Source organism: Amphibalanus amphitrite, unplaced genomic scaffold, assembly GCF_019059575.1.
Source record: "Amphibalanus amphitrite isolate SeventyFive unplaced genomic scaffold, NRLGWU_Aamphi_draft 000181F_arrow, whole genome shotgun sequence".
In the NCBI taxonomy this organism is placed as follows: Eukaryota; Metazoa; Arthropoda; class Thecostraca; order Balanomorpha; family Balanidae; genus Amphibalanus; species Amphibalanus amphitrite.
In genome coordinates, this window is record NW_024881676.1 from 665059 (window position 1) to 805700 (window position 140642).

The window sequence follows — 140642 nt, forward strand, 5'->3', positions numbered from 1 at the left end:
ATTTTTTTTTTTTTTGTTCCGACAGCGAAGTGCGAACGGCTTAGTCTGTAGAGGGAATGTCAGAGGGAGTGAAAATCCCCCCCCCCCCATTTGAAATCGCCGGTCTGTATCCGCCAAGCCATTACAATTACCTATCCACATTGCGCCTCGCTCTGTGCTGAGGCGTTTTCGCCTGAACACCAGACTATCCCGCCGAGCGCACGTGTGCTGCGGCACAGCCTATCCTCCAGTTCCAGGAGACTGCGGTGCGGCACAAGACGCCAGCCGGCTGGCAGCGCGGCGGCGCGGCACGGCGGGGGCCGGAGCGCCGGAGCGGCGGAGCGTCCTCTCCCGCGGCGGCTCCCATGGCGCTCGCGACGCGACACAGCTGGCGTGACGTCAGCAGCGCGCAGCTGGCGCGTGCCGTGTCGAAACAGCGGCGACCCGGCCCGGCGCCCGCCCGTATTTGCTCGAGCGTCAAAGCCGGCCAGGTAGCAGGGCGAACTGGGGCGGACGGCCCGCGCCAGGGGCGGAAACTGGGGTGGGGGGAGGGAAGGGGAGGGAGAGCAGATGGCCGGCTAATCGCTCTACTAACTAGACCATCGGGCGACGGGCGCTTTCGGCGGGGGCACCTACCACCAGCGTCTGTGTTGAAATGGGCATTGGTAAAACCAACTCCAAAACGAAACATTGCCCCCGTTCGCCTTACCGGAAGGGACGAACCGAATCGCACCCGCTTCCAACGGGATTCAGATGAAAATGAGAGGCATTCATCTCTTTTTTTGCGTTTGCATGTGTTGATATTTTCCCCTCTAAATCCTAAAAACGGTCATATTAGCCTTTTTCCGATGGGTTAGGTATTTAGCGACTGCACCAAATTTGACCAAAGCTGCACCAAATCTCTTTTTCAACAAATATCTTCATATCATGCATTTATTTCACATGATTGTCGAATAAATTGAAAAATCAGATACATAAGCAGCTGTGCAACCCAAACTAATAACTTCTAAGTAACACAATGAACCTAATTTGACGAAATCTGTACCAAATCTGCACCAAATGTGAACCAAATGTTACCAGATATCCGTCGTGTAAACGGCTATATTGCTTAGTCTGATTAGAAACGGGCACTGCTTTGATAAAGCATTAAAAGAATGTTTATTATTAAGCTTGATGAATTGAATTTGATTTAACTCGGCATCCAGCCCCGCTTGATGACGAAAGATAAGCCGAGTACCTATTCTCACTAAGGTGTTGACTGCACTACCGGTATTTCATACACTTTTGTCAGGAACAATAACCATTGACTTTTCTAACATAACGATAAATAAGACAACCAACTGGCTACGAGTGTACTTCGGCGCAAATGAAAAGAGGCAGGCAAAAAAAAAAACAATTCTACCCAATATTGGCCAGCCCGGTTAGCCTATTGTAAGTGTTAGTCAGTCCAGCTGATCACCAGCCGCCGATGCACCTGTCCACGTCACTGGGCCCGCGTCTCCGCCCTACTGGACACACCCCCACGGCCGGCGGCCGTCTCAGTGATCGCCCGGTGACCCTGCGCGGCGGGGTCGAGCCGTGTCGATCGGCCGCTCACGTGGCGGTCCACCCGGAGAGGAGCCACACCGCGAGAGGGCTACGTCACGCGCCGCCATCAATGGCACTTCCTGACCTAGAGCTGGGAAATCGATGTATTTTAAATCTGCGCGCCTATCGATTGCAGCATCGACCGGCGAGTGACACCTGCGCTCGAACGGGTCTGCTCTCTCTCTCAGGCGCGCGCCTCTCTCAGCCGGTCGCAACGTAACCGCTATCGATTGCGGCCGCCGCGCGGCGGACCGATAGTCGCCAATCGATGGCGACCACGCGGTGTGGGTGAGAGCATGACCCGGCGACCCGTACCCGGCCGTACCCGGCCGCCGCGGCGCTGCCCGGGCCGCGGTGCCGTCTGGTGGCCGGGCCGACGCCGCCCGCGCGCCGAGCCCCACCCGCCTCAGCCGCATGCGTCCCCGGAGCGTGCGTCTTGCCGACGGCACCGCCGACGCGGCCGTCGCGGACAAAAGAGGAGGCTCGGCGGCGGCGGCGGCGGTGGCGACGGTACCGGTGGACGCCTCACTCAAAATAGGACCTCGTCTACCGACGTGGCGCGAATCCGCGGCTCGCGCTCGCCAGTCTGAGGTGGGTGTACCGCGCGAGTGCATCGCCGCGGCGCTGTGCGTTGTCTCCGAATAATATCGATTCGCGGCGTATTGATTTTCTATGCGATGATTTACCCTCCACCGCCGGTCGAAGCTGCGCAGGCCGGCTGCGCCGACGACGTACACAAACATGGCCGGTGGGCGACGACGTGACGGGTGCTGCGCGGCCATTCTCGCTCAGTGACAGTGGTTTTTTGCGAGCGCATCGCGGTAAAAGTGACTCGTGTGTGTCGCATAAGTGTGGGACTCTATCGGTGGACGGTTTGGCGGGTCGGCGTCGCGCCGGTGACGCGCAGAGGGGGGCTTTTTCGGCGCGGAGCGGCACCACGGCGGCTGCGCCAATGGCAGCGCCGGCCGACGTGCCGGCGGCGACCACGCAGGTGCTGCTGATTCGGACGGCGGCCGGGCCCACATACAGTCGCGTGCTGGCGCCCGGCCACCAGCAGGTGCGGCTCGTGCTGCGCGACGACGCGCCGCTACTGCGGCACGAGCTGCGCGAACCGGAGCTGCTGCCGTCCGACCTCAGCACCCACGACGTGCACATCGACACCGACCAGCCGGCCGACTTTAGCGTGAAAACTCTGCGCTCGGAGGGACTTGGACTTGTGCACGCCGGCAGTGAACTCGGTACTCACAGTGAACTAGGCGGAGCAGGCGAGCTGGGCACCAGCGAGCTGAGCTCGAGCGAGTTTAAGGCGGACGTGCCGTCCAGTCCGTATAAGGAGCCGCTCAGTGTTCAGGTGATAGAGGAGCAGACCGAGGCGCACGACTACAGCCAGCTCAGTCCGGCGCGGCTCTCTCCTCGAGACGACATCCCCACCAGCGTGCACAGCATGATTGACGCGTCCGACTTCCGGTCGCTGCCGCAGGAGCCCATGTACCAGAACCTGGGCGGCCTGGGCGGCCGGATGTCGCCGGCCGGCTACAGCCCCTCCTCGTCGTACGCGACGCTGACGCCGCTGCAGCCGCTGCCGCCCATCTCCACCGTGTCGGACCGGTTCGCCTACGGACAGCCCGGCAATGTGTCCGGATCGTTCACAGTGATGCACAACAACCCGGCGCTGGGCAGCATCAACCTCAACTCGCCCTACCACTACGAGAAGCTCAGTCACATGAGCATGTCGCCGCCGCACTACTCGTCCAACAACGGGCTGATGATGCAGCAGCAGCCGTCGCCGCTGTCGCCGCAAAACTACAGCCACAACGGCATGCACTCGCCGCAGAAATCGCTCTCGCCGGAGAACTACAACAGTCCGTACACGCGTGAGGATCTGTCGCGAGCCACCCTGGCGCAGCCCCAGAGTCCGGCGCTGAGTCCCAGCGTCTCTCTCCACTCGCCGCCCAGTTCCAACTTCAACGGCTACATCGCCACCACGACGCTGACCACCTCGGCGCTGACCCCGAGCTTCAACAGCATCAACGCCGGCAGCCTGGGCCCGCTGTCGCCGCACGCCGTGTCTCCCAACTCGCCGTCGTTACACCTGCAGTCGCCGCCGTCGCCGGCGCCGCAGCTCCGCGAGCACATGCACGCCATGACGGCGCCGGCCATCCAGCCGGGCGGCCACATCCAGCACACGGCCCAGGCGCTGACGCCCGGCCACCAGGCGCAGTGCAAGTCGTCCGCCTCCTCGGCCGCCTCCGACTGCGAGGAGCTCAACACCAAGGAGCTGGCGCAGCGCATCTCGGCCGAGCTGAAGCGCTACAGCATTCCGCAGGCGATATTCGCGCAGCGCGTGCTCTGCAGGTCGCAGGGCACGCTGTCCGACCTGCTGCGCAACCCCAAGCCCTGGTCCAAGCTGAAGTCGGGCCGCGAGACATTCCGGCGCATGTGGAAGTGGCTGCAGGAGCCGGAGTTCCAGCGCATGTCCTCACTGCGGCTGGCAGGTCAGTCCCTGGCGCCTTCACAACACCACGAGACCGCCTCTGGTAAATCAACACTCTTCTTTTATTTCGTGTCGGGTTTTGTGGGAGTGTGGGCACTGTCGGGATGGGAGGGAGGAGGGAGGACCCCCGTGTACCTACCTATAGTATATATGTTGTTTGAAGTGCGATTTTCTTTAGTTTCTTTATATGTTAATGCACACGTACCTGATTCTTTTTTATTAATCATCGAAGGGCGAGTGACCTGCTGAAGGCACTCGCAGGGCAAAACTTATCAAACGTTACATCCTTATACCTAGCTCTTCCTTCAGCCGGTATATTTTTATCAGAAGTTGACCAGTTACCCCTGAGAAGATTCGCCTCCCAACAGAATATCTGGCATAATTCGAACGCCGTTATTCAATTCGCCAGTCATCGGGACACACAGAATCCCTTTACGTCTTTGTTTGCGTTTGGCAATGGTACAGTCGAAGGCTCTCCGATGCTGCCTCATTCTTCTTCGCTCGGGGCACCTCGCGACCCGAAGCTGCCGAACTAAAATCATCGGAAAGTCGCTGAAAGTTTCAGAGATGCCGAACAAATGCCGCGTCTGAGACAGAAGTGCTGATGAGGCTGTTCTGACGGCTGGCATAGGGAGCGGCAGAGACGGCCGCGCGCTGACGACTGGCGCAGCTAGTCAGCAGAGAGCTGGAGTAGAAAAACTCACAGATATCAAACTGATTGTCGACTGTCGAGATCATTTCAAGCAGGATATGCGTGTGTTCTTTAGCGGTTAGCTGAGTTTGTGGTAAGGTGATTAGGAGCTAATGGCTAGGAGTCGCGGAAGACTCGAAAGTCATCTAGGATTCCGAGTTATAAGAAACCCTTAGAGACCGGAAAAAACGCAGTCAGGAAGAAATAACTTGTAATTAGCGACCTAAGTTGATTTTACAATCAGTTATTGCTAGAAATAACGTGGTTCCGCAACGTTGTTCTGAGAGACAGATCAACCCTAGCAGTCTTTTTGGTATCGGATTCTCCGTGCTGGAATAAAGTTTCATGACATCTTGGACCGTTATATCTATTCATAGCTGATGCTCGCGATCATTTCTAACTGATGACAGTACTGCCGCCCTAATGTGACGGTGTCCTGCCTTCAGTCAAACAGATGCTAAGTAGCCGCTCTATCGGGGTCGCTACAAATGCCGACAGTCACGTCAGCTGTGACCGGTCACGGCTGCTAGACACCGTCTCCGATGCCGTGGCCGTATCTGGCGGCCTTGCCTGCTTCTTTGCCAGTTGATCAGTTCGGGAATGCTGAATTCTGTGCATCGGCCATGTACTGAAAGTCTGAAACCAAGTTCGCTTTATTCCAGCGTCGATTGCCTACATACATCACAATAGACCCATGATCAAATCCGTATAAACCCGATAAGACCGTATGCTGCCGCTGTGTGCCGCTGGGAATCGCTGAAAATCCGCGAATGCTTGGTTCTTCAAGTCGTTCTTTTGTTCGGCTGAGGAGCACCCTGTGCTACTGGGACCTACTGAGTGCCAATGAGTGCTTCTGGGTACTGTTAGAACTCCTGGACGTCACTGAGTGCCGTTGGAGACCTCAGAGTGACGCAGAGCCTGTTCGGGTGCCGCTGAGTCCCGCCGGGTGCCGCTGGGTTCCGCCGGGTGCCGCTGGGTCCCGCCGGGTGTCGCCGGGTGCCACCGGGTGCCTCACACAGCCACCCGGCGCCGCCGGTCGTCCGACGCCGGGCCGGGCCGGGCCGGCGCGGGGCGCGGTGCCGCCGACTTTACGAGGCCAGCGGCGAGGGCAGGTGTGCGGCCGGGTCCCCACCTGTGTCCGGACCCGGCCCGGGGTCCCGCCAGGTGACGGCCGGGTCGGCGGCCGCCCAGCGCTGGGACTGACACAGAGTGCACCCTGGGGCCCGTGCCGAGCCGGCGGCACCGACACATAAACAAATAGAGCCGAGCCAGGCCGCTCGTAGTGCGGCGCAGAGGCCGACTGTCGTCTCGAAACGACACGGAATGGTACGACACGGAATTGGTACGGCACGGAATTGGTACGGTACGGGATGGTTCGTCATGGGATGGTACGGCACGGAATGATGAGGTACGGAATGGTACGATACGGAATGGTACTGTACGGCCTTCTCCGTGACGAGAAGGCGTGAGCGACTTGCTAGGCGTGGGCGTAATGTTTCGATATGACACAGATAAGAAAGATATCTTTTCAAGCCCTTTTATGAAATTGAGATTTATTTGTGAAATGGTTTTGAAATCTTTATTAATGCGTACCTACCTACATAAGAAGCAGAACGTTCAGCTTTTCATGTGGACCGTAGAAGCACAACTCTGAAACTCAACGCTCCTGCGCCTTTCATCATCCAAACACTCATTTTGCCAACGGTGCCTAGAGAAGTTACTATTCCCAGGTTGTAGCGCATCACTGAACAATAGCATGTAGTGCCAGAAGCGAGCCAATGCTGCTAGCAACAACTAAACAAGTATACCATCGCTGGCAAAACCCCGCACAAAAACGGCATCATTCGGACAATCGTTTTATCACGCGCGAGGCGGTAATGTTTCCCGGATCGACGGCGGCCGGCTCTTCCCCGCAGCTGCGGCGCGCAATTAGAGCTGTACCGGCGGCGGCCGCAGCCGCGGATCAGACCTCCATTTGCATGGCTGCCTCATTTGCGCCCCGGCCGGGCCGCGCGGCCCTCGGGGCCCGGTGTGTGGACCAGTGTTCGCCACGGGCCCCAAAATCCCCAGCCCAGCCCGGCCCGGGCCCATGGGTTCAGAGCCCGGCCCAGCCCGTAGCCCGCTCTTGGCAAATATTCCAAGCCCAGCCCGGCCCGGCCCGTCAAAAATAGCAATCTAGTTATTGTCTTAGTCTATGGCTATAATAAGCATGATTGATTACACTATTTTGAGAACAATTCAAATTGCATGAATATTAACATGGCAATCATGACTCCCTTCTTTTCAATGAATATAATCATTTCAAGCACCTATGGCACAAATTTTAACAGTAACAGCAAGCACCTCAGTCAATTAGGTCATGATTACACACCTATAAAAAGTTTACATGATTATATTAACTACATTCTATGAGTAAAGTTATCTTGCAAGCTGATGTGTGTGAACATTATCATTAATAATTGGTGACTCTAATGCATACTTGAAGGAAGTATTTGCAACATACTCTATACTTCCCAGCACTTACCAGCAGAAAAAAAGCTTGACTTATGGGAATTGATGAATCTGTCTGGGATTGACCTTGCTGTTAAATTCACTCCATAGATGCTGCAATATCAAAAGCCTGAGAAAGCATACAAAATAGGTGACACTAACTTTAGCACTGTCTTCCAAAAAAAGAGAAAATCCATCCATTTATCAGCAAAACTGATTTAATCTATTTTCAATTCATGCCCACGTGTCAACCGAATCTCTGTGGACAACTATCTGCTACTTTCCTTGCTATTTTATGTTAGGCTCTTTTCAAGATATGGATATCGCTAGCAGCGTAAGCAGAAAACATGGTAAGCTTGAAATGTCATTGGGTACTTTTGCGACTTGTACGCATCATCATCATCAATCGAAAATGAGCGAACACTTCTTGATTGTCGCAGCTGCGGCAGGTAGCGATTCTGACGAATTGTATAATAAAACATATATGATCAAGTTTTTGTTTTGTTTTTCGTTCGAGTTTTCAGACTTCGTGATTTTGGTTTTATTTTTCATTGGTTTAATTTTGTTTTCACCTTGATACTCACTTAAAAAACGTATTTATTTGATATACTGTTGTGTATACTACCTAGATGCCGCCACATAAACATAGCGCCGCCGCCATGATTGCACATTTTGTTGAGAAGGGGCTGGTTTGTTGTGATTTATTTTGACAAATTTATGGACATTTAAAGAAGCTTTCATCGCGAAATACTCTGTAGAGTTCCTCGTTACTTACAGTGTGTTTTGTGAGTATCCTTTTAAGGTTCTGTTCGTTAAAAAGCCGTCGGTGAAGGAAAAAAGACTGTGTTGGAATTGTCTCACTATCGCCATATATAAGTGTTAACTTAATGTAGCCCTGTAGCCCATCATTGTTGAGTGGCTTCTTAGTTTTTGGAGTTGTAGTGCTAAGTAAGTTGTTCTGATGACTACATTTTAACTTTTATTAACAAACTAATGATGCTAGAGATTCTCTGATCTTTTTGGTTGCGGAATTTTTATGAAAACCCTCCTATGTGTGACATGATGTGATATTGGATAATTCTCAAGATTCCCAAAATTCAATATCAAGTAGGTTTTCTTTCACATTGCTTAAATTTGGTTTAGTTTTTGTATTTTCCCAGTGGGTTTTGTTTGCATCAGTTTCCAAATTTTCTTAAATTGACATTAGTCGCAAAACCCATAGTGCACAAAGTTCTTGGCCCGGCCCATCCATAGCCCGTTAACTAATGATATTTGGGGGCCCGGCCCAGCCCGTAGCCCAGCCCGGCCCGTGGCCCGTTGGGCTGGCCCGGCCCGTGGCGAACACTGGTGTGGACGCGTTGGTGCGCGGCGCGGCGGGTCGGCGGCGGCGGCCGGCGGCGGGCTTCCTGTGCCGCCGGGCAGGTGATACCGCGCCGCCGCGCCGCCCCGGGGAGGGGCCAGGTGCGCACGCGCCGCGCCACGTGCCGCCCTCCCTCCCCTCCCCTCCCCGTCCCCTCCCGGCGCCCCTCACGGGACCCGGAGGGGCGGCCCCTCGGCGGCACAGGCGGCGGCCCGCCGGCTCCCACGCTGTGTAGCCGGCCCTGATGGATGGGTGGTCGTCGGACCGAGCCAGGCACGAGCCGCACTGACGGCGAGAGGGCGCACCGCCGCCGCCGACACCGACCGAAAAGGTCGGCCTGCACCGGCTCGTAGCCAGCGGCCGCGGCAGACAGTGTGGACGATGAGAACAGTAAAAAGACTGGTGGCTAGGCCGGATACCTGGTAAAACGAACAAAATTTTCCTTCGCTAAGTTGAAATGAAGCCCCAAATGCCTCAGGAGAATCTTCATCCATGCCTTCGAATGCAGTAGCATGGTCTTCAGAAGCTTCAACCATTGTCCTACGTGCTGCAGACGGTATCAGCTGAACCAACTCGCGCTGAGCCGGCACAGTCCGCCCCCATAAAGCTGTGACGTGGAGGGGCTGACGGGGCTGCGGGGCGGCTGGGGTGTCTCTTTTTGTGTCGGTTCGTCCCCAAAGTGCGGCACAAACGGCGCTGCGGGCCGGGCCGGCTGCCAGCGCGGCGCCAGTGCCGCCGGCGCGCCGCGAGTGCCGCGCTTGGCAGAGAGCTCCGACCCCCGCCGGTCCGCCGGCCCGGCCCGGGTCGGCCGAGCGGCAGTCATAGGCGACATTCCCCGGACGGGGAGGGCGGAAAGACGAGCAGCGGGCGGTGGCTGTTCTGTCACAGTGGCTTTGGCCTTGTAGGACTTGGAGGAAATCGATGGTATTTTTTAGTTTGAGAAGGACCTTTCGTAATTTGGGATGTCCATTGCCCACTGCCCAGCCCATTACATTTCAAGATGCATTGCATATGCATCATATGGTGAGTTAAGTTCACCGAAAACTGACTGACTCCGGGACACTGACATGTAGCGTAGACCAGCGCCCAGTAGCCCATAACTACTATACGGCCATTGGCCATATGAGCTCATTAGGCCTTGCTTCATATACGCTCTGAATGCGTCCCACATGTGTCATGTGACAACCTGGGCTGCCGTGCCCCAGTGCCGACAAAGGCCAACGTCGCATGACAGATTACGTCACTGATGACGTCACAGTTCCGGATCTGCTCACCACGTGACCAGTGAAGTGGAAAGTGGAGCGGGTGATGAAATGTCAGTGATGAACTGCGAGCTGTACCGGATCATCCGCTTCTTAAAATCACCCTGATGGTTCAACATGTCAAGCGTCACTTTTTGCATTTGGCGAGACGGCTCCCATTGTATTCGACAATTCCTTGCTATCACTCAGTAGGTACTCGGGTCAATCTGTAATCCTAACGCATAGCTATTCCGTTTCGCTATGTGTCCCTTCCCGAACTGTCCAGTGTCCAGTTTCCTATATTTGTTAGCCGTCTCGTTTGTGTCATTGTATTGCCCCCGCCCTTTAAGCTCAATTGCTCTTGCAGCAATGTACGGTTGTTGTCTTATTCATGTCATCGGTGCACTACATACTTGTTAACCCTCGCCCGTAAACGGTGTTTTGCCACCTTCGCCCATGCAGGGGGGGGGGGGTTGGTGCGACCCCCCCCCTGGCGTTTGAAAACGGAGCGTCGTAGAGCTTAGCGGAAAAGACCAACGGATTGCTCTCAACGAGATCTCGCGATTGGTGGTATATTTTTGGTCCTAGGTCAACATTTGACCTATTTATGACCGGTCAAAGGTCAAATTTTCGGAAAAATCTAACTTTTTCAGATTTCCGCGCCGATTGCGGCAAAACGGTAGAGATATCGACTTGAAACCTTTACTATCGTGATCCTTGATCAATTCTCTATCGTTTGGTGTATATTTCGATGTCATAACTCTAAAAATGATGCGTTGGGAGCATCGGAAGTCTGCAAGGTCATTTGTGCATTGGGTCACGTCAGGCGTGTGACGTCACTGACCTGACCCTGACCCAAAATGAACTACAAGAAACAACCGACGATGCCTGAAATGGATAGCAAATTCGAATTCAGGGCATCAAAATACCCCGAAAAGGCATAAAAGTGCAAGAAGTCATTACAGGTCAACCGAGATCACTGACCTTACCTTGACCTTTAGTAACCTTCAAAATGTCAACGGACATTGTGCCAATGTCAAATCAGCCAGTTGTGATTCTAAAACAATCCATCAGTGTGTCAGGTCAGTCGGCATTTATACCAATGTGAAGCAATCTCCAATTTAGCGTAAATCTGGCCGGAGGTTGTTCCCTTTATGACGTCATAACTCCGTGACCTGACATGACCTTGACAAAAAAAATTATCAAAAGTTGCGCAAAGGATGCCCCAAAGGGTACTGAAAATTTGAGCAGGCTATCTGAAACGGTTCGGCGTGTAGCTAAGAAAAACCTCAGGGGTGGGGGGTTGCACCAAACCCCCCCCCCCTACATGGGCGAGGGTTAATCCAGACCGACCTAGCCACCTTGCTTCCTCTCCCGTTTTCTTCCCAACACGGCGATCTAGATCGACTCGCTGGGGTAGGCATCTGTCCCGGTCAGCTGATTTTTGGGCCGGTCCGTCCGTGGTAGGGGTAACAGCAGCCGGCCCGGTACGAATCCACCCGGGCGGCGGCGGCGGCGGCAGCTGTCCCGTCGGTGCCACCCCGCGCGAGACCACCACCTGCCCCCTCCCCCACCCCAATGTCCCCCCCTCCAGGGCGGGCGTCCCGCGGGGTCGCCGACCCGACACCCCGTGGACCAGCGCTCCCCATTTCCTCTGCCGAGAGCACTCCGCATACAGAGGGCCTGCGGGCTGAGTGGCGGAATTAAAACACGGTGACCCGGCGGGGGGACTGGAGGAGGGGCCCTCGGGGCATTTGGGACCAACGCTCAGCTCAGACCCCTCCAACCGAGAGTGTGCGCGGCTGAGGGGGCGGGGTTTCGAGTGCCACGCGCCGCAATACCGCTGTGTTAGTCGCTCACAAAACCGTGAGATAATAGAGTCGGTTAAAGGGGATAAACGAGCTTGCGTCCCTGTCTATGAGGTTATTGTGGTGTTGTTTTATGCATTCACGCATAGCTGTTATGAGGAGGTCTTAATTTCTATGGATCATAGCTTTTGTAGTGGTTTGGCTAACTGCTAATCATCAGGGTGTCCAACTCAACTGAAATGCCGAAAGATAATGATCATCATGATTTAGGTATTGCAAGTTTATTCATTGAAGAGGTGAACAAATTAGTCGACGCCCAGAAGATTTTAGGATCCACGTCATCTCATGGAGTAAAAAAGTTGCATTGTAAATCGTGAAAAACATCTGTCTTTACCCGGTGCTTTTCGGAAAACAGGTAAAAGGCAGAAGCGAAGTAGGGGACACGCTAGCCACGAACAAATGTTCGTTGCCTTACCTGGAAACACCATGGGCATTGGGAGGCCAAGAACGTTGCAATATCCCAGGCTTTTTGTGTATGTCTCTTATCAGTTTCTAAGCAGATTGTAAGAACATACACGTCATCTTCCACTGACTTTGGCTGTGGTGACTGGTGAGCGGGGCTATTATTTATGTATATGACGTAACTATCGATTATACGTCAAGTATCAAGGAAAAATAGTTATTGGAACTGGCATTCCATAGTGAACGGATCACGCAAACCACGAATGCCTATCTCTATAGCATAGGCGAGCACAGTGCACAGTGCATCCATTGGCATCCAGTGCATGCGAATACCTATACTTTCTGCATGGCAAAGGAATGCGGGTCGCCTACCGAACGGATTAGGCACTGGAATGGCAGCGGGCCCGGCGACACGACTGCTTATATCGATTTGTTGATCAACAGTTGTGGTCGATGGCTTTCCCTATTATCGACTTAATACACTACACTGAGAAAACAGTGTCCCGATTTTCGGGCTCAGAGACCAGTTTTCGGGCTAATGTACCATATTCAAAACAGACAGCACATTTCGAGAATACTTTCTGAGCTAGCGCCACATGGGCTCATACGATCCCTTAAATCGGTATCATTGATCGCAGAAACAGAGCTCAGTCAGTACCCATTATCGGTGTCAAGCTCTAAAACTAGTCTCACTATGATACCAGTTTTCAGCCTGATCCCCATTTTCGAGCTCACCTGATTCCAGTTTGAGGGCTCAAATTGTGTGGTGAAGCCAATATTAGGGCTCACGTCATCGCTTTTCGGGGCTTTGGTAAAAGCTGGATTGCGTCAGCTGGCTGGCCAGCTGGCGACGCACGAAAGGTATTTAATTTTAGATATACCTAAGCGCGGTAGTAGGATGGACATAAATATTTCAAATGGCTTTAAATGAAAAATTGATTGGTAAATATTCATTCTTTTATATCTAGCATTGATATGTAAGAAGCTCTGCTAGCGCCACCATACGGCGCCAGCTGGCAAAAAATCCAGTTAATACCAGAGCCCGCTTTTCGTCCGATGCAGCCCCTCCTCCCCCCTCCCCAGTGTCCAGCAGCTGCGAATAAGACGAAGCCGCGGACAAACTTTTTTTTTGCTCGGCCAGCCTAGCGCCAGTCTCGAGCGGTGGGACAGTTAACCGGCAATTTTGGCCGGGATGCAAAAGTTACGTTAAACCGGTTTATGTTAACCCGGGAGCAAATAACAACGTGGGAGCCTATCTTAGGTGTGGCAAAGCTATCGGATTACTTACTTGTTGCCGAGGTTCCCAAAGAAGGTACTGGAACCGAAAACACAACATTGGTTCATGTATTTATTAACATTCATACACACAGTCATACTTGTGCAAGGTGTCAGTGTTCGGTTGTGGGGTGTAATAGCCAGGGAAAAAGTTCTATGAACTGAAAAACCCGGCGCCTATTACTTCGCAACATGGTTGTGTATTCAACATGAACTGCAAGGAGTGCAGACGACATTGCCTGTGCTAACTTAACGTCTCACGGGCAGCGCCGCGCTCTGACACCTTGGTCCCAGAAGCGGCGGCGTTTCTGACCGCAAATCGCCGGAGAGCCGGTCGACGCCGTTGAGGGGACTGAGCAGGCCGCTGCCAGCTCCACCTTCACGTCCGCGCGGCGCAGCTCGGTGTGCGGCGGCGGCTCATCGCGCGGGCCGCACCCGTCCGTCCGCTGCACGAGCCGCTTTTCGATCCGACAGCGCAACACCGGCACGCCATTGTGCTGGCTGAGCGGCGGCAGCGGCACGTAGGCAACAAAACAGTAGAAATCGATGGGCCTGGATCGGCGTTGCCAGCAACGCCGGCAGCGGCGCGGCGGGAGGCGCCAGTGCCGCCGTCGGGGACGTGTGCCCTTCGCTGCGCTCATTCGAGTTGGCCGGCCGGCCGCGCGGCGTAGTCCTTTTGACACGGTGCGAGAAGAGCCGGATGAAGGTGGACTTTTTATTGGCGTTGCTGGTGCTCACGCCGCCGGCGTCCAGTTTGGGCGGCAAGTCCGAGTACCAGGAGTCGGACAAGTCCCGCGCGAACGCCGCCAGCCGGTCGTCGTCACTGCTGGCGGCGGCCCGCCGACGGCGCTGCCTCAGAATCGGACGAGTCGGTGGTACTGAGCACCTCGCGGGACGGGTAGCTGGGAGTGGGCCGGCCGCGGCCCCTGCCAGGCCGCGCCACCTTCACCGGCGCAGCCGCCTTCAAACTGCCCTTGCTGGGCGGCGGGTTGGTCGGCGGAGGCGGCAGCGGTGCCTCGACGTCAGTCCGAGTCGCTGTCACTGGGCGGCCGCCGCGGAGACGGCTTCTGTTTGACCCGCAGCCGGCCTGGGCCGGCTCGGCGCCCTCGGCCGGCGGCGCGCGCCGTTTCGAGCGTTTCACCTTTTCACTGTTACTCTCGCCTGGTCCTCAGCGTCGAGCGGCTCGGCGCTGTTCGGTTTCATGTGGCCCATGCTGCTGGGAAACTCGGGTGGGGACAGCTTTCTGACTGGAGTGCCGTCGAAGATGGAGGAGACGGGGGTGCTCGCAGAGTCCTTGCCCAATGCCCATGATAGAGCCGAGGCTCCACTGGACGCCCAGCTTAATCGGGCTATCGCCGCCCTCCTTCTATGGTGGATTCTTCGGCCCCCTACAGCCACTAGGGCCATCATATACTCCCAGATGGCGGCACCTAGGGGATGAGGGGGGGGGGGGGTGTCTGGGCCACTTGTCCACCTCGTGGCGTCGCCAGCGACGCCTGCGAGTCGGAGCAAATGATTATGGGGTCTTCCTCGAAGGACGGGTGCTTCAGGAGATGTTGCTTTGCCGTTTTGGGCGCCACCATCTCAGATCGGTAAATGGAGCAAATCCTCCCCGCCGCCTCCCGCAGTACCAATGTTGTACTGTCTGGGTGCTCGGTGAGGACCCCAGCGCCGCCTTCCTATTACTCCCCCGGTCGCAGACCCGTCGACCCAGGCCCACGTCGCACGCTGGGGGAGCGCTCCCAGTCACGCCTCCGCAGCACTCCTCCTCGCTGTCGCGGACGCCCCGATCGGCAGCAGGTCCAGGTGGACCGTGACGCCGTCTGTTGGCGTCTACGGGGGCAGTCTCGTGGATAAGCGCGCCTCGGCGGGCAGCGCCACTCCAGTGGTCCCACACCGCTCCCCCGCGCTCTCTCCAGCCGGTCACTGACTTCAGTCACGGTTGGGGGGGGGGGGCTTCCGCCACGACGCGGCGGGTCCTCCGACGGGAGGGAGAGCGCCTTCGCCAGTAGGCGCGATGCCAGCGCATCCCTCCTCATCTCTCCATCGGCACGACGCCCGCCTCGGCCCTCACGGCGAGTCTTGGAGCATGGAAATCGGGCAGCCAGTGATGACTCATGCCACCATCAGCATCTCCGCCTCCAGGACGCCAAGATGTGTGGCCGCAGCCGCAGGCAGCCACGCCGACCCCGCTGCCCGCATGCCCAAGTAGTCTCGAATCGCTGACACCTCTCCTGAAACAAGAGTGGTGTCGTAAACTTAAACCCCTTGCTGGAGCCCGCCAGCCGCGACAACACCGCCACACCAATTTTTGTGACCCCGGAACTTCCGTCCCGAGCCTTATTTCACGGCACGATGCTACAGTGCGCTACACGTATTGTGGTATTCAGCTTCCATGGAAACATCAACTAATTTGGACGCTCAAACATGGGAGTCAGGAGTGGTTAAAGGGACCCTCCCACCTTCAAAAAAGTTTGTGAATTGGCATGAAAGTGATGTCGCTCGATTCAGAAAGAGCGAAAACGAATATCTACCAAATTTCACCGAAAAATATGCACCGGTTTTCAAGATATTAGACTTTTACTTTTGTTTACTTTTTTGGAATCTCCGCTGTTTCTAGCGACTTTATTTTAGAAGTGCGGCGTTTGCGGCAGATGTTGCGCGCAAATAGCATATACCAGCGCGTGCTACAAAACGTTTTAGTCAAACATTTAAAAATTGTTAGATATCTGCGCTGACGTCACACATTCAGAGGGGTATTCCTAAGCATTAGCCCCTCTGAATCAAAATGCTGCAATTTTGAAATTCAATATTTCCGATTTAAGGCATTTCTCGATGTTGTGAGTGCCGAAACCGGTAATTGTGAGCCAGGGACCCCATTTTGGCTATCTCAACTCAAATCTAATGTTAAGGTGGGAGGGTCCCTTTAAGGCCCAGAGCGTTCTGTCTGGTTTATAAAACCTTGGCCAGCAGATGTAAACGTGCTTTTTGTATAAGTGGCTTAATTTTGACGCAAAAGGGCACTAACCTTCGGCGCAAATAATGCAGAAATTTCAGCGCAAATTGCAAAATAGCTTGCGCCGAACTTCGGCGCATGACGGCTTCACGGGCGTCCGGCGTACCATATGGATGTTTTCCAGTTTGGGCTGCAGGTTTTAGCTCTAGGTTTTAGACTGTAGGTTTTGGGTTGGGTTGGGCTGGGCTGGGCTGGGCTGGGCTGGGCTGGGCTGGGCTGGGCTGGGCTGGGTTGGGCTGGGCTGGGCTGGTTGGGGTGGTTGGGTTGGGTTGGATTAGGTTAGGTAAGTTTAGGTTAGTTTAGTTTAGGATAGATATGAATACCTATTTTTTGTAAGTTGAATTATTTTTTTCATTTTGTAGCATCATATGCCTTCCATCTTTGAACTGCCATATTCAAGCACCAGAATAAGTATGGACTTGAACCTTTTCCAGTCTGGATGCCTGTATGGAAGTTGTGCAAAATCATGCAGTTGAAGGTATTGTAACCACAAATAAGAGCTCATGACTCAAGTCTCAACTTGTCCATAATTGGTTATCTTGATGTATACTTGTAGACCCTTCCTCTTACTTGGCACACAGGCATGGTGTCACAGTGTTCTAAAATTGGATTTCAATTGGGTGTCCCAATAAAAAAAAAATCTGAAGACAAAATGAGATAGATTTAGTCTTTCTGCAAAACTGCATAATGCCATTTTTACCTCAGATTTTGTCAGAACCTTCACAGGATCTGAAATGAAATGATGTAGAGTAGATGCATCAACTGTCAAGTCATGCGTAACCTGGCAGCTGGCTGTTGAATCAAACTTTTGACATATTTTTTAGCAAAGATGAAATAAAGCCACTTGTCATATTTTTAGGATGAAAACATTTTCCCCATCATGTGTGGTTATTCACCTAAAATTCTGAAACATGGAACACTGTCATACCAGCATTCCATCATGTCAACCAGCATTCCGCAGCATGTTAGCAGAAGCAGCAGCATGTTATAAGTATATGAAAGATCCAAATAGGTTGTAGGTTGGTAGGTATTGGTACTAAGTTTAACTTAATAGGTTAGTAGGCAAGGTTAGGATTAATTTTAGTTGAGCATCAAGATAACCATTACGAACAAGTAACCAAATCCTTACCTACCCTTGAAAGCATTGCTTCAATCACATCATCACGAAGAACCAGACAAAATTTTTGCACATTCTTACACTATTTGACATCCTGAATCCAGATATGATGATGCTTTCATGTGGCGCAAATACAAGAAAAACGAATAATCAAACCCGTGCGTATTCGTATCAACGGCGCCACAATTGTAGATTAGACCTTTTCTGAACAAATGCCACCACAATTTTAATTGATAAGGGATTAAAATGGCATGAGCATCAACATCTTGATTTTTTCTAAAAGATAGCGATAACTGATAACTAATAACTTACCATTCATTTTGAAATCACGGCGGTAGGTACACCAACACATGGCACTGAAAACAGCAAAAGACGGAATGGCGGAATGTCGTATGGAGCCCTAAAACGCAGCTCGAATTGAGCCCGAAAAGGAAGACGAACTGATGCCGCTTTCGGGGCTAATGTACTTTGAGCCCGAAAAGGGCGCCTAACTGATCCCGATTTTAAAATCATACAGATTTGAGCCCTGTTTTGGCACTCATATGAGCCCTTATTCAAAAATGTTCTCAAAGTGTTTTCTGAGTGTAAGGTCGTCACTGTGAATGCAGGTCATACCAGTTGAATGTGGAATGTCTTCGATACAGTCCCTTGGGCTGACGAGTAAAGGCGCTTGTACGTAGATAGATCATGTTGTAAAGCTTTGCTTATTTATTTCTTTGGCCGATGAGTAGGTAAAAAGGACGCGTTATAGCTGGATATGCGCACATATCCTCAGAAGGGGTAAAAATACATTCATGATACCTCATAAAAGAAATTTGAAAATAACTCTGATAAATTTTCTTGGTTTCGGATTTTATGAATCGTCCATGCACAAGAGCTCTTCAGAGGTATTCGGATTCTTGCACCATTCGTGCTCTGCACGATCTCATGCTCAGCCACAAACACGTCTCACAGTGAGTAACGATTCTCGGCATCAAGTGATTTCTCAGAACAGAAGGCATTGCTTTCATGTTCACTATTGCATATCATTCGCTGCACTTCCCTGCAGGCTCCTAATTCGTGCCGTATTCCAGCTAAACGACTCGGTCGGCTCACCGTCCGACTAACCTTTCAGGTCAGACCGATCCATTTTAAATTTCCAAACTGTACTCGGGCTTCTGAAAGCTCGATTAGACGTTGCTATGGCAACCAATAGAAACAGTGGTTTTTATTCGGAGGCCGCGGCCGGAGCACCTGCACGCCCGGCTTTCGCCTCAGGATATATCCATAATCTATTGTTGAGCGTGTGCCGAGACGGCCTGCTGCGGCGGCCCGCCTGGCCGAGCCAGGGCGGCGGAACGGCCGGCCGCACTGCCGCCGCCTAATGCGATATTAATGCTCATAATAAGGTACCTGGCCATCGCTGATGGAGCCCGGTCCTCTTCTGGATTCAGAAAATGTCTCTGGGTACTGCGCCGGCCCGATCCGAAGGTCAAGACTGGGGCTCGTTTGTTCATGCTATCTGGAGCGGTAAGGTTTTTGGTTGTTAATTTAGACAGGGTCAAGCCCTAGTTCTCGAGCTGCCCGGGCAGTCACTGACTTACCGATATCTATAAGTTATACCTATACACTCAGCTGATGCACTTCATATTGGACAAGTATGAATTAACTCTGAATTAAGTATATTCATTAATCGCTTAATAAAAGTCGGCTTTTGCATAAATAAATCTAAAAGTGAGCTAGTTATGTCGAGACAAACACTCTCTCATTTTACACGGGTCGGGCCAAGAACCGATCATTTCTATTGGAATGTCACGTGACACTTCTGACCACGTAACGATTCTGTGAAATATCCTGATCGAAGTCCCAAAAGCTCACTTGCGGTGGATCAGCGGTCAGCGAAGTAGCCTATACGCGGTGCAGAGACCAGCATTCTAGTAAGTACATCGGATTGGAAGTTGGAACGTCCTGCCTCGTCAACTGGTTCGAGCGCAGTCTGGTATGCGGCATGCGAGGCATACCTATGTTGACGCATGCGAGAGCTTCAACCATGCTCGGTCCTGTGTTCTACTGCTGCGGGTATCTCTTTACGACGGCCCAATACGCAGCAAACAGGCAGATGACTTACTTGATGAGTGTCCAAACAAACGGGCTAGTTGTAAACTGTAATGCGTGCCAAGCTGAAGTGGCTCCTCTGTCAGGTTCTGGATCTAGTTAAAATATCGAAGATTATACTTTTCATAATCTTCATATAGTTTTCTTTGACACATCTTCGAGTGCATGTCCACTGTCCAGGTCTAATGGCTGACCTTTCAAAGGTCAAGAAGTTGAGCTGACGCCACAAAACGAATCATGTAGATTCAAAGTTCTAAGCGTGGGTAGGTACTGGTTTTCAGATAACATTCATGGATAAATGGCCCGAAAAAAGCAAAGCCCTCGGATGGCCAACAGCGTTGTCTGCAAGGTTAGGTACTGGGCAGTGGGACTGGGCACCAATGATTGCATTATTGTCATTAACAGCACATAACCGTTTCCATAGCCTTATGAGGCCCACCGGAGTCCATTCCTTCATACACCCCACCCTACCCCCTCCCTCTGCCGGCCGCCGCCACACTCCATATGAATCCAGGGCGGCGGTCGGCGGTCTCAACTATCCATTAATGAGATGCTTTGAGCGGGCGCCGACCGGTCGGCGGGCCGGACAGCGCGGCGCGCCGCTCGCCATTAGAAGATATTGTCACCGGTCGGCGGGCGGCCGCCGACATTCAGCCCTGCGCCACCGCCGCACCGCCGGCCGCCGTGTCTGTTGTCACTGCGTTGCCATGGCGACCCGGAGCGCCCGAGGCGAACGAGGCCGCCCGCGCTGGGTCGGCGGCAAGACGAGCCCCCGCCCCCGCCCCCGCCTCCGGCCCGGACCGGCCCTGACCCGCCGCCTCCCTCTGCGTCACATCAGGGCGCATACGAGGCCGAATTTATGCCGGCTCAGACAGCTCAGCCTGGCTCCGCTGGTGCGACGAAGTCGAGGAGAGAAGACCTCCGCTGAACTCAGCGCGCTTCTCCGGAGCCGGGCAAATCTGAAACATTACCGAAAATCCCTGTATACAAACCCTCCCACGACCCATAAGACAGACAGAGGAGAAGGCGCACCGCACGCACAGTCTCCCAGTCTCCACGCAGCTCAGTCCAGTGCAGCTTCTGCACTCGCCAGCTGGGTCGGCGGGTCAGACTGCAGCGCGGGTCAGACGGCCCGGACGGTGACGTCAGCCTAGCGACGACCAAACCGGCGCAGCGGCGGCGGCGGCGGCGGCTCGTCGGCGGCGACAAAGGCCTGTCGGTGCGCCATTCAGCTGCACGGCGGACCGGCCGGCCGGTCGGCGCCGCTCGGCAGGAGCCATGCAGCGCCCACCCGCGCCCACCCGCGCCCACCGGCGGTCCTTTCACGCGATTGGGCCGCCATGGGAGCCGCACTTTGAGCCAGTGTCCCGGCCCGTGTGTGCATTGCACAGGTCGGCTGGCACGGCGGACAACAGGCAGGCTTTCAGTGGATGACCGTATGTTATCATGCTCCTTTGGGCGGCGCGTTGGGTCCGCTTTGCTGGGTGTTGGCCTGTGGGGCGCCGGGTCCGCCGGACGGCTGGAGGGTGGAGCGGGCGGTGGAGGCACGTTTCTGACCGCTGATGGTCGGCACAGTGCTGTCGGCACCGACGGCCGACATTTGGGTCGGCGGGGACACACTAATGATGGCCCGTCCGACGGCGCTTCCGTCACTCCAAAGTGTCCCCAGCACCCAGCCCCAGACAAAGGCCCTCGCCGCTGCAAAACGTGACCCAACCAACCCACCGCCAGCGCAGCTCCAGCGAGCACCGACTATGAAGAGACCATTTCGTCGGTTGTGCTGAATTTTACGCCGGGGACCTGCAGCGTAGACTCTGTGCTCCTGCGTTGTGAGGCGGGCCCTGGCCGACGGTGCAGCCCGCTGTGGCGTCGGCTGCGACTGCGGCGGCGGGGTCGGCCGGGGGCCGGGTGCGTGCGGGCGCAATGGCGGCCGGCAGTCGGCACGCGAGCCGCCCGGCTCCATGTTTATGCGCCGCGGCCGCAGAGCACAGCTTAGCCCTCAGCCGCTCGTCCCCACTAATTCCCTGTTGACGTCGGTTAAATGGGTTTCTGGCGGGGGCACCTATAACGGTCTCCTGTCCGCTTTTGAGCGATCAGCGATGACTTTCAGCGATGGCGCAGGCTATGCAGCACATTTAATCAGAGTATGTAAAAGTAAAAAAAGTAACAAACTTGATAAATTGAGAGAAATATCTCTCATTACGTTTTGTAAGCATTAAGGAGGTTCTTGTATTTTTATATCGCAGTTTCTCTAATACCGCAATCGAATCTGAGTAGATACGTTTCACATTGTCTTCCGTGAGGCAAGAGCTACCGTCTAATATCACATTTATGATGATTTCATCTTTTTGACCAAATAATAAAGGCGCCAGATCCCTATTGCTGGTCGCCCTTCCAAAGATGGCGAATAAAGACACCCACCTCATTCTTCAGGAGCAATCCGTGGCCAATCTGATCCAATTTATCTGCTCTTTTGCCTGTAGTGTTCTGCTTCAAGGATGCTGAATGAAGGCACGTAATTACGAGCGCGCGCTGTCTCGAGTGAAGCCGCTCCCCAGGCGGAAGGCGGCATTTCAGTCGACCCCAGGCGCGGTCGCCGGCTCAGAGAGACGCTGACGAGCGGAACTCGACGGCAGGAACACGAGGCAGCTGCAAAATTGTACCGTAGAGCCAAGCGAGGGGCATCGGAGTATTCTTGTATTCTTTTTCAATATTCTTTTCAGGTAGATAAGATAGATGCCTGTCATTTTTGTTTCATAGAAGGACGCATAAAGATATGCGATAGTGACGATGTGTTGGTGACGCACGTCTTATGTCTTACACCTGTACGAATAAAATATTCAAATAGTTTCTATGTTAGCGGTGCGAACTGCGGGACCGATTTCCAAAAGCGCTGCTCCTGCCGCTGAGGGTCCAGTGTTCAGCAGCCCGTGCCCAATGGCCCCGATCGCCGACACATGACGCCTGGGCGGCTGTCTGAATGATGACGACGTCCTCGTACCTGATGTTGTTCAGCGAAATCGACGATGGCATGACTGCTGATCCTGCCGAGCCGATGACCAGCTCAGAAGGCCAAATGAGCCTCAGACAGGAGCCGGGTAAGCCTCGCCGGCCGGCACGCGAGCGAAAATTCACCGACTTTTCGCCGGGGGATCTACCTACCGTGATTATTACCTGTTCGGTGTCCATACAATGTGAACATGAGAGACGGTGCCCTTAGCGCTTTACTTGAATCTTCACAGATAAAAGCCTGATCTTTCATAGCTTATAAGTGCTTTATAAATGCTCATAAATGTTTTATTAGTCTTTGTTCTGCCAGACTTTTCTAGAGGAGAACGATTTTCGAAGAACCAAAAGTCGTTCTGGCCTGCGAGGCGAGGTCGGGGCGTTCAGCGCCGCTGCGGACCTCGCCGCGGTCCGAGTCAAAAGGTAAACACACCAGCTGTGTCAGCTGTCAGCTGTCACATTGGCAGGTGGGGCAAACACGCCGCGCACCGCCCGCGTCGAATTCGCCGCGACTGTCGCACCGACGGCCACGCCACGGCCACGCAGTCCCTGGCGCCGTGTCAAACGGACCGGCCGTGACGTCACACTGGCAGAGTGACGTCACACTTACAGAGCGATCAAAACACCCGGTTAGCACAAAACACCCATCGTGTCCTCTCGTCAAGATAGTTTCATAGAAATCGTCGACTTCACTGCTTCAGGGCACCCGTTCGATTTTATTTTAATCACTTTTGTCTGCTGTGACCGGTACGCTTGTAGCGAGGAGAGTGAACTGGGCAGTGGGCATGATGCACTCCAATAGATACGGCTTTACTGAGCTATGCCAGTAAGCTGCCAGCTTTGCCAATTGTCATTCAGTTCGGTGTGCAGATTCAGTATTATCTGAAAAACCAATGAAATAACCATGCATAACTGGGTACACTAAACGTCAAGTGAAGTTCTGAATTTGATATGAGTTGCGCTCACAAAAACGGAACGTCTCCGTTTAGTGCACCCTTGCCATTTAGTTCCAGCTTGGGAACCGGCTATAATTCCATCATAAGGTCATGGAACATTTAATAGAGACTAACAATTTGTGGATAGATATTTGATGTATAATTTGGACCCGCTATAACTCCCTGATGATACGCTGGCTCACTTATGCATTGGCTCGGAGCTCGGTACTCTGAAGAAAATATGACTTCATTATGCATGGATACGGTTATGCACCGTCATAAGAAAGCAATCACCAAACCTGATACCCGAATAGCCACTGTATAGTGTATCTTACCCTGCGTCGTCACATGTACCTAATTAAGTTTTTGTCGTTTTTATTTCACCGCTAGCGATGCATTGATTGCTGAGTTACGTTCATGTTCGGCTGTGTCTGTGAGCCGATTTCTGACGATTTCGTTTGTCCGCAGGTGGCTCACGGCACGACGCCTGGCAGGGTGAGTAGCTGAACGGGGTGGGACACGGGAAACCGTCTGTGACCTGACCCGACCTTACCCCATCCGGCCACCTTTACCACAAAACTCGGAATCCTGTTCCGCTGATAATCCAGCAGTCTCTGTGATAATACATCCAATGGACACCGACCTGCAGAGGGTTACATGTATGTCATGCTTTCCTCGAGCCTCCTTTCTTGTTTCCTATTCCCTCACCCCTAACTCATGTCCCCAGCCACGTCCCACTGTCCCCCCCCCCCTATTGTCGTGCCGGGACGTCCCGCACAGCGCTGCCGCCGGGGAGCTGACATTTGCTGCCGCCGTCCCGTCCGGTCCGATCGCCGCCGACATTGTCTATTCAGCTGTATGTCCATCCATTGCCCGAGCGGCGGTCATTTACCAGTCATGTTTCCCAATCACTTCTCAGAATCGCTAACACACCGCGTCGCGGCCGTCCGATTGGCGCGGCGCAGAGAGCCGGCGCCGGTCCCCCGATAGCCGGTCGATATTAAAGGCTCAAACGTCCACCGCACCTGTACGGTCTCATCATCATAAAGCGCCGGCTGAGCGCTGGAATGTTGCTGCAGACCGGCCGGACACTATGCATAATGTACAAGTCGGCCGTTCGCTCTTTAACACCCGTTCTTGTTAAGCTGTAACTGGTCCCTGTCGCCAAATTGTTTGTCACGAACTGTCGCCAACAACTTTCGAGTTCCCTTGACGAGCCGATTTGAGAAAATCCTCCGCACGCCGGTGAAACTAAAACTTGGTGTTCCCGGCCGGCCGAGCGGAGCGCGTTAGCGTTCTGTCCCGCTCCAGCTCTGTCCGGCTCTCCGCCCGGCTCGTCTGGGCCCTGTGACGCCACATGTCTGTTGTCGTGTTCTGAAGGCGCGGTGGGGCTCTCGGTTTTCAGAGAGCGGTCCGTACGCGCCGGCCGGCGGCGGCCAGCCCTGGTCGGTTCCAGTCACCAATGGTTAGTGGCGTCCGTTCGCCCCCTCCCCCGCGCACCGCCGCCGAGCCCCGCACCCCTCCGGGCAGACCCTGGGACGGGACGGCAGAGACTATAGTGCACCCTGGATGTGGCTCTGTTCCGTCAGAACCGAGCACCTGCTCTGGTACTGTCGCTCACTCAAAGTCGGAAGCACTGATCAGGCATGTCGCATTCGTGAGAAAACTGACGAGAGGTGTCACCAAGCGGGCGGCGCGGTTCTTCCGGGACTATCTTGAAATTTCCTTCTTCTTCTGTTTGGCTTTTGTCTTTCCATTAGTTCCACACGCACGAATGGGTGGAGAATGCTGGTGAAGGACCGTGAGATCGTTAGGCAAAGTAGTTTCTCTTCCATAGTTCACATTCACAAATTTGTGTCTCTGATGCAACGGAATTGTTTGGTAACAGGTCACAGGAAAGCGAACTGTCTAAATGTAATTCTGGCTCATCCATCCTTCTACTTCTCTACCTCCTCCATCTTACCTCCCACGTCCCTCTACCCTCTCATCCCTTCGTCCTCCTCCCGTCTGTCCCTCTGTCCCCGTCCCTCTGTCCCCGTCCCTCTGTCCTCGCCCCTCTGTACCCCACCGGTCCCACTACCGAATTAATCCGTCCGACTGGAAGTCCGGACGTAGCCGGCGGAAGAGGGGAGCCCCCAGGGAGAGGGCAGGGGAGGGAGCCCCGGGAGGCCGCCGACCGGGGAGGGGGACCCCGCTCCCGGAGAATCCACACACCCCCATGTGGGTGCCTGACACCGGCGGCCAGCGCTCAATCATATTTCTAATCTCTGAACTCTGCGGCCGCCGGCGCCGGGCAGCCCCACAATGACGGGGACAGAGGGGAGGGGGAGGGGAGGGGTGCCGTGACGCATCACGGAGGACGCCAAATGTCAGCTGGTCTCCGACCGGTGTCAGCTGGCCAGCGGCCGCCACATCCACGCTGATGCATTGCCGTGACCTTTGGTAGAGACGGACAATTTTTAACCGCTGGGTATACGTGTGACGCACCCTTCAATGTGGGTTTGGGAGGACACCCTATGTGTTGTAAGCGCTGAGCAATGGGTACTATTCATTGCTGCCATTAGTGGTATTATAATGTTGTAAGGATGTTAGTGTCCTGGCTGTCAGACCACTTTGAAGTGAACAAGCAGAGGTAGCATCTTTGTAAGTTAGCTCAAAGGTTTCAGTCAGGCGTAAGGCATGTAGCCAAGTCAATCAATTATACTAAATAACTTCACTGATGATCATGAATCGTGATAGATATGATTCAATATTGGCATAATTCATGGCCCTTCTTTTTCTCGTCACTCAAACACAATAAGAAAGCATCACGGCTCCACCAGTCTTCCTTGTCCGTTCTCTGAACCCTCTCCCTCCCCACCCTACCCCCGAGTAGCAGGCTACTGGTGGCTGTCGCCTGTCCCCTATCCCTGCCATGGTGCCTGCCACGCGACTGTGCAGAGTTCGCCGACCGCCAGAGCCGGGACCGGTCGGCAGCGGCCATAGCGCCGCCGGCCGCCGATGCAAAATGCATCGCGATGGCGGTGTGCCGATGATGCCGTGCCCCGCGGCCGGCGCAGGCCCTGCTGCGCGCACGTGACCGCTCGCGCTGCTCGCACATTACCGTACAGACGTAATGGAGGCTTGTCGCGGCGGCCGGCGCGGCCATACCTGGCGTACATTTTTATTAGAGGTCCCGATTGAAAAGTGGACGGCCGAGTGGTCAGCGGCGGCCGCACTGTGGCGTGCCCCCTAATAAAACCCTGGCGTGACGCCCTAATCCGCGGCAGCTCTGCCGTAATAAGGCGGTGGCGGCGGATACGGCGCGGTGAGACGACGAGCGGTGCACGGCCGCGCCGCTGCTCGCCGCCGCTAATCAGCGCCGGTCGGGACGCGCCTTGATGGAGGGCTCATGCCCGCGGCCGTATTAGCCACCCCTTTGTTTCTGGGTAGGTCTGTGGGTAGCCCTGGGGCACGAGTGGTGGGCGGACGATCCACCGAGCGGCTCTGACCAGTTCCAGGCACGTTTCGGTCAGTCTGACGTCGGAAATCAACTGACGACAAATCATCGCCACCATCTCGGCCAGTAAATCATGTAACTCTATCAGGGCGGCGGCCGAAAGAGGAACGAAGCGAAACGGCTGCGGCTAAGGGAATAGACTGTTGCCGATTGGCGATGTGAGGAAGAGTGGGAAGGGAAGTCAGGCAGCTCGCCTCCTTTCAATGATACATTACATGTCACAGGAATACTTAGAAGTTCATTCACCCGTAGAAATATTTCCTTTAGCCTTCTCTTCGCTCTATTTTTCCATTACCGCTATATACATGTATTGAGATTCGAGACGTTAAAAAGGTGCCAGGCTTACTTTTGTCTCGCGTTCACTTTTCTCGTTAAACGTTTAAAAGAAGTCTTTGGCCCAAGTCCTGGCACACAAACAAAAACAACATAAAAATGATTAAACAAAATCAGAAATTCCATTTAACCACATACTCTGATAATTTGATGAATAAAATTAAACGGTTAAACATGCATTTTCAACCCCGCAAATGCGGTCGAAATCCCAATCTACCTGCTCACCAACTCACTTAATTGTTCAGCATTGTGCGGTTTTCCGCTAAGTTCTCCGAAGAGTTGCTGCGCCGAGCTTGCAACTTGGCTAAGTGCATATCCAGTCGTACCATGTCCGGTCGTTTTAGTGCAGAACGCAGCGGGGCTCCGCAGCAGCGGCCGCAGCTCTGTTGTGCGCGCCATCCGTCGGTTACTATGACAACGGCAGGTCAACAGCGGCCCGTTAGAGCCGCGTGAAATTAATTACGGCGGCTCTAGAGAGTCCGCTGGCGAGTGGTCGGTCGCTAAGGAAAAGCAAATAAGATTTTTTCGTCCGGGCGTGGATATATTCTCAAAATTTTCCGAACGCAAGCTTTCCGCAGCATCGTGCTTGTGTTCTACTCCGCACAACAAGCATGTATGCTGATTTATTGTCACGCCGCACCCGTTTCACGCCGCACTGTTTTGCCTGAGCGGCCCCCAAAGCATGTCCCCACTCACCAGTCACCAGACCAGCACCAACCGTCCCCTCGCAGGCCGCCCGGCGCACGACTATGCCCCGAGGATTCCCCTGCAGCGAGTCTGCGGTAGCACGTACCGAGGACTCCCCCAGCTGTGCCCACTGCTGCAGTTACCGAGGGGCGGCCGGCAGCCCCTGCCAGAGCGGCCCGCGGCCCCGGGCGCGCCGGCCGCCTATTTAGCGAGCCCCACATGGCAATACGCGAGGAAAACATCGCGCAACCTGATTGTCATTCCCAGGGGGGCCTACTACAAGATTGCCCTTGTTTGCGCACCTTGTTAGCCAGTCCTGCCGTTGAAAGTGGAATACATATTTATCTGGGAAGCTATGCGCGGAGCCGCGGTGCGACCGCCGCTCGCGCTGCTCCTGTCGCCATGCCCCCGGGCGTTCCTCCGCCGCCGAGCGCTCTGCCCCGGGGCGTTCTCCCGTCGGCGCTCGTCCGTCCACGGCAATAATACTTCTTCTTCTCCGGCGCGCCTCAAGTGTGTGCCGCTCCTGGTAATTACCGGGCGCGGGAGGCGAGGATTCTTCCGACGTCCCGCCTGATTACCGATCGGCCGATAAGATGAATGAAACAAAAGAAACGGCCATGTCCGCCGACGTCCGTTAAATGATTTCTCGCCGGCTGCATTAGTCATGAGCGCTGGCCGGCGGCGCGGCCAGAGAATACCGCTCGGCCGGCGCCCGTGCCGCCGCCGCAGGCAGCAGAACCGATGGCCGGGGTGGAGGGGCCGGGCCGCCGCCGCTTAGTCCCCGTGGGGATGCAGGCCGTTCCAACTCCGGGCACAGCCATAGTCGGAAAATATGGCACAACCGCTCAGCCGGCACGGCCCACGCCAACACGGGACTGTCGCGCGCCACGCTAAAATCACCAGCCGAGCCGACCGGGAGTGCTAAAGAGGGCGGCACGGACGTGCTCAAAGCCGAGTCGAACGGCGAATGAAAAAGGTTCACGCGTCTTTGGCCAAGCGGGCGTAGCGAATGGTGCGTCAGAAACGCTAATTCGCCGTTACCCGAGGCTGAGTAGTGTCGAAAGAAAGACGGCAAGAAACATCAGGAGATCTTGTTGACCTATTGTGAGAAGTGGTTGAAACATATTAGAATCACCAACAGAGGAAAGGTTCCGTCAGAACAGAACACCGCATACCGAGGACGGCGCAGCGGCGGCCATTGCGGTGCGCCGGCGTAGGACAATGACAGTGCGCCCCGCTCGCCGCTGGCGGCGTTAATGACGCGGCGACGCGGCGTCGTCGTCCATTACTGGGCGCGTGCGGCGTTCCCACGCGGCCCAGGTGAGGTCGGAGGGCGTAACGAGCCAGCCTCCGGCCGCCAGCCAGCGCCGCCGACCCTAATTGAACACTTTTTGCGCCGCCCCGGGCGGAGGCGGGGCGGGGCGGGGGCGGGGGCGGGCGCGGCCGGAGAGGCAGACACATTGGCGCCGGGGAGGAGACGAGAGAAAGCGGTAAAAGCAATGCCTGATCCGATCTGGCACGCAGTGGTCGTCGGACGGAAAATAGAAGGCAGTGCCGTTGGCCGGAACAGAACGCAAAGTGACGGGGCGGCGATCAGTCGGTGACTGCCAAGATAAGAATAGCCTCAGATAAGACCTGACGTCTTACTAGCGATATATCCCGTTCATTTAGCTCTGGATCCGTCTCCGTTACCGCTGAGGCTCCAACCACCGTCGCCGCCGACCTCTGCAGCGATTATTACGGCGCTGGAGCGGAGCGGCCGGTCCCTAGGCGACGGCGGTCGGCGCCGTCAAGCAGCCGTGGCGCCGGTGGATTCGTCTTGTTGCCCGTGACAGGTCATTACCGAGCAGAAATTAGCCGCCCGAGCAGCACCTGGGGTCGGCGGAGCGGCCACAGGACCGTCGACGGAGACGGATGGCGCGGCGACGCGACGCTGTCGATCGTAACCCGCGGTCCGACGACGGAGCGTTCTCTCCGGACCGTCCGACGGTCCACTATGCCGCCGTAAGGCTCCGTATACGGCTACTCCCCGGACCGGCCATCGGTCCACTCTGCCGCGCTGGTGCTCCGTATACGGCTACTGACCGACCGTCCACCGGTTCCCTCTGCCGCGCTGGTGCCTTATATTATATGGCTATTGGCTACTGACCGCCCGCGGTGGCCTGCTGACCCTCCTAGTCCTGCTGACCATCCAGCAACGGTTCCCTCTGCCGTGCTGGTGCTCCGTATATGGCTAGTGGCTACTGGCCGTCCGCGGTGGCCTGCTGACCCTCACGGAACCCCTGACTGTGTCTGTAGGTTCAGAGGGCCGTCGACTCTTCATGCTTGTAGCGATGTAGCAGAGCTACAGTTAGGGGTGATATAGCACGGAATGATAGTGTCAGATAGTGGGACGGATATAAATCGACACCAAACGGCAGAATAGATAACTCTGAACCAAATTATAAAGCTTACTTTATTTGAACACAAAATGACTGAGCATTTTCATACTGCATATCCTATTTTCAAAATATGTCTTTGTGAAAGGTAATGTTAGGTCCTCTCCGTGGCCGAGTGGATAAAAGCGCCGGAATTCGACGCTTAGCCGGAAGTGAGAGCCCGGTTCGAGCCCCGGTGCGGGCGGCCACATTTAGCTCCTACGTGTAATGGCGTGCGTGTCTGTGGCAGGGGCCGCACAGAAGCCAGGTAACGTGAGTGAGCGGAGGGGACCGTGTCCAGTCGTGAGGGCACGTTAAACGTTCGGACAAAATTGTGCCATACAACTGGAATTGCGCGATCGGGTGGTGGGGTCAGGGTCAGCACAACAAGCTATGCTTAGTGCGGGCTCTGATTCCTCAATTCCGCCCATTCAGCCATTCGGACTAAATTTATAAAAAAAAATGTTGCAAATATATACAGCATTCTCTATGATTTAAAATAATGTACAGATTGTAGTGGGGAAATTAAGGACAATATCGGCATATCATTGCTTCAGGAGTCATAACAACATACATCCACAACGTCCAAGCGTCACAAACAATGCACCTTTATGGGTGTATATCCGGCATCATTAGTGAGTGATGCACCGTTCGAGCCATTGTCCATTTCCATGAAAAATGGCTGCCTGCCGGCCGGCCTTGGAACTTATTGTTAATCACGAGGGCTGGGAAAATATAAACCAACCGTGTGAATAATCCGAAGAAAGTTTCTTCAAGATATTCTAAAACCTTTGATCTTTCAGATAGGCAGCCGATCTAATACACCGGCCTTGTGAAACGTTCAAATTTCCTTTCTTTTACGGACAAACAAAATTTTTAATCGAAGCGAAAGTCATGACATTTAATTGAAAGACGAGAGTGCCTGTAGCCAAAATCTGTGAGGCGTGGGAAGCAGACATTGGTCTGATAAGAGTACATGGGTGCGATTAGGCTAAATGCAATGGAATCGAAAACGAATGGATTACAATCAACTACACATAGCAAACCATAGTATAAATTCAACAAAATATTCAGGGGCGGTACGGCCTTCGATAAATGTGTGCTCCTATACTTGGCGTCTCCCTACATTACGTGGCGGCTCATCCCGCCCCCACCCAGCCCGTGCCCTGATCAGATACGGTCGGACCCCTCCGCGACATCGCCGCAGGCGGCACGCCGTGACCTGTGACGTCACTGACACGTCTGTGACGTCATCGCTGGCTGACTCACATGGCATAGTGTCCGTGCTGCCCTGAGTCACGCAGCAGACATTAGACAGAGGGCCTCGACGGCATGCCGCAGGCGACGGGCGGCTGTGGTGGAGGAGAGGGGCGCTCTAGTGGTAGAGTTCGCAGGCGGTAGCGCCATATTTGGCAAGGGGCGGCAGCGGCAGAGTTTACTGGCAGTAGCGCCGTATTTGTCGAAAAGCGGTGGCAGCGGCGGCGGCTTTGCACACTCAGCCCGTCGCCACCGCCCGGCGCCGCTTGTTATTTTCTTCGGCTCGAATTGGTGGCCGTGTTGTTCATTAAAGCGGCGGCCGGCGGTCGGGGCGCCAGATAATAAGGACCGCCGGGAGCGTTCAGACTCTCCAGCGGCCACGGCGCGGCCGGTCGGCTCGTGATTTATCGGCCCGATCTGCATCCGCGCCGCGGCGGCCGGCACCGCTGCAGTTCCGCGATCGGAGCTGGGCATGAGCGGGCGCGCCGCGGCGCCGCCCGGCTCGACAGCCGGCCGCAGACACGCCTCGGACGGCTCCGGCTCTGAAGAGGCTCGCCGGAACGTGCTCGTCAGAAGCGCGCCTGAAGGGCTCCTCGCCAGGATTGTAATCGGAGTGAAGTGGAGAGCAGGTCGCCGGAGCTGTCTCAAATGGACGACCATGGGTGGCGCGGCCGGGTTCAGCGCAGGCCGCGGGACTGGGCTGGCTGGTGGAGAGCGGGGCCTCCAGGACAGGAGATAGCGAAGGCAGTTATAAGGTTTTGTGCATACTAAAAGTAAAAATCAAGACAGAGGGTATGTAGATGAAAAGCACAATTCCATTCAACAAAACATGTAGTTGTAGCCGGAACAAGAGTAAACATCCTTTTAAGGTAAAACCGTACCCCATGAATATGAACACTACCTACGTGGATCTTAGCAAAATAGTGGACCTTTTTGCCATGCATATAATCTTACCAAACTATGGATACGTTGGCAGAATATGTCAAAGTATTTTGAAGGAGAAATCACCGTTGGCTGGGAACCAGTGACTCTCAAGATTAGTGACTTTGTGCCGTTCTTCGTGCACTGGACAGAGAGCTAAGCTCTGATGTAAGATTGCTAGCGCGAGTGGCTTGCCTTTGTCGAGTTTCGAGAAGGCTTGCAGCGATTTCTCTGGCAGAGCCCATGTCGGTTTCTCCAGTCTGGCGTAGCTCAGCGGTGTCCGTTCGTACACGCGCCTGTAATCGTGCCACGGCTGCCCGCTGTAGCCGCCCGCCTCAAGGGGATAAGCGCTGCAGTGCAAACGTGAAATAAGGGGCTTTGCATACAGTATAAGGTCTGAGTACACGAGCCCGGTGTCTGAAGTGGGTTCCGCAGAACGGAGCCGGCGCCGTCGAGCCGAGGCTCTGTCCGCGTGGCGCCGACCGCTGCCGTTCCAGAAACAGTGCCTGGCCTGGTAGGCTGTGCCGCAACGCGTAAGTGTTCGGCGACACAGCATACCAGCACGGCGAACGGCGGGCTCTGAAGTCTGAAGCCGGGAAGGAAATGGCGTGTGGAAAAGAAACAAATGACTCGATAGCGATGCGAGTGACGATGTTGGGTGAATAATCAGACTCTGATTTTGTGGCACACATGATTGGCGCAAGACATGTTCGCAGGCTAGGACGACTGAATAAAAAGCCTGAAATAACATGGTTCTTTCTAGCCCATGAACACTTGCTTTGTGCATTGGCACATCCAATGTCGAACCGTGCACCCATATTCACGGTGCTTCCTGGTCTTTGACACCCGTGATGACACTGACGACCAGTGACCTTTCGTGCGCCTCCCCTCCCTCCCCTGCCCACCTCAGTCTCCGCTGTCAGCCGGCCGATGTGCCGTGAAAGCCAACCTCCGACCCTCCGAGACGGAATTAGTCCATTCATTATCCTTATCTCCGTCAGCCAGCCTCCTGGCGCACCATATCATATTATCCGCCCTAATGAAATGAAACTTGTAAACAAATTAAATTAGCAATAATTCTGCGTCGTGCGGCCCTGATTGGATCGTGGTCCGGCCGGCCGGTCGGGCAGCGCCCGTATTACCGGTCGGCGGTCCGTCGGCCGCCGGCTCAGGTCGGCCGCTTTATTATCCGTCGTCCTGTCGCAGGAGCTCCGTCATAAAGCACGGGACAATCAGGAAAAATTGGGCACCGCTCGTAATAAACGGCCACCCGTACGCGGCTGACCGGGTGGCCATAGAGGCGGGGTCCGGGGCGGGGGCGGGGGCGGGGGCGGCCACTGCGGCCGGTAACGTTGTCTGTCTCCGCCGGCGGATGGATTGTTTACAGCGGCCATGTGTGCCTGCGAGGCCGGCTCATATGTATGGTAATGGGTGCCGGCCCCTGCTGGCGCCTCCGTCCTGGCGCGGATCCTCTCTGAGTGCGGCTGCGTCTCACGCACTTACGTGCACCGCTCCTCAGATCCGGGAGGCTGAGAAAGGCCACCCACTGCACTTCTTCAGCTACATGCAAAACCCTAATCCTCTCAAGTCATAGAAGTCATGAACAAGTTTATTCGTGGGCGAGATATGTCTCGCCTCACCAGCCTTCAAATCACCCTTCAGATTTCGTGCGAACAGAGCTCGCAAAGTTCTCCCACTTCATACATAAAGTCATACACCATGTAAAAGCGCCAGTGATTTGTTTCAGCAGTTCGTGCTCCCCTGAAAGCCGAGTCAGGCAGTCTTCACGGCGGTGTCGCACGGGTGACCTCTGAGTCGTGTGACCTCTGTGACCTCTGCGGCAGAGGTCACGCGCCCCGGACAGGGCCGGGGCCGCGTGACACGAGCGCAATGGATGGGCGGGGGCCGGTGATGGACGCCGATGTCCGAACGGCGCCCTGTCGTCAGGAGCCGTGTCGGGGCGATCTCGGCGCCCCCAGGGGCCTCTCTGTAGTGGAACGATAGACTAGCGCGTGCCTGACCCAAGATGGATTGTGTACTATTGGAGGCCGGAGTAATCCAGCACACGATGTCCTAAAAGGGACGTTTCCAAACAGGGTCAATAAGAAACGTGGCACTGGCCAGACCAAAAAAGATATCAGGAAAACACTCCAGCATTGATAGGCGATGTAAGTGAGTAGCTTTGCAAAGTTATAATCAGACTTCTACTTGAGCTTGGATGGGCACTGGGCTGCGCACCAGCGTTAGCTGACGGCTGAACTCTTCCAGAAAGTCGGGTGCACCTTAACGCCCTCAGACGTAAATTGCGCTGCTCTCGGGACGGTGCCACCACGCTGCTGTCTCGTGCTGTCCGCGTGGGACGGCGGTCGGCCGAGCCTCCCTGACCTGTTCCCTTCCATTCCAGAGCGGCTCATACCGGGCGACGGCGCCGCGCTGGGCCGAGCTCAGGTCCACTGGCAGTGAGTCGACTCGGACTCGGCTCCGGTCCCAGTCCGGGCCGGTCCGAACTAGTCGCTAGTTGGCACGAGGCGGCCGGCCGCGTCCCTCGCGAGTCGCGCATGAGAGCCGAGTGATGAGCCACCCTGTATAGGCCGCATGAGCCGCGCCCGGACCCGCACGACCCTCGCCCGGCCACGGACTCAGTCTGTGCCGCATGGTAGGCGTCGGGCATGCGACAGCCAGAACGAGTCGCTAACCGGACTCACGGGCCCGAACTCCGAGCAATGGCGCTCGACAATGAGTCGGTAGTCGGACCTCTCTTATCAGCTAAGTTCAGTAAAAAAAGCAAAAAATTAAGGAATATATTTTGAAAAAAAGGTTTTCTGGGATAGCGTCTGTATAGGAAATACATGGGGATGCTCCAAAACGGACATGGTGAAGGAAAAGGCCTGACATATTCATACATAACGCCGATATTTCAGTAGACATATGCCTCCTGTCCTCACAGCGGACTGCGACATTTGGGGCAGCTATTTCCAGACCTCGCCGACTGCTGGACCGGGCTCTTACAGAGGAGGAGCGTGCTTTGACAACTTGTGCACGGCGCACCCTTGACGCCCTGAGGGTCCTCGACCGCACAACAGCGTCAAGCCACAAAGGCACACGCCGAGGTTTTTTAGAAATTCGTCGCCTTTGTCGTTGACGGCAATGCGGGCGCCGGACGCGCCGGCGGGCGGTGGAGGGTGGCGGCGGCGGAGGGCGGAGGGCGGTGGTAGCGGAAGGCGACGGCGCCCCGCCCGTCTGAGCACGAGGCAGGTAGCGCCGGCACCGCCGTCGCGACCGGCGCCCCACCAGTCGGGTGATTTTATCAGTGACATGCGGGGAAATGAAGCTCCACGGGAGCGTCAGCGTCACGCTCACCGGCTATCGATTCGATCCCCGCCGCCGCCACCCGCACTGATTGATTATAATGAAAAGATGACGACCGTGAGCTATCTCTCGGACGAATTTCACCACCGCCGCGGCCGGGCGGAGAAGTTCGAGGGCAGCTCGGAAGTCAGAGATCACCCCAGGTAAATCCGGACCCGGCTGTCGGAGAGCACATCTCTGCGCGTCTCCGTCCGTGTCGCCGTGACGCTCGGCGGCGAGTGAATTACGCTGATTGGATGACGGCTCCGGCGGCGGCATTTCCCGGCTGTCGCCGGCCGTCAGGTCCCGACACGTGTCGGACGGCGCCGATGAGGGATTAGGAGCCGCGGCGGCTCACACCGAGTCGCTCATAGGCGTCAGATAATGTCGCCGCCGACGGCACAGTCGCACCCACAGTGGCCGGACCGGATCTCTGCACCGGTGGTTTGAGGCGATCCAACGTTAATCGCTCCCCAAGACTGGTCAGATTTGATCACAAGTCAAGCACACTTGATTAATTACATTGTTTCCTTATTTTGAAGGAAATCATGGAAAAGACGGACTCAAGCTTTACCTGTGTTTACAATTTAATACGCATTACATGCTTTTCTCAGCCACACATTATGAAGTATGTTTACATTCATTACTTCGGCAGCACCCACAAAACAAGCCCCGTTTCCTCACATTCACCTTTCACCCTCCCCCGTCTCTGCATCCCCTTTCCTGGCGGCAACTGCCCCGGGCCCGCAGCCACCGCCCTCGCGGCAGCGCCCGGAGAGAGCAAAGTAAAAGGCATTTCTTGTCGGCCGGCGAATGGTGGTGTAACATGAAAGTACTGGCGCGCGGCCGAGGGCGCTGTGAGAAAAAAGCCACCTGGCGCCGCCGGTAATAGACAGTCTCCCCGCGGCGGCTCGGCGGGGCAGCGCGGCCCGCCCTCGGCACAGCGGGGACAAATGAGCACATACACACGACAGGCCGCTGTCTGTGCCGCCCTCCGTCCGCAGCAGGCCGCCAGCCGGTGGCCGCCGCGGGGCACCGTCGCAGCAACGCAGCCCGCCCCGCGGCGCTCTGGGGTGGGGCTGGGGCTGGAGTTGGGCTGGGGCTGGGCTGGGGTCGGGCTGGGCTGGGCTGGGCTGGGCTGAGCTAGGCGGGGCCTGGGTTGGCGAAGGGCGCCGGGTTGGGCTAGTCTAGTGGACTAGTTAGGTGACTAAGGTGGCGCAGGTGCTGAAACTGGGCTGAGCTGACGAAGGGTGGGGCTAGCTAGTGCGGCGCAAGGCTGGGTTGCGGCTGGCACCTGACTGAACTAACGCTGGGTTGGCCTGTCTGTGACGATTTAGGGTAGGCCGGAGTGAAGCTGGAGTCATAGTGACGAGGTGATTTGAACTCAATGCCAGTAATCCGGTGCGCTGGGCATTGGGATCTGCGGTGGGAGGTGGATCAGGACTGGGCGCAGCTTTGCCGGACGTTCTGTAAGGGTTGGACGGGCTCTGGTGAGGGTAGGGGAGGGGCGTGGGCCGTCGGTCTCCCGTGACCTTTCATGGGGTCGCAGTTAAGACTGATGCTATGCAAACGAGGCAGATGTATGGCCTGCGACAGAATGGCCCGCCTGTCTCTGAATGGCGACGGGCTGATGGTTTACTGTGACCATGGCGTTCAATCTCTCTGATTTCTTCAGAACAGTGTAATAACAGGGTGATTACATGCATTTGATGGAAAAAGGGCATTAGTGACACCCACTACAACTCTATTCCATTGCGCTGTTTGCTTTCAACTTTCTGTTGTAGGTTTTTCCATTATTTTTTCTGCCCAAACTACTGGTCAGTAATTTACCCCAGTGCCACCAAAACAGGTTGTGGGCCTCACTTTGAACTCGTACTGGACTTGAACCACTGACCAGTCCGCTGCCACGGAGTGAGTCCGGCCGAGGTCCGCCCACCGTGCCGGGGCAGAGTCAACATTGGCTCCGGCGCGGGCCGTTATCACATTTCGCCGAGCAATTTGCCGGCCGCGGGCGGCGCTCTCTCGCCGCCACTCTGTTGAATGTCTATACAAAATTCAGCGGTAATTGTGGCACGGGCGTGCACAGAGCCGCCGCATGATTCGGCCGCCGGCGATGGCTTCACGCGAGACGGTCACGCGCGCGGCCGGCTGATTGAAAGGTGCACCGGCGGCGGAGCGGCGGCCGATCGCACCTCGCGCGCTGCCTCTTATCATTACCACTGGCGGTCGCACGAGTCGAGCGGAGCGCTCATTGATTTCGGAGCCGGTGCCAGCAAAACAGGGCGAAGTCAAAGTCGCAGAACTGCGGGGGAAGTGATAGCGGAACCGAGCGGAGCAGTTGGAAGGCAGTGCCAAAATTTTTGCAAAGATCCATTTGCCAGTTCAAACCGGATAATCATGGCTGATTTAACAATACAAAGATAAAGCAATCAAGTTCTTTATATTTCCTTGCGTATGATCTGAAAGCCACTGTTATAGAAAAACTAGAGCCATACGCTACACTTTCAATAGCCAATCATCGTTCAGTGAAACTACGCTGATTGCTGGAGACTGCATCAATGCATCTGTTTCAGCTATAGGTCCTATTCTGCACGGTTATACCTCACTGTCCCCTGTCACCTCCATCCTACACCGACCTAATGACGCCACACAGGGGACATACCGTGATCGGTGCATTACGCCCAGACACCCCAGGCTATAACGTGTAACGGCCACATCAGGACAGCCACCAGCAGCGGCGGTACAAGTCCTAACCCCACCGCATACCAAACGGGAACACAGACTGATGGACTTTGCACACATGGATAGGGCAGCTTAGTTCATGTTGGGACTGTATGGAGCAATGGCACCAGGGCTTTTCGATCAAATGCACGTGAATCAAAAGTATTGGTGAACATTTATATCGCGATGAAAATACAAAAAAAAAAAACGAGTAACTGGCAAACAAAAATTAGTGAGAAGCTACAATATCAGCAGCCTCCCTGCGCTATGCTGCCGGACGCGTGCACGGTTTATTTTTGACGGGCTCTCACCGGTCCTCCTAGAAACAGGACCGGTGGAGAGAGGGGAGAGGGGAGAGAGGGGCACACCTGGCCGCCGCGAGACCGGGCCGCGCCGCTGTTTATGCCCCGACTATGAATAGCTGGATAGTCGCCACTGCAAGGCCGAGAGTGTCGAGGAGCCGCAGCTGGGCGACGAACTGGGTCAGGGGAGATACTCTGGGGCATGGGGAGGGGCGAGGGGTGTGAATGGGATGTCCGAAGGAGAAAAGCAGTCGGTCGCAGGGATCTATCAGTACTTTTGTATCGCAATCGTAACAAATTTTCCGTTACAATACCTCTGAAGGTGGATAAAATTATAGCATTTCGGTGTGCGATAATGTATATTTCGGTGTGCGCAGTGAATGGTGGGGTGCTAAACATAGACCAATGTCGTTAAGTTGGCGAATGAAAGGAGCATGTAAGGTTTATGTACATATAGATATAGGACATAGGCATCTAGAATTCCTAAAAAAGAACAGCGCATGGAGTGGGTGTATTTATAGTAATTAATTTACCCAACACTAATTTAGTGGAGGAATCAACACTAAACGTAAGGGAAACGATAAGTGTGTGGGTAACATCAAACGTGTTGAATATCATAAAGCATCAGTCACAAACGGGTAGCTATGATAAAGTTACAGAGAAAACAGCGAAGCAGGTAGGTATAACATTACACGAGACCAGACAAACGTCAAGTCGTTGGCAGAGGTAAGCAAATACATATGTCGCAGAGACAGCGTAGGTTCGCGACTAAAAGCAGCCCGCTGTGCACTCTTGACAGTGTGGGGGAGTACAGTCCACCGCTGAAACGAGCAGACAACGTCGTAACTAGAGAAAGCTGGGAAGTGCACGACCGGTGCCGATAAAAATAAATGGGCCTATTTGCCTGCTTGGGTCTGGTCGTTCTGCCAGTAAAGAATGGAACGGGGTCATTGCGGTACAGAGCCATCTCACGCCGCTTCCCGCAGGCATCCTGAAGCTGGGGAAGAGGAAAGCTCGATAAAAGTTACGAATAAACGAATAAACATTAACTTCCCTTCAAGCTTTTTTGCCGTTTTAAGTCGAGCTTCGTTTCTGAACCAGAACAGCATGTACCTACCTAAATGTGTGAAGTCGAACATTACCGGTTATAAGGTACATACGTTACGTGATCTTTGTCAAGTTACACAAAACGTTATCAACTCCTCGTTGTTTTGGAGGCAGACATTGTGAAAAACTGACACCTCTTTATCGTCGGCCCGCTGGGGAGTTGAACGCCCTCGGCAGCCGGCGGCGATTCATGCAGTATTTACGCTGTGAGCCGGCCGGCCCCAGCTGGCCGCGCGGATAATACCGTCTTTGTACGTTTGGACCGGCACGCAGACTCAACCGGACCGCACTGCGCTGATGGATAGGGGGAGACAGCAGGGGAGGGGAGGGGCGCGGTACCCTCAGCTGACACCGGACAGCTCAACTACAGTCGCGACAAACCGCCGTGACCAGGGCGTCAATCAAAAGTTCGCGATTAGGTGCTGTGTTTTTACGCACTCACCAGCAACAAAAGCCCCTTTTTGTGCAATAGTTTTCAGTAAATGGGGCAGCAAACTGGGGCATATTAGGTTATACCGAAAGTTGCGCTATATTTGACCACAAAAAGCGTTTTTTACGCGGTCGGTCGCGCAAACCGCTCGACCACCAGGTTCCACTCGCTGACATTTCCATCAGCACCTCCCTCCGGCAGCGCGGTGACCCAACACCGTCCCACCCGGACACCCCGCACCCCTGGCGAAATGTCACTGAGGGGCCGGCGGCACCGGGGCGACGTCCCCTCCCCTGCCCTCCCCGGCGGGCGCCCGGCCAGTCGCCGAGCCGGGGACGGGGACGGAGGGGGAGGGGAGACAGCGGCGACGCGACGCCTGTCGTTCGTCCGCCGTACCGGGGAACGGGCGACGACCCCAGCGAGGGGTTTCGTCACAGGGACAATGCCGCGCCCCGACCGCGTGACGACTGGGGAACCTTGCTGTGGGTTAGAGCACATGTGTGGTGCAGAGCACAGCACACCGACTACAGGTGTTAAAGGCGATGTTATCTCGTCTCTCAGCGACTTGTTAAATAGGTCTGTGTCGGGCCGTGACCTGTCAAACGGAACTGTGACAGACTGGGACGCCTCACGCTGGTTTGGGTCACGTGACTGTCATGGTGTGGCAGCCACGTGTCGCGGTCCATGTCATGTGACCATGCCATGGCGCCTCGTTACACGGTGCTCAGCCAAAGCCAACCTCGCCTCGTCTTATGTGAGCCACACATCAGCGGGTCGGTTACCTGACTGGCAATGAGAAACACAATAATGAGTGAAATACACCAAGTGAAAAGGCAATAGTCGTCGAGAGGAAAGAAGAGTAGGAATCAATATAGAAAAGATATAGAGGATCGAGATTGAGCCAAAGCTGAATCAGGCGTTCGGTGTTATCAAAATGAAAGGCACGTAACCACAGGTTTTCTGATGCTTCCGTAATGTGCTGTGGCGTGCAGCGCTCATTTACAGGTTAAATGAACAGGACGTCTGTACTATGCCGTTCCGTAACAGTCATTACCGTGACACAAACAGGCTGAGTGAGCTCTCCCGTCCCTCGGTAGACCCGGCGGAGGAGGCCGCGATGTTTCACGACGTTTCGTTAATCACCCCTGTCAGGTGGCCGATGTTTGGAACGATTTGACAGATGCTTAACGTCGGATCCCCGGGGCCGAGACTCGTTTCCAATCGAGCTGCCAGCCGCCCGTGTCGCAACCACGGAAAACACGTCAATAAACGGTCCTGCTCGCCGCAGGCACGCGATGCAATTTGTACCGCTGTCCATCATGTGGTCGAGTGCCGGTGATTCATTGTCGGGTATGGTTCAAGCCCTTCCTACCCGCAGCACATGTGTGTCGTGACACAAGCTCCACATGTTTCGTGCACACCCTCAGTCGCGTCACTCCATCTCCCGTGTCGCCCGTTAAATGTCCGCCGATTGTCGCCTGGTTGTCTGAGCTCATATCCCCGGGGATTCACCGTCCGCTCGCCTCTGACCGAGTGTCGTCTGTTTCAGCGTGCAAAAGGAAAGAGGAGCAGCCGGCCGCCGAGCAGCCGCCTGCGCCCAAGAAGCCGCGCCTCGTGTTTACCGACCTACAGCGGCGAACACTGCAGGCTATTTTTAAGGTGAGCCACGGCCCCAAACACACCTAATGACCCAGCTGTCTCCGCCTTTCCGCAATGCTGGGATATAGGTCTCTTTCAGTTATTTTATGTAGGGATTATGCTCGGTAAAGCCAGGAAAGAGAGAAAATATCGAAACTCAAAATCTCTCAGGAGCCCTCAGCGTCGTTCCTTTTTAACAAAAGCGCATTCTTCTTCGGTTTTCTGCGCTGGGGAAATTCATCTTTTGTCTGCTTAGCTTCAAAATTGGATAGCTTCGAATTTCAAATTATGAAAAACAACGATTTCTCTAAATACGCTCAAAGCCTAGCACTCGCCTCTTTATCTTCAGCGCTCTGTTCTAATCGCACCCGTCCCTGATCCCTCTACCCATTTACGAGGAGCAGTGACACTATCGGTGCAGTTCACTGCTTCCCCGATAGGTGACAGCACCGCCTGAAACGCCTTTCAGCCGACGCATGACTGAGGTACTGTACCGAGGCCGTTCGCCAGAGCCAGAGTCGGCACTCGGCAGATGGGGACAGAACTGATATAGGTAATAGGTATGCTCCGAAAATGGGTTTTTATGAGGCAAGGAATTGATCGAAATCTTCCAATCTATAAAAGTTAAATGGTTAAAAGTTAAATGCCATCTACATCTGGATCTGCCTCTTCGCCCTTTCCGCCGTATGGTGAAGCACAAGCTTTGTAAGCGATGCGGTACAGCATAGCTTCAGGCGTATGTACTGCTAGCGCCATCTGTCAGCAGATGTAAAAGTGGGGCTTAGAGTCCGGCCGCACAAAGACAGCAGCGTTGACGATCGGGGTTTTAGGGCGCTAAAAGCGTTGGATGCGCCTGCGTTTTACGACACAGTCTTTGTTTTCGCTCGGCGGTTACATGCGTGCCTGCAGTTGATGGCATTTGGGGGTGATCATCGTTGTGGCATTGCCGCTGGCTGAACTGAACACTCGCTGGCGGCTCGGGTAATGGCAGAATTTAATTAGCAATCTGCCATGATCCAGCCATTGTAGCAATCGCAGGCGACTCAGAAATAGAACAGAGGTCATGGCACTGTCAGACAACGGGGCTACGATTGCGAATCAAGGCCAAATGGCGGAGGAAACCACCACTCAGTGCGGTTTATGCATCTCGGGCTAAGTGTAATATCCAAAACGATTGATGCCATGGCGCATGGAGCGGTCCTGTTAGCAGATGCGACTCGACTGAAATCAGTCCGATGATAATGATCCCTAAAAAAGAGCTCCATATTCGCGATCAACAATATCTGTTGTGATGTGTTGTGTGTTGAATGTGATGGTGTGGTCGAAGAAATGCCCATGTTCAAAGAACGATCACAAGCAGGGGTGGAGCTTCCTATTCACTTGGTGGGGCGCCTGCCCCACCAACTTGCCATTTTTCCCCACCAATAAGCGTTTTGCCCCACCAACTTAAGCCGATTTGCAGGACTTTACTGCTTAGCAAACCTATGTTTTTCGCATTGAGGAGCTTTGAAATGTCTGTGTAATGCAAAATATTATCTCTGTAATGAAAAGAATTGATTCATTGTTGAATTTTATCCAACTTAACAATCGGACATTGTAGGTTTGACAACTTTTTGCCCCACCAACTTTCCTGGAAAAGCTCCACCCATGATCACAAGTACTTCCTTCTCAAACAAGAGACCAACCTTTTATTTGAAATAATGCCGAATTACTTTTACATTAATCTGCATACAAATAACTAAATACACAAAAGTACACCACCATTCTTGATGTCGGTTCTTCTCTGTTCTGACCATATGCGTTTCTTTTCGCCCCGCAGGAGACGAAGCGTCCCTCGAAGGAGATGCAGGTGACGATCGCGCGCCAGCTCGGCCTCGAGCCCACCACCGTGGGAAACTTCTTCATGAACGCGCGCCGCCGATCGCAGGACAAGTGGAAGGAAGATGATAAGCCGGGCGGCGGCGGAGGCGGCGGCGGTGGCGGCGGCGGCGGCGGCGGCGGCCTGCTCCAGAACCAGGTGCTGACCACAGCCGTCAGCACGGCGCCCCTGCAGCACGCGCTCGACTCCCTGACGGGCGACTTGTGACATGAGGACTCGGAGGGCGCCGGCGGCGTCATACGCCTCTACGTCGGCTCCGACGACAACTGAGCGACGCGTCCGGAGCGACGCGCGCGGCGGCCGACGGTTCCACGGCGGCCGGCCGCAGCCGCGCGGCGCCCGTCCGCCGCCGCCGACCGACACTTCTAGTCAGCCGGGCTCGGCCTCCTCACAGTGATGCTAGTCATGAACGCTAGGAGACAACCATGCTAGTCAGGCGCAGACGACAGGCCATAGTGATCCATAGCAATACGCGTGTTGGCGCGTCGCGGCGGTGGCCGCGCCGGCAGCGGCCGCCGGGCCGCCAGGCCTGCTCGTGCCGCCGCGCTCTCGGCCGACTCTGCGCGCCGGCGCCAACTGTGTGTGCGTGTTTCCATTCTGATCTCAACACATTCCGTAGGTATTTTTAGCAGGTTCGGCACCGAGACGAAAGATATTTCTATATAGATGCAAGGCGGCGCGCAACGCGGCCTGATCGAGTGTACATAGACACATTCATTTTATGCATGGATCGATCACCTGAGCACACTGTACATACCCCAGGTTGTTGTCTTTGCATTGCCTTTGATTTGTTGTCGTCGCACCCGTAGAGCGTCGCGACCGAGCGCGCCGCGCCGCCGCCGCCGCCTCACCATTTGTATACTGTCCGTGGTTTTTTGTACACGACTGGCGGTCGGCAGGCGAGCGAACCGGGCCTCTGGCGCGGCGCCGACCCTCACGAGACGCCACGGCCGCCGACGGCGCGCCCGCCTCTACTTACCGGCGCGCGGCGCGAGCGCGGACCGCGCCTGTCCGCGGCGCGCGCGACTATGTGGCCTGCTGTCGCCCCCCACCCCCTCCCCGCCCCCGACGTGCCGCGAGTGGGCCGGCCGATGGCGGACGGCGCCTAGGTATCTAGATGTTGGTGCAATAGCCGTCGCATGTCCCACATATCACCGAACCCCACCGCGTCGCGTGCGCGCACGGCGCGGCCGCCCGCCCGCCGGCCCCACCTGAGCTGACCTGACCCGCACGGGACGGGCGCCACGGCCAAGGCCAACAAATCGTCTAGTCACTCCAGCATTCCAGTAATCGCATTCCGGACGCCAGGTTGTTTTCTACGCTGGTTTTGTTGTGAGGTGCTCTGGTGCCACCATCGCGAGTCCTTCAAACTGCTAGTCAACCGTGCGTGGGCGCGGCCGCCTCGGCGTTTAGTCCTCTGAGTTGGTCTCGCCTCGCAGCCAGTCATTATTTAATCTATTTATTATTGTCGGTAGAGCGTAGGATGTGAGCGGCACCGGAAAGGCAGAGCGCGAGAGCGAGCACAAAGTGAGAGGAGGCAGCGGCGCGCCGGGCCGGCCCCCTCCGGCCAGCCCGTCGCTACCTCCAGTCGGACCCCACCCAGCCCGTATGCAGTCGTTTTAGAGAATGTAAGACTCTCTGGTGTAAGTGAATAAATAGAGTAAGTGAACGGTGCGTTTGGTACGATTCTGGATGGAACAAGGTGAGGATAATGCACGAGAAGACTGACGGGGCGGATATTTACAGGTACGCAGTGGAAGATAAATGTCATTATCTATGCCTGCACGGGACAGAACAGTTCAACGTGCATAGCGCGGCATTCCCATCAAGTGCCTGGGTCTTCTCAAACACAGCCCAGCATTTCCAGCAACCCACGGAGACCTGGCAACGGACATGACTGCAGCGCGCCAGCCTTCCGCCCGTTCATGACCATTGCAAATCCAGTTCAGCAGGCGCGTGCACGCCCAATGTACGCCAATGGCCGCGAGCACGAGCGGCCCATGGTCCTACAAACTTGTCCAGCGGCGCCCCCGTCGGCTGAACTATGCCGACGTTTATGCGTGTCGGATCGATGACTATGAAGAGCGACCCCTCGTCACGGGGAGGGGGTGGGGGAGGGTATAACGGTGGTGGATGGGGGGGGGGAGTCGCAGCTGCCGGGTCAAGTACTGCGTTCACTGAAAGGAGCGCGATACAGCCGCCTATTCATGCGTTCCGCTGCAGCAAGACAGCACGCTCTATAGCGCGGCCTGACCTCGTATATTATGGGTAAATCCACCACCCTTAGGCTACAGGCCACTAGATAATCGACCATAAGTTCATTTGCCTCACCAGGTCACCACAAGTTATAAACATCACGGCATCTACGAACACCCGCACTCTAAGTTTAGTAAAATAGCCGCGAGATGGCAGCAGTATACACCGCCTGCCGAGTACACTGTACCGCAAGACAGACACCAGGCAGGAGGGACAAGATTCAGCAGACAGCCCCAGACTAACGGCGAAACGGAATGCTGACGGCGGATGACTGACTTGGAAAGAGACAGATATGAAAGTGGCAAACATGATGGCAAGCAGGTGTCTTGCGTCACGACCTTCAAGTGAAGGACCTCTTTCAATCGGTTACTTTGGGGAGGCCATGCCAAAGGCGTAGGTGTCCGCATCGTCCAGGACATCATCCTAGAAACCAGATCATAAAACCCCTTGGCGTAAGCAGGTGAAATATTCCGACACCTGCGAACTCAACCGAGACCTGCCAATTCCAGGAGCCACAACCAAGTTACAAGTTTTCCACCCTCCACAGCAAAAACCATATCAACTTGTGAATCGCATATTTTTGTTGTGCGATACAATCACCCTGACCTATGTATGCATAGTGCATACCCTCTGACGGAGCTCGGGGTACTCCCGTCTCGGCGAACGGAGCATTCAACGGGGCGGGCGGGCGGGCGGGCGGAGGGCTAATTAATCAGCCACCGGCACCGGAGCCTAACAACACGCTAAAACCGCTGATTTATCACCAGCAGATAACAAGGAGCGCCGTGAGGATCCGGTAGCGTCGACCGGCCATAATGATCGCGCCGAACGGCACGGCGGGCGCCGGCAGGAACCCGTACCGGAGGCGCCGGGCGGCGGGAGGAACCAGGCGGCGGCAGGAACCCGTACCGGAGGCGCCGGACGGCGGGAGGGTCAGGCGCCGGCAGGAACCAGTACCGGAGGCGCCGGGCGGCGGGAGGACCGGGCCGCGGAAGGAGCGGGACAGGGGAGGAACCAGGCGGCGGCAGGAACCCGTGTGGGAGGGCCGGCCAGGTCAGATACGAGATGGAGAAGGGTTAAATCGATTCCATATGAGAGGAAGCTCATTAAACGTTTACTGTCACATCAATGGCCAGGGCCTTTTACGCACTATTTTAATGATTTATTTAAATAGCAGTTTGGCAGGAAATGAGCCGACGAGCCAGTCAACTAGTTTGAATTCCCCGGCCTCATCATCCACGGGAATAGCATTACGACACCAGGCACGTTGCGCTGGTTAGATATGTATCTACCAAGGACTTAAAGCCGCTTACTGCCCTTGCTGCTTAGTGGAAACTCAGTTTGTGCACTAACGAAACGAGCTGGCATCTACTTATCAAAGTATGCTACACTGTTTGGCACATCAGCTTCACAAAAAGACGTTACAGTTCCATGTGAATGTATTGAACACTGGATACGAGGATGGCAAACATGATGGATGGCGAGGGATGAACATGCTACTCCGTATGCTGCCGCTGATGACGATGAGTATGACGAGAGGCCAGCATCACAGAGCGAGGGAGCGGCACACGGCATCACAGACGTTCGAACAGTGAGTTTCATGTGAGATTACATATTCACAGAGTAGCAAGCCGTCTCGACGTGGTCTCCCCAAATGGCAGTACTGATTACACACACGAGACTATACATACACCTGTTTAACGTGGCCAAACACAATGAATTCGGCGCCGGTCAGCTTCCTCCATACAGACAGGCAGGCTGGAAGACTCCCACAGCGAAAACACACCGCCAATCAAGGCAAGCCGCGGCTCAGTCGAGGCACATTTTATCACAGCGTTAGTCCAAGGAAAGGCTCACCTAACTACAACAGCTACGCGCTAGAAAGTCAACTCGCAACACAGTCCTCACAATTCGTTGATTCGTAGCAAAATGGATGACATGCAGTCGCAAAAATACAGATGAATACAAGTCTAAACATTAACGATCGTCACAATCAAATCGGAGTATTTATCGGCAAATACGACGTAAACTACCCCACACATCAGCAAAAAGCTCACACGGCAGTAAGCTCGTCTGTCTCACACACGCTCCTACCATCGAGACTGCTCTTACATTATCAGCGACAATCAATGAATGACATCGGCGTTATCGACATTTCATAGAGTATTAGGTGACGGATGCCTCGGAAAACCGTGCAGCATTAAAAAATAATGACAGCTTCCTGTGGTGTGATGCCAACAGCCGAGTGCCCATCGCACGATAATTAAAGACAACGACGCGTGTTGATGAGTGCAAAGTCCAGATAGGAATAATGCGAAGAATGAACCGAATATGCCTCATGGTACAATTGGCATAACGCGAAAGGCAATACAAAAGGTCACGATAAATAATTCCGAAAAATAAAACACAAAATCCAAATTTAAAGCAAAACGCAAAACACATAGCTCTCGAGTGACGCTACTGATGAGTATTCGGAGCGCTTACCACGCCGGAATCTAGGAGCAGCCATGTATGCAGGCGATGCACTGATGGATAATCGCGGTCCAGATGTAAAAAAGTAATGGCAGACCACCGTGTTTTGTGCTCTTTCAGATGAAGGGCACTTGTGCATTTTTTACTGAAGGAGGTACACAATAATGTGAAAGTAAAGCCTCCTTCCATTATGATAACGTTAAAAGAGGCATAATCTCCAGCCGATGGTATGTAGCGATTAAGTACATAAAATAGCGTGTAAAAGAATGATGATTCTATCGGTTCCAGCTGAGTAAGGGGAGGGGGAGGACCAATACCGTTTGTGTATGGATCAGCCCGTCCCAGTCTCCCAGTAGCTCTGATTGGGAGGCAAGCCAAACACTTCCACCAGGCGAGTTCGGGTTACTGCCGCCCGAACCAGCCCCTCCCTTGTGGCAAGTACCTCCCCAGCTCGGGTACTCCTCCTATGAACGTACCGAGAGGAAAGGGCGTACCACTGAATCCCCGTCACAAGGCACGTCAGCATCAGCCAAAAAACTGCTGTTTGAGCGTCGTCTATCCCTCCACGGTATATCAAGGCATAAGCGATCACCCTGACGAAACAGGCCATCTCTAAAAGACACCACGTCCCGCCCGGACCCCGGCTACCCCTCCCTCGCCGCCCGCCCGCCCGGCGCGAGGCCCTCGGTCGCCCACCTGACGCCGATAGATCGTCACCGCTTGGTGCGTTTCTCGGCCGACTGCGACGCCGACTGAATGATGATCCGATTTCGCTGTCGTGTGACGCGCGCGGCGGGCGCCGACGTCGCCGGCCGGCTGAGTCCCGACAGGAGCATCTGACGCAGCCGGTTCGGCGCAGACGTGGGCGCCAGTACCGGCTCTGTGGGGTGGAGGCGGAGGTGGGGTTATACACGGTAAAAAGCGTGCAGGTGTGATGCAAAGCGTTCAGAATGCACATGGACAAGCCGTGATGTGACAAACCTACATATGCACATGTAGGCACACCCACTACCTACGTACGTAGACATGTATGCAGACATTATTAGCTTTCTCTCTGTAAAGTGTTGGTAGGGAGCCCAAGCGCAAATCACGATGAAAATGACGAAAGAAAATAGACATATTTAGCGAAGGCATTGACACTAAAATGCCCCCACCACCTATCTCATTTTATTTTCCGCAATGTCCGTCCCCTGCCCCAAGAGACCGCACGACCGAATAGCCAGACCCGTGTCACGCGCCAAAGACACGGGCACCCCGTAGTTTCACTTTCCGTAAAGTGTATCGACGCAACTCGACACTTTAGGAGCCTTATTGGAAAGGCAGATCACAGACGGCCGGGCGGCCACCAAAACAACAGCGGACAGCCTCACAGGGACAGTCAAACTCAACTGATACACAACAGTGTTTGAAAGGAGCACACAAACCTGTCGAGCGGCATGTAAATGGTGAGAATTCGACGCGAACGATTCTCGTTCAGACACTATCGAACACAAGTTATGCAATAAATCGCATCGAATGGTCGAAGGTAAGCCACAAACCGAAGACCACCCGTCCCGTTCTGGCCAGACCGTACCGTATCACTCGTCTCTGTCCCTCCCTCTGGCGTACCTGGCGCACTGCTGGCGTCGCTCGGCGCCCGGCTGTGAACCAGAGGAGCCGGCTGTACGGCCGCCGCCGCCGCCGCCGGGTCCAGCGCCATGCCGTGGGCGGCGGCCGCCGGCGGGGGCGGGGGCGGCGCGGCGGCCGCCAGCGGCGCGTGGCCCGAGCCGCGCGGCCCGTGCAGTCGGCGCCGCAGCTCGTCCCGCTGCCGCCGGTAGTGGCTGCGCTCGCGCATCAGGTCGTGGACCATCCGCTGGAGCCGCTTCAGGCCGCGCACCTGCTCCTCCGTCTGCGCCTGAAAACGTAATGGGACAATGTAAGACGAGGGACAAAACTTCGACGGCAAAAAAGAAGCCCGATAAACGAATTAACCTCTCATTCACTGTTTCCCTGAGCCAGAGTAGGCTTACTTAAATCCAGCATATTATGCAGCAGCAGTGCATCCAACCTTTCGCCCTGGCTTCCGCGTTGTTCACTCTGCCAAGTATCCAGTACTCCACCCGCCCTCTCAGCCCTCCCCTTCCCTCTGCCTCGATTATCCCCACTCACATCCAAATCAGCCACGGCCAGGTCCTTCTCCCTCCCATCGATACGCTGATCCACCAGTCTCTGAAAGGTCCTGCAGTAGAGGAGCCGCAGTTCGACGGCGGCCAGTCCCAGCAGGCGGGGCATCAGCTGCCGCTGGTTGAGCAGCAGCCGTCGGCCGTCCTCTGGCGCCGCGCCACCCGCCAGCCGACACGCCTTGTGCTCGAGCACCTCGTCCACGGCGTGCATGGCCTCGTCGAGCTCGAGCAGCCGCCGCGTCTCGGCCGCGTCCAGCTGACGACCCTGTGACCCGGGGGGAGGGAGGGAGGTCACTGTTATGTCTATATAGGAAAAGAAAATTGTTGTTCATGTTTGAGATGACATTCTACGTTCATGGAATGGAATATAAATTCCATACATTATACACATGAAACGAGAAACGGCCTTGTCAACTTACGACACTTACATACGAACAACATTGGGCCCATCTCGCTCTCCTTTTCGACATTCACCACTCATATTACAGCCATTGTTTCGTGGAGCTGACATATGTACCTTACCCGTCGCTTTATGCCCCACCCCACGAGCATTACGGCCTTTCCCACCCCTTCCCGTCCTAAACCCTCCCATCCTAGGCTATACCTGCTCCTCCTCCCCTTATCCCTCACCTGATGCAGTTTGGAGTTGATCCGCCGCCGCTGGTTGTGCAGCGACTCGCGGCAGTCCCTCAGCAGCTGGATCTCACGGCGAATGGACGCAGGGTCGTCCGGGGTGGGTCGGACCGGCTCCGAGTCAGCGTCCGGGTCGGGCGGCTCCACCGGCTGGGGAGGGGAGGCACAGCGGTCAGGTCAGAGGTCGGTCGGCTCTACAGACTGGGGACGGAGGTCACAAGGTTCAGGTCAGAGGTAGACAAGGGAGGGGTCACACAGGTGAGAGTCCAGTCAGAGGGAGGCGGGATACAGACAGGAGAGAGGCAAGAGACAGAATGATCATGTCAAGTCAGACATCTTAGTTTTGAAAAAGCTGGTCAGATCACACGTGGCACTACTCTGTTTACAAGACCAAAGTCAGGCATCCGTCAGAATCGAGTTACCATTTACCCAGCGCCGCACGCCAGGACAGAAAGCAAATCATTGCACAAAACACTTCATCCATCGTTCACCCATCGCTTCCAGAACATGCTATATTTACTTTCATATATCCGCAGTACAACCTACAATCCACAGCCCCCTCCCCCTCCCCTTGAGACGGTCAGCTCCAGCCCTGCCCACGGCGCCACCTACCGTGTCGGCGGCCGGCGTGGCTGCCGGCTCCGGAGGCTCCGGCGCCGCTCCCGCCTGTGGTGGAGCGGCGGTGTCCGTACCGCCTGTGACCTGCTCTCTGAGAGCCTCCAGGCCGTCCGAGTCGCGCAGAACTCTGTGCGTAGAGAAGGGAGGGTAAGTGGGTGAGAGAGCGAGTGAATGAGTGAGTGAGTGAGTGAGTGAGCGAGTGGAAGGGAAAAGACGAGCGAGATTAGGCGAAACATATCAAGAGAACACTGTGAGATAGCGATAAAAAACAACAACAAAGAACTACATGTAACATCTTAGTCATGAGAGATGCATTACGAGTGAACAATGAACATTGATACACAAAGACATCTCTACAGTTTGTACACTGAATTTACAGTTCAGTCTTTACGACTCGACATCTCATCCAGTTCTCTCCATCAGTCAGCCCACCACTCTGCACACCCGCCTACCTGAGGTCCTCCTCAGTGCAGGCCTGTCTCCGCCGCCGCTGGTAGGGGTCGGAGGACGAGGAGGGTGAACGTGGCCGGGCGCCGCCACCACCCTGACAATCACACAGACACCGGTCAGAGTGGTACCGAGGTACACTACCGGGGTTCGACGGTAAAATGATTGAAACAGCGAGTGACCATCCAAGAAACGGGCCCGGGAAAATCTTAGATACGAACTTCTCAATAGTTTTTTCTTTCTCTGAACTACGCGCTTTTTCATATGTTGGTTGACATCACTTGATTCTCAATTATATTGTTGGGTAAAGGTTCTAACATATCTGTCTGACGTTTGTACTCTGTATGTAGGCAGAAACTATCTTAAGAATTCGAAAAACCCACAGAGCCATCGCACCGGAGGCCACGTCCACTGGCCGTTCCATCTCCTCCCCAGTTTCGCGTGACGCCCCCCCCCCCCCCCCCCCGGCAGCCCGAGACGGCCTCACCTGGTGTCCCGCCGCTGTGGCTCCCGAGGACCTGCTGCGCTCGAGGGCCGCTCTCGGCTGCGTCTCCCTGTCAGCGGAGACGCCCGAGCGCCGCTGGTCCGCTCCCCGCTCCGGGAGATCGGTCGAGCCGGGGACGGTGGGACCGCCGTCCGCGGGGGGTCGGGGTGCAGGGGCCTCCTAGGGACGGAGCGGTGTAGTCAGACGGGGAGAGAGGTGTGAGAGACTGAGATACACCTGAAGACAGGAACGCATACAGAAAACAGGAGGATACCCGCTACACACAGAGAATGAAGACACTAGAAAAGAAAGATACAGGACAAGCCTCAGCCATGCGCTTTAAGAAGAAAGGGACTACTTACAAGTTACAGGCCTTGGCACATTGTAATTACTGATAATCACGCAAAAGTAAGAACAACATTAGGATACCAAATACCTATGCAGTGGAGATTACTGCTAAACTAAATGACTGACTGTCTGTCCTACCTTGCCCACCAGCGCTGCGTCCACCTGGTGTACCCGGCTCTGGGGCGGGTCGGCGGCGGTCCGGGCGGCAGAGGCTGCCTCGTGTGGTGTGGACGCATCGGCCGGCTCACCGATCACAGCTGCCGGGCACAGAGAGGGAGAGGGAAGTCGTCAGAAGGGAGAGGGAGAGAAGGGCCAGTGAAAACTGCTTGGCAGTGGTCAGGAGATATAGATCCAGTCAACAATGACAGGGCAAAGTCGGCCAACACAGCGCAGGAGCGGCGCAGAGGATGATAGGATGAGATGACTGAGTCGATTGAGACGGAGGATGGAAATGACAGGAAGTGGCATACCATGAGGAGGCGTTTAGAAGCTCTGATGCCAGGATCACAGCCAAGCGGTTCGAAATATGTAGGACCACCTGTTTGTCTCCTTAACGCAAGATAATTGACTGGATACCGATAAATAGTCCGATACACTACCATCTAAACCGATAAGTCGGGACATGACAGACGCATGACACCGTATTATCTTGTCGGCTGTGAGACTGAGGACAAACTCACACAATATCGGCCAGGATAAGCCACACAAAGAACTGCGATAAGAACGAACGGTTCCGTGAGCTTTGAATTAATAATAAAGAAACACGTACGGGCGTGCGACAGAGCGCATGATCCCACGGAGGCCGGAGCAAAGTAAGAAATGAGCACCGAATCATCTGACAGTGGTCAGGAGCGGGGGTCGACTGTGTCCGTCAGTGACAGCACACAGGACGCCGCCGAAGGAGCGGTGACATGGCCACGCCACCGCTCCGGCGCCAGCGTGGACAAAAGATCTCGCCAGCGACCCGTCCGTCCGGAAACACGTTACCGTGAGTTCGAGCACTAAACTTAGTGACAGTGGTCAAGCCAAGCCACGGTGGAGCTGGTCGGTAGACACATCGACACAAACCTGCTGCCCCTAGCCGCCCACCGGCCACCGGCGGCTCAAGTGGGCCGGCACGCGGCGGAACATTTCCGAAAGGTCCACGGCGGGTCGCTGCGTCATGATAAGCGCGCGGAGCGGGCCGACCTGAGCTTGGCGCTGCGCTCAGTCGAGTGGCTGTGCCGCGTCTGACACTATACCCCTGCCGAGCGGCGTCCGGGAGAGCCGCGAGCATGAACGGCCAGCGTCGCCAAAATTCTGTGATAGTCCTGGAGCCGCGGCGTCAGGACGCTGCTGAGACAGTGGACAGTGGGCAAGCAGTCACAACTGATACAGTGGACAGTGGGCAAGCAGCCACAGCTGAGACAGCGAACTTCACGGCGTTCCGGGGCATGCAGCGCTCGCCGCGAGCTGGCGGTGGGGGCCGGGTGCGCTCTCGCAGCCGGCGGCGGGCCGAGCCGGTGCGGCGCACGCGCAGCTCGCCGCAGCAGCTGCACGACCAGCTGCAGCGGGCTGTGCTCGGTCAGGAGGCGGTGGACACGCTCAGTCTGCTGCAGCGAGGTGCCGACCCCAACCTGCGTGTCACCGCGCCGCACATCCGCACGCCCCGATCGCTACCCTCCTCGCGCAAAGAGAAAACAATAAAATTTCTAAATCCATCGAAGGGCCCGCGCTTCCGTCATGACAACAGTTGGAGCATACGCGACCCGGAGGCTGGCGCCGACAACTACGCCTTCTGGCACACCGAGCACAGAGACAAGGGCGCGCGTATGGAGACGCTACTGCACCGGGCGGCCCGAGACGGTAAGGCCGAGCTGGTGCGCGCCCTGCTCGACCACGGCGCCGACGCGTCCGAGCGCGACTGGGCGCAGCGCACGCCGCTGCACGTGGCCGCCGCCGCCGACACGCCCGGCGAGGTGCTACAGCTGCTGCTGAGCGCGCCCGGCACGCTCATCGACGCGCAGGACGCGGCCGGCGACACGGCACTGCACTGCGCGCTGCGGCAGAAGAACCGGCGCAACACCATCCTACTGCTGGAGGCCGGCGCGCGCGCCGACATACGCAACAAGGGTGGCCGCACGGCGCTCAAACACCTGCTCAAGGACTTTCCGCAGGCGCTGGAGACGGCGTTCGACCGGTCGCTGCGCCTGGTGCGGCCGCTCGGCTGGAGCGGACGCGCCATCCAGTTCGACTACTCGCTGTTCAACCCGTGCCTGCTGGACGACGACGAGAGCTCTTACGTAAGCTGCATGGAGACCCGTCTGCTCAACAGCATCGAAGTTGAGGCCACGCGCGACCAGCTATTTCTGCACCCACTCTGCCAGAGTTTTCTCAACCTCAAGTGGAAGATGATCTCGCCGTTGTACGTGATCGACATCATCATCTTCTTCGTGTTTGTCGTCAGCTTCAACGTGTTTCTGTTCGCCGTTGTGGACAAGCGGCGTGCCGAAAACATCACCGACAGCGCCCTAATCAGCAACGACATGGGGTTCTTCAACACGTCTGACGTCGTCCCGCCGGACCGCCGCGGCTCCGCGGGCATCGACTTCAACGTCACCTACTTCAACATGCCGCTGGAATCCATCACATTCTTCATCGTGGCCTTCACCTGTGTGTACATCGACCTGCGCGAGACGATCAAGATGTGGGTGCTCGGCGTGATGCCGTACCTGCGCGGCCCGGAGAACGTCATCACGTGGTTCTGCACCTCCACCGCCATCGCCTGTCTGTGCACGGACGTGCTGACGTTCGAGCAGCTGCGTCAGGTGGCCGCCGCCTGCCTGCTCGCCTCGTGGACCGAGCTGCTGTTCATGTTCGGCCGCGCAGAGTTCGCCTCCATGCACGTGATGCTGTTCGTGACGCTGATCCGCACCCTCTCCGTGTTCATGATGGTCTACACGGCCATCACGTTCGCCTTCACCAGCAGCTTCTTCGTCCTGTTCTGCGACAAACCGGACGAGTTCGATGGCCGCTTCGACACCATGACCAGCGCCTTCTTCACCACGGTGGTGATGTCGATCGGCGAGCTCAACTACGACCCGACGCAGCTGCACGGCAGCAAGGGCGGCTACGCCATCTACCTGCTCTTCATCTTCTTTATGCTCATCATCACCATGAACGCTATGGTCGGTATGGCCGTCAACGACACACGCGACATGGCCGCCAAGGCCGAGATCAAGCTGCACAAAAAGTACATCGAGTTCGCGCACCTGTTCGAGCGCCACCAGCGGTACCGGCGGCGCAGCTGTCTGTGGCGGATCCTGCCCTCTGTCAACATCACCCTGCTCGGCATGCTGCCCGAGGGCCGGCTGGCGGCCAGCTGGCACGTGCTGCCGGGACCGCAGCTCGGCTGGCGCCACCGCTGGCGGGTCATGTTCCCCGGCAAGGAGGGCGGGTACGCGGCGCAGCGCACCAAGGGCACTGAACAGCTGCGTCAATGGCTGGCCCAGTGGCCCGGCCTGCTGCGGCAGGCGGCGCGTATCGTCATCATCAAACACCACGACAGCTGGGACCAGCCCGTCGAGCCGGGCAGTGAGGACTTCCAGGAGACGGAGACGGACGGACCGCGCCGAGCGGACAAAGACGCCGGGAAGGACAGCACAGACAGCGCCGAGAGCAGCGGCATATCCAGTGACAAGGACATCGCGCCAGCCGGCGCCAAACGAGCCTCCCTCCGACCGGAGGATGCCGATCCTGAGAGCGGCGGCGAAGAAGGGGAGAAGGACGGGGGAGAGGGAGAGGATGAGGATGAGGGGGACGGCGGCGGGGCGCCCGACCAGCTGGTGGAGCTCCGGCACGCCGTGCTCGACCTCAAGTGTCAGCTGGGTAAGATGCAGGATCAGCTGGCGCACATAGGCCGAGCCGTCTCCAAGATCGCCTACACGCAACAGTCGACGGTCATACACACGTGATCAGACGTCAGCAATGGTGTCAGAGCGTGATTAGACGTCATGAGACATCATAAGTGACGTCGTTGGCGTACGTTATCGGTGCTTGACTGGTGAGTGGGACAGGCGGCAGCTGGAGTGATATGTGCTGCCCGGTGACGTGGTTAAGAACGTTAAGCCGGTAAATGATATCATATTCGTGGTGTTGTTACGATATTTCGTTGATAGAGCAAAGTACAGATACTTGTCAAGGAACTGCAAAGTACAGTTTCGCCCTTGTGTCGATAACCAATCTGATAGTGCCGGGAGATCAGATGGAGACTTTACACTGCCAGCTGCAGGGCAAGATTATGCATTCTGCGGCTCCTTCGGCAATCGGGGGCGTTGGGTCGTTTTTTACCATTGAATACCATCATCACCAAATATCCAACCTGAATCGTGATGCTGAATGTTATGGGATGCGTGCAATTAGCAATCGAGCGAAGTTTGGTAATTTTATGATTTATTTACATGAAGGCATGATGTAATGTTAAGCATGTTTAACGGTTTAAAAAAATGCATGAAATCGTCAACTTTCATCGAACGAAATGTAGCAGAGACTGTACACAAAAGTTAAATGATAAGTGAAGTTTTCAGTGACTTGGCTTATGAAAAACGACGTAAAAATGTATTATTCGTATGTGGGAATAAGTGTTTGAAATAAACACCTACTATGCATTTATCATTACTCATTTACAACCATAAGGCACTACTACGACGGTATAAAATGTTTTCAATCGAAAGTGAACAGCGCTCACCAAATCATAAACTGGATTCGTTAGATTCGATGACGAAGATTCGATAACGATGGCGAGAGATTCGACGAGATTCAGTTGGGTTAGGTGCCTGCATATTTGACGATAACAGATTGAAAAAAACGTAACTTTGACAATCACTCTCATGGGGGCAATGTTGAGTCCGTGCGACAGAGAACAAAACAGGGAAACGTCTACATACACGACAAAAATAAACTGTTTCACGTACCGAGGCATATGGCAGCTACATGCACGGAGTACGTAAGAATTGAGACGAAATGAATTACAAGCTTAGCGGGTATTGGAGATTATAATATTGATGGAGATTACAATATTGAATAATCGGATGTAATCGGAGGCTATCATTGAACACAGTTAAGTTACGCGTGGATGTCTACAACACCGTGCAGAACACCTCGGCTTTTCAGGGTGCAACGGCGACAACTTTTCAAATCAAGCAGAGCGTTCACTGCCATACGCCAGTACAAAGACTCGTCGTATCAAATGTCGCCGTCCACCGTTAATTCTCATATCGCAAAGGAAAGCAGCTTTTACAGGCGCATAAACTGTCAGCTATCACAAGTCTCGAGGACCAGACGCGCAAATCTCACCGCTATATCATCAGCCGAACATTATCGTCATGCGGCGCAGATGCTTGAGCCATGGGATAAAAACGGCGATTATAACGGCAGACTCATGAAGAACAATGGCCCTCTGCTGTCCTAGCCCCACTGTGTACTTTGCACTGGCAAATGTAAACACAGGGAACGCACCTAAGACGACCGCGATATACGGGCATGTTGGACGTTGGTCGTCATCGGCCACTGCCCCCCCCCTCTCTCTCGACAAGGCATTCAGTGATGAAGATAGTTGTCCTGCGTACTCTCCTCCCCCGCACACTCTCCCGAATACTCACCGGCGGGGGTGGTGTCCAGCGCTCCCGGCCTGTCTCCCAGTCGGAGACCGGTGCTCAGAGACTCACTGAGACCGTCCAGCTCGGAGGCCGGCAGACGGGACACGGCGCCGCCAGAGACTGCCGGTGGAGGGTCAGGGAGGTCAGCGGCGGGGTCACGGTGAGACTACATCTTATAAACGAGTTGCGATGTGGGCTACGGGCGGTAGGACATGCTGAGTTCGAGACCGTAGGTAGTTGAAATTCTTAGGAATATAATCAGCTGAGTTTGTTAAACCATTCAAAATGCGGACTAGTGCTAACTCTGCGAGATGCAGTGCCAAGCTTCGATTATTTAAGCAGCCCTCTCTGATAAGGTTGGGTCGGCAGTCGTTCCCCGTTCACCCACCGTTGTTCGTGCCGGCGCCGTGCGCGGGCGCCCTCTGCGCCGCCGGCGCGTCAGTGTCGGTGTCGCTCTCGGTGCTGTCCGGGGGGCGCAGCTCGCTGCCCGCCTCCTGCTCCTGGCGCAGACACTCCTCGGTCTCCTGCTTCCTGCACATCCACTGCTGGATGAGTCCGTTGTGTTCGCCGTCGACGGCGCCGCGGCCGGCCAGCTGGCGGAGCAGCCTCTCGGCGCCGGCCACCAGACGGCGGTACTGGTCGGCGGCAAACTCCAGCCTGGCAGACGGCGGCAGAGGTCAGACGAACGGCGGGAATAGACGGCAGGGACGGTGCGGTCTACGGACAGTGACAGTGTGCGACATTCATGATAAACAAAAAGTTAGATCATTTATAACGGAAAACTGCGCACAAAACACTTTCATGTGTTTAATGTGTGAAAAAACAAACTAGCGTTACACGCGGCTGTAAGACAATGAAGTACTCCCAGTTTCTTTTGAGATGCACAATTAAGTGCTACAACACCACAAAGCCGGTCAGAAGAATGCATCGCCACGAAAGACATCGATGAAACGCATAATGCACGTATCAGCAATTCAGACAAGATTCCCTCTTCCCCACCGTCCCCCAATCTCTCCCGTTCACTCACTGGAAGAGCTGGTCGTCCTGTTTCTCTGGCTCGGGCTCGGAGCGTGTGTTCGGCGGCGGCGCCTGGGCCGCCAGCGCCGCCTGCTGCGCCGCCGCCAGCTGGTGCATCTCGAGCACATGCAGCCGCTGGTAGAGGTCAACCAGCGCGTTCTCGTGGAGCAGCGCGGCGCGCTGGCAGCTGAGCTCGGTCAGACTGGTGAGCGGCGGGCTGGCCGTGTAGCCGAGCCCGGCCAGCCGGCCGGCCGGCGACGCCTGGTGGTGGTACGGGTGCACCAGCGCCGACTGGTGGCTGTGGTGCCCGCCGCCGGCCGGCCGCGGCGGCTGGCTCACCGACAGATTCTGGTGGGAGCCGAACGACGGCACCGTCTGACTGAGCAGGTGGCCGGGGGTGGCGGCAGACAGCGGGTGGGCCAGGGCCGGGAACGATTGGCTGAGCGACGGGTTCAGCGACTGCTGCACCGCCAGACTCTGACTGTGAGCGTGGCTCTGGTTCATCAGCGGCTGGTTCAGCGGAGACAGCGGCTGGTTCATCTGGTTCAGGTTCATCTGGTGGTTCTGGTTCATGGTTTGGTTCAGTCCCATCTGGTTCGGGCTGAGCAGCTGCTGATTTTGGTTTAGCATCATCTGCTCCTGCTGGCTGTGCGTCATCAGCGCCTGGTTCTGGTTCATGATCTGCTGGTTCGCGTTGATCAGCGCCGGGCTGTGGTTCACCACCGGCTGGTTCACAGCCATCATGTGCTGGCTTTGGTTCATGGCCGGCTGGGTGGGACTCATCAACTGCTGGGTCTGTCCACCCACCATCTGCTGAGCCGGGCTCATCACCGCTCCGTGGCCGCTGAGCCTCTGCTGCGCCGAGCTGAGCCGTCTCTGTCCGCCGAACCCCGGTCCGTACCCCGCTCCATACCCCGCCGGAGGAGCAGCGGTCGGGCCCCAGCCGACCGCCGGCGGCGCGTCCAGCTCCGGCCCGTACCCGGGCGCGGCACCGTACCCTCCCTGCGCCCAGCCGGCCGGCGGTGGTTTGCCGTCCGGCCGCGGGGAGGCCGCCTGCAGCGGGTGCCTCAGAGGGTGGACCGGGTGCACCTGGCGCGCCGGGCCCGCCTGCTCGGCCGGCGGCGGATCAGAGGACGGCGGCAGCGGCCGCTGCACGGCGCCACACGTCACCAGGTTGATGACGGCCGGCAGCAGACGCACGTACTGCAGCGAGTTCAGGGACTCGTCTGTGTCGGCCGGCGACAGACAGCAGAGCACCAGCGTGCGGCAGTTGCCGCCGATCACGTCCTGAGGCGCAGAGGTGCGGACGGAGATCGGTGAGTTTTGAGGATAAGCAGCAGGGTGTGTAAGTGGGCAGCCAAGCTGGTTGAGCCGGTTACTACTGGTATCGTGTCTACGAAGCGCATAGAGTCACCCATGGTTGTGACGTTTAACTGAGCGGACAATCAACTAAAAACGTGACTGAGCACACATTAAACCAGCCTACCTGTGCTTCCCCAACCGCAAAACGGAAATCATCCACCTGATTAACCGAATTTACACACTTGAACACAATCATAATTAACTCTCCACATTAAGGCCCCACCCCACTGCTTTCACGACTTGACCAACAGAACACCTAGCACAACCCATCAACCACCCAGGCCACTAATTCCTCTAACCCTTCCCCAACACATCCCACGCACACTCCCTCCCGACCCCACCGTGCACCCATCTGACCTTGAGCAGCGCGGGCAGGGGAGCCAGGTGGTAGGGCACGGACGGCCGGCGGCGGGCCAGCGCCTCCACCACGTGACGCAGTGCCAGCAGGCCGGCATTAATGGTGAAATCGTCCGGGTCGTCGGGCGCCGGCTGTAGCTCCGAGCCGGACAGCTCCACAAAGTACATTGACGAAGAGGTCTCGTGCAGCAGCACACCTGTCAGGGCGGATGGAGGTGAGGGGGATACAATGAGCGGCAATCATGATGTACCATCTGTGAGTGTGTGATGTGTGATGTACAGAGGGGGCTTATAGGTAGGTATTTGTAAACAGCCGGAACTGACGTAGTTTGAATGGAACTCTATTTGAAAACCACTTGTGTTGGCTTAGAGTTATATCTAACAGTTGATCAAAATCCACACACAGAGCCGCGTTTCTCACTTCAGCCGCATTCAGCAGTGACCGTTAACCACCCGCTCTCCTCTCCCTCCCCTCCCGCTGTGCGTGTCCCGGCCCTCTCACCGTCAGCCCACTCCTGCTGAACTTGCACCGTGAACACTGTGTGCGCCTGCTGGTCACTGGCCGCCGTAGAGCCCGCCTGTCGCATGGATGAGCCAGCCTCGAGGCAGTGCAGTACCTCGGAGACGGAGGAGCACTCCAACCGGGTGAGACCCGGCACCACCGGGGAGCCCTGGGGGAAACACAGCGCGGGGGTGGGGGTCAGTGGACAGCGCCAACCGGTCGGAACGGGAGGGGGCGGGAGAAACGGGAGGGGTGAGATGGGATGGGTCGAGATAAGAAGGGACGGTTTAGACACGTACATATCAATCAGAGCTGACTTCACAAAGCACCAAGGTGGTTTCTGCCAAAACATCTCCACTAGACGGATTTTATCTCAGGGACATTGTCTGCTAATGCTCCCACGTCTCTTCCGTCTCTTTTATGCTAACCAGTGAGTGATGACTCATGAGCAGCGGTAAGTCCCTCCACTCCCCGACAGGGCAGCGGCATCAGTAGCCTATCTCTTCACGGGGCTCACGCCTCACCTCCTCGTCGTACTGCACATCCAGGTGGTAGCTGACGGGCTCGTAGTTGAGCAGGTCGCGGATCTCCTCCTCACCCACCTCCAGGTAGCTGGCCCGCACCGTGAACGCGTGCTCGGCCACCTCGTGTGAACTTTGCTGCACGGCGACAAACGAGACTTTCGTTAGCAGTCAGTGGGCATAAGGGAACTATGAAACGATCGTAGTTCGTAAATCGTAATGGAACGTGACGAATCGAAGCTGGACCAGGTGCGGAATTGGCGTAATAAACTGACAAATATTAATATGAAGACAATTATCATAAGCCAATAAAACTCTGAATTCGTAATACAGCGTACCAATGTGACCGTACCTAATGCCTGGAGGCCCGGGAGCCCATAGCGCACGATGTGCGTTGAAACATACAAACGCGTAGCCCGCGCGTAGGGCAAGTGCCCTATGCATTAATAACACGTGGCACACGTACCTTCAGTGCCGCGAACACGTGGCGCACGGCTCTGGGCAGCACGCCAAACTCGGCCTCGCTCATGGCGAACGTGGCGTCCGGTCCGACCAGCGTGAACGTCTTCCCCGAGCCCGTCTGGCCGAACGTCACCACGGCTACATTGTAGCCTGGGGGTGGAGGGGGAAGGGTGGTGAGGGAAGGGTGGGGGGACACAGCAGTTATACGAGTTTAGAGGCTGTGGGTGATTAGTTAGCAGTTGGCAAGTGACGGTGTTTAATTGGTGTTGAAGCAAAATGTGTTACTCAGGAAGTATACCATCTGCCTGCACCATCGCTGGCTATATTCCGTGTTCCGAAAGAGACTAGTCGGAAAATAATAAGTGTCATGCAGATAAAGCCGGCGAGAATCTAAAACAGAAGTCGCAAATAGCACAGAATACAGCCACATAAGCAGAGAACAGCGCGCTCGTCCCGTCGGCCGTCACCCTCCGGACGAGACACGCCCCGGCCGGCGGCGCGGTCCGCCTCACCCTGGAGCAGCATCTCGACCTGCGGCTCGACGGCCGCCGCGTACAGCTCCTGCTGGCCCACAGAGGCTGGCAGGCAGAACGTGGGCTCGAACAGGTGGCCCTCGACGGTGACCTGGCCGGTGGCCAGCAGCTCGACCCGCTCGTCCGACGGCGGGTCATCCGTGTCCAGCACGGGCCGCAGCTGGGGGCAGCCCGTCATGTCAGGGGAGGGGTGTAAGGAGATACGACCATGGGTGTTAGACTCATATTGGGATAGAAATGTTAGGCATGGATTAGAGGAAAACACAATGTGGGAAAGTTGGTACAGTATGGAAATAATATTACTACAGGCCTACAGCAACGCACTTTGTATGTGGATCGCTCTTAAATATAAATACAAATGCAAATACAAACACAAAAACAAATACAGCAATAAGGAAACATTGAAGACTCCACTAACATGTAAGAAATAACCAGCAAAGAAGACATTTTGGGGTCTGGTCTGCGTATAGACCTCACCTCTGTCTTCACTTATTAGCTATGAATGCATATTTTCAAGCTATTTGTGATGATCATTCTTTGTTAAGCAATTAAGATGAGGCTAAAATTAAATAAAATAACCACATCAAGGACATAACCAATGGTTGAAGAATGTATAGATGACATTAACACTTACCCTTACACCAACTTGTATTGGTATTTCCAAATAACTTTGTTTCCTTTCAAAATCCATCTTCAGCTGATTCCAGTCACAACAGCGAGCCAAACAACAGAGAGCTCCTTGAACTAATCCACAATGTCACATTGATTTGACTCTTGAGATATCACAACTTATTCTCAGTCATGTTTGCCCTGGAATGTCAAAATATTTATAGAGTGAATGCTTTCAATCTACAAAAATGAGAAGGAAGAGCAACACATGAATGCTGACACTAGTTGACTTTTCCCACATAGCTATTCAAAAAAGCAGTACATTTTTTAAACTGAAGAGTAAGCATAAAAAAAACTTTTAAATTTACTTGAACCATAGGCTTAGGCACAGATGAATCAAATTTAACTGCAGATCCAATGTCTCTCCATGTTCCATATCAAGATATATGTTTAAAAAAGAAGAATGATTATTGCTTCTCAAAAACAACAGACCTCTCATTCTAACTCAGACTAACATGTGAGTTGTGACAAACTGGATGCTTACTGAAACTTTCAACTGGAGCCATTAGTATCAATAGGTTACACACTCCACAAATGGTTAATCTATACCTTTGGCCTTAGCTTAAGTTAAACATTCTCAAACCTTCTAACCCACCCACTTTCTGCCGGTACCTGAGCCAGGCATTGTTGGAGCTTGCTTATTCTGCATGCGGCAAAACCACAGAGTGGGTAAACTAGCGATATTCATTAAAAAATGGCTTAAATCTGGTTTAATATATTTAGTAGCAATGTGCCACTGCAAATAGTGACAATTATACAAAAACATAGTATTTTAACAATTAGAAATAAAGGACAACACTGAGTATTCTTCTATGAGTATTATTATTTAACTCAAGCTGATTTGGCACCTGCAGGCTGCAGCACCAATTTTCAAGCTGCACAGTGGAGAACTATGCTGCAGTAGGTGATGCCACACCTGCGATAATGCACCAGTGTGGGTGAGGCGAGGGGTATAAGTGTAGCAGCTCTCACCATGCATGCATCAGCACATTTTTGCAGCACTTCAAACATGACGCGTTAACATTGAAATGGCAGCGGTAGTGTAATTACGTTGTACAAAATACAGTTGGTACTTGGCATAGTTGTGATAAACCGAAAATTATTGTCCATTTCAGGGTTTTCATGATGGTTTCCACGTTATTTAGCATGGAGAAGTGGATTCTGAGTTCTGACTATAGAAAATGTGTGATTTGATAGGCAAAGGTCTTTAAGATCACCAATGTTTCACTTTTTCTTACAGTGATTGGTCAGTATTTTCATCACTCTAAAAAGAAATCACAACTCTCTCACAACTCTCAACAATTATATTGATTTCAAGGCCGTATAAGAGAGGTAGAATCATCCCGCGATTTCCAATGGACCGGTCGCTAAGCATTCGCGTGACGTCACTGGTGGAGACCGGGCGGCGCCCGGCTCCAAGCTGTACGTCGGGTACATTTGGCCCCGTATAGTTGTTATTACTGAACGTAACGACAACTAAACTTTTTTACTCACCTAAAGATGATTTCCTTACCGGTACATTGCCGACCCGAGCCCCAGGGTTGACAATCATGGGATATGGGTCGGAACTCGGATGGGCGACCTCGCGACGGGATAAGGAACGATTGCAATTGTTGTGTCCCGCACCGCCGATTGCATTCTCTATCTGCATCGGGGGGGGGGGGGAAGCAGGGGGCACGTGCCCCCCATCGGATCAGGGGGCCTCTCGGGCCCGAGGGGCCTTGCGACGCCAATTGGAGGCTGAGGGTCCACGCTGGCATCTTTCGACTCAGAAGGGCCCCGCAGGGCTCGGAAGGCCTTATGTGCTCCGAAGAGCCACACTTCTCTCCATAAGAGCCCCACACCGGCTTTTTAGTGTCCCTTGTCGGCCTTTGAGGGCCCCTTGCCGGCTTCTCAGGGCCTATTGACGACCTCTGAGGGCTACTTGCCGGCCTCTGAGGGCCCTTACCGGCCTATCAGGGACCAGCAGCTCTAAGGGTTCCACACACGCCTGCGATGACCCCCTAAACCAATGGTTGAAGGCCCCCACAACCGCGCCTGCGAGGGCCCTCACCGGCGGCTGTGAAGGCCCCACACCGGTGCCTAGCTGAGGGCCCCACACTGCCACCTCTGAGTGCAACCGGCACCCCTGAATGAGCTCCCGAAACCGTATATCGGCGGCTCTGGGGGCTCAACGCCGGAGCCTCTGACGGCCTCAGACGGGACCTGTGCATCGGACGGCCACTCACCGGTGACTTTTGAGGGCCCACACCGACGACTCTGAGGGCCACACTGGCGTTTGAATGTATCTTGCTGGTCTCTAAGGACTCCACAGGGCTCCCGAAGGCACCGCAGACCTCTTGAGAGCCCCTTGTCGGTCTCTGAGAGCCCCTGTCAGCCTGTAAAGGGTTCGAGCCAGCAGCTCTAAGGGTCCCACACCCGACTGTGACAACCCCACACCGCAGTGTCTCTGACGGCCCACAACGGCAACTGTGAGGACCCTCACCGGCGCCTCTGAGGGCCCACAGCGGCACCTCTGGGGACCCCGCACCAATGCCTCTGAGAGCCTCACACCGGTACCTGTGAGGGCCCACCTCCAAAGGCTTCATAACCGGCGGCCCCGAAGGCATCACACAATCTCTTAGTCTCGCTGAGCTTCTATCCCAATCCCATACCGGCTTCTATCCCAATTCCGGCTCAACTAATTAGCAGCCCCCCCCCCCCCTCCATGGGTCAGCAGCGCCGCGCCGGTGCCGGGGGCCAGCGCCATTGGGGCGGCAGTCGCCACGCGCACTCAATGGTTAGCGCTTAGCACCGACGGCTAGCGCACGCCCGGTGTGTCATCGGCCGTGAGCCGCTCCAAAACGGCTGCAGTAACTAGTCGATATAGGTAGTAAGGAGATGCAGAGATGCAGGTGGATTGATGACCGGCAAGCTTTTGTGTTTTACGAGGGTGAAGGGTCGAAGTCGGCTGCTAAGTGGTGAGCGGATTTTATCAGATGCCGGTTCACCATGACCTTTGTCCGGGTCCTGGTACCCTGACGCACTCTTGGAGAGCAGGATCACAGCAAAAATCCATCCACGACTGTATCTATACGGCTTACGCTGTTCTGAAAACGTCTGCGTTTGGCCTTCTACGGGCCCGGCCGCGAGTTACCTAAGTGTGGAACTACAAGTCGATTCTAGGGCTCTGATTGGTCACTTTGGTCGGGGGATGACGCTTATAGCATGACGTCACCCGCGTACTTGGCCGGACCAACGGCGCGGCGCAGGCGCGCCGAGCCAACCCAGAGGCTCTCAAACTCAATTGTACAGATCCTGCGCATTGAATGGCGAAACTTCGGCGAGTTCGCTTGAGTTTGGAAGCCCCTGCCAGAGAACTGGAGACGGCCGGATTATTTGCTGGACAGTGGGCAGCGCAGATGGCGATTGACGGTGCCAAAAAGATGATAGGGAAAAAGGGGTTGAGACTTGAGCAGTGAATGTGAGCCTGTTGTATTGTATTGTATTACCTTCATGGACAATCCACGCGGGGCGTGGCGATTACAGTCCAGAGTCTGAGTCGGGCACAGACAAAAACATGCGGGGACAAGAAACACAGGCATACAAATTCAATCGCTGGACATTCGCTCTCTCTATATACAAACGGACGATTCAAGACAGCACACCGCACACGGATGTCGCACCTCCTTCCCCTGACACGGGTCATCGTCGGGCGGTCGTCATCGCCGGACAGACTGCAGCCTTGGCCGCACGGGCGAATTGGGCGGGGCGCTGTTCGATGACACCGGGAGGCAGACTGTTGAGTAGCGCCGCGGCCCGGTAGGCGAACCGTCGCTTGCCAGTCTCGAGCCGCGAGCGTGGAAGGTGGAAGAGGTGGTCCTGTCGTGTGGATCTCTCTCGCGCGTCACTGTTATTCGTGAAGATGGCAGCTAGTGCTTCGGGCTCGCCGTTGCTTATTATTTTCTGCGCAGTTACCATGGTTTTAACATCGGCCATAGCTTTCGGAGGCATCCATCCGAGTGAATCGCGGAGGCCAGAGACGTGATCGAATTTCCGGCGGCCGAATATGACCCGTGCTGCAAAGTTTAGAATTTTTTGGAGTCGGTCGAAGTTTTTCTGGGAGCCGTTTCCATATACAGTGAGGCAGTACTGGACGCGCGAGATGACGAGTGCAGTCACGATCGTTTTGAGGATACCGTCTGGGAGGCAGTGTCGTGCGTGGGAGAGGCCGATCAGTACGCCCGTGCAGCGACGGCTCAGCTCGGCCACGTGTGCTTCCCAGGTGAGTGCGCCGTCGAATACAACACCTAGGTTTCCCACCTGCGCGCACGGCAGGAGCTCAGCGTCACGGAAAGAGATTTTGAAGCGAGGCAGGTTACGTAGGTTTTGTCGGCTACCGAATACCATCAGTTGAGTTTTAGAAGCGTTGACTTTCAGGGCGTGTGCGCAGAACCATGCGTTAAGTGACTCTAGCGATGCCTCCATGCGCGAGATGAGACTCCTGATGTCGTTGCGTGGGCCGCTCACCAATATCTGGGTGTCGTCTGCGTACTGATAAGCGGTGGCGTCTCCGGCAAATAGTGAGAGGTCGTTGGAGAATATAGTGAAGAGGAGGGGACCCAGAGCCGAACCCTGGAAAACTCCTACGGTGTTTGGGAGCGGTCGAGAGGTTATCTTACGGCCGGTTTTGTCTTTCAGGGATACACTCTGCGTGTGTCCCTGAAGATAAGCGGAAAACCAGGAGGTCTCAATACCGTAGATTTGGAGCTTTTTGACAAGGAGTTCATGGTCAATGACGTCAAAACATTTGCTGAGGTCTATGAGGCATAGCATTGAGATCTCACCCCTATCGGTGGCGGCAAGGATGCTATCTGTGACTGACAGCAGCGCAGTCTCAGTGGAGTGTCGGGGGCGGAATCCGTGTTGGGTAGACGAAAGAAGGTGGTTATGGGTGAGATAGTGATAGAGCTGCTGATGGATTACACGCTCGATGATTTTCATGATTACGGGAACTAGGGAGATCGGTCTGAAATTGCTGGGGTCAGATGGGTTGCCAGACTTGAAGATCGGTTGAACGATAGAGTGTTTCCAGGGGTCAGGAATGTCGGAACGGGTTATTGAGACGTTGATGATGTGTAAAATGATGTCGCCAATAGTTTGGAAGCATACTTTTAACATGCGGATGCATATACCGTCAGTGCCACGCGCGGCAGAGTTTCGCATGTTGAACACTGTGAGTCCGAGTTCCCCGAGAGTGATGGCCCTCGGCCTAAAGCTGCATGCGCCGACACGGGGTAGACGTATGTAGCGGGGTTTCGCGGCGTTGCGGGGCTAACCGGGCAGTGTCTTTCGATAGTGATGGAGAGCAAGCTAACCGGACAGTGTCTTTCGTTATTGAGGGGTGAGAGCTCCGTCGGCGCGCTCCATGAAGCCCATCGCTTTATCCAGCCCCTCGCGAACCCGTTCCGACTCTGACTCTATCTTTCCGGGGCGATCAATCATCGGAAACACATAGGCCAGGGTTAGGGAATGGGAGATAATGATAAATGTTAATCAATTACCCTCGATCATATTGGTATAGAAAATCAACTCTATTTAACAAAAAGTCCCACTCTCAAACAACAGCGCCCTTCCTAGCTTGAGGGTCATCTCCCACCAGATATATGTATCAATCATTCGTCCATTTATCCATCCCCTTACAACCATGTCATTCGTCCACTTATACCTCGTAATTTACCAGAGTTGACCATCTCCGGTCCCTCCCCTTTTTTCCTAACTTCCCCCGGTGGTGCTAGGGCGCGCGCAAAGTCGTTATCGAGTCATTGGCCTTAAATGTCATTTAACCGTTATCCCTTCATAACCACAATGTTCCGTACATCAGACAAACGCTTCATAATGCTCACGCTACACAATTAGAGATACGACCCACCACATATTTCGGCACTCGACCTTCGCGTTACGTGACTTATTGCGGTCCGTCCCATCACCATGTCGAACTACCTACACAAAAAAAACATAAATGTCTTCGGCCAGCGGCTCCGAGACTACGGCTCGCAGGGCACTGTGTAGTCCGGTTTCCGCGGGGGACTTATTTGAAATTTGAGACCGGGGCTGGGTAACTAAGGTCCGTCCGGGCTGCCTGCGTCGTCTCCGTATAGCCGCGGTTTTCGGGCCAGCCCCCGGCGACCGAAAGGGGTTAGTCGTTCGTCGGCTTTACACGAATCCATGACTACCAGTTTATGCCAAATTGCCTATAATAAAACGAAAACTAAGCGTACCACGGCCCGCAATGGGCTTATCTAAAATTTGAAACCGGGCTGGGTAACTAGGTCCGTCCGGGCTGCCTGCATCGTCTCCGTATAGCCACGGCTTTTGGAACAGCACCGGCGACCGAACGGGTAAGCCTCCGTTGGCTTCACACAATCCACGACTACCAGCGTTATAGGTGCCCGAAGCCCTATCTATCCGTTGCTGGTAGTTAAGCTGTCGTCACAGACCTAACCGAAATGACCGCTGCACGGCCGGAGTAAATCGACTGACAGCGGGGTGGCCAGTACCGACTTACCGCGATCACCCGACTCGCATGCTTTGGTATTTAATGTTCACCCCCGTCCTGCAGCATCACACGTTTCTTCGCGGGACATTACTTAACCGGCGGCATACGTCTCCTCGCTGGGACGCCTGGGGTCCTAACCATCTCCGAAACTACCTACGTCACTTATCGAATGTCATCCTGCGCTGATCACTCAATGGACCGATAGCGGACCTAACCTATCTTTTAAAACCGGGCGGGGTCACTAGGTCCCTCCGGGCTGCCTGCATCGTCTCCGTATAGCCACGGCTTTATGGGGCCCGCGCCGGCAACCGAACGGATTAGCCTTTGTCGGCTATGCACTCATCCTCAATAATCGATCCTCAACTCGCTCTCACCCTTTCTCTTCACTTCGCGACTTATTGCACGTATCCAGGGCTTACCCAAGCGAGGCCTACTATTTAAGTGGGGTCTATCCGAGCTGAGCTTCATTCAGGAAATCCGATTCCTCTACGTGTACAGTCTTCAATTCCATTTCACTCGCTTCTTATCTCCCTCCTAACCCATGGCCGCGTCGGTGGACTTTCCACGCACAGGGGCGTGACGTGCATCATCTATCTCCCCGGTTCCGTCCCTTGCAGTGTCCCCAGTGTCCATGTGGGGTAAAGTTACAAATATTTCGTGTGCGGCAAGGTCTATGTGTGCTCCTTATATTTGGACCGCTGGATAGGGTAGAGCGCCAGGAAATCCGCTGGCGAGGGCACTTGGGAGTCAACCGGAGAAGCTCCAGTATCGGTTGGGCTAGGGAGGTCCCGTATGTGTTGTGTATAATCGCTATCATTTGGACCGTGGGATAATTTGGGGAGGATGGAGTGCCAGGAAATCCACTGGCAAGGGCACTTAGGAGTCAACCGGAGAAGCTCCAGTATCGGTTAGGCCAGGGAGGTCCTGTATGTGTTGTGTGTAATCGCTATTGTTTGGACCGTGGGATAATTTGGGGAGGATGGAGTGCCAGGAAATCCACTGGCAAGGGCACTTAGGAGTCAACCGGAGAAGCTCCAGTATCGGTTAGGCTAGGGAGGTCCTGTGTGTATTGTGTGTAATCGCTATTGTTTGGACCGTGGGATAATTTGGGAAGGATGGAGTGCCAGGAAATCCACTGGCAAGGGCACTTAGGAGTCAACCGGAGAAGCTCCAGTATCGGCTAGGCTAGGGAGGTCCTGTGTGTGTTGTGTATAATCGCTATTGTTGGACCGTGGGATAATTTGGGGAGGATGGAGTGCCAGGAAATCCACTGGCAAGGGCTTTTAGGAGTCAACCGGAGAAGCTCCAGTATCGGCTAGGCTAGGGAGGTCCTGTGGGTGTTGTGTGTAATCGCTATTGTTTGGACCGTGGGATAATTTGGGGAGGATGGAGTGCCAGGAAATCCACTGGCAAGGGCACTTAGGAGTCAACCGGAGAAGCTCCAGTATCGGCTAGGCTAGGGAGGCCCTGCATGTGTTGTGTATAGTCGCTTTGTGCACTGTGTAAACTCAACAGATAAAGAGAACTGATCGTTGTAAATTACTCTGGCCGGACACCTTGGAAACGACCTCTTTCCTGACTGTGGGTTAGCATATGGCCTTTTATGCTCCATCCTCCGATCCCTGCCCCTTCAGCACTACTCACACTCGTATTTCAATATTTACAAGTCCCATTTATTTACATACTCCGACGCAACACCTTAAATTCCCTTACAAGTCAAATTTAAAGGAAACATTCTGGGCCCAGGCCGCCCATCAACTGAGCCCCACAAGCCGCGCGGTGCGGTACACAGTCGCCCGTCCCTTTCCCGACTCCCCACGGTGCATAATCCCCTCCGTCCGCTTAAATCACAACGGGGCGCCAGACGACTGAAGAGGGCCCACGTCGGCACGCGTGTCGCACTACGCGCACAGTTACATAATTGATCGAAATCGAATTGTGAAATTAAGCTACCTAGACTGAAAGTCCCAAGAATAAATTTAAATACCTAAGCTGAATGGCCTAAAATATTGCGGACGACACCTAAAAGGGGAATATAATGTGGCTCACATAGCAGTAACGAAAGGGGGGGGGGGTTACTTGGAGGATTTAGGGACTAGGTGCGCACCCGTGTTCACCGCGTGACCTTACTTGAGATGGAGTCGCTGACATGATGGTCGTGACCGTCCAGCGCCCGGCCAGGCGGCCGGAGCCGCCGCCGGCGCCGTGATGCCTGCCGCTGGTCTCTCGTGGGCTGTCCACGGTGTCAGATGTGAGCCGAGAGCGAAGAGCGGCGTGGGATCCGTCGTCCGAGAGAGAGCCAGAGAGCGTGGAATGCGTCGTCCGAGAGAGCTTTTCAGTTCCGTTTCATCAACTTATACTTCTGATGACGTCATACTTCAGAGGGCCGGGCAGCATCACCTTGTCCAATCTCCGTCCTCCATTCTCAGAAGCTGCACTCGGCTCCGCCCTCGAAAGTTCGTGATTTGCTGACAAAGTTCGGTTCCCCTCCGGCCATGGCAGTCGCACCCTTTCACGCAGCGATCGGGTGGAATTCGCCGCCGGCGCTCACGGCGCCTGAGGCGCCAGGTGGCGGGCCTGGCCCTCTGCTCCCCTTGTTTTGAAGTCAGGTCCGGCCAGATGTCCTATATTTTGTCGTTGGCGACCGAGTTCCATTTCATCCTGTTTTCGTACAACCCGGGTCGGTCTCCGCTCCCCTTTCTTGTTTTGGTTCAAATCAGGGCCGGTCTGCACTCCCCTCTCCTTGTTCTCTGGCGGGGTGCCGAGCGTGGGACAGAGTCTTGTTTTCCAAAGGCTAAACTGATTAATGGCTCGAGGCTGGCAGAATGGCGCGTTTCGGTATGCTCTTTGTTGGCTTCAGATCCGAGTTCTCATGAAGTGGGGTGGTCATCTATAGAGGACCCCTGTTTGTCAGAGCCGACTTCGCCGTCTGCGTGGACGCCAGCTGGGACGGAGAGAGGGTATCACAGCCGATTTAGTCGGCTGACCGTGTCTGTGCGGCGCTCGCAGATGGCCGTGTTTCAGCTTGTGGCACAGCTTGCAGTTCAGCATGAAAGATGAAAAAAATGTAACGCATCTGCGTTACATTTTCAGACCTCTTTTTATAGTCGCGCCCCGCGACTAAACGTTTGAGAGGCGGCTTCTGCCGTGCTATTTGGTGCCGTTTCGTCGTGTTTCTTGGTGACTTCTGTGACGAGAGTGGGTGGCCGTCTTCTAAAGGATCGGTAGTTATTTTAACAGGAGTGTTCGGTTGGGGAGGATGGTAGGACGAGCTTGGATGATTAGGACATAAGGATTGCGGGTTTTTGTGTCATTGCACAGTATTTCGGGCCATTCTTACATTTCAGAAATAAAATATCACACAATATCTCGTTAAACTCCACCTACCTCGCCAGAAGTTCACGCAAAGCAATGGAAATTGTTGACGCGTCACGATACAAAAAAAAACCTACACGCACACATAAATACAATGATAGATTTGGTTACTCCAATTCAGATCAGTTTAACAGATAACATACCAGTGCAGACTTTGGTGTGCCTGAGCCGAGCCTGGCACCTGACGGTGGCTCCACGAGCGAGCCACGATAACCCCGGTCCGGGAAGGCCTTTGTTGGCGAGCTGGCGGGCGTCCGCGATTCGGTCTCGAGCCGGCCGGCTGCTGCTGTAGTTGTGTCCAGTTCCGGATTTTCCCAGTCTCGTAGTTGTAGTCGTGGTTCTCGCCGACCATCGATGTCGAACGCAGCCGCCCTGGCGAGCTGTCAGGGCTGACTACGGTCGGCCCAGAACTCGTCGTCTGTGGCTGAGCCTGGGTTGGACGTGGCTCCAGCGCACTTCCGAGCTGTTTCTGCTGGTCTGGTGGCCGGCTGGGCTGCGCTCTGGTGTAGATTGCTGATGATGGTTTGGCTGTCACATCCAGCGGGAGACGTGGTCCCACTGCAGCCTGCTCCATGATTACTGGCTGCGATGTTGAGCACTTCGCTCTGACCAGCTGCGGATCTCGCGAGTCGGTCTCGAAGTCTGGAAAGTGGGAGCTGCCTGCAATTGATGAACGGCGGATCACCACCTGCCAGTGCGGCGGGCGGCCCAGAAATCGGCCCGCGGACTGGTCCGGTCCATTTCAGCTGTCTATGTTGGTCAAACAGGCAGCATTCAGGTGCCCCCTAATGGTCGTGTCTAATGATGCTCCAAAGGTGATAGTAGTCGTCACCATCACCCAAGTTGCTGTCTGATTTTGTTGTAATACCTGCAATGTTGATTGCTAACAACATTTTAGTTATTCGGTATATCCGTCCCTCCTTCTCCTTCTTCCGGTCTTTGTTGTTATTTATTTCCGGCGTTGCCTTCATTTTGAGTTCCATTGGGCACTGGCTGTCAGGCAGTCGCTGTTGATGACTACCTTTTTTCTGTTCTTCTGTCGGCGTCTCTTCTTCTCTGTGCTGCACGTTTGCTCTTCCAAATGGCTTCGTGATGTTACAGTTCTTCAATCATTTGCATTTTACTCTTCTCAGCTGTCGTTTCCTTTCTGTGATTGCATGTATCCATTGCCATTTAGTATCAACGTCGTTTCCATCGGTATACTACTTCAATGTCTTCTTTCTCGCCGTCACTCGGCTGTGTGTTGTCCTTCTTGTTCTTATCGCAATTCAGCTTTCCATACTGCTTCTAAAACGTGCCTCAATCATTTACAATCTGCGCTGTCACCTTCATTTCAGTATGCTGCGTCCTATTGGTGACTTTTGCCTTCTTCAATCCTGATTTTCATTTCAGCACATTCAATTTCTTCATAGCGTCGTGCTCAGTCGTATTTTTAGTACGTTCATTGGGTTCGGCAACATACATGACTGCCTGTTCTGTAACGGGGGTTTCCGTCACGGAGAACGGCTCGTGGACGGTTGCCGGTCTCCTGTCAGTTCTCTCCAGAGGCGGGTAAGTCCACGGGTCACACATAGGTCACTGCACCTTTTTGGTATAGGATGGGTACAATCTCTTAAAAATTGGGTTAAAATGGCATCCTCGGTGTGATTACTCTAACTTTGGATCACGGGATTTCACTCAAGGTTAGGGTTCGCTAGATGTGAGCCACATAATTTTAGTTAGCGATACCTGTAGCCGAAAAAAAATATACCAAGCCCGCTCGCCCGTCACTTAAAATTGATCCTCGATTTACCCTTATCGCTTCATGATATATACACCCTCCAGCAATCCACGCTTTCTGATTTCAATCAAATCAATTTAACCCGAGTAACGCTGCACTGAGTGACCAGCTCCCACTGCATCTAGCTCAGACATAATATGTTTTCTCACTCACGCTCGCATTTCCTCTGAAATTTTAGCTTTGGGTTCGGCAATGCACGTCGGTCCACCGACTTCATGTTTCCTTTGATTGATCCTGCCCCACGTTGGGTGCGCCAAATCTGTAGCGGGGTTTCGCGGCGTTGCGGGGCTAACCGGGCAGTGTCTTTCGATAGTGATGGAGAGCAAGCTAACCGGACAGTGTCTTTCGTTATTGAGGGGTGAGAGCTCCGTCGGCGCGCTCCATGAAGCCCATCGCTTTATCCAGCCCCTCGCGAACCCGTTCCGACTCTGACTCTATCTTTCCGGGGCGATCAATCATCGGAAACACATAGGCCAGGGTTAGGGAATGGGAGATAATGATAAATGTTAATCAATTACCCTCGATCATATTGGTATAGAAAATCAACTCTATTTAACAAAAAGTCCCACTCTCAAACAACAGCGCCCTTCCTAGCTTGAGGGTCATCTCCCACCAGATATATGTATCAATCATTCGTCCATTTATCCATCCCCTTACAACCATGTCATTCGTCCACTTATACCTCGTAATTTACCAGAGTTGACCATCTCCGGTCCCTCCCCTTTTTTCCTAACTTCCCCCGGTGGTGCTAGGGCGCGCGCAAAGTCGTTATCGAGTCATTGGCCTTAAATGTCATTTAACCGTTATCCCTTCATAACCACAATGTTCCGTACATCAGACAAACGCTTCATAATGCTCACGCTACACAATTAGAGATACGACCCACCACATATTTCGGCACTCGACCTTCGCGTTACGTGACTTATTGCGGTCCGTCCCATCACCATGTCGAACTACCTACACAAAAAAAAACATAAATGTCTTCGGCCAGCGGCTCCGAGACTACGGCTCGCAGGGCACTGTGTAGTCCGGTTTCCGCGGGGGACTTATTTGAAATTTGAGACCGGGGCTGGGTAACTAAGGTCCGTCCGGGCTGCCTGCGTCGTCTCCGTATAGCCGCGGTTTCGGGCCAGCCCCCGGCGACCGAAAGGGGTTAGTCGTTCGTCGGCTTTACACGAATCCATGACTACCAGTTTATGCCAAATTGCCTATAATAAAACGAAAACTAAGCGTACCACGGCCCGCAATGGGCTTATCTAAAATTTGAAACCGGGCTGGGTAACTAGGTCCGTCCGGGCTGCCTGCATCGTCTCCGTATAGCCACGGCTTTTGGAACATCACCGGCGACCGAACGGGTAAGCCTCCGTTGGCTTCACACAATCCACGACTACCAGCGTTATAGGTGCCCGAAGCCCTATCTATCCGTTGCTGGTAGTTAAGCTGTCGTCACAGACCTAACCGAAATGACCGCTGCACGGCCGGAGTAAATCGACTGACAGCGGGGTGGCCAGTACCGACTTACCGCGATCACCCGACTCGCATGCTTTGGTATTTAATGTTCACCCCCGTCCTGCAGCATCACACGTTTCTTCGCGGGACATTACTTAACCGGCGGCATACGTCTCCTCGCTGGGACGCCTGGGGTCCTAACCATCTCCGAAACTACCTACGTCACTTATCGAATGTCATCCTGCGCTGATCACTCAATGGACCGATAGCGGACCTAACCTATCTTTTAAAACCGGGCGGGGTCACTAGGTCCCTCCGGGCTGCCTGCATCGTCTCCGTATAGCCACGGCTTTATGGGGCCCGCGCCGGCAACCGAACGGATTAGCCTTTGTCGGCTATGCACTCATCCTCAATAATCGATCCTCAACTCGCTCTCACCCTTTCTCTTCACTTCGCGACTTATTGCACGTATCCAGGGCTTACCCAAGCGAGGCCTACTATTTAAGTGGGGTCTATCCGAGCTGAGCTTCATTCAGGAAATCCGATTCCTCTACGTGTACAGTCTTCAATTCCATTTCACTCGCTTCTTATCTCCCTCCTAACCCATGGCCGCGTCGGTGGACTTTCCACGCACAGGGGCGTGACGTGCATCATCTATCTCCCCGGTTCCGTCCCTTGCAGTGTCCCCAGTGTCCATGTGGGGTAAAGTTACAAATATTTCGTGTGCGGCAAGGTCTATGTGTGCTCCTTATATTTGGACCGCTGGATAGGGTAGAGCGCCAGGAAATCCGCTGGCGAGGGCACTTGGGAGTCAACCGGAGAAGCTCCAGTATCGGTTGGGCTAGGGAGGTCCCGTATGTGTTGTGTATAATCGCTATCATTTGGACCGTGGGATAATTTGGGGAGGATGGAGTGCCAGGAAATCCACTGGCAAGGGCACTTAGGAGTCAACCGGAGAAGCTCCAGTATCGGTTAGGCCAGGGAGGTCCTGTATGTGTTGTGTGTAATCGCTATTGTTTGGACCGTGGGATAATTTGGGGAGGATGGAGTGCCAGGAAATCCACTGGCAAGGGCACTTAGGAGTCAACCGGAGAAGCTCCAGTATCGGTTAGGCTAGGGAGGTCCTGTGTGTATTGTGTGTAATCGCTATTGTTTGGACCGTGGGATAATTTGGGAAGGATGGAGTGCCAGGAAATCCACTGGCAAGGGCACTTAGGAGTCAACCGGAGAAGCTCCAGTATCGGCTAAGCTAGGGAGGTCCTGTGTGTGTTGTGTATAATCGCTATTGTTGGACCGTGGGATAATTTGGGGAGGATGGAGTGCCAGGAAATCCACTGGCAAGGGCTTTTAGGAGTCAACCGGAGAAGCTCCAGTATCGGCTAGGCTAGGGAGGTCCTGTGGGTGTTGTGTGTAATCGCTATTGTTTGGACCGTGGGATAATTTGGGGAGGATGGAGTGCCAGGAAATCCACTGGCAAGGGCACTTAGGAGTCAACCGGAGAAGCTCCAGTATCGGCTAGGCTAGGGAGGCCCTGCATGTGTTGTGTATAGTCGCTTTGTGCACTGTGTAAACTCAACAGATAAAGAGAACTGATCGTTGTAAATTACTCTGGCCGGACACCTTGGAAACGACCTCTTTCCTGACTGTGGGTTAGCATATGGCCTTTTATGCTCCATCCTCCGATCCCTGCCCCTTCAGCACTACTCACACTCGTATTTCAATATTTACAAGTCCCATTTATTTACATACTCCGACGCAACACCTTAAATTCCCTTACAAGTCAAATTTAAAGGAAACATTCTGGGCCCAGGCCGCCCATCAACTGAGCCCCACAAGCCGCGCGGTGCGGTACACAGTCGCCCGTCCCTTTCCCGACTCCCCACGGTGCATAATCCCCTCCGTCCGCTTAAATCACAACGGGGCGCCAGACGACTGAAGAGGGCCCACGTCGGCACGCGTGTCGCACTACGCGCACAGTTACATAATTGATCGAAATCGAATTGTGAAATTAAGCTACCTAGACTGAAAGTCCCAAGAATAAATTTAAATACCTAAGCTGAATGGCCTAAAATATTGCGGACGACACCTAAAAGGGGAATATAATGTGGCTCACATAGCAGTAACGAAGGGGGGGGGGTTACTTGGAGGATTTAGGGACTAGGTGCGCACCCGTGTTCACCGCGTGACCTTACTTGAGATGGAGTCGCTGACATGATGGTCGTGACCATGGGCGGCGCCACCGGGGGGGACGGGGGGGACAGGTCCCCCGCTTTCGAAAGTTTGGGGGGTACAGTACCCCCCTATCGGCGAGGCCCGTTCAATAGTGGATAATAATGCATTTTAGAGTTATCCGTCGCATTTAATGCATCGTTGGTTAATCAAGGCAGGTTCTGAATAAAGATTGCTGTTGGGATGTATCGCAGGGGGTCCTGGCCATCTGCAAAAGGTGTGGAGCTGTGATGCCTGTAGTTATAAGGTGATCGGCAGGGCCTCGGGGATCGTGCCCCCCCCCCCTTTATGGGGGCGCCAGGCAGGGTTATTACCTCCCCACCTCACTGCCAGACCCCATTGCCGACAAAACCAAGGTTACTGAAATTCCATAGATTTCCGTTACTATATGGATATTTTCCATTCCTAATTAGTCAAATTCAAGCATGGCAGTTCTACCACAGGAACCATTTGAAATCTATTGCCATTTAACCCCAGCGCTTGTGGGGAGAAGTGTTCGGATAGATCACAGGCAGGACCAAAAAAGCACGCAGTAGCCCAAGACCTTATAATTGGGTAGCATCGGCTCCCTCTCGTCAAGGGGCTCGATAGCACTCGTTTTTTTTTTTCTTCTGCTTACCGAAGAGATGCAAAACTAAGTTCGGTCGGCGGCCGAACGGCTGGGGGTCTAATCGAGCCCCACCTCCCCTTCTTACGTCAGCGGCTGTGAAAATGCCATTACCAGCTGTTGAAACATGGCAGTTGCTTTTGCATGAGTGCACGAAGGGTTTAAGGTACGTGATACGTGAAAGGTTCTACATGAAAATTGAGATACACCAGCTTATCAAATTGTGTTCACTGTGGTGCGCTCGGTTTTACCTTGACTAGTCTTTGAATTCTGGGGTGAAACAGACCAGTCAAGAAACCTGTTCCATAAGGAGAGCCACTAATGCAAAAGAGATGAGGGATGAGGTTTCCAGAGACCTTCATTACCTCCCAAAGGGGGTGCCCCGCCATTTGCCAATCCCTGCTGTAGTTGTTACGATTGGAGGGAGGGTGAATATGAGAACGACTGCAGGTCGTGCCAGCTCGATCATGACGAACACAATGGTGCCGACATCACAGCTCTACTGCCATTTTTGACGAAGTTAATCAACAAGGACCGGAATCCTACCCTGGGGCATTTCACCTGCAGAGGTCGTCGGACCTGAGACCCTTTCACTCAATTTTTTTTTCAACGGTGCATGCGCTCGTTTTTCCCGCGAAGCTCTCGGTAAGTAACATCCATCAGAAAGTGTGATCAAATAACGGCTGGTGACCTTCCATGACCTAGCATGACCTTTTGAGTGACCACGCACCGATGACATGACCACTGACGGCTAGCCAGTAGCTGCACCCTGCCCGTTGCATATGGAACAGGTGGTGATGTCATGATTCTGAAATTATATTGCAGTTTTGGCGCACTTGACAGAGCAGAAGACATTCCCACTTTTCCTCCATGACTATAGACGTATGATGGTGAAGCCATGAAGCTGACCAGACGTAAGATCGAAAATTTGAAAGTACGAAACGTAAGAATAGTTGGCACTGCTACTCATACCTAAGCAATTCGCAGCTTGTAGGAAACCAGCTTTGAGTTGGCAAGACTACAAATTTTGATTTAGAGGCAAGGATGCTTGAAAAGGTGATCGATCTTAGGTGTCCTAGGATAAGTTTGGAAACGGGATGCACCATTCGATGTGTTTTGGGCTTTGCGGGCTTTGCCAAGTTTCGCGGCGTTACGTGCCTCGTTTTTTTTTCATGCACGATCAGTATCTACTCTTGGGATTTTCGGTCATGGCAAGCCCCCGTCCCCGTCCCCCCCTATCGAAAATCCGTGGCGCCGCCCCTGGTCGTGACCGTCCAGCGCCCGGCCAGGCGGCCGGAGCCGCCGCCGGCGCCGTGATGCCTGCCGCTGGTCTCTCGTGGGCTGTCCACGGTGTCAGATGTGAGCCGAGAGCGAAGAGCGGCGTGGGATCCGTCGTCCGAGAGAGAGCCAGAGAGCGTGGAATGCGTCGTCCGAGAGAGCTTTTCAGTTCCGTTTCATCAACTTATACTTCTGATGACGTCATACTTCAGAGGGCCGGGCAGCATCACCTTGTCCAATCTCCGTCCTCCATTCTCAGAAGCTGCACTCGGCTCCGCCCTCGAAAGTTCGTGATTTGCTGACAAAGTTCGGTTCCCCTCCGGCCATGGCAGTCGCACCCTTTCACGCAGCGATCGGGTGGAATTCGCCGCCGGCGCTCACGGCGCCTGAGGCGCCAGGTGGCGGGCCTGGCCCTCTGCTCCCCTTGTTTTGAAGTCAGGTCCGGCCAGATGTCCTATATTTTGTCGTTGGCGACCGAGTTCCATTTCATCCTGTTTTCGTACAACCCGGGTCGGTCTCCGCTCCCCTTTCTTGTTTTGGTTCAAATCAGGGCCGGTCTGCACTCCCCTCTCCTTGTTCTCTGGCGGGGTGCCGAGCGTGGGACAGAGTCTTGTTTTCCAAAGGCTAAACTGATTAATGGCTCGAGGCTGGCAGAATGGCGCGTTTCGGTATGCTCTTTGTTGGCTTCAGATCCGAGTTCTCATGAAGTGGGGTGGTCATCTATAGAGGACCCCTGTTTGTCAGAGCCGACTTCGCCGTCTGCGTGGACGCCAGCTGGGACGGAGAGAGGGTATCACAGCCGATTTAGTCGGCTGACCGTGTCTGTGCGGCGCTCGCAGATGGCCGTGTTTCAGCTTGTGGCACAGCTTGCAGTTCAGCATGAAAGATGAAAAAAATGTAACGCATCTGCGTTACACGTACATTTAGATCAGTATCGTTGTTTTGGGTACTCAGTTCGGCGGCAATGCGGGGCCCGACAGAGACGAAGAAGGAGTTCAGATCGTCGGGAGATAGATCGGGCTGAATATTTGGACCATCTTTCTTTCCGGCGATCACTGATTTGATGCTTTGCCAGACTTTGTTTACCCCACGCTCGCTGATCTCGTTTTGGAGGACGTGACGGCGGTCTCGGCGTAAGGCGGCACGGACGGAGCGGTTAAGAGCCTTATACTCGGGAGACTCGCGGCCTAGCCGACGTAACGCGGAGCGACGTCTGGACATAATGTCGCGGGTGGCGGCAGATACAGGGGGCGCTGTAGGATTTCTTATCAGCACATTTTTGAGGGGGGCATGGTCGTCGAAGACAGGTAGAAAGTTGTCTAAAAAGACCTGCCACTTGTCAGCAACAGACGTCGAGTTATAAACTTCCTGCCAATCGACACTCAGCAGCTCTTGGTTGATAGAGTGAACGTCCGCTTGGTTAAGTGATCTAGATTGGATGACAGTTGGTTTTAGGCGCTGCTTAGGCACGTCGACGGTCACGTGGATGAGTTTGTGTGGGCTGAAATGGCAATGGACTACGCTATAAGAACGCACAAATTTTCGGTTTTGTACAATGCACACGTCCAAGAGAGAACCGGTAGTGAATGTTGATGTTGTCACGAGTTGATCCAGGGAGTAGTCAGACAGGAACTCGCTGATGTGTTGACGGGCGGGAGAGCTTGCGCTCTTTAACAAGTCACAATTCAGATCGCCGCATATAACAAACGGGACGTTGGGGTGGTCGATAAGGACACGCTGAAGCTGGGTTTCCAAGTCTGTAAAATCCGCACGCAGTGCGGTCGCGGAATAACGCGGCGGTCGGTACACCGAGCAGACAATCAGATTGCGATTTTTTGGTAATTTCAACAATGCCCACTGCGATTCCAGAAGACTGTCCGGGCACTGCGAGCTTGGTGGCTTCAGTGCTACAGGCGTAAGGTCCGCTTTGGTGATGATGGCGACGCCGCCAAAGCCTCGGCCGTCAGGTCGGTCCACCCGGCTGATGGAGTAGCCAGGGATGACCAGGAGGCGATTGGGTGTGCTCGGTCGTAGCCAAGTTTCGGACAGGAGCATGACGTCGAGATCTTGGCGGTTAAGTTCGTCCGACAGCTCCAGCAGTTTGGGCTTGAGGCTCTGGACATTGAGGGCTCCTTGTTGCATAGCTGAGTGGTAAATTGTAAAATACTTAAGGTTTGAAGAGATGCAGTGTAGTTTAGCCGACTCAGGGGCATTCTGCCGAGTTATGTAAGGCGGAAGGGTCGCAACTCGCAAGTCGTTTGTACTTTGTTTCCATGATTGCCTGATTAAAATGTAAAGCGTGCCTAATGTTTAGTTGATAATACAGCGAGGTTGGGCATCTGCTCAATCCATTTCTTCTCTGCAATAGTGCATTCGCCACTGTAATTCATTGTAAGAGGCACTGGGCTGCGCCGCCTGTTAAATTCCGAAACCACCAGTGAATTGTCACAGTCACTCACAACAATACGAATCGTTCAGTCGTGCGCTGGGGGTCCGCCAAGTTTGAGTGTGCTGCAGAATGCAGACTGGACCGCCGAGAATATAACACTTCCGTCTCCCTGGGCGAGCGGCGCATTGGAGCCGAAGGAAACTGCTTCAGTTTTTTTTTTGTGGGGAAGATACCCATGTTTGAAAATTATGTTATGGAATGATGCGATAAGGAAAAGGACGGTTTCTTGAATTGAGGGCTGTGGAGAAGAGGCAGATTTTCTCATTTGCTACCCAATGCAACGCGAAAAGACGCAAATGTTGCACATTGGGCTTAATAAGTCTAATAAAAGATAAGGGACTTCGTGAATCATGCCTAACTGACCGCGACCCAGTTATTTGCCACTGCAGGTAGGTACTAGGTAGGTAGATACTCATTTATAAACAGAGCGTTCCACCAACCCTCGCCAGAAATTCAATCAGCAGTTGCTTATCTTAAAACGTTTGAGTGCACCTAACAACCTTTAAAAATGACGTCCTCCCTTTCAATGGTTCGTTCGAAGACACAAAGCCAGAATCAGCCAAGCAATATCGGAATCCATTGCGCAGTGTGTCGACTGTCGGATGTGCCCATCCACATAGCATAGCACACACTGCTAAATGCAGGTACGCTCACCTACACATTAGGTATTCGAAGGACTTGATAGCTCATACACATGGAAGAAACGCATGAAATGCAGGGTTACCAACGGGCATTTTTCTAAATCCCAAGATCGCCGCGCGAATTTCCCAAAATCGAGCTCCATATCCCAAGGTCGACAGGATCAAAGCCCAGTGTGCATCCCAAGGTCTATAGAAACCAAATATAGAGCAAATAAAGTGTATTTGACGTATTTTCAAATCTTTGGTTGACTAAATAAATCAATATCGTTAACATAACTTGCATTCGGCACAGTTACACACGCAGGCATAGGTACAGAGACACAGCAAGTTACCTGCCTGGGTTTTACGAGTTGAAGCATGATCCGTCGCAGTGGCGGATCAAAGGGGGGGGGGCAAAATGGGCATTTGCCCCCCCCCAAACGGCATAATTTTAACATTACGCCTATGGACGATGCATGGAAAGAATCGATAAATTTTATGGTTTGCCCCCCAAAACTCTGAGCTGGATCCGCCTCCGATCCGTCGGGCGTCACAATTCGCAAACAGGCGGCCAGGCCGGGTGTTAATCGACGCGGAAGCCACTGGGTATTTCGCTAAATGCCTCACTTGAGAGCTGAGACGGGAGAACAAAGTGAAGACGCGTCAAATAAGGATAACTTATTCGTGCTTCGTTGGTTGCTTGGTAAGGTACAGTGAAACCAAACGAAAGAACGCTCGGTTGTGTTCGTCCAAAAAGGACGGTTTACAAAAAAAAAAACAATTAAGTTGTGTTAGATGTGTTCCTGATTCCTTTGTTTGGTCTTTATTAATACTTTTCCTTTTTCCAATGATTAAAAAAATGTGCTAAAATTAGCGGGAGTCTGTATGATATAAAACTTTATCGGAATTCACTGGGATTGTATTGCGTATGCAAGTCCACTTGCATACGCAATACAATCCCAGTGAATTCCGATAAAGTTTTATATCATACAAACATAAACCTGGGAAAAATATGACTCTAAAACAGCACTTAGCGGGAGTCGTAAGCTCGGGACAAATCCCAAGGTTTGCTGTTGAATCCCAAGGTCCCAAGGTCGGGTTCAATATCCCAAGATCTTGGGACAAATCCCAAGCTTTGGTAACCCTGATGAAATGTGATTAATAGCAAGGCCGTATATAGGAGGTAACAGCATTTCGCGTTTGTTTACTTTTGCTCAGCTGACGAAAATGACGTCACTGACTTTCTGAAGCTCGAGGCCGTCATTCCGCTATTGCGTAACAGCATCTTCAAAAACTTCAAAACATCGGGGAAAATACGTCGATTTCATCGATTTTTTCGTTCAATGATACTTTAGAGCGACTTGTGAACACATGTTATTCGTTTAAAATTTCGAAAATGTCTTATACATACTCCCGACAATCACAATCATGGAAGGTAATGCACTATGAAAATCCACGGCAGAGCTGGGCTAATGTCGGTCGGCAGGGAGCCAGGGATCGTTATCCGCGTATGTTTGTCCAGGTTGTCTAGGTCCGGCCGAGAGGCTATGCAGTGCCGCGGAGACGTTCAGACGGTTGTTGTTCCTGCTGCGTGGCAGCGGCGTGCCTCCCTCGGACCTGATCTACGAGCCGTGCGCCGAGCCCGGGGACGATCCGACCGACAGCGCGAGAGCGAGTGCGGCGTGGCGGCCATGGTGAGCTCGCCGGCGTCGGGCGCCCACCACTCGGTGGGCTCGGTGCGCCGCACACGCCACACCGTGTGCATCTGCATACTCTGCTGGTACTCTGCTGGTCATAGGCGACGCACAGCGCCGGCCGCCGGCACACGCACACCACCGAGACCGGCTGTTCGTGGCCAGAGACGGCTCACAGCTGCCTATCCTGATGATGTGCGGCGCGACGTCGTCTGGTGGGTGGAACAGGGAAAACAGCGTCGGCAGATTGTCCTCTGTGACATGTCCCAGGGGTAGGAACCTTAGTGGCTAGTCACCAGATGTCTCTGAGGGAGCACAGCAGTCACCATACGGTGATCTATTAGACTGTCAGTGTCCTCAAGAATTCAAGATCACCAAACGGCCAGTTTGGCCAATCACAACACCGTGCCGAAAAGTGACGCCGATGGATGAAGTACCCTACCACAGTACCCTCTAGATCACAGGCATCAGAATACTAGGATTGAAGTACAACATCGGTCAGCCGCCTCGGGCATCATTCGTGATGACGTCCACATCAGGCCGCGGAAAACATCACGGACGGTCATAGCACATTACAAATAGTAAGTAGAACTAGGAACTGCTTCAACAGAACGAAACTCAATCAACATCAAAAGCATTTCACAGCTTTCAGTATCACAAACCGTAGTGTGAAACAGTTCACCGTGTTCACAGCAGAGACAACATCTGTAAGAAACTACTCATCTCTAATAACAATCTCTATGTAATGTCCACCTGGCTGGACACACGAGTCACATCCGAACCTCCCAAGCTCATCACCTGACCAGATGAGAAACCCTCTCCAGACACACCGTCCCGTCCCTTCTGAACCGGTTCCCGGCCCTGGCGACATCAGGGCCGGCCCGACCCGTTCCCTGTACTATCTGGCTCTGGCAATGGCACTGAGCGTCCAGTAGGTTGAACATTAGAATGTCAGGGTGTCACCACCATCGCCCCTTCCCTCTGCGACTCACTGCCACTCCCCCTCCTCCCCAGTTCACTAGACCCGCCGCGGGTTAGCCGCCCTGTGGCGTGGCACCGGCAGGGGCGGACTCAGCCGAACTCGTCCAGTAGATCTCCCGCCCGTGTGCCGTCCGTCCGGTGGAGAGGCCGACAGGACCGGGCATCTCTCTCGGTAGTCGCCTGCCCAGCTACCCGGTCGGCACCGCTGACTGAACCTCCAGCGCCGCCTCCACCGCTACTGTGTACACCCTCCTTCCGCAACGGTGGAGACAGGTACACCAGCTGGACCACCGACTCCCGCGCACAGTCCAGCAGCGAGGTCTGTCCAGCCCCGTCTGTCGGCGGTTTACTGAACCTCCAGAGACGGCCGCACTTGAGTCCATGCCCTCGCTGATCCGAGAAACATCTAGGTGAGCAGAGTCATCAGCTGAGTGACTGTCACTAGAGGTCCTGCCACCGTTACACTTACGACCCCCCACCGGAGCCAGTACCAGATGTCGAACAAGGTAGGCTGTTGAAGCAGCGCACGGCCGCGGCTGACTCCGATATCACTCGGCTGGAACTCTCGTCCTCGGCGTGCCGCTGCTCGGCACGGCGGGGCGAGACAGCGACCGCAGCAACCACCCCACCGTCTCAGAGTCACTCACCCCGACCGGCTCCGAGTCACGCGACTCAATCATTCAACACTCGCCCATCACCCGTCGAGAATCACCCGTCGCCCCACCACACCGGCCGCACACACGAGGAGCGCACCGACCGGCCCCATCCGGCCAATGTCAGCCGGCCAACTGGCGGGGTCACAGGTTGGCAGGCGGCCAGGCGCCGCCGCTCTGTCCAAACAGAAGTATGCACATTGCACATCCTATAATGTCCGAAGGCAACGTGCCGACCGACGGCCTCGTCTGCGTAGGAGGTGAGCGCACCGACTACCGCTTGCTCTTCGCGTGTTGGGCTAGCTTCCTCAGCTGGTACTTTTCCGCTTCAGCTGCTGCTCGAGCGGTGTTGAGCCAGCGGAGTCGCAGGTGCAGCCGCGTGCTTACCAGCTTCCTGGCGATTCGCTCGTCCAGCCCTGGAGGTCGGGCGAGCACGCAGCCTGTCAGGCGCTTCACGATGCCAGGCGTCTTGACCGCGGTCGGCCCCATCACGTCACTGAACGTGTCGTTGAAATCTTCCACCACGCCCATCCACCACTGGCTGGGGACGTAGAGGCTGCCGCGGCTGATTGTCTCCAGCCAGCGGCTCGGTACGGACGCTGGCGCCAGAGAAGACGAGGTCGGTTGGCCGAGGTCGCCGCGGATCTGCCGGTATTTGAATGCCACATAGCCGGCCACGAACGCGAGCGCCTCGCGGTTGACGCCGAGTTCAGCGGTCCGCGGTCGAGTATTGGATGGCCCAGCCTCTTCTGTGTCCGGACTGTTGTCCTCGTGAGCAGGAGGGGCGGGTGGCAGAGGCGGCTGGCCCATCGCCGACTGGTAGGCGGCCTCCCATTGCTCGTGCTGCTCGGCAGCCTCCTCGTCGGCTGGATCGCGAAGCTGAAACGAGACAATGCATCAATTACGATTGATTCAGAGTATATGGCCGATCTGGTTTCTCACTACCGTTGCATGTGAGTACATTCACATGTACTCACATGCAAGAAGCTATTCAAAATGAACTATTCATAAGTTTGAAATAAAATTATTGTTTAAGTTGACCTTTCCTCCAAGTAAAATATTTAAATGACGAAATTGTATTTACCTTTAATGACGAAATGTAATTTAATCAAACACTAAATACAATTTAGTCAATTAAATATTTTACTTTGAGGAAAAAGGTCAACTTTATACACCGATTATATTAAAATGTTCACGAGTCTGAAATAAGGATTTAAATTTGATGAAACATAGGACATAGGTAGTATTACCTGCTGTCGCTGCCACTGATCTCCATCTGTCCAGGCCCTTGTTCAAGAAGCTGTTTCACCACCACCCTCTCCTTCCTCTGCTCGAGTCGGCCTCCCCTGGTGTCATCTCCTGGCCTAAACAAATAGAGATAGAACATTTATTTTAGATTACAATAAAAATGAAACACCTTTAGCCTGACAGCAAAATGTGGCAGATTTAAACAAGATCTGAATAATGCAGACATCAGAACAGGGCAGGTTTCAGAATTCAGGGATGTCAGGGCAAAAGGGAGAAGATCTGAGGCAGAAAAATGGGAAAAGAAGTAGGAAGCTTGAGTATCTCTGCAGGGTCCGGGCAGAGGAGATCAGTGCACATTGGGTGCGATTTTGTGCTTTCAGCCCAGAACAGTGTCAAGCTCCCTGCCATAATTTGCAGACTGATCCTTCAGTACAGATGAACCACAAAAACTGGGCCCTGTTCTTGAGCACCCATGAGGTAGCTACCTACTGTGAAAGTTGAAACTTACAAAATTATGAAATTGACGGTGAACCAGGAATGATGTCAAGGAAATTAAGAAAGTGGGAGGGGCATGTGATATGATATCAACAGGCTGTAATGAGCCTATGTGCCTCAGTGGTGGAAACAATCCCAACTGCAGGCACGGCATGCATCTTATTCTAACGACAAAAGAACACAAAGAAAAAAAACTGACGTACAACCATATTCATAAAAGCTAATACTCTAGCTACCTTATCATGGGCAACATGAGTTTTAACATTTAATGAAAACACACCTTGACAGTGATGAGGCTGAGGGTAGGTTCCTTGAAGGGATGGCATCTGGTTTCAGTGAAGGCTTCACATTTCAATTTGGCATCAGAGTTCTCTTGACTAGATATGATGGATCATAGTCTCAACAAAGTGTTCAGAGCACACAACAGCGTTTTTTACATTGAATTGATCTTGGCGGTAACACCTATGCACCCACGCAGCCTGGACTTCGGGATTCTTTGGAAATCTAAAAAATGAGGCTTCAGTTTTCTTGTTCGACCAACCTCCACTCCAGACCTTACATGTAGCTACAGCACAGGCTGGCATCTTGATTCAGTTATCTAAAATAAAATCTTACATTTTAAAGCATCACAATCTCAAAACAACATCAATCATTGAAATGACAACAAGCATATTTCTGCAGAAAAATTCAAATCGGTTCATGTCACACACGCGCCATATACGCAGAAGACTTGTTAAGCTGCCTTAAACAGCTGCAAAATAACTCACTTTGTGCTTAAGTTACTGCTACGCTTTATCGCAGAAACCAAGTAAAACAACACACTGGTATCTTTAGACAATGTGAAAAACGCACAATTCAATCGATTTGGACCAAAAACTGCGAAATTTATTTACCAAACCCCTCAGAAAACGGGAAAGAAGCGGAAACGCAGTGACGTCATATGGGCCGGAGTGCACCGCCGGAGCCTTCCCTATGGCTCAACATAAAGTCGGAAGCCCCTGATTAATAGCTGCAGCAGAAGTTTGGCGTCCGATGCCTCTTCGCCAAGTTAAGACCATGTCAATCTCGGCCAGTCTGCCGCCGCGCCGGCACTGGCCGTGGTGTGACGTCATCCGGCCGGCTCGGCGCTGGGTAGTTCCACACTTAGGTAACTCGCGGCCCGGCCGCGCCGGCCCCGATTGGCGGTCCACCAGTGACGTCACCGGTAGTGTTAAGCTGATTGGCGAATAATACATGGGAAGAACCGGGACGACATCCCCCTGATTGATTTATTACAACTATACACTGCACAAAATAGCGTGAGCTCACAAGAGCTGGAGTAGTGGATTGTACAGCGACGAAAAAGATATTGGTCTTATGACGTATACAATATTCCACACGGCTTTCTGCAAGAGAGATTTTAATACCAGCTTTCTGTTAGAAAAATCAAGTATAAGTTTTAATTGTAAACATTACACAACTCTACATTTGCCCTTCCAATCCTTGTTTGCATTCAAAATAAAAATTTTTACACTAAGATCTGCCTAGACTGGAATGCTTGATGACGCCAATAAACTGAGCATAGAGTGAATTATTCCTAGTTGAGTATTCTTTGAAATATTAGACAAAAAAATGCGCATGTGCGACCAATGAAGGATCATAAATAAAATTAAAACAGTGCGGTCATGGATTAGGTATATGGATTAGGAATACTTCATCCATGGTGCGGTGATAGCTTATCACTGCATTTGTTTTAGCTACCTATATAGATATTTTGCGATAAGTTACACGACAAAAATTGTTTGAATTCGATTATACTTACTGTTACAATAATAATGAAGACGCTCAGACGCTATGCTCCAACAGTGGCTCCAACGCTATGCTCCAACAGCCAACTCAAAGTACGGCGACTGCAGACTGTTATAAGCATAAAGAAGACTCTATAACCCTACATAGGTATCCTTTCATTGGCTTTTCAAACGGCGCGGGTCAACGATCCCGCCAAGATGCCGCAGCGTCGCGGATTTAGAAAAAAGGATTTAAAAAGTAATCATGAATGAGCATAGGCCTTCTCTGGAGAGGTGTCATCCAGGCTCCATCCACAGTCAGTCATTTGAGTGGTATAGAGGGCCTTGGCGGGCTTGGCCTTTAGTTGAGCACCATTCTGATTGGAATGCCCCGTCGGGCCTTTGACATCGCCGCTGTCTGGCCGCTTGGAACAGCGTGAGCCAGTTCCGGTTAGCACCTTGGTCCACTTGATGTGGTGCTTAATCCAAACCAACCAACCAACCATCGGGCCTTTGACATGCCTTGCAGCTGGTCGCCAGTGCCACTGGTGCAGCTGAGCATCATCCGTTCGTGTTGCCCAATCTGTAAGAATCTTGGTGCTGTCGGTGCTGCCCAAGGGCCAAGGCTAACGCTAGTTCTCTATATACGGTATACCGGGGTCCTAAACACCCAAGGCCGTATATAGCGTTGTATAGCTTACCATGACAGCGCTATATTGATATAGCGTTGCCATGGTAAGAATCTTGGCCATGGTGTCTGGTGACTGGCGACAGCCAAGTAGGTAGGTATCTCTAGACATTAATAAGACGCTTGGCGTTTCGCGTGGTATTTGTGTCGGAACTCGGATGTGACTAAATTGACACTCGGATACAGGTGTTGTTACAATTGTTACAACCACATCACTCCAGTCCCCACGTCACGCAAAACTCCGCCGGAAGCTGTTTTGCCTAGTCATTATGCGGTGATGCGACTCTGACACGCCAGTCATCCGTCCGTTCAGGACCAGGTTCCCGCCCAGTTCAGTCTGATGAACCACTCTGAGCTACCTCACTCAATCCAGTCCAGATCCGCGGTAAAATAACCCAACTTTGCGTGTCGCCTTGTCGCTGCACCTGCGATGTCGCCTTTATAGGTTCTTGGTCCTCACTCCTCTGCCATTTTGTTTCAGTCACTGCAGCATTCCACTCCGGTGTGATCGTACCTACATTGACCGGCGGCAAGGACATAATCTGGGAATGCTTCACCACCACCGGTAGACAGTGATCCCGTGCACCTCCAGAGGTCGGCTATCAGAGAGATCAGGTCGGAGATGGAGAGGTCAGAAGGTCATCGCATCGCACATACAATGCCAAATCCAGCCAAATCAACGTGTCGGTGTTGGTGTTGGATATAATTGCGAAAATGATTTCCAGTCGCGTCACGCTCCGTATGCAAACAGTAATAATTTTGCGCCGAAACTGATAGCCGTATCGAAACTGCCGCGTCATTGCAACTCTTCTGCGATTAGGAGACTTTAATAGAACGCAGTTCAATGTCCAGCGCTCCTATTCACATCATTTGCGTCCCTTAGTTCGACGAAACCATCGACATCCATGGAAGGAAAGCATTCCATTCGGGTACTAATAGTAATATGCTAGACATACCTATATTTATTTCTCCATATTCCATTGTGGTTCTTATCACGGTAACACCGGTTCGATCAGTGATAGCCGATGCAGGGATGATCAGAATTCCGTACTGCTTGCAAATTGGAACGATTGACGTATTTTCTGCAGAGAGGACCTGATGACCTCCACACAGGGTTGAACGCGTGACACTGACATTTGTAATTTGATCTCTTCGGCCTTCGGTAGGGAAGGCACCGAGGCCGCACGCAGATCGGAGCATTGTCCGTCATATCGTTCGATCTGCACTTGACAGTGCCTGCAACGATTTTTGGCAGTGGCGCCATCCTCAGTCACTGTCGATTGTCGATCCCGGAGACCTCCTTTACAACATTCCGTTATTTAGCTACGTGCCAGACCTCATATCTCGTAAGCATCTCGTATCAGGCATCTGCAAAGCCAGCGGCGATTGACGGTGCAGTGTGAACCCGCCGAATGCGGATATGCACCATTGCTACGGGTTTCCAAACACACACACCGACACGTTCAGAGACAAACTGGCCGATATTGGCGGACACGATATGAACATACGCTAATCTACTCCAACGGCCTCGCAACGCTTGTCAAAGTCGCTGCAGAGTGCAGGTGTACCTGCACGCACTGTGACGCCGCTCTTTACGTATAAATGCTAAGGCATCGTCCGCACTAGAAAGGCTGCACTGCGATGTCGTTTGTCGGCCTCAGACCGCTGGGCGCTGCATCAGCATTCAGCAGCCGAGAACAATATGTGAATGAACGAGTGACCGGAACGGAAGACGCTTTCCGGAGCAAACCGTATCGTTTTAACGCAAAGCATCTGATGATGAGATCAGTCAGAGCATCGGTCGAGCTACGCAGTTACAAAGCGTGCGAGGCTGAGCACCAGACCGTGAAAAACATATTTGCACATCTCACCGGTCACGGGTCTCAGTTGATGATTGTGATAATGACCTCAGCTCGGAAGCTGATACAAGCCTGATGCATGATATCTGGTGGTGATATCCTCAAGTGCGGCGCAAGCAAGGATGTATGATGATGAAGTTGCGTCGCTGGTTTTAAGCGTTGGGACCAGTTCAGTCAGCGAATGCCAACTAGCCGAGCCGGCTCTAACCGACACCACGGGAGGCGACAAAATACGTCATTCAGCATTCAGTGATTCGGAGTTCAGCATTAGCTGTCCTTTCTGATTCGTCGTCCTTCCAATTTCCATGACTTCAGACTTGCGAACTAGTAATGATTTGTACTTAAGGCTGGCTGACCCATGTGCCCGGAGGCCGGAAGTGTCGTCTATTGACTCGTTTTGATCACTGTGACCTCGACCTGTGGGCAACTAGGTACGTACGACCCGGACTGTTCATGGTGACCTGGGTCGTCCTCTCGGATCCAGGTGCCCAAGTCTGAAGGCGCTGACATGTGACCCAGATGACCCTATGACCTGACCTGACCCATTGTGACCCAGCTGAACCCCAAAGTGACCGCATGTGACCCGACGTTGAACCCTATTGTAGTTCCACAGCCCTGTGATCGTTTGTGCCGCTACCTGCATCCTTTTTATCAGTTACCGGATATAGCCAAACCCAGCGTGGTAAACATTCGTTGATTACTTTCCTACCGGATGGGATTATTTCAACTGCGCACCTCATTTGTCTGCTGCTGCTTATTAAACATATAGGTATGTCTATACAATTGGTGCTCTGCTGACAACAGCGCGATGTAGGCTACAGCGACATAATTCATTATTCAACCCTTTTTCACCGGCTGTGGGTGGGGCCTGGTACAGTGCCATTCTGCTAGATGACAGTCACCGTGACTCCCCCCCCCACACACACACATCAATGGAGGAGGGAGTGTGTGTGTGTTCCATACAAACAGGTAATTAAATGATCCTAAGACAGGTAGCCGACTAACAGACCGTGCAACAGACAGACAGATCCGCTGACTGGCAGACAGCTTGACAGACCGGCAGACAGGCACGCTATCTGGTAGACAGACAAGCAGGCAGAAAGACCGAACAAAGCACACAGCACCATCGTCGTTCAGTCCAGCGGACCGCATTCACCGGAAGCCCAGACGGAAGCGGCCGACTGTGCATTGGACAGTCATGGCGGCTACCGCACAGAGGACATCCGGTACCCCCTCCCCTCCCCCAGTGCCGCGGGGCAAGGGGGGGGGGGACACAGAGCGCCCCGTCACATCGAGTGTTGGGCCTATATTCACTGTAAACTGTGATTCACTGCGCATATATGCGCAGTGGTTCAGGAATGCTAATGATAAATTTTGGACACCGTGATCTAGACATGACCGACTTTCCGGCTTCGTCATTTTCGGATTTAAATATTTCACTTGAAAGAACTATGCGTTGTGACCCGACCATTGATGCTACGTTTGGTGTTTCTGCTTGAAAAAGTGAAACAATTTCGTTTAGGATATCAGGTTCGTTCTATTTTAAACTTACTCATCTGAACGGCCGACCTTTAAAATATATATGGTTATTGTGATACATTTGGTCCGTAGGAAGCCTCAAATAGCACGTGCGTGAATATTACCCTTGTCGCCTTTCAAAACAGCTTCCTTTCAGACCAGTGAATGAAGCCCGATGTAAATAGCTCGCATACCTCCGTAGTGGTATATTGAGCGCTATGTCCCGATCCGTCCTCACTATATGTAGTTCCCTGGAGCGACCTGCCCCACCCGGACCCGACCCAGCCCCGCGACCTTGCCCGGCCCATGGCGGCACAGTGCGGACGGCGCGGCGGAGCGTTTGGGGTGGATACGGCTGGCCGGTGAGTGGCCGCCTATAACAGGTCCATCAGTCTGTCCGCTGGACCATATCGACCGCGCGGACCCGCAGTGACGGCCTGCCGCGGCCGCGCCGCACAGATACCAGCTCCAATTAGAGTAATGGACCAGTCCTGCAACACGCAGCCCGGGTCCGCCCCTGAGAGGGCCGGGCCCGGTGGACACACCGGCCAGCACCGGCCGACGGTCTCAACACCCGACGGCGGCGGCCCCGGGTATAGCTTATTACTAACAGACTCGAGTAAAACCGACGCGGCGAAAACGCATGTTGTTCAATTAGTCGGCGCCTACTCTCCCAAGTCCCAGCCTCATTAGCAGCCCGAGCTAATACAAAATACCGCATGAAATCAGTATTGTATATAGTTACCCACATTATTGATGGTCGTACTAGCACATTACCCAGGCGAACTTCCAATAAAAGTTAAATATCTGAGCTTCGTATCGAGTCATCGACGACGGAGCATTCTGAATGTCCGGCTTTCCTTGAATGAATCCCCGGAGCGTCCACCTTGTACCGGGTTTCGCAGTTTTAGGTCGTCCGGTTCTTGGATAACATATGCGATATGTTGTACAGCTTGCTGAGTAGGTGAGTAGGTAACTTGCATGTCCATTGAATTCGATTCGTGAAAATTTTCGCGAAAAACGACGCGCATAGTCGCAAGGGGCTTTTCGCGGCATATCAGTGGCATACCTCCTTGTTTTAGTGTCGATGTAAAACCATGCTCTCTGTGAAGATTCGTATCCAAGGGTACATATTCGCAGATGTCATTTAAATCCAGAATACTGACATTTATTTACTAAATGGTCTCGCTTCAAACAGCGGTGACTGCGACATTGACGCGACAAACAGTGGTTACAAAAGATCACTGGCTCAGTTATCGTGTGTCATGACGTGAAACCATTCCAAGCAAAATATAAAATAACAATTAGCCGCTGAGCAAATAGCTATCGCGAAATTCTGGCGAGAAAATTATGTGTTTCGTATGTATGACGCTACGCCATTAGCATATTACGCATCAAGTATCCACGGCACAGAAGGACGAGCTTGTAAGTGGTCTGCACCGGAAGATCCTGCTTCTACCCCGCCAAGTGTGAGCACATGCGAGATAATAACCGTTTTCACGACGGGCTATCCGGCGAATGCACCTGATTTGACCAAATCTGCACCTAATTTCTTTTACAGCAAATATCTTCATTGTATGAATTCATTTCAGTGTTTTAATCGATGATGTTCTCTGATAATATGACAAAGCAGGCATATAAGCAATTAGTGCAACCCTGGCTGATAGCTGCTAAGAGACACACTGAACCTGATTTGACAAAATCTGCACCTGATCTGTACCAGATGTGTACCAGATGTGTACCAGTTGGCGGTCGTGAAAACGGCTAATGTCAGCAGCGTTCTATTGAGCTCAGCAGACAGCCAGTTCTATAGGTGACACAGCGCTCATCCGTGACGACTGACGCAGTAACGAGGAGAGATTGGCGTCATAGATTAGCATACGTCATACATAATGAAGTGCGCTTCCATCAGTGGGTGTCTCACTCATAAAGCTGTGAAAGTTATCAAGCTGACATAAGAATTGTGAGGCTTTCGTTCGGGCTTTTTATGTAAAAATGTAGGCGATACATGTTGTAACTCCTGATAATTGTTCAACAACAATGAGTAAGTGCAGGTAGATCATTGAACTGCACTATAGGTTCACACTCATTTAATTTGTGATACTCCAGCATCAACTTTATTTCACCACACACTGAACAAAGCATTGACTACATATAGACACCCTTGTAGTTTGATTGTTAACGGTGCTTGGGCCAGATGATTGCGATTTTCCACTCCATACCACCAAGGACTTTGTGCTGCATCACAGTTAACCTTAAATTGAAAGTCAGGAACCCTCGTAGAACTATTGGATAGCGTTTGTTTCGGTCAGTATCAGGAGCCAGGTTGTGCGTGTGTGTGTGTGTGTGTATGTCGCAAGCACCCGTCCAACATATATAGCCCACTACAATGGCAGCGTACTTGTTGGGGTCGTAGGCAAGGCAACCATCGTCGGCTAAAAGCGTATGGTCGCGGCCGTGTCGGAAAGACAAGCCACGGCGGTCAGCACATAAACACCGCACCCCTCACGCACACACATACACACGCACACCCACACACAGACCGAGAGTGGGGGCCGTCTCTGTCAGTCCGTCCGTCGGTCCGGGTGCACCGCGGCCCTCGGGCGGCACCACCGGAGGGCGAAACAGCGCCGGGATGACGTGTGTGTGCCCCCTGACCCCGCCCCGCGCGCGCCTCACCACCGTGACGCACGGCAAGGCACTGCCGGTCCCGCACCCGGTCCTGGTCAATACAGTCAAGGCACCTGGCGATTGTGGTCGCCACCGGGCGTCAAGCGCCGGCGCGCTATCACAGTACGGTGTCGCGGCGGCGACATTTGCTCAGACGGCGCCGGCAGAGGCGAGCACTTCCTGTGTCTGCGGCTGCGACAGTATCGCGCGGCCATCCGGTGGCGGCCCGGCCGGGCTGCCGCCGCGGCCCGGATCGATTTGAGTGACCGGCCGGCTCAATACGGGCGTCGGCCGCGCGGATGGGGCAGCGGCCTGGCCGGCGCCGACGGGCCATCGATCGGCCGCCGCCCACCGACGTCGTGGAGACGATGATCGCGGCCGGCCGAGGTCAGTCGGCCGGCACGCGGGCCCAGACGGTCCCCGGGGAACGGTGCACACAAACAGGCGCACACAGCGCAGCGCCAGGTCCGGCGGACGCGCACGCACCATCACAGACACCTGACTAAGCGTCCCCTCTGCGGCATCAGCCCCCCGTCGGAACGTACTGAGGGCAACGTGTCCTGCCGTCCTGAATACGCTTCCATATATCAAACTGTTCTTCGAATTTCACCATATGCACACTCACTGATGTAGCGAATTTACACGTATCCGCCTTAATTCTGTCGTTGATAAACTCTTTGGCGTGCACCCGTTTGATGTGCAGCTTGTCGGCGACCACGCCAGTGACGAGGACGTCCTCCAGCGTCAGGAACTTGGCGTCCAGCGTGGCCTGGTACAGCGGCTTCACCAGATCGCCAGTCATCACGTAGGCCGGCCCGGTCACGAAGTCGGGCAAGTACTTTCCCGCGAACGACTCTGGGCTGAGGTAGTACTTGGACTTGACGCTGCGGTTCGGCTTCCACCGGCGGGCCAGCCGGCCGAACAACTTATTGGTGTCCTTGCTGTGGACATCGACAAACTTCAGCAGGTTGTCCGTGTTGATAAACATGTCGTCATCCGTTTTCAGGATCATGCGCGCCTCGGGACAGAACGTGTCCAGCCACTCCAGCATCACGGCCGACTTGAGCGTCAGGTTGTTGTAGGCGTCGACAAAGTTGCCCTGGACGATGTCGCCGTAGGTCTGCTGCTCCTCGTCGACGGCACTCTGGTGCGGCTCGGCGGCGCGGCCCAGGAAGAAGAGCAGCGTCACGTCGCGCCGCTGCGCCACGGAGCCGCCCCAGGTCAGCCGGATGGCCTTGCGCTGCCGCTGGTGGCCCGGTGCGGTGGTGATCAGAATCACCAGCCGCAGGTCGCGGCCGCGCTCCGGACACCGGCCGCCGTTGGCGATCCGGAATCCGGGCTCGAGCCGGCTGCGGATCGAGTCTTTCACGGGCGCCGCCGTGCCGGCCGCCGCGGCCGGAGTGCTCTGCGACGGCGGCTTCTGGCGGCTGGTGGGTGAGGACGGCCCCGCCGCCGCCGCCGCCGGTGCCGCTGACGCCGCGGCACCAGTCGCTGGTGGCTTGGCTTGAGCTGGCGCTGAACTGTCTGCGACAGGCGCAGCCGCGCTGCCCGCCGAAGCCTGGTTAGCCTGAGTCGCGTTGCTGGGCTGCTGTAGCAATAGACGTCCTGAAACAAATGTAACTCTGTCACAAAACGGCACCAGATTCACACAGTTAATGATCGCGATTCTCAAAGTTCTTCGCATGGCGCAAGTCGGAACCTTCGTCAGTTTATTAGAAGAACACGCGATTACAGCAGAACACTGTGGCACATTATTGCTTCATTGGATGCGAACTGCTTATCAGGGATCAAAGGATTTGTTCAGGGACGATACGATACGGATACGATTGAGACTGCAGTCGGGACAGATAGGTATCGGGCCGTGGTTCTGACTGTGACCCGCTCTCCGTCCGCTCTTGGTAGTCTTGACATGAGAAATAAACGGACATTAAAAACTAAAAGGTCATACGCATGGCGGGCTAGAAGTTGCCAATCGCAGGTCCATTTGCATGATGAAAAACGCATATAGCTGGCAGCATTTGAATGTTATGTCTGACATTCAAGTTTCGGACACAAACTCGTCAAATAAGATCGTCCTGCGCATAAAAATTTAGTGAAAATAATTACTTGTGCCGTCTTGGAATTAGCAACATTTGACCGAAGTCAGGGAAATGATAGGTAGGCGTAATGACGCGTGTTGCTGACTGCTGTTTGCGGTAACGTCACCGTATGTACGATTTCCACAATATCGCCGAGCGCTGGATATCCGCTTCACTCGGGTAACTTGCCGTCCCCCTCTTTGTCTTGCCTCGGCCCCCTCCCCTCGTCCCTCGACACGCCTGTGTGGAATTTCATGCATTGCACTGCGCCGCTGGCTGTTGGAATTGTGACTGTGTGTTGCCGATAACGTGTGCAGCCAGTCGTAAAACGAACAACTGGCCGATATGATCTCAGCTGCAGTGGAAGACCGGACGTGTGAGCTGACTCGGGGATGTGAGTGCGGATGTGCCGACCTACGGCCGACACCAAACCATACCATGGCTATACGCCCGACGCCCGTACACAACGCCTCGGCGGCGCCGAAAAAGCAAAAGGCCACACATCTTATCGATATAAAATTGTTCCATTCCGTCACTCAACAATTGACGTCGTTTGAATGTCGACGGACAGCTGTCACTTGCCGCGCAGTGGGAGTCGACAGCGCCTAGTTGCGGCTCGCACATGTCAATCAAACGCCGCGCTGGTGGAATAGGGAAGCGAGCGCGCTGATGTACCCAGGGCCACAGAGGGGTCACTGGGCGGTCACCGCGGGCACCGTCCGCAGTAAAACGCGCTCTCGAGCTTCGAGCACGGCTGACGGCAGTGTAGCCAGGATAAGCCAGTAGCCACTGTAGTCATTGTGTTCAGTGTCTCGCTAAATAACATATGTCACCATTAACCAAAAATGTAGCTAATTCATCACCGATCCATGTTTACTTCAAGATACTATCACTGAATCTGGACACTTTTTTACTGATGGGAAACATCCATAGCCTCAGGGAACAGTAATATCTAAATACCTGAAGTGGATCAAACCACAAGTCTCAAGAGTACCTACGAGCGGGTGTCGTATGAAAGACTTCGTCTGACCGAATACATACATAGGTACTTTGGTATAGGCTGTTCCGGCAACCCTGATAACTGTACAAAGACCCCAACGCATCCCACCCGTTCACTACTATCAGTGCGGTATCGGGATGTCTCGTCGAGCCGTGAACAAATGTAATAGAGGGCATTGTGCTAAGTAATATCTTGGTAGCCCACTCTCTTGATTAGATACTGTTGTCGGTTGTGCAAGAGCAGAGCCCCTGCAGATAATGAGCGGAAGGGCCCGGCCGTACCGATAGCGGCGGCCGGCGGCCGATGCTGCCGTGGATGGGTCGAGACTGAGGCCGGGCGATGGAACCGACTCGTGACACGTGCCGTGGCGGCTGACGGACGGGACGCCCGCGAATGTGACCCGTCTCGCTCACCGTATACACTATACGTGGAAAATGGCAGATATAGGCAGGATTTTGGAGAACGTTTGGAATTTAGATAGTTCGCAGCCATTACCTTGCAACCGCGACTACCTATGCAACGTTCGATGCGAAGCCAGCTTTTGCTCGATCGGTGTTTGGTTCTCAGTGTTGCGGTACGTATCGATTTAGCGCATCCAGCAATTCAGTTAGTTATTAATGCCACGACAGATACAGATGATGCAATCATGAATACCGTGACCCGTTTATATAGGCACATGTGGCATCCATCATTCATGTAATTAATTGATTGAAATCCTACGCCGATAGACTTCATGCTCTGTAATTTTCCATAGTATGGTGAACGCGAGCAATGGTTCAATTTCGGTAAAGGAACATCTTAATTTATCGTAATCTTCTCGCAATATTAACACATTTATTTGAACCATAGGTACAAGTACAAGGTTCGGCAGCCTCCAGACCGCGGATGGTAGGTGTAGGCCAAACTTGGAAACAACCGGTTGCTAAAGTTGATTCTGTCCAAGAGCACGAATGTAGTTCATTAAATGATGTGCATTATGCATCACAAATCAGCTCAGCTGTCCCAACTAGGCAATCTATTAAGAAAGATAGGTATCAAAGTTGGCAACTGTAGCGTTTTGTTGCGGGCCATTGTAAATTGAACTAATTGCTTATGACATGTAGTCCATCCGGCTCGTCCAACGTTTCCTGCAGGTTTCATACGTCCCGGGCCGTATATAACCTGTATAACCTGCGTAAAACCGGATACGTAACCTGTACCCTTGTAAGTAAGCCGCCACTATTCTGATCATGTCTAGGACTGTCTACCCAAGAGGACAATCACGCGAATACCAAAAGTCTGTTCTTGTAGATGATTGGCAAACTCTGAGGGGATATTCCGATGCCGGATCTGGATGGACTTTGTTTCGTGAACTGTCCTTGAAAAAGTGAACAGAGCTCGACTTGAAGTTAACTGGGGCTTCTCATGGTCGACCTCATTTACTCCTTGAACACCAATTAGCGTGCTGCAGTGATACCGCTTATCTGTATCGCTGCTTGGTACCGACAATACCTCCGGTACCGACGGTGTGTGTCGCGGGTATCGTGAACCCACAACGGAAACGGTGCCCATTAGGGGTACCCATTTTTGGGTCAATTTTCCAAATTTTAGGTGGGGGTGGATTTTCCCATTATTTGGTCTATTCTGACTCCATCTGTGCCAAAAATAGCGAAATCAAACGATTTCTAGGGGTCGCGAATTCAAAATGAAAATGCCAATTTTAGCGAAAAATTGACCAAAATAATGTTATTTTATTTTGGAACAAGGTTGCCATGCGAACAGGTTGGAGTCAATTTTACCATTATTTGGTCTATTCTGATTCCATCTGTGCCAAATATAACGAAACCAAACGATTTCTAGGGGTCACGAATTCAAAATGAAAATGTTAATTTTAGCGGAAAATCGACCAAATTAGCAATATTTTATGTTGGAACAAGGTTACCATGTCAACAGTTTGGGGTTGATGTTATTGCATTTTTTTGCTCCGTTCTGGATCTAGCAGTGACAGAAATAACGATATCAGACTACTTTTAGGGGTCGCGAGCTTGCATTGGAAGTTTTAATTTTACTTGGAAAAATGACTTCATTTTAACGACTATAAATATGCAAAGCCAATGTGTTGCAGTGGTATTGATGACTGTTGGACACCGTGCAACACTACTTCAGTTGTATATTTGACGTGCAGCGGTAAAAGAGAGCACCAAATATATCTACAAAGACATAAAAACAGCACTAAGCTATCCTGGTATGCATGACCTTTTCCAATTCGCTAGACGACCTCCCCGAGTCCCGGAGTTGCAGAGACGGCAGAGGGAGGGGCGCAAGCTTTATACCACCGCGCCTTTGGGTGACCGCTGTGCTTGAGTGTAGCTTTGCCCCTCCCCCACAAACACCCACAACCACACACAGAATGCGATTGTGCATATGGAAAGACAGCTGGCGGAGAACATCACAGGAGGAGAGGAACAATGAACTTCATCCTCACCCCATTATGAAAGCAATATGTTTGCAATCTTGCTGATGACGGACAGCACTGGCCTGGCCGAACGCGTGCACGACTGCTCGTGGCTCCAGTTCTGGGCATGTGCCACTACAAGCAGCTGTTGACATGAGACGGGTGCAGATATCATGCCATGGAACTAGTGCCTGGTGATGGCCGCTGCCAGAAGTATCCTTGCAAGATAAAGTAACGGATCTTACGCTGCACTCACAAGTCACAGGCCCAGTCCAAACCCTCAGATGGTGCTGAACTGAAGTCGAATGGCATTGCCTAAAGCTGAGAATTAGGAAGGTACCAAGTCTAAACGACTCAGCCAACTCCGAGGCAGAACCGTTTACTGACTCTTGGCATTGCCTGGGGGCCGAGACAGTGGGTGGGCCACGGACCTTATGGTGGCGGACCTGATTCTCCTCCTCTTCAGCCTTTGCACGCACACTCCTCTATATGATGCGTCCTGGTGCCACCATACGGCCCATGCAGGATGAAAATCTTCTGCTACATTATAGGTTCTTCAGATTCAGACGCTAATTACCTGAGATCACAAATGATCTGTGCCAGAAGCTGTGAAAGTTCTTCGTCACATACCTATCAGCCGTGCACGTATCAGCGCATGGCTAGTCCCCCGTGTCGAATAATTAATATGAACTCGTAAATGATCGGATTGTATCGGAAACTCTTACATGAACGGTGTGTATCTGTCCCCACTGAAGAAATGAAATGGTACATGGTTGGTGGGCATGGATAGAATCGACTCTTTGGAGTTTCTGTTTTTGGATCAGAAGTTGAATTTTTTGGTATAGAACACCCATACCTAGGTATTTATCCTACCCTGTCTAAAGGTGTATTACATCGTAGCCGTGAGCGAACGGGACGGCGTTTCTTGTGGAAGTATACGGTCGAAATGGTTTGATCGTTTTTGAATTACATGGTTTGAAATACATTCGGAGCCATGATCTGTCAGATGTATCCTGAGCTAATTTGCACAAACTTGAATTGTATAATGGACACAAAGAGCCTGTCATGAACTGAGATATGGCAACTGAAACTTCACAGTTTAGTTTGACCTCAAAGGTCATCAAAGGTCACTAATGCAAGACAAAAAGAAAATATCAAAAATGATGGCACGCTGACCAGAATGATACCAGCAACAGGAGCAAAACATCCCGGCGCTTTTCATCAAATGTTACAATATCGACATTGTAATGATCGCTAGTAAAGCATTGAACCGTAACCACGTGATGGAGCACATCGATCTGGATGAAAAGGGAGCGTTCAATGACCCCTCCACCCGACTCTCGAAACAAAAAGTTTGCCTTCGTTGCGATTTACTATCAGCGTAAAATAAGCATATTTCTAGGTAAATACGCAAATTTCAATCTCAATTCGCGACCCCTAAACCACCTTTGATTTCAATATTTTTGGCACCATTGGAATCAGGAGCCGCGAAATAATGGGAAAAACCACCCCCACCCACAAATTTCCAAAATCGGGAAAAATGGGTACCCCTAGTGCCCATGAGATCACCAGAGCAACTCCCGTACCAAAGGTGTACTCGTATAGGTAGTATACACAGATTGCCCAGACCTCATACCAGCATCGGACACACCGGAATGGCAAAAAGTCACCAACACCCGGCCTCGGGTAACACGGGACCACCGTGACCAAACACCATAATGGACCCAGACTCCATTGCTGCAGGCCAACTGCATGTCCTGAAAACATGCAGCGACACCGGTCCAGTGTCCACCAAACGTTTGACCGTCCGGCAGATGTTTGCAATTTCATTTTTTTGGTGAATTAGGAAATGTGTTGGACTTAAATCTATTTTACAGGAATTCAGGTAATGTAGCTCGTGCCTCGTGAAATTCATTATTGAAATGGTACCTAACTGAGAGGGGGCAGTATGGCAAAAACTAGGAACAACAACTATTTAAAAAGGTTAATTAAAAAAAAAACTAGTTGAGAGAGGGAGAAGGAGGACCAGAGACCATGGTTTCTCCACTCTTCAGAGCGTGTCTTTTGGAGCACTTCTTAACTTCACTTTGCTCTATTACATTGGAAAGAATTCAGTGAGCTAAAAACCAACTATAACAACAACACCAACTATAGACTCATGGACATACGGTAGACTCAAGCCTCTACCCGCGGCAGGCGCCGCAGGCGGGGCGATGCAAAAGGGCTGACACCGCAGCTTGTCTGCCCACTCCGTTCGACAGAGGGACACACACACCCAGTCTGCGGCCCGCCACGTCAGCACCGCGCGCGACAAAGCTGATAACGCCAGGGCGCGACATTTCACAAGTGACGTGCACTTTGAAATGAGAGTATTCAACGAAACGCACCCGGCACGAGTGATGGGGGTCGATCGTCCGCTGTTGCCAACCACAAATGCCGTTATGTAATGAACACTGAATAGCCACATCAGTCCAATAGCTATTTTTTCATAAGTAATCTTTAATTAATTCGGTTTCGTATTCATTCCGTGAAATAACTCCATTTTTATCGATAACGAGGGATCGCCGTCGGCATCTGGTACGCTGAGTTTCCTACCTAGGGGAGAGAGGTCATATTGCGCCATGTTCTTAAATGCGCCACACCTTCCTCCTGTCCAAAATTCGATTCGAATGAATACTCGAGTGTGTGCATTTACTTCACCACCAATAACTCGCTCTTGTTCCGGTCCACGGGGGCAGGTGAGGTGTCGCAGCTTTCTCGCAGACCATTTTTTGTGATTTCCTCTATTTTGTTACGCGAAACAGTCTATTTCGACCTTTGCTAGTGTCATGGTTTATCTTAGAGATAGTGATTCAACTAATAATCATTGTTAATTGCTCGTTTAATGGTAGTTTTGAAAGTTTATCACCACCGTGGCTTCGCTGTCCTCGCCATATTTGAAGCTCATGAAAAATGTGTTCCATTCGTAATTGCGCCCAACCTATTTGCGCCCTATTCTTCAACCCAGAGAAACAGCATCTGGTGGTTGGGACACATTTCATTGAACACTTTGATTATTAGACCGCTCACCTTACCATTACCTTAGCCTTCACAGCATAAATGGTTAATGGGCTGACACGTTCAAATAGGCTACTTAGTTAGGTGGCAAACCATTGTTTTTAATAGGGCGCTTTTACATGAGAGGCATGGGCGCTTTTTGATGGGGTAGTCCGTAAATGCGCCCTTTGCAGGTGTGTCGGAAAACTTATCTCTTGTTAATTTTAATGGGTGTGATACAAATTAGGAGTTGTAATTTGATGCCAAAATAACTGAGGTACAATTTGAGATATCATCAAGCATGACAGCTGGTCAACTTTAGCCGCAATAGGCCGATATCCTTAAGGTGGCGCAATATGACCTCTCTCCCCTACTTGTATGTAGGTACTGCAGAAAGTCTCTAGTCATAACTATGGAGAAGAGGGATGGAGGAACGCAAGATCTACAGGTGACGGCTAAAACGTTTAATCAGCCATGCGCTTTTGAGGAGCGTGTCTCCGGCCTCGAGAGTGCTGCATCGTTCCAATCCTAGTCAAGCAGTAGAATACGTATGCGTGCAGTATATGAGCCACATGACATACCCACTGACGATAATGGTGGCAAACGCCTGTCAGTCGTAGACGGGAAAAATGCAAAAAAAGTGCATGTACTCGGTTACATGCGTGGCATTTCAATAGTGTACGGTAGAACGTGTGAAATACGCTGCTCACAGCTGGTTTTAGTGAATACCGGACATCGATAATGATTTACACGTGTACCGACGGTAGCACACAATCACGATTCACGGCGACAGCTGCGGACTGGGATAGGTAAGATTTTTTTTTATATAAATTTAGTCCGAACCTTTTGATGGGAAGGATTCACAAGGACAGAGCCACCGCTAAGCGAAGCTTGTTGCGGTGACCCTGCCCTCTACCCTCCGATCGCGCAATTCCAGTTCTATGGCAGAAATTAGAGTCCAAAGTTTAACGTGCGCACATAGCCGCGCACGGCCGGTCCCCTCACTGACTTCACCTGGCTACGGCCTGCCACCAACCGTAACCATACCTGTCAGGAGGCCCATAAATGTCAAGCGCCCGTCGCGCTTCGAACCCGGACTGTTGTAACCGGGAACGCGTGCTCTCACCACGCGGAGTCCAACGCTCTACCAACTGAGCTACGGGACCGGCATTTCCTAAGATCTAAGATTTCCTAAGATCTAAAAGATATCAGATAGGCATCCTCTTATAAATCAGACGAATGTTGTAAATAAATCAGCGTTTAGTGCGTGTGTAAGTACACATCCAAAATTTCTTCCAAAGACGCGAACCTGAGATTAGCAAGGAACAACATGATATCAACAGATAACATAGGACAGAAAACGAGCTGAAACACACACACAAAAAAAAACACCACCAATTCCAAGGCTCTAAAACATAACAAATTCAACTTAAATCAACAACAATATAAAACAGGATGCCAAAACCGATCACTGCGCAGCTGGGCTGAAAGGGAACAAACACCGGACACCATCAGGTGAAGCCCGGTGACGGCGGCCGGCCGGTGTACATACGGTGACCGGTGACCGGAGGCGGATCCGGTATCGTCACCGCCCCGGCTCCGGTGTCCCCCCCCCCCCCCCCCCTCACCCCACCAACACAGTCCCGCCGGGCGCTGCGCCGCCCCGCCCGGCACTTATCGAACAAACACCCACTCCCCTCCACCCGCGCTATATGTACACCGGTTCGCTGCTGGGGTTACGCAGGGCAGTGGCGGGGCGAGAGGTCTCTTTTTCACACACAAATCGGCGACCTAATATTCAGCACTCTGTCAATGTCCATCTGGGACCAGACCGCTTCATCACAAAATTTTGTCATCTCTATCGCTCGTTGGCTCCAGCACCTGGCTTATTTGATTCAAGGCCATGTTCCGTTTGCATAGGGCATAATGATCGGGACTCTACGCAATATCAATAACCCTCAATAACAGTTTCTGCCCAGTGCCCTTCCTTAGTTCGAGCAACTATCCACAGAGTGCCTTTTTGCCCCATTCGTTCATTCACATTCGATGGCATGGCCATACGTTCCGGTTCATAGGTAGGCTACGCGCGATAATAATGTAAACGAATGCGTACCGCGTCCATACAGTAGCATACAGCCGCTGAATGCTGCTGCTGTAAAGCGCCTCCAAAGTGTCGTAACGATGCATGAAGATTGACAAGATTGAGCACGTTCACAAACCACGGCCATGCGACACAACGTTTGATACCTAGTTTCTTCGCTGGCAGTTCTTAGGCTTGAAGGAACGGCTACGTACGAAATTATTCACATATCACGTAGGTATATGTGCCTTTAGAGAAATGCGCACCGGAGCATCCAATAACTTCATCTAGCCTCCAATCAAATGAGATAAAAGAACTGAAAACGTGAAATACGAGTAAATAAAAATAAAAGTCGCGTAGGTGTGCATATGAAAGCCTTGCATGCCGGCCAATAAGTCGCATAGCTTAGGCACTTAAGTTCGGTTTCATTCAACATTGCGGAAGCAAGTTGGTATGAGCACCTGCATCGGCAAGCAAGGAACAGTACCTGCACAAAGTGCACATATCCCTTAGGGTATCCAAATACAGAGCCTATTGAGTGTTCGTTTGTCACTCGAATCCAAAAATGTTTTACAAATTACACTTCCTCCTCCAATTACGCACAAAAACACGATACAAGCAATGTTATCACTCTGTAATTGAGTGCATAACGGATCGGTGATCACCACGACTGTTTGGGAAATCTCTGCTTTGTAAATAGAACGACTGTGTGAGTGCTCCCATGTTCTTCCCCGTTGCGAGCTGGCTCGTAAAAATAGGCTTAGCTTAGGCAACATACCACTCAGGAGACTTAATGAAAGTGAACATCGCAGCTCTGAGCTCGCCAATTTCGGCGCTGCATTGTCTTATCAATGAATAAGTCTTCGCAAACATTCTTCTGTCCCGCCTCCGGGAATTATAGGTCGTTGCACGTTTAAAGGGACCCTCCCACCTTAACATTAGTTTTGAGTTGAGATAGCCAAGTTTGCGGCCAGGCTCAGAAACCACCATTTATCCTGGTCGCAACCCCCGCAGCTTTATGGTGTTCAAGAAATTTCTTCCCTTTACTTGCAGGGTGGGACCAGCGTGGTCCCTATCTCTTAACCATTACGGGAATCTGATGACGTCATCAAGCTTTCGAACGTCCGTTAAATGTTTGACTAAAACGTTTTGTAGCACGTGGTGGTATACGCTGCTTTGCGCGCAACAAATGCCGCACTTTCAAATAAAGTCGCTAGGAACAGCGGGAATCCCAAAAAGTAAACAAAAGTAAAAGTCTAATATCTTGAAAACCGGTGAATATTTTTCGATGAAATTTGGTAGATATTCGTTTTTGCTCTTTCTGAACCGAGCGACATCACTTTCATGCCAATTCATTAACTTTTTTGAAGGTGGGAGGGTCCCTTTAAACTAATTTACGTGCTTCGCAGTTCGCAGTTTGCTGACTCATACTCATTACTCACACCATTGCTGCTGTAGACCCGTATGTCAATTGCATATATTCAAGATGGCCATCTTTTGTGTGTAACACATCCCTTTTTCTCGTTCACGCATCAACGCTGGCGTCGCAGCCACTTATTCGCCTTCTGCGTCATATTCATCGATTTGTGGCCTCATCGCAGCCTGCGTTTATCCAATCTGTTTGACTCATCCCCATGAAAACAAAACTATCCAAGAAAGTTTTCTTAAGACGGACCAAAATATAAGAGCGTGATCCGTGACATGTCCCACGGACCGAATAATAGAAAGGATGGTTGGGGGTGGTGGACGCCGGACCGTCGTTCCCTGACCCGGCCGGCTGCCTCACCGTGCAGTAGCGAGCCGCGCCGATCCATCAGCAGCGAGTTGTAGAACACGACGTAGCCGAACACGCCGCACACAAACACCACCAGCAGACGGCGGATGGCGGCCGAGCGCAGCTCCATGGCCGCCGCCGCCGGTGCGGTGCGCGCGCGCTGCCGGTGTCGACGCCGGCGCCGGCCCCCGTCGACTGAGTGCCGCCGGCACAGGGGGCGCGGCGCGACCGGCGCGGCGCAGCGCACCGATTGGGGAACGGCAGCGGCGCACGGAAGGACGAGGAACAGCGAGGAGGAACGGGTTACCTGGAAGGAGAGGATTCCGGGACGTCGGAGGGAGCGAGGTCGAGGACTGAAGGCGCTGGGACGTCGCCCGTCGCGAGTGATTCGGCTTCGTTTAGAGGTGAGTCATAGTTACCTACAAGCTACACAGAAGATGAATCAGCCAACACTCCACACACAAGCACGCCGCAGACCCGTTGGTTTATAAACTTCTTTGGTCGCCGAACTCCACCCATGAGCTGATCTAAGGGACCGGAGACTGAGACTGCCTCAGTATTGATTCATCAGCGGTCGATCCAGCACTTTCAATTTCTGCCATAGCATTAACGATGGTCTATGTTGTCGTTAGGTCTGAGCATTAAGTGCATCTACATCTACATAATTGGTATGTACTCGTACCTACCGAAAAATGCCTAGTCCCAATCCAAGGCCCTATACCTAGTGTAGCCGTCTGTCGATCCCAGCGAAGCCAGAAATCCAATACCGGCACGCTGATATCTGTAAGAATCTTGACCGGCACGAAGCCTTTGAAAGCAGCTTGTAATATCCAAAGTTGCAAAATATGAACCTTCCGATGGTACGTACAACTCGTAGGATTATGAATTTAAATTTTGAATCACGATGAGAAACGCTCAGCTTCAGTTACTCACCTGATCGTTGCTTGTCTCGCCGACGCAGCAGAAGCGGAATTCTTGTGAAATACCCAAACTTAATCAACAATCAAGGTCGTAATAGTAATACATAGTTCTTTGACCACCATCCCACGCATTCCACGAATAAATAAATATGAAGATCACTGTTGACTGCGCTGCGGTCAATGAACCCTGCAATATTGCATTGCAAAGTGCGTCAGTTCAACAACCCCGCAGCTGCCCGCAGCCTTTATTTTATTTGTATTTAGGGCCTTGCCCGCAGCCACAATTGTATATTCACAGCATGATCGTTGCCATGGTAACGTAGATAAAAATTGCTGCCAAATTTGGCGGGTTTTGTCGACTCATCCGCATTTGACGCAGCAACAGTTTTTGGCTATTGATCATTGATCAATCAACGGTGAATATAATATAATGGCACTAAACAGGCGTCGAAACCATGCTGAAGAGCCGCTCAATGTTCGATTTAGTATTCGTAATGTGATTTACAGCTTATCCAAAGCTGATGGGGGCGGAGGCAATTCAGCCTGGCGTCTTCCCGAAGACTTAGTTCTCTGCCTTAGTTCTCACCGAGGTGCGTGATTGATGACGAACTAAGCTCACGGCCACGGGATAGATCAACTGTGACTCAGCCACTGGGGTCTGACACCGTTTTAGTAACCTCACATGAGACCACACAGCGCCAGCTGTTTGCGTCTGTCACATCGTCACGTCACAAGGGACTCAGCCACTGGGGTCTGAAACCGTTTTAGAACCTCACATGAGACCACACAGCACCAACTGTTTGCGTCTGTCACAGTCACGAGGGACCGCACTGATCAGAAGGCCGTACCGCAGCACGTTACCATGAATGTAGGAAAGGCTGGCTTAGGAGCTCTTTCATATCTACCTGGCACCAGGGGTGGGGGTCTATCGAAATTTCAGGGGGGGGGTCCAGGCCGGGCAGATGGAGGCGGGCTGGATGCAGTACCATTGACTTACATAGCAGTAATTCGTTTTCAGGGGGGGTCCTGATCCCCCCCCCCCAAGATCTCCACATCTGCCTGGCACAGGCTGAACGCAAATGAAATCACTAAGGTTACCTACATGCCACATGGCACAAAAGACTTACTTTTAATGAATAACAGTGAGCGGAAGGGGAATACGGGCTGTTTTATCTGTTTGATGAACGTCGTATAGGCAGATGGTTATCACTTATCATGCCTCTTCACTCAGTTGCAGCCGAGTTGTATCGGTCCATTGGACGGGTTTGGCAGTGTAGCCCTGCGCCTCTGAATAAGTGCCGAGCGTTCTGTTATCAGTCATTAGGTCGGCACTCTTATCTAGTGTCCAGGCTAGTGGCTCACCCGGTGCCGCAATATTATGAAGCATGCATGAGACACGGCTGATAATAGTGACAACCCATACGTAATTGCAGTTTAACTGAGCTTTGCTATTATCATACGGGACCGTCAAGAAATACGTGTATCGTCCCCCAAGCTGATAAAGTACCAAAGATCTACACAAATCTAGCATTATATTCCAATATGTATTTAATCTTCTGTTACAAAAGACTCCAAAAACACGCAAAGAGCATCCGTCGTCAGGCACCCGTCCACAAACGCACGCCTCCCGCAGCCGACCGAGCCAGCAGGGCGCTTTACATAATTCCCCGCCCCCGGCAGACGGTCACCCGCCAGCAACTCATCACGACGTAACCCCACAGCTCCATTGCACGTGCACAGCTACAGACGACCGGCGGCCCGGCACCGTCCGGCGTCCGGCCGGGCCGCCCCGGTCGCAGACCCACCTCTATCACAGGACAGTGGCCACTCGGGCCAGACTAGCCAGTCGAGCTCGACGGTGGCGCCGCCAGGCGGTCGTCAGACGCAGTTAAAACGACAGAACCGCCGCTAGGAAGCGGTCTGTGCACGGAAACGCTCGCAGCGCCGCGTGGCGGCCGGCGGCTCAAGCTTGAGTTGCGCGCACTGCCGGCAGCGGCGCTACGCGTAGCTCACGCGCGAGCCGGCCTGCACGTCAGTCGGCTCGTCGTCCTCGTAGAGACTGTCCTGCTCGTCGGAGCGGTCCCTGCGACCGACACAGAGGGAGGGGTCAGTCCGAGCCGGCACCCGGTAGCACGACACATAAACGAGAGGACGACACTACGAATTATCAGATCGAAACATTATGCTGTTGGTTAGTTCAGAGCCCGGTCTCATTCCCCCGTTATCGCCGCCCCTCTCTCCTTCTCACCTCCACCTAACCTTTATTACCCTTTTGCTCCTATATAAGCATGTCTCTTTCACGTACATCCACACTCTCTCCCACGCCTTCAATTTCCATCGTCGCCCGTCCACCACCTCTCTCCCACTCTCACCTGAGCACGTAGACGACCGTCTCGTACGTGGACATCATGATGGCCGTGTTTGGGATCTGTCTGACTAGCTGCGTGCCCAGGCCGCGGTACAGGCCCCGGTAGCCCTCCTCGGCCCACACCACGCGCAGCGTCTGGAAGAAGCGGCGGTACTTGGTGCCCTCCTCGCGCAGACGAGTGCGCGCCACCTCTGCAAACGAGAGATACGCGAATCAATTCCGAGCGGGGGTAATTTCACGGGCCTTGGGCACCTCTATGGGGACGATTCGGGTCGGTTCAAAGGCTGGAGCTGGGAAGGGGTCAGGTGAAAAATGAACGTGAGACACCAACTCGGCTACGTAGTCTAAATAGAACTTCGTCCACCAGGAACCATACAGTTTTTGTTATAGACGACAGCTTGTCGAGTCCAAACTACATTTGGTCCACACACAACTCACACACGCATGACGCAACGGCAAAACCCGACGGATGATGCAACATAGGTCATCACCAACGAGAAGAAACAACGCGACTTAAAAATGCACACGAGAAATGCACGCACAATGGGTTGCCAAGTAAAACAACGTTCACTAGTTGATTAAGATATGGTCCCTGAGGCCGTGCGGCCCTGACAGAAGCGAAAACTGACGCCGCCTCGGGCTCCATTTTGGCAGTGACCTCCAAGGAGTCGACCGGGCCGTCACAGACGGTGGGCCGTTATACATCACCCCTTTCATCCCCCCCCTACATCCTGGGTGGGGAGGAGAGACGGCTGGCCACAGCGCGCGGCAAATGCGCCAAGATCGTGTCAGGTGCGGCGCCGTCGACGCACGAGTATCGACGGCGGCGAAAACAAGGATTGCAGCCAGAGTCTTGAACAACACACCATCGCAAGAATTACGAGGTTGGTCTTATTGGAGCCGGCACCAAAGCGAGTAATTTCTTTCGTGCTTCTGATTGATCCTCCATGCTCATTAGTCTATAAGGTATGATGCTTATATATTGCTCATGTTAAATTATCCAACGCTACGTTTCGAATCTGGCATCTGGTGGGGACGGCGCCCGCCGGCCGGCCAGGGCTGGCACCTCGCCCGGAGAACGACGGCGACGGTCCGGGCCGAGCCGCGGTGACCAGTCGACCCTCTCTGGGTGCCGGGAATAGAGACTCGGCCAGTAGGGAGTTCACTGACCGAAACCGTCCGTAAATGACGTTATGTTGTCAACAAATCTGTCTCAATTGTCAATACGATACAATGACGACAAGAATGCCAAAAGTTGTGAATGCTTGTGTGATGGCAGCCGTTCATTTTTTTTTTTTTTTTTACCCATATGCAGTCGATTCTAACGCAGGTCAATAGCAGATTAACACAGACCAGCAAACGAAACGCGAACTGAAATGTCACTTCCACTTGAGATGCCGCCACGTTTGCCCGTAAAATCAATGTGACGGGGCACTGATATAGCTGTAACCGATCCACATCGAGTGATCGGTTCCACCAACTGTCTATGACAGCGTGTTAGTTTGTGACGGTCAGTAATGGACAAGCCATTCAACCGTTCACAGTCAGGCAAAGGTTATCAGTGCCGCTTCATATCAAGGACTTCGACTACGGGAGACAACAGGCAAAAGTTGCCAACAGGCGACGGTCCCCGCATTGCAAGATACTGTGGTGGATATGATAGCCAGACTGTGAAAGCAAGATGTAGCTAAAACTGGGAGCAGAGTTTGATATCCCCTCACTCCATCCAATAACATAACGAGAGACGACCCAGCCAACACATTCGTCGTTTGTAAACATCCCAGTATGGAGACTTTCCATCGTCTGCGGTCGAAAAAGCCGGTGAAATTCCGTTTGTTTGTGGAGCGTCAGTCAAGGCTACCGGTCGCAGTGACTTTGAACAGCAGCTGTACGGTCGGTGTAATAGTACAGCGAGAGCGCGGGCACAACTAGACACGACTCACGGTGTGTACAAAACCGCCAAACACGAGTAAATAAACACCTCGGGAAAGCGTCGTCCTCTGGGCAAACCACCCGCTCAACGGGAATGAATCACAGAGAAACACCAGACACATGAGGCCACAGTCAGTTATAAACCACACAAGCTCTAATCGTAAAGGAGCGGTAAAAAGACACATTCATTTTTGAATTCGAATATCGTGATTTTTTCAGCAATACATGCTCGGCTAGATGTCACAATGTGCAATATAACCGTACGACGACCGTTGGAAATATATCGTATTAAAATCGTATACAAGCCATGAAACAAAATACGACACTGCAGACACTAAGCACACTTTCAGAACCTTACTCTGTGCTCATCCGACAGCCCTAACCGCAGAGTTAGAATAGCACTCACCGTGGGGATAGGCCACCGATGAGGCGACCGTTTTGGAGACGGCGCCGGCCACCATGAATTCGACAAAGTCCCAGCTGGTCTTGTTGGGATCGGCCGCGTGCCTGGGGAGCGGCGGGGGCTGCGTCAGAACGGAGAAGACGCCTCAATGGAAGCCGAAGGACACTTTACAGAACGGGGTGGGGCGAGTCGACACTGATTGACAAAATAGACTCGCTGAAAAGTGGCTGGAAATACTTGTATTTCACATTCGTTCGGCGACGACCAAGTGAGGTCCCTAATGACAGCTCTGCGTTTACATGCACCGCGCCAGTCAACAGACATTCGAGCGAGTCAGAGAAACTGAGTGCTCTATTCGTTGAGCCTTTTAACAGCCCGTACCACAGCGACCCCGTCAAGGGTCAAAACAAAGCAAGAACATGGCTCATGGCCATCAACACATCTAACCGGTGACCCATACTCACACTAACTGACACTCCTCTCGTCAATCATGAGTGTCATCATAGCGATGACGCAGCCACTACACAGCCTACCGCCTCAGCATTCCCCACTAACGCTGCCCGAAATAGCCACAGCCGCCCGTCAGCCTCACGGCCCGCGGACAGTGTGTGGCGTGACGTCACTGGTATGCCGGTGACGTCACTGGCCGCTGACGCACCTGTACGCCTGCAGTTGCCGCTTGACGTGCTCGTAGATGACAAAGTGGATCATGGTCTCCGTGATGCCGAAGTAGGAAGCCGATATGCCTTTGTAGAAACCCCGCACACCCTGTTGAACAAACATTGATGTAGCTGTGAGTTTCCGGTTGTACTTTGCTGTCATGATTGTGCCGAAACCACTTTTTTCAGTGTTCCGCCACCACACTCGTATTTAATTAATAAATTTACCATCTTACCGGTTTTCTCGCGTCTGTTTTGCTTTTTTCACTCTCACCACGATTCGGAAATCTTCGATAGTCACGCGAACTGTGTCTTTTCATATGTGACCATGCGACAGACACAGCCTTGTTTTTGTAACTAAGGACTGCTCACTGCTCAGACTTCATTATTTGAGAAGACCTTGAAGTTACCATGACTAAGACCAGTATAACGCCTTTTGGGGCGATTAACGGAGCGAGCGAGAGGGTGGGCCTTGCACGTGCGAAATTGCGAGGGGGTACCTCCAACTGACTTGTGCACGGCACCCTACTAACCGGTCTCTAGCGATGTGCCAAATTTGGGCACAATTGACCCCGCCGTTCTCGAGATCTGGAAGCGGCACCCTGCACGTGCGCACGTGCAAAATGGGTCCCAACTGACTTGTGCACGGCACCCTACTAACTGGTCCCTAACCGTGTACCAAATTTGAGCGCCATCGGTCCAGCCGTTCTCGAGATCTGGAAACGACCCCTGCACGTGCGCACGTGCAGCAGCACCCCAACCTTAACACATGCAGATGAATTATCTGATGGAGACCTAACTGTGTACCGAGTTTCAATTCAATCGGCCCAGCCGTTGTGCCGTTATTGAGGTTGCAATTTTGGGGGTTCTTAAAAAATGTCCAACTTTACCACGCGCCACGTGCGGTGGTTGGCAAGAACGCATGGTGGCCATCACACCACAGAACTTTTACGTCCAAGTGACATTCAGTAAAGAAGACCGCTTGTCAATCGGATGTCCCGTTCCTAAGATATTAGCTTTTGAAGAGCGTCCCCACGGCCGGCCGGCCGGCCGGCCGCTCATACTCAGGATTTTCCCTTAATTCAGTACCAGTATAACGCCTTTTGTGGCGACTAACGGAGCGAGCGAGAGGGTGGGCCTTGCACGTGCGAAATTGCGAGGGGGTACCTCCAACTGACTTGTGCACGGCACCTTACTAACCGGTCTCTAGCGATGTGCCAAATTTGAGCACAATCGGCCCAGCCGTTCTCGAGATCTGGAAGCGGCACCCTGCACGTGCGCACGTGCAAAATGGGTCCCAACTGACTTGTGCACGGCACCCTACTAACTGCTCCGTAACCGTGTACCAAATTTGAGCGCAATCGGTCCAGCCGTTCTCGAGATCTGGAAACGACCCCTGCACGTGCGCACGTGCAGCAGCACCCCAACTCTGGCACATGGATATGCATTGCCTAGTGGGTGCCTACCTACATGCCAACTCTCAGCGCAATCGGCCCAGTAGTTACCGAGATATTGCAACAATTACAAAAGTGACACCTCTTCGTTTTGCACGTGGCACGTGCATAAGGGGTCACCCACATGCATCGGGAATAGTGCAATACTTGGTAGAAGGAATGGAGCTACCCTACAAAAATTACCGCATGTAAATCGGTCAAGTGGTTGCTGAGATATAAGCCTCGCAAAAGCGTGACCACGGCCGCTCATACTCAGAAATTTCCGTTAATCTAAGGAAAGACTACGCTCGCTTCGCTCGCTCCGTAATGAGACTCTGCTCGCTTCGCTCGCTCCGTAAAAATATACGACGGTCAGAAATCAACACTGCACACAACCACAGCCAAATAGCAGACCACATAGCAAACATTCCGTTGAGACAGAACTGGTCCTCAAGTGACTCTGACTGAACAAGCACCGATGTTTCGAACAACCTTGAAATGCACGGTTTTCTGCGCCACAGCCAAACAATGATCAATAAGCACGTCAACCGTGGGACCCTCCACGCCAGTTCAACAGGCTCTGCACGAAGTAAACATCGGGCTTAAATAAACCAGTAAAACGCCTTTTGGGCGAAGAACGAGCGAGCGAGATAGTGAGCCCTACACGTGCGGAAGGGCGAGAGGGTGCTTCCAACGGGCTTGTGCAAAGCACCCTTCTAACCGGTCGCTAGCGGTGTGCCAAATTTGAACACAATCGGCCCAGCCGTTCCTGAGATCTGGAAGCGGCATTCTGCACGTGCGCACGTGCAAACGGGGTCCAAAATGACTTTTGCACGGCACCCTACTAACTGGTCCCCAGGGCGCCATATAGCCTCGTTGCTGGTGCGCCCTAAAACACCAAATCATCATCTAACTGGTCCCCAACCGTGTACCAAATTTGAGCGCAATCGGCCCAGCCGTTCTCGAGATCTGGAAACGCCCCCTGCACGTGCGCACGTGCAGTAGCACCCTAACCGCAACACATGGGAATGCATTGCCTGGTGGGTGCCTACCTGTATGCCAAGTTTCAGCGAAATCGCCCCAGTAATTACCGAGTCACTGAAATGGGAACAAATTTGGCACCTCTTATTGTTGTATTTTGCACGTGCACTGGGGGTGACCCACATACATCGAGAGTATCCTATTTTGGGTAGAAAGGATGCTGCTACCATACAAAAATTACCGCAAGTCAATCGCCCAAGCGGCTGCTGAGATATGAGCCTCTCAAAATCACTACTTTTGCAAAACAGCTTGAACACCCTTGACTTTGCACGTGCCACGTGCCACGACGGTCACTGAGATGTATCAAAAGTAGTCAATTACGGGGTAGAAGGGATGGGGCTACCCAACAAAAAAGACCGCAGGCCAATCGGTCCAGCGGTTGCTGAGATATAAGCCTCCCAAAAGCGTTACAGCCGGGCCGGGCCGGGCCGGGCCGCTCATACTGAGATTTTTCCGTTATATTGAAAAGACTCACTTCGCTCGCTCGTAATCACTGTGGCAAGCACCCATCTCATTATTACCCAGTGACATTCAGATCCTGTGTATGGGATATGCATTTGCATCTTAGAACTGCTTTGAAACAATCATCTGTACCGCTCGCCGACATTTTCAACAAACCTGTCAACAACTGTCGAAACTGGCAATCCTTCCGAGAAAAAAAGTCGTGTATGCCCGCCCACAACAAAAACTTGTCTTTGTTCTTTCGCCAGACCTTTCCGCTTCAAATCAGTTCCAACTTCCAATCAGATAACTTCTACCTGGGAACAAGCCTAGCCTGACAATGCCTGCACTTGTATCGTGTCAGTTTTTGTGATATTTATTCACATTCGATGACAACACAGATTATTTGCTTTAGAATATTTGCTTTTGTGGTGTCATCGAATGTGAATAAACATTACATGCCTGCACATATCAACATGTCGGTTGCGGCTAGTGCAGTGGTCTGACCTTTTCCCTGTAGACCCGGCGAATGCAGTCCATGACCCGGAGTCGCTGGCCGAATTTGTGCTGGTCCAGCTGTAGCCGCGTCTTGATGAACCAGATCGGGTTCGTTGCCGTACACGAACAAAATCCTGCAATAAATGAATCGAACTCGTAAAGAAAACCACAATGGGAAATTAGTGGCACGACACGAGGCAGCGACGGCGACACGTGAGACTAGCGGCGGTTATAGTAAGACGCCCACAAGGAGGATGAGCACACGCGACGGGAACGTACGGCCTTCAACAGCCAAAAGGTGAGGTTCGGACGCATGATGGAGCGAACGAGTGAGAAGTGCACTAGTTAACGATAGGGTATCCTATCAATTATTTAACCAAGCTAACTATTGCTGCGGCATTCTTAGGAAAGGACGCACAGGACAGCTATGAAATGCGGCCGAGATGTAGTGTCCGCACACAAACATAATCTGATCGCACATCAACAACGGTAGGGAAGGGATATTCGTGAAATGCCGCGCATTTTTTCAGCGAAAACAGACAGAGTGATGTCAGATAACACCAACTCAGAGGAGCCGCGCCCCTCGTAAACCTACACACTAGTCTTGACCGCCCCTTGCACCGTTGTCCCTTTCGCTAATATTAGTCGCACACTATCAATAATAAACGGTCGACCGACCTGCTGACAAGTGGACTGTGTTCAGGGGTGTGACAGCAGTCAAGCGCGGGCGGTGTTTGGGGCGGGACAGTCGCATTCGAGGGCCCGCCACACCCGCGGCTCGACGTCCGATGCACAGAGTGTAGGGGTCAGTCGGGTGGGTTACGACTGACGGGCCCCTCGAACACATACAGCGGCCGAGAATACAGTTTTGATATGTAAAATACGGTTAGAACACACGGATGTGAGAATTCAAGGAAACAAAACAAGCGTAAAATAAAACGAATGCAGAACAAACACAAGTGAGCAGTGACTTTGAGTAGCGATAAGTGCGCCCTATCACAAAGAGTCAGCTGGCCCGACCCCACCCCGGCCACACGTGCCGTTTCGGTGACGGCACTGCTGACAGACGGCGGACAGGCCGGAGCCGGAGCCGGAGCCGCAGCCCGCCCGCCGCGGCCCTGGGCAGTGTCTGTGGTGACCTTGGCCGTCAACTGCCGGCCGCCGGCGGGGGCGGGGCGGCAGAGGATGGGACCGGGGCAGGGGGGGGGGCGGACGAGCCCCTGCCAGCCGGTACCGCCGCGCAGTTTAGAGATACCGCCCCCTCCCCCGCTCCCCGGCCCTGTATGACCTCCAGGCGACCCAGAGGTCACGGGTGGGTGATGCACGCACACAGGTGCCGCGGCACTGCCGAGGGAGGCGGCGAACCACACGGCACTGCCGACTGGGGCCGGGCCCGACTCCTGACAGCCTAACGGGCCGAGTCCTCGAGGAGGGCTGTCTCTGCTGGGGAGGGTATGAGATACGAACACAACGTATAAAGAGTAGTGGGCAATGGACAGACACTCGCCGTCAGAATGACGAAGAACTTGCGAGTTTAAAATCTTACAGAGGTATGGTGCTTCAGCATAGACACCCTCTGACTAATCCAGAACCATACGAGAGCCGATCTTCAGAAGCCGAACACAGCCGAGTTCATTTATATATGCCTACATAAGGAAGTGTTTACAGTGATTACGCCACTTTCAAATAGCTTGACAAATTATATCGCGCTCTGAAGACATGAGCACAGCACCAACATCGTCAGAACTTTCCGAGTCATCTACGTTCGCTGGATCACTTCAAAAATGTAGCGAATAGTGTTCTACACATTGGCCTGTCGGCAAACCTTCTTGATATCAATGGAGCGGCGGTCGGTTACTCATACGGCCACATAAATCGCTCTAAAAAAGTTCGTCTCTAGTCGGCAAACATAATTAGGAGCCACAATTTCCGAGACGACGTGCAGACGCATTTTTGCCGTGCCGTGCCGGCTGTGGCAGGGCTAACGATTAGACAACTGGATGAATATCTGGTAAACAAAGCGTAGCATACTGCAGCTCCCAACTTGTGGCGGCTGATTGAGCCCAGGGATAAGGGGAACTGCAGCACAAAGAGCGAAGCTCGATTCCAGATCTGTCGCCTCCTACAGTGCTATTGGAAGGCTCCGATTAGCATGTAAGGTGTAGAGGCCTATCGAGAGTTTTAACGTAAAACCTACAAAAACATACAAAAGAACACGGTGTCAAAAGCTTGCCGGATGGATACAGCGAATTGTTTGTTTTTCTCCTGTAAAATCACTTTAGTTCAAGAGGCACTTGAAAATCTACGACAATGGCACACGTTTCCGGCACCCTATATAGTTTTTAATGAAGTGGACTTCTGAGCTCGCCTGTAGCCCAAACAATCTGTGACTGGAAGGATCAACAAAACAAGTTCCACACCACGCTTCGGCCTAGTTCTTTCCGGACATATCCAGACAAATCTGGTTATAACCAGTTCGAGCCGCCGTCCCGATAGTCGCCAGCATCCCGGCGGAACTACTGGACGAACATTTTGGCGGCGCCGGCGGCGGCGGCGTGACGGGGTAGTTTTCCATCAGCTGGTTCGGGGGTGGGGCGGCGGCGCCCCGACTCCGCCTGTCCCGCTGAAGACGGGGTCGGAGGCCGGGCCACCAGTGCCACCCCCCCCCCCCCCCCCCAGCGAAGGCCGACCGGGAGGACAGTTCATGACGTCGCAGCACGATAGCGCCGGAACGGTACGACGTAGGAAGCACGACGGTCGGAACTACCGGCCGGATGGTGGAGTCGTGACCGTGCCCGAGAGCGTGGATCAGTGTTCACAACGATAGGCAGGCATGCATTTGATTTGAGTCATCAGGGCTTCAAGGATGAACGTAAGAGTGTAAGAATGCAGAAAAAAATGTCAATACAATGATCATACAACCAACAAGGAATATTCCTTCGGCGGTGGATCCTAAATACGGAACCGATTTCGGTTCACAAAAAACGCAAACAGTCCAGAGGTGGAGAGACTGAAAAACCCTCAGACACCCCACGCCAGCCACCCACCTGCGCATACCGCTGACGCCATGTGCACAGGCGGCGACTCAGGCTTGAGCCGGCGGTTGAAGAACTTCTTGGCGTTGGAGTAGGAGCAGAAGTAGATGGCTCGTGACGGCGCCACGCCCAGCAGGTTCGGCCCGAGGCCCTTCCAGAGCGCGCACGGACCCTCATTCTCGATGATGATTCTGGAAGGAGCAATATTGTCATGGAAATGATCGCGGGGTGAAAAATGGGTGTAGGGTGGCAAGATGAAGGAGGGAAAGACGGCCGAAGCATGGGCGTTACCTTCAGAGAGGCATTGGGCCGAAGGCTCGGCTCGCAACTTGCAAGTGGTGACAAAACGTGTTGACGAAACATGATCTACATACTCCGCGACGAATTTCAACAGAACGAAAATCGTAGACACAACGAATGACTGTCATACATGCAAGATAATTGGGGATCAAAAAGATAACAAATGAACTTGGCAGGCGGCAGCATAAACCACTAACAACCAATCACGGGAGTAGCTTTACAGAAGTTGAAGGGCGAGTTGAGAATACAGACAACTCGTATAGGGAAAGAGCTGCACAACAGCATAAGCGTTTACCACACTAAATCATAATTCTCAGGAGGCGGAATAACTTCCAATGCACCTGATACGAGAGTAAGCCTGCAATCTGCACATCACTCCACAAATCACAAACCACTTGAACCAAAAACAACTGATAACGTATCGCAGCACCCGGCGGGGCCTCTGAACTACCGCACCAGCCGGTCTGTGCCCCTCCCCACATCCCCCACTCATTGACGGTCGCCCTGGAGTGTCGCCCCTCCCCTTCCCTCCCCGTCTCATCACAGCACCGGTCGCCCTGGAGTGCCACCCCTCCCCTCCCCTCCCCCACTGCGGCCGTCACCGGTGTCACCGGCGGCAGACGCCAGACGGCCTCGCCAGGTAGGGGTCCGCGGGTCGCGCCGGGCGGTCACCTGACCGGGGTTTTCACCGCCCACCATACGGACCGGTCAGCCACGGTACCTACTGGTGACAGACCCACTCGGCACTCGGTCGGCACGTGGTTACATGTGACATTTCTCGGAAACTTCCACGAGAGCTCGATTTGCATACAATCTGCAGCCCCCGAGAACGTGATATTCGGCCTTCTATCATTTACCACCATTGCTACAGGTTATCAAAAGTTGCTGATGTGGGTAAAAGGGTTTGGAGGTGACCGACTTCACTGAACGCACTGAAATACATTTTACACACAATCGTAGCGACTGATGCGTTGTGAAAAAAAAAGAAAAAAAGAAAACAAGAAAACAAACGAACACAATCGTAGCACTGTCGGAAAATGGCGTACGTCCTACTCCCAGCTTACCGGATACCGTGCATGCAGTGCCTGTTTTGCGGTACCGGCGTTAGTGAAGGAACCGCGCAACTGTCGCCGTTTCGTTCGGCGTCACAGCTAAGTTGTGTATGCTGAACATAATGACCATAGCAGTAAACATTGCATCATACTGCTTTATTAAGCTGGAGATGGCTAGCGGTAGCACTGTTACATAATCCCGATATCTCTGCCGTGTCACTCGGTCCGCCGCTGATCGCTCTCATTTCGCAGTCGGCGTCACTGACCTGATGCAGCGGATGAGGCCGACGGAGCCGCGCGCGGGACCGCCGCCGCCGCCGCCGCCGGCCGCGGGCGGCAGGGTCACGTGCTCGTGGCCGGCGCCGGCGGGCTGCAGCGGCCAGCGCCGGCCGCCGGCCACGCTGCGGCACGTGACAGCGCCGGGCGTCTCGGCGGCCAGCGGCGGCACGCGCAGCTCGAACCCGCTGTGAGAGGACTGCAGCCGAGTCTTGACAACCTCCAGGGGACACGTGACGATGGCGCCCACCGTGCCGCCCATCCTGGCGGCGACAGACCGCGGCGGTCAGCGCCACCGACCCCCGGCAGTGGGCGGGAGACGTACCGGTTATTGGGGATCATAGGCAGGAGAAGACTCAAGACAGACATGACAGCATTCAGTGGCACAAGAAGGGGCGATGAATCAGAAAAGCTAACAATGAATATCCTCAAACTTAGGAAATCAGGACATAATGTTACACAAAATGGACTGTATAATATGGTAACTTTTTAACAAAAGAGAAATGCTGACAAAAGTGTAACAAACACATGCAAAAAGGGTAGAAGACCATGGATTTATCATCTTATCATTGGTATTTGAAGATTGCATTAAACACCATACAACATTTATTTTGCCAACTGCCAAGTCAAGTTTACCTTACCTTACCTTACCTTGAAGGTCATCGGGATAGAAAAGGCCACTTGGCCTATAGGTCCCGTTCTCACCGAGTTACTTGCAGAGACATTCAGGACTCGTAAGGTTGTGGCATGACATACATTAGGTGGGTCCAGTGATGGTCGAGTCGTGCCTTGAATGTCGAGAGTGTTTCGGCTGATACGACCTCAGCAGGTAGAGCGTTCCAGTCGTTGATGATGCGGACGCTAAAGCTGCTTCGTCGGGCGAGAGTCACAGCTCGGGGTTTGAGCAGCTTCCATCCGTGTCCTCTCGTCAGCTCGGTCTCGTTCTTGGTGAAGAAGGTCGTTGCCGGCACATCGATTCCACCGTGGAACAGCTGGTAGACCGTCAGCATGTCTCCCCTGCGGCGGCGGTAGAACAACGACGGCAGTCGGAGACGCTCCAGACGCTCGGGGTAGGGAAGGTGCTTGATGGATTCCACCATACGCGTGGCGCGTCTCTGGACCTTTTCTAAGCGTTTCTGGTCTCCTTTGCTGAACGGTCCCCAGACGGCGTTCCCAAACTCCAGAAAGGGGCGGACGAGAGCCTTGTAGAGCAAGGGTAGGGTCGTCTCATCGATGTGAGCGAAGGATCGCTTGATGACCGCGAGCAGCTGTGAGGCTTTTGAAACGGCCGCGGCCGTTTGCGTGTGAAACTTCAGCTCAGAGTCGATTATGATCCCCAGATCCCTTTCTTCGTCTACCACAGCGATGGGCGTCCCGTTCAGCCTATATTCGTGTGCAGGGTTTCTTGAGCCCATGTGCATCACCTTACACTTTCCTGCGTTGAACGGCAGCAGCCACCTTGAGGACCATCGTGCCAGAGCGTCCAGATCACCCTGCAGGCCAGCACCACGATCGGATGGATTTGTCAGTGGCTTGTATAGCTTCGTGTCATCCGCGAACATCTTCATATTGCTTGAGACCTCTAGTGGCATGTCGTTGACGTATATTGTGAACAGCGTCGGCCCCAATACTGAACCTTGGGGGATACCGCTGGAGACAGGTGCCCACTCCGAGTTGCAGCCCTGAATCAGCACCCGTTGACGACGGCCAACTAGGAAGGTCTGTATCCAGGTGAGAAGTTTACCTCCGACACCATACGACCTCAGCTTCTCGAGAAGACGTTTGTGCGGCACCGAGTCAAATGCTTTGGCGAAATCTAGGTAGACCACATCCACCGGGGTTCGGCCTTCCAAGGCAGCGGTCCAGTCTTCCAGTACCTCAAGCAATTGGGAGCTACACGAACGCTTTGCCAGGAAACCATGCTGAGCTCTGTGAAGCAGGCCGTTTGCTGACATATGGTGCAGGAGCTCATCCCTGATGACAGATTCGAGGACCTTACAACAGACGGATGTCAGGCTCACCGGTCTGTAGCTGGATGGTAGGCGGCGATCTCCTTTCTTGAATATCGGAGTCACGTTGCCGATCTTCCACTCTGGGGGGACATCCCCGGAGTCCAGCGATTTCCTGAAGATCCAGCTCAGTGGGTGGGAGAGGACGGCTGCATTCTCCTTTAGTACGCGAGGGTGAAGGCCATCGGGTCCTGGCGAGCTGTGTGCCCGCAGCGCTGCCAGCTTAGTGTGTACCCGTAGCGGGGAGATTTCGACGTCCTCCAGAAGCGGTCCGTGATGGGGGCGCTCCAGGACAGGGATGGTGTCTGACGCTTCTTCGACGAAGACGCTACTGAAGTATCTGTTCATGGCGTTAGCTTTTGCCTTATCAGAAGACACCGTTTCTCCATTCTCGTCTTCTAGGTCGCCGATGCCATTTTTGGTCTTGAGGCGTGAATTTGCATACCGCCAGAAGCACTTCGGGTTATCTTTGATTGACAGTACCAGCTTTTGCTCATGTTGTCTCCGGAGGGCTCTGGTCACGTTCCTCAGGTCGTTTCGACACCTGACGTACCTGGCGTGATCAAGTTCATCGTGGCTTCGGCAGTAAGTGCTCCACAATAGCCTTTTCCTTTTCCTTAGTTGGAGGGCTTGGCGGTTCATATATATGTTATGGTCAGAGGCCTTCTTTCTGATGCTGGAGCATGACTCAATGGCTGCACAGATTGACGAGCTAAAGAAGGTGTGAGCTTCTTGAGTACTCATGTTCCTCATCACCGCCCAGTTGCACGATTCAAGCACATTAGTCAATGAACGATAGTTGGTGCGAGAATACATGCGTGGCAGCGAGGATGGCGCAGGTGCGTAGCACATCAATGTGAAGGTGACCAGCAGTTTACAGTTGGACAATGAGCTACAGGGTTATCAGTCACTTTAAGGTTAAAAAAGAATTCCTCTAGGTGAAAATACCATTGAATTATTATTAATACCAACAGTCATCCCCACCAAATACTGCAGCTCATCCTAGGTGCATCATAGGGTTGGCCAGTTGTGGATAATGTATGGTGTGACTCAAACAAATGAAGTAAAGACTTACCCGCCAGCAAACAAGTGTACAAATGTATCCCGGCTTGCCATGCTGAGTACTGTTACGGTAATGGTTTCACTTGCAAAAAGTTTCCTCAGAAATTGAAAAGTCTGTTCCTGGTCAGTTTCTTTTCAAGCTGACTTATACTGAGACCAGCATACTGACCAAATAGGCCTCCTTCAGGTCAGAGCTCAAGCTTGAGCTGGAAGATCAGTAGGCGGAACTATGGTCATGAGTACCCAAATATAGGAACGTTCCCATTTTTGGGAACGGAGTTCCCAAATATGGGAACGGGCGTTCCCATTTATGAGAACGGAAGGCAATTTTTCGGCCGTTCGCCCACTAAAACTCAAAAGTGCATCACGTCTCAAAAAAGTGCACGCTGATTTAAGTATCTACTAAATTTCCATAAAGTTATCTTTAATCTGACCGTGGAACAAGGAAATTGACCGTGGAATGATATTTTTAATGATTTTTTAAAAATGACAGAATGGTGGAAATATGGGTTATACGACATTTAACATGCAATTTTAAGGAAAATGAAGCATTTTTTACATTTTGAGGTCAAGTATAATAATTTTCGCCTGGTTATGAAGTTTCATTCTAGCGACACCAGATGCTGACATATGCAAGCGAACACGCGGACAGTCCCGAGGTAATATTGTTGACTTTTGGTGTCGGGGCGATCGACCGCGTGGAACGTCAGTGATTTTACCGAACTACTGTTGTAAACTCAGTTTCAGTGGTTTAAAATCATTCAGCTGTATTTTATCAGCCCTGAAAGACATATTTTATTTGGATGCTAGCTGTTTAGCGTTGTTTTATAAGCAGCGTCATGAGCGTGGTTTTTGTCTTCGGCGTTTCTAAGCATGATCGTTTGGTGGGAATTTCTCTGATATAGGTCGCTCTGTGTGGCTTATTTATAATTTTTATGCTGATTTCGATCATTCCTCGTGCCCATCCTACCAGGCCTTTTGCCACTTACACTCATTAAGAAAGGAAAAAACTAGATTTTCATTGGGACTAGGTGTTTTGAGGGTGTAACATATTCAGCGTTCCCATTTTTGGATACTTCTTGTGCTCTTCAACTCTCGGTGATTAGCAGACAGGTGCTTGACATGTCTCCACCCTCGGCGCGGACGGTGGATATAGGTATGGAAGACCTTGTTGAACATTGCTGAGCGTTGTGGATTACGTAATCCTGCAGAGGGGGGCGTGCCCGCTGCGAGATCGACGGGAATAAAAGCGCAGAAGACCGGGCGAAACATGCAACGGTCTTGCCGGAAAGGTCATCTGATGATTGTTGCGTTAATAATAATTTGCGGCGTTGGACGTGATGCTTGTTAATGAAAAGAGCCCCTGAAAGGCGTCGGTGAAATCGTTCCCAATTTTGGGTACGCCGTTCCCATAATAAGGAACGCTTGCAGCGCCAGTGTACGAGAGCGTTCCCAAATTTGGGCTCGCGGCCCGGGTGATGGACTGCTTTAGAAATAGGGGAACGATTTGTAACTACGATGGGCCTTACAATATCAAACTCTTTCCCAACAATATTGAGACAACTATCAGGCGGTTCACGATCGTTTTATATTTTTTGGACGTCATTTAACGGTTCTTTTTTTTGTTTTAAATAATGCCTACATGGCGTTCCCATATTTGGGTCTATCGTTCCCAAACATGGGAACGAAAATGCGTTCCCGAAAATGGGTACGCTTGACCATAGTTCCGCCTACTGAGATTTAGATTGAGATTTGAGATGAAACAGTGCTCCTTCAGAGCTGGATAGACCGTGAAAAATCCTTCAAAAATGAAAACACTGGAAATATACACAAATCACAAGCTCAGTTACAAAATTATCACACCCACTTGCAACAATTCTCCCATCCCACTGCCCACACAAAACTGAAAACGCTTCATTCACTTCAATCACCGACCCCCAAGGCCATCTTCTTCTTCTTTGTGGGTTAGGGCGCGCAGCCGTCCCCAAGGCCATGCGTATTTTGATGTGTTAATACATTTCTGGCGCTATTGTGACAAAAGAAAACATTGCAATATTCTCTTCTTTCTTTTTTTGTATCCATAAATGACGTCATAGAACTTAAAAACGATTCCCTTTCTGGATCAAAACTTCATAACAGACATCTATCTCACAAATCCAATCATTATGAAAAAAGCGTTGCAAAAATCGATCATTTTCTGACAGCAAATGGCAAAGCATGACTAATGGAAGCTTGACTGGCTGCAGCAGCAGCCTGCATTTGAAAGAATGATTTATGTTTGCTTGTTAGGCTTTCTTTTGGTTTGGACACTCAACTTGTGGTTATATGGAAGCGTATTTCATTTTTCATTGCTGTATATGACTCTTTTGCATTTAAAATCACAACATATTGTAGAAATATTGAAATAAGTCCTTATTTATGTCGGTATGACGTCATAGTATTATGTAATAGCTTAAGAAAAATGACACTCTCTAATACCTTGAACCCTGAACGATAAAGTAGACGTGTCGCAAGAGGGTGTGTATTTTCCTATTTTCTGCATTATTTTTATCATCAAGAATTGAATTAAAAATCATTGTGAATGTTGAAATGTGCCACGCTTGCGCTGAAGTCAAGGGGCATGGTGCAAACTGAGCACCAGGGAAAACGTTGCAAAGTTTAAGTTTGAAGAAGATTTTGGATTCAGTGACGCCAAAAGTCAAGTTGGGTGCCTAGGTAAATTGAAGCTGTCATAATATTTTGAAGATTGCAGGATTAATATTTCTTCAGATTCTTGTGAAACTTCTCAACAGAAATAAATAAAGTAGAGGTTAAGCAATTATAATCTAAGTTAAAGGTCAACAAGTTGAAGTGGTAATTAGCAAGATTTTTCCGAGGTTAGAACTTCAACTTCTTTCGATTGCATTAATGGAGATTGAGACAGATCACCCTGATATCGTGTGATTCACATGGCCATTGCTGAGCTGGTGACCTTGACATTTATGAACAGAATGATCTTTGGAACAAGCAGAAAGTCTTGTTTCTGTTAGGTGCACGTTTTGCAGCAATTTGTTGTTGTGAGCAATTTGTTGTGTTGTGAGCAACAAATTGGTCACAACTAATTGCTGTTGTGTTGTGATCACAAAGCTGTTGTGATTGAAGTGATATCAAAATTGATAAGTAGGTACCTTGGCTGGTGTTAATAAGTACCTCAATACACATGTTGGTTTGTTAGTTGTTATGTCAAGTGAAAATATATCTTGATTCATGGTGATTGATGCATTGGTACCTATGATAAATTATTTGTGCTGTGGTCAGTGGTGTGATGGCAAGCCCCAGTTCCAGTTGAGTATGAGGGGAGTCAATATGCTGGACCTTTTGATGGTGGCAGTGGCACACTGACTTCTTTGACCCTGTGCAGTAGAGAGCTGTGGGACTTGGGAGTGGTGTATCCCTTTCATGCAAATGATTGCAGGATCCATAGCTAATGCATTTTCAACATATTTTTTGTGTATGCCTAATCAGCTTACACTTTTTTGTACAGTGTGAAGCAGTGCATGTTATAAAATATGCATCTTTGGACTTTGGTTAGCTGAAGAACAGCCAAAGTCATCAATTTATTCAAAGCTGTGCTGTCTCAGGTACTGTAACATGATTTACCTCTCTTCCCAGGTCACCACTGGCCATCACCAGTCATGGCCATGACACTGATCGAGGGTGTCGGCGACGAGGTGACGCTGTTCTTTGTGCTGGCGCTGCTGGCGGTGGTCGCCTGCCTCGCCTGGTGGACCACCCGCGTCGCCGACCGGCCGCTCCGCATCCAGACCATCATCGTCGGCCAGCGCGTCATCCACGTGGACGAGAGCGGCGAGCCGACCACGGCAGCGGCGGCGGCGGCGGAGGGGGCCGGCGCCGGGCCGCCGCCGCAGCCGCCCCCGCCGCCGGCCGGGCCCACCGAGCCGGCCGAGCCGAGCTGCGAGGAGGACGAGGACGGAGAGGTGGAGCTGGTCCAGCGCGAGGACCTGGCCGGGGAGGCCGCTGCCGCGGACAGTCCGCACGGTGAGGGTGCTACTGGCGCCGAGGGTAGCGGGGAGGATCGCGTTACCGCGGCGGAAAGCGGAACAGCTTCCCAAGGAGCTGCCGCTGAGGGTGGCACAGAGGCCGTGAATACAGCTGATGACGGTGGATCAGAATCCTCGAATACACCTGCGGCGGCCGAGGACAGGCCGGAGAGTGCTCCTGAGGGCAGTGCGCCGAGTGACCCGGCCTCATCCAACCCCATTCCCGACCCGACGGACGATGTGCGGATGCAGCTGCGGCAGCGACGGCTGGCGTTCATGGCCCGTCAGGCGGCCGGACCGGACACTCGGTCAGAGGAGGCCGCGCGGACAGCAGCCGCGGACACGGAGAGGACAACACCGGACACGGAGAGAACAACAGCGAACACGGCTGAAAGGACCACAGCAGACACGGACAGGACTGCGGCGGATACAGCAGACAGGACTGCTACAGACACGACCGACCGAGCGGCGGAGACGGAGGCGCCGTCGGAAAACTCCCAAACCATCGTGGTGAAGCTGAAGTTTCTGAACGACACCCAACGACTGGTGGAAGGAAGACGCGCTGAACCGCTGGCCGATTTCAAAAGGTCAGTCTCGATGATGGGACCGCAGATTGCAGATGGGGCTCGTATTATCAGTCGAGTTCCAAGCGGCACTTGTCTGCTGCTAGGCATGGTACGACCGATTTTAACGTGTCGGGAAATGAGTTCCTAATTCCTCAGTGTGGCTTCACCCACCCTACCATATGTAAATACGTTTGATTGCGAAAAACGTAGCCCTTTGTAGTTTGTTGCACCCTGTTTGCTGTCTGACCTATCATTGGCTATGTTTCCATGACGCAAGTTAAGCCGATTTTTCAAAATGGATTTCCTCCATCATAACATTTAGGCAGCATTTCAAAATGCAAATATGGGATTAGGTGCTAGCTAAAACCGTATATACGCTCGTTTTTTGCATAAGGTTAATAGTATCCGAGAAAAATGCACGTGAATTTCTCTGAATCGATTTAGACGTGTCTTCATGACACGTCTAAATCGAATTGGAAACGTAGTGATTGCCTCATTGCCTGGTATGACTAAACCCCTGACGTCATATTTTCACCCCGTAGGCGCCACTTCCCCACGGAGACGGCCGCTAACCGGATCGTGCGCCTCATCTTCAACGGTCGCGTGCTGCCCGATCAGGAGACACTGAGCCAGTGCGGCCTGTACCACAACTGTGTGGTGCACTGTCACGTGTCGGCCCACCCGCGGCCGGCGGCCGGCGGGGGCGCGGCTGCCGGCGGCGGCGCGCCGGCTGAGCTGGACATCGGCGTGCTGCTCTACCCGGTGCTGACGTCAGTGGTGACGCTGGTCTGGGGCCTGCGGCTGCGCTACCCGGAGCTGTTCAGCGGCACGGCCGTCCTCCTGCTGGCCGTGCTCACCCTGCTGCTGGCCTGTTTCGCGGCGGCCACCTTCCTACCCCTGGACCGGCTGCCGGGCGGCGCGGCGGCCGCCGGACGGCAGCAGCAGCGGGGACGGTAACCGGGCGCCGAGCGTGCAGCTGGATCGCCCAGGGCGGCGGACATTGGACAGTGCGCGGTAGTTGAGTGAGCAACGCCAAAGTTCTAGAGGTGCGTTGCATTTGTGTTAGGAGAGCTGATAAAGCCGAGCTGAGTCTCCCAAAGGCCTCAGCCATTGACACAATTCGCGGAGCTTATCGGTAAGACGATACACCTTATTGGTAAGGTGATAGGTTATTGGGGAGGAAATAGGCTATCATCTGGAGAATATGTCGGATATGGCTGAACACCGAGTTGGCTGAAACCCAAGGCATTCTTGGAAGCTGATGACCGAAATAGTGGAGCTATTGACTATGACTAGTGGGTGACAATTCTTACGAAGCCTGAGACTCGCAACAGTCCATGCGTTTAGAGAGGTGCAGATCTAGCGGTCTATATCGGCGATACTGTTGTCTGGCTCCAGAGCTTTAGGTCCGTCGCATGACGGACCCATCACCAGATTGCGTTTAGGCACGCGGTATTGCGTCCGGGTTAGGTGAGGGGCAGGGCGGCTGGTTTCGGGCGCTTCCAGCACCACCCACGGTGACTGGCGTCAACCCGAAGACCCGCCGGGGCCGGCAGGCGAGGGGAAAGCCTGCCGATGCCGTCTGTGGGAGCGTGTGTGCCGTTTGGTGTCTGTGATACGTGTTCTGGGACTGTGTGTGCGTGGTCTTGTGTTGCGATTCGGGATCCACCGGGGCAATTCCATTCACTCACTAGCGTTCCCCTTATTCCTTCTTGGTCTTCTAGAAGGCCGAGTTTCCACATAAATCCGTGTTTATTCTCGTAGGCACGTCTTACGAGCGAGGAATGCGAATTGTGAGTCGACTGCTCGCGTTAAGTTATTGTAATAATAATAAACGAAACTACCTATTACGAACGTCGGTATGTCCGTCACAGCTGCGAATTTGTGCTAACAGCAAAATCACAGCACCGGCGTAAGTGTGACGCGTCTAAGTCGAGTGCAGCAGCGCGCGAGGTCGACAAAAATCACAGGAGCGATCACCAATTAGTTACGAGTGCGAACGGACGGACGTCGTGTCCCTCCCCTCTCCCCTCCCTCCCCGTCCCTCACTTTTTCACCCGCTGCGGGACTGGCACGCCCAGTGCGACACACACCTCATCCCGGACCGGGCGCACCGCGTCCACGGCCTCGTTCCAGTCTGTGTCGCTGAGCAGGCTCTGGGCGCGCTCCAGCGCCTCCTCGGAGACGCCCTCCAGCTCTCCGTGCGTCAGCAGCGTCTCGAAGAGGCCTCCGGCGGCGGCGCGTCGGATCCGCGGGAACCGGTGGCACAGCAGCACCATCAGCTGGCCCAGACAGCGGCGCTGCACGGCCGCCGGGAACTGCATCAGCGCGCACAGCAGGTCCACGCCGGCCAGCAGCTTGTGCGGCTCGCCGCAGCGGGCCAGCTCGGCGCGCACCTGGGAGGTCAGCAGGTCACCCAGCTCGGCGTCCGAGAACAGCGGGTCCAGCAGACCTGGCAGAGGGAGAAGGGGGTGGTTACGGCAGAGCCCACCAAAACTGGCGAAATGTGCAGGGGAGGTCACGGGAAGGACGGCAGACCTGTAGGACGGTGTAAGAGGAGGGGTCACGGGAGAGTCGCGGCTATAATTCAGTAAGTGGTGTGGCTCATCCTGTAAATAAGAGGTGATAAGGCGGCTGGAAGGGTCATGAAACTGCGTGATAGCAGTCATTCGCGATGATTACGCAAGTTGATCATCCCATCCGACACTGGTTCCAGACCTCGCCATCCCATCCCGTTCCAACCAACCCCTTCCCTCCGCTATACTTTAGGGCCTTGCGCTATACTGACCGCAGTTGAGCAGCGGCTCCAGTGCGCGGATCACGGACAGGGTGACGCGGTCCTGCCGGCGGTGCCGCTCCATCACGGCCGCCACCTCTCGGACGAACTCGGCTCGCCCCTCGTCCGGCAGGTGTTTGAGGTGCCGCTGCAGCTGCTCACTGGCCTGCTGCACCAGCCGCTCGGTGATGCCTCCGGCGCTGACCAGCAGGCCGAGCAGCACCGCCGGGCGGTACACGGGCAGCGCCAACAGACGCGACAGGCGCGGCAGCGTCTCCCGCTCCGAGCCCCAGTTGATGGAGGCGCACACGGACGCCGGCAGGATCTCCAGCAGGGCGTCCCGGTCGGGCACGCGCGGCACCGGCGGGTCGGCGTGGAGAAGTGCTGAGAGGGCCGCTCCGGCCACTGACCGGGTGCGGTCGATCTTCTCGACAGCCTGCTGACTGAGCCCGGTCATGGTGCGGCGAACCATGTCGTCCGAGAGCAGCTCCGGGCAGGCGCCGGTCACCATCAGAGTGACGCGCTGCGGGACAACGCGGAGAGGGGCGTTAGGGCCGTGGGCACAACGGATCAAGGGGAGCTGATAGTTGATACATTTCATGATGGGGATGTTAAACAGGAGGGTGGGGGCCTTCATATAAGGCTCAATCGCTTACCACAAGCTAGCAAATAACACGCAATGCTTCAGCCAGCACAAAAAGTAAGTTGTACAACGTATCGCTGCTAGACAATTATTTCCGCAATTTGTACTCGATTGCCTATCACCTTTCCAGCACCCCTGTGTGCCTCCCTCCTTCCCTCCCTCCCTCCTCGTTTCCCAGCATACCTGCAGTCCGGAGATGGCCGCCTCTCGGATCCAGGCGCCCACGTCTCCCCGGTTGTCGGACGTGTAGTCCTCCAGGCCGGTCAGCAGACAGTCGTAGATCTCCTCAATGTTGGCGGCGCACACATGACTAGAGCCTGACGGTGAGGATATACACATGCCGTGTCAGGGAGTGAGTCTTGGGAGACCGGGTGACACAGTGCACAGAACAGCGCAATGTAGATGAATAATCGAGGAGTAAAATAACCTGACAAACCGCCAATAACCCCAGTACCCCAGCTCCCCGTCCCCGGCACTGACCGTCGTCGCTGGCGTCGACGCCGACGGTGAGGCAGACGTCGGTGACGGCGCTGATGCCGTCGCGCCGACACTCGGCCCAGAGCCGCGTCTGCGGCGTGGAGGCGCAGCACACCAGCAGGTGCTTCAGCACGCGCTGCAGCTTCCCGGCGAACAGCTTGGCCGGCAGCGAGCCTGAAGGGGAGGACGGACGGCGGGAGGGTACAGTAACAGGACAGCAGCGGCGACAACGGAAACAGTACTAATTACACGTCGTTTGAACTTTGAATCTATGTAAAGGGTAGCGAAATACAGTAACATTGGCCCACGCGACAATCCCAGCAGCTTTTGTCACCGTGGATCTATCCATTCCCACTCCTCCACTCAGCTGCCGTAACCTGATGGCTATTCCTACTACGCCTACTGCGTTACTTACCTACGGCCAGTGCGAACCCGCGCCGGTTATTCTGGCTGTCGCTGTCCACCTCAGCCAGGTACCGGTCGAGCAGTCCGTCCCCGGCGGCCGAGGACGCGGCGTCCCCGTCCGTGACGTCTCCGCCGCCATCGGACGGGCCGGCCGTCACGTCCGACGGCGAGGCCGTGACGTAGGCGCGGGTGAACGCCGGCAGAGCGGCCACGGCGTACCCTCGGACGGCCTCCTCGCGGTGGGTCAGACAGTCGTCCAGCAGCGCCTGCCAGCTGGCTGCGGGGGCAGAGAGCGGGACAATCAGCTGGCTGCGGGGGCAGAGAGCGGGCGGAGTGCAGTCCACTGGTTGTGACGACGCGGCTGCACGGCACACATTACAGCCCAGGCGCTATGAGCATTCACACTCGGCGACTATCGGCAGCTGTGGTAGCTATCAGTAGGCCCACGCCCGTAGCAGTTCGACCGACCAACCAACCAAAGTCCAACAAACCAAATTACCGGCCTTACCAGCAATTCACCGTCCTGAGTTCAACTGCCCAGTGTCCAACCACCGCATACCCGGCCAACCTGTCTACCAACCTTGTTACTGACCGACCTGTTTTTATCAGCGCTATCGGTTCCAACGACCCGTCCAGCCTATCACAGTTCCGAGCCGTCCTCAGTAGTCCGTCCTACGGATTATTAGTACAGGATGACGGATCGAGACGGCTGCCACGGTAGGTACGGATGACGGACCGAGACGGTCGCCGCGGTAGGTACCGGCCGACTGAATACTGGTGGCCACCTGGTCCTGGTGCCGAGCCCACACCAGCACCAGCCGCGTCATGATGACGGCGCTCCTAGATGACTCACCACACTCCAGCCCCCCCCCCCCCCATACACACACACATCCAGAGGATGACGTTCCGACGCTCTATTCACGCAGATAATGAGACCGGACGGGAGTTAGCTAATAGGACGATTGTTTGAACGGTACAGGATGTGCGGATCGCTGATGAGTTACATTAGATGCATTCCATGACGTCGTCCGTTGTGTGGTAGGGATTTATTTGTTTCACTTTTTGTTTTGTTTCACTTTTGTACTTATTTTGTCTTTCTCTGTTGAATATAAATGAGTTGAGTTGAGTTGAGTTGAGTTGAGTTGAGTTGAGGGACTGGCAATGGGCTGTTTGATAACTTTTGTCTCAACTGTCAATATTCGTGATTCACTCTAGCTACAACACACAATGCTAACACCCCGACCTGCGCTGATTCCCTCTAATGTCGACCCGGGGGACAGGTGTGGGTAAACAAAGATGACTCACCGCGGTCACGGAAGGCAGGTCACACGGTCACCGTTTATAGCGGCACCTACGGACGGCACTAAACGGACAGCGGCGGCGAGGTATCGAAAACGGCGAATGTGGAACGCGGTAGCGGAGGGACGAAAAACGCGAATCTCAAACGTAATGCGCGATCTTATCCATGATTTACTTGATATGCGTGATTTTCCAGGAAAGACAATGGCTTGAAGAGACACCGCGAAATTTGTAATGAACAACTTCGAGCAATTTTGCGATAAAATAAGTGATACGGTCGTTACATTCGCAGATTTGGATCAAGGCTATAGAACTCCAGGTAAGGACACCAGCCGTTTGACCTTGAACGCCGCCGGCCGGCCGATGACGTCATTGGAGGCAAGCCGGCTCGGCGGACACACAGGGCGAATGCATAACGGAGGGGCGTTGGAACGTTGCGGGAGCCAGGGAGATATTTTAAAGTGGTTGCATACCACCATTGTTTGTTGATTGATCTACAGACTGCATCCTTTTAAACCTCGATGCATCCTAGGCCTGGATGGTGCGTACATTCGTGGAACGATCACCCCGTCCGACGTCCGTGGTCGAAGCTGTCATAGTATTTAAGACACTAAGACGGGTGCAATAACGGCGATCCGATCCCGTCTCTGGCGAATTTAGAGGGGTCGTAAGGACCCAGGCCGAATATGACCGTCTATTTTTAGGGAAACGGGGTGGGTGAATTGACAACCGATGGCTTAAGAGATGATGAGAAGGGATCCCGTCGTCGATTGTTGTTTGACAGACAACACATGTTGTACTGGGCGTATGACCATCAGAGGTAATGCCTGAACGTAGGCAAGCATAATTGGTCTGTCATATTGTTTAGGAATATAAAATGGTAATGGAGATCATTGAGGATATGATCTCTACATTACGGGAATTCACTAATTACTACGGCCCATAGGGGCACCGCCGGAGCTGTTGTTTTGCCATCGGTCCCAGGCAACTCCAGGGAGCTGCAGTACCCGGCGGCCAAAGCGGTCACCTCGTCGACTCGCAGGTCCTCTGGGATTCCGTGATGCTTTAGTGCTTCACCCACAGAAGCACGGGCATAGCAGTAGGATGTGGGGCTAGGTGTCTGTCCACCTCTTCATTCAAAGAACAACGTGTACAGCGCCTGGTCCCGCCGAAGCTCGGTATCGACCGTGACTTATTCACAACTGGCGGATCCAGGAAGCGGTATTGGACACTGCGGGGGCTTACCCCAAAAAGGTTTCTCGGAATTAATTTAAAAAAACTCGGATTTCGATTCCTTGCCACTACTGTGCGGTGTGATTAACCAACATTTCCGCAGAAAAGTTGTGAAGTTTTCATTTATTCTCGAAAATCGATTTCGGGCGCTGCCCTGGTTGTTGGGGAAGACATTTGCCCCAAATGCCTTCCCCTGGATCCGCCAGTGGCCGTTGCCCCACTCCGAGCTTGACTAAAGACGTCTTCAAAGTTCAAACCTCACCAGAAACCGATGGTAAGGTGAATTTAAATCCAATAACCCATCTCTGTCTGCCCGCCTAAATATACTACACATGGTACAGCACCCGGCCCTGTCGGAGCTTTGAGCCGATCGTGATATTTTCGGCTTTCCCCATCCCAAGCTCGATTAGAAACGTTCTCCTTCCCCACCCGATTGCTGATGTCAATTCAAATTCAATGCCTCATTGTATCGATAGTACATGAACCTCCAGGCTCCACGAATCAAACTATAAAAACAGTTACATTTAAGGCGTACCGGTTTCGTCTATTGACTTCTTCAGCGCCGTATGCATATACGGCGCTGGTATGGTATGGTATACGGCGCTGAAGAAGTCAATAGACGAAACCGGTACGCCTTAAATGTAACTGTTTTTATAGTTTGATTCGTGGAGCCTGGAGGTTCATGTACTATCGATACAATACTTGTCCATCAATGCCTCATCTCTGTCTGCCCGACCATAACCCATTCATTGCACACCGTTCAGCGCCCGGCCCCGCCAGAAGTATCCTAGCGCGCTGAGCACTGAGCAGTTGCCTCCAGCCGCGTCATCGCGAGGCCCCGCGCGGCCCATAAACGAATACATTGCGCGAATAGCCGTGTCGCCCCCCTGATTTGGATCCTA

At 53.3% G+C, this 140642-nt stretch overlaps 8 protein-coding genes and 1 long non-coding RNA gene across 22 annotated transcripts in view; 2 read left to right on the forward strand and 7 right to left on the reverse strand.

The window, feature by feature from the left end:
* Positions 1-2068: 2068 nt before the first annotated feature.
* On the forward strand, positions 2069-45763 carry LOC122384095 (hepatocyte nuclear factor 6-like). 4 transcript variants are annotated; one of them, XM_043371099.1, is made up of 5 exons: positions 2069-4103; positions 24024-24050; positions 24961-25020; positions 42127-42236; positions 44035-45763. In XM_043371099.1, exons 1-5 carry the CDS (start codon positions 2519-2521, stop codon positions 44299-44301), a joined length of 2049 nt encoding a protein of 682 aa, XP_043227034.1. In that variant the 5' UTR covers positions 2069-2518; the 3' UTR covers positions 44302-45763. The 4 variants fall into 4 exon arrangements, with proteins under 4 accessions (XP_043227034.1, XP_043227035.1, XP_043227038.1 ...); XM_043371100.1 differs by having other exon boundaries at positions 2069-4061; XM_043371103.1 differs by lacking the exon at positions 24961-25020 and having other exon boundaries at positions 2069-4061.
* A 2008-nt stretch (positions 45764-47771) lies between these two features.
* LOC122384084 lies at positions 47772-52126 on the reverse strand. Its single transcript, XM_043371081.1, has 5 exons — positions 52109-52126; positions 51615-51767; positions 50971-51249; positions 50431-50716; positions 47772-49702 (listed from the first exon to the last, which is right to left on the reverse strand). Exons 1-5 carry the CDS (start codon positions 52124-52126, stop codon positions 49536-49538), a joined length of 903 nt encoding a protein of 300 aa, XP_043227016.1. The 3' UTR covers positions 47772-49535.
* Positions 52127-52222: 96 nt separating this feature from the next.
* LOC122384068 (translation initiation factor IF-2-like) lies at positions 52223-53779 on the reverse strand. Its single transcript, XM_043371045.1, has 4 exons — positions 53653-53779; positions 53170-53346; positions 52688-52779; positions 52223-52362 (listed from the first exon to the last, which is right to left on the reverse strand). The coding sequence occupies exons 1-4, from the start codon at positions 53748-53750 to the stop codon at positions 52226-52228; spliced, it is 504 nt and encodes a 167-aa protein (XP_043226980.1). The 5' UTR covers positions 53751-53779; the 3' UTR covers positions 52223-52225.
* Positions 53780-59091: 5312 nt separating this feature from the next.
* On the reverse strand, positions 59092-65881 carry LOC122384085 (kinesin-like protein KIF18B). The gene is made up of 10 exons (XM_043371083.1): positions 65812-65881; positions 64539-64714; positions 63884-64064; positions 63376-63521; positions 62913-63047; positions 62389-62557; positions 61887-62083; positions 60262-61454; positions 59539-59807; positions 59092-59270 (listed from the first exon to the last, which is right to left on the reverse strand). Exons 2-10 carry the CDS (start codon positions 64593-64595, stop codon positions 59092-59094), a joined length of 2526 nt encoding a protein of 841 aa, XP_043227018.1. The 5' UTR covers positions 64596-64714; positions 65812-65881.
* Positions 65882-85122: 19241 nt separating this feature from the next.
* On the reverse strand, positions 85123-90673 carry LOC122384120. Its single transcript, XR_006256988.1, has 3 exons — positions 90250-90673; positions 89477-89590; positions 85123-89105 (listed from the first exon to the last, which is right to left on the reverse strand). It is a non-coding gene; the product is annotated as an uncharacterized LOC122384120 (long non-coding RNA).
* A 7216-nt stretch (positions 90674-97889) lies between these two features.
* On the reverse strand, positions 97890-112054 carry LOC122384080 (beta-1,3-galactosyltransferase 5-like). The gene is made up of 3 exons (XM_043371069.1): positions 111806-112054; positions 110885-111179; positions 97890-100075 (listed from the first exon to the last, which is right to left on the reverse strand). Exons 2-3 carry the CDS (start codon positions 111000-111002, stop codon positions 98994-98996), a joined length of 1200 nt encoding a protein of 399 aa, XP_043227004.1. The 5' UTR covers positions 111003-111179; positions 111806-112054; the 3' UTR covers positions 97890-98993.
* Positions 112055-113311: 1257 nt separating this feature from the next.
* On the reverse strand, positions 113312-130268 carry LOC122384081 (solute carrier family 25 member 36-A-like). Of its 8 annotated transcripts, none has more exons than XM_043371071.1 (10): positions 130237-130268; positions 130042-130118; positions 128315-128516; positions 125221-125493; positions 123615-123793; positions 120577-120701; positions 117154-117263; positions 116499-116599; positions 114165-114351; positions 113312-113875 (listed from the first exon to the last, which is right to left on the reverse strand). In XM_043371071.1, exons 3-10 carry the CDS (start codon positions 128353-128355, stop codon positions 113791-113793), a joined length of 1101 nt encoding a protein of 366 aa, XP_043227006.1. In that variant the 5' UTR covers positions 128356-128516; positions 130042-130118; positions 130237-130268; the 3' UTR covers positions 113312-113790. The 8 variants fall into 8 exon arrangements, with proteins under 8 accessions (XP_043227006.1, XP_043227007.1, XP_043227011.1 ...); XM_043371072.1 differs by having other exon boundaries at positions 130224-130246; XM_043371076.1 differs by lacking the exon at positions 130042-130118 and having other exon boundaries at positions 128315-128507.
* A 400-nt stretch (positions 130269-130668) lies between these two features.
* On the forward strand, positions 130669-134761 carry LOC122384075 (transmembrane and ubiquitin-like domain-containing protein 1). 3 transcript variants are annotated; one of them, XM_043371053.1, is made up of 3 exons: positions 130669-131016; positions 131953-132928; positions 133450-134761. In XM_043371053.1, the coding sequence occupies exons 2-3, from the start codon at positions 131976-131978 to the stop codon at positions 133862-133864; spliced, it is 1368 nt and encodes a 455-aa protein (XP_043226988.1). In that variant the 5' UTR covers positions 130669-131016; positions 131953-131975; the 3' UTR covers positions 133865-134761. The 3 variants fall into 3 exon arrangements, with proteins under 3 accessions (XP_043226988.1, XP_043226992.1, XP_043226991.1); XM_043371057.1 differs by having other exon boundaries at positions 130669-131003; XM_043371056.1 differs by lacking the exon at positions 130669-131016 and adding an exon at positions 131047-131177.
* The window catches only part of LOC122384074 (tubulin-specific chaperone D-like), a 12527-nt gene continuing 6525 nt past the window's right edge, over positions 134641-140642 (reverse strand). For both annotated transcript variants that reach the window (XM_043371051.1, XM_043371052.1), the window contains 5 exons: positions 137219-137485; positions 136807-136977; positions 136510-136643; positions 135696-136206; positions 134641-135359 (listed from right to left, as the gene is read on the reverse strand). In XM_043371051.1, coding sequence (XP_043226986.1) covers positions 134953-135359; positions 135696-136206; positions 136510-136643; positions 136807-136977; positions 137219-137485 — 1490 coding nt within the window. In that variant the 3' untranslated portion in view covers positions 134641-134952. The remainder of the gene's footprint in view (positions 135360-135695; positions 136207-136509; positions 136644-136806; positions 136978-137218; positions 137486-140642) is intronic.

Bases quoted from the DNA above. Each gene is read 5' to 3' on its own strand.
- LOC122384095 (XM_043371099.1), top strand. From the start codon at position 2,519: ATGGCAGCGCCGGCCGACGTGCCGGCGGCGACCACGCAGGTGCTGCTG. The intron at 24,051-24,960 runs GTGAGTAGCTGA...CTCGGTTTTCAG, and splicing joins ACGGCACGACGCCTGGCAGG to AGAGCGGTCCGTACGCGCCG. The intron at 25,021-42,126 runs GTTAGTGGCGTC...CGTCTGTTTCAG, and splicing joins GTCGGTTCCAGTCACCAATG to CGTGCAAAAGGAAAGAGGAG.
- LOC122384084 (XM_043371081.1), bottom strand. The intron at 51,250-51,614 runs GTGAGGGATAAG...CCCGGGTCACAG, and splicing joins TCAACTCCAAACTGCATCAG to GGTCGTCAGCTGGACGCGGC. The intron at 49,703-50,430 runs GTACGCCAGAGG...TCCACCCCACAG, and splicing joins CGACGCCAGCAGTGCGCCAG to AGCCGGTACTGGCGCCCACG.
- LOC122384068 (XM_043371045.1), bottom strand. From the start codon at position 53,750: ATGCGTCCACACCACACGAGGCAGCCTCTGCCGCCCGGACCGCCGCCG. The intron at 53,347-53,652 runs GTAGGACAGACA...CTCCGTCCCTAG, and splicing joins ACGCAGCGCTGGTGGGCAAG to GAGGCCCCTGCACCCCGACC. The intron at 52,363-52,687 runs GTAGGCGGGTGT...CTCTACGCACAG, and splicing joins TGCACTGAGGAGGACCTCAG to AGTTCTGCGCGACTCGGACG.
- LOC122384085 (XM_043371083.1), bottom strand. From the start codon at position 64,595: ATGGATTTTGAAAGGAAACAAAGTTATTTGGAAATACCAATACAAGTT. The intron at 64,065-64,538 runs GTAAGTGTTAAT...GGCTGCCCCCAG, and splicing joins CAATACAAGTTGGTGTAAGG to CTGCGGCCCGTGCTGGACAC. The intron at 59,808-60,261 runs GCAGGCGGCGCT...GCCGTCTGCCAG, and splicing joins CACCAGCTGGCGGCGGCGCA to GCTGGAGTTTGCCGCCGACC.
- LOC122384080 (XM_043371069.1), bottom strand. From the start codon at position 111,002: ATGGAGCTGCGCTCGGCCGCCATCCGCCGTCTGCTGGTGGTGTTTGTG. The intron at 100,076-110,884 runs GTGAGGCAGCCG...CATTTGTTTCAG, and splicing joins GCGCGGCTCGCTACTGCACG to GACGTCTATTGCTACAGCAG.
- LOC122384081 (XM_043371076.1), bottom strand. From the start codon at position 128,355: ATGGCAAGCCGGGATACATTTGTACACTTGTTTGCTGGCGG. The intron at 116,600-117,153 runs GTGCGTCAGCGG...GCCGCTCCCCAG, and splicing joins CGGCAACTGCAGGCGTACAG to GCACGCGGCCGATCCCAACA. The intron at 113,876-114,164 runs GTGAGAGTGGGA...TGTCGGTCGCAG, and splicing joins ACGGTCGTCTACGTGCTCAG to GGACCGCTCCGACGAGCAGG.
- LOC122384075 (XM_043371053.1), top strand. From the start codon at position 131,976: ATGGCCATGACACTGATCGAGGGTGTCGGCGACGAGGTGACGCTGTTC. The intron at 132,929-133,449 runs GTCAGTCTCGAT...TTCACCCCGTAG, and splicing joins CCGCTGGCCGATTTCAAAAG to GCGCCACTTCCCCACGGAGA.